Genomic DNA, 144,179 nt, shown 5'->3' with positions numbered 1-144,179 from the left:
TCATTAAAGGTTAATGGTGCATAGGTGATACGTTTTATCCACCTCCTCTCTTTTGGACTAATGGTGCTCTGCTTGCATGTTGACATATTTTAGATAGGATGGAGTTTAAGTCTTTGGGCAAGGTGCGAAGGGTTTTGCTGGTGGCCAATGCAGAAATACAGTTCTTTGCAGGGAAATGCCAAAAGTTCTCAGAAAACAGGATGTACAACTCAATACACCTGTACTCTCGTCTCACCAGACATGTCAGTAAATCTTCTTGTATTGCAAGGATAAATCTAAGACACTATGATGTGTTTATAACCCCGTGTCTCAGCTTGCTCTAGGCAGTAGCACTGGTTGTCATATACAGTCTCAATCCTGAGACTTAAGGAGCTTGCACACTGCTCCAACAAACGCCAACAAACGGCAACAGTTGGGTCAGAGTGGGCTGGCCGTCTGTGTTTGTTGGCGTTTGTTGGATGGAGTTGTTAGAGTTTGACATGTCCAATCTGGTCTGGTGGAGTTGTAATGATTTGCAATTATTACAAAGAAAAATGTTAAGAACTTAGATAGATTTGTAATGTATAACTCATGGAAGCAATATGTTTTCTGGAAGTAGTTGGGGCCACTGCACCATTTATTTAAAGCGTTTTAAAATGGAAAGTGGTGACAGATAGTGAGTGCTAGAGTGCTTATAGTATATTAGCTCCGGAGGGAAGTGACTGCAGTTAACATTCCTGGCCACCGGCCAGTGTGATCCAACTTATCTTTTATAAAGGGAGAGTTTGAAATTTCTATGCACTAATATTAACTCCAGCCATAGAAATGTTGAACAATGGATGCTCTGTAAAATGTGGCAGCCAATAAAACTATACTCAAACTGCAATAAACCTAACTAGTTTCTCCTACTTCCTGACCAATCACAAGCATTATTATCTTTAATTTCATTTCCGCATGGTTGACTACATGAATTGCACATAAATAATATTTTGAAATGTCTCTTGGTAGCTTTTAAATGTTTGTATAATGGTTGACATTTCATTTGAGGGTATCTTTTATTGCGTTTGTTATTTTGTTTTGCCCTAACCAATCAGTAGTAGAGTGAGATATCTGTATGTCGGTCGATATTTCATCAATATGTGTTCTAAGTCTGAGTTTAGATTTTTGTCATCTGGCTTTGACCTGTGCTTGAGGGTGTTGAGCATCTTATAAAAACACCTAGCCCCATTTGAGAGTGTCTCATCCAGTCCATGGATTAAAGGATAACCCTAACCCCGTGGGGTAACATGTTCCTCTTTGATCCCAAGATACAGAGGTCGCCTCCTGTCTCTGACCTCCAATTACAACCTAAACCACAACCACTGTCTATGCCAGGTTACTTTCACACAGCTTTTCCCCCTCCTACTACGTGGAATAACTAACTGTGTAATCATTTGTGCAGCTACCTTTGTGTTATCATGTAGTGATACTGTATGTGTGATATTATGTGCACTGTGCTTTAACGCTTCTCATACTTGGATATATTCTACATGTTTGTTTTTTTTTACACATCACTGGAGCCAGTTTTTTTTCTGTGTATTTGTTGCAAGCTGCACAAGGTTTTCTGTGCCAATAGTTAAAATGTTGTAAACGTTAAACTAGTGCTGTCAATTGATCAAAAATGTAATCAAGCTAATCACAGTTATGGGCTGTGATAAATCAATAAACAGTTAAAGAAATTGACCAACAGATCCCGTTGCTCTGGACGGAGACCAGTGAAGGATATTAGAAGCACTTTTCTAGTGATGGCTGAGCTGTGCAGCCTCCAACTGAAAGAGACGACGTAGATGTGACGTGAGCAACCTGTCTGAAAGTTGGAAGTCTTCTGGTAGCTGTGCCAAGAGAAATCTCAATCATTCCCAATCTAGCAGAGACGGAGAGCGTAGGTATATGTAAGGAGATAACATGGACACAGGCTAATTATTGCTAACCAAAATGCCAGTTAACATTAGTAATTAAACTTAAACAGCTAATGTAAGTCCAAACTGCCTGCGAGCTTCTCCTGTACTATACGGTAATTCCTCTACTATGCGATAGTAAGTTGCGTGGTTATGACGCAATCGTTAGCCTATTTTTACAAAAACATCTGCTACGGAGCCATAACGTGAGATACAAGGTAATGGAGCCTTTTATACATTGTCGTGTTTATTTAGAAATAAACAATGAACAAATAAAGTCTTTAAACGCTTCAGATGTAAAGTTATTCACTGTCAAAGTGGCGCCAAAATGAATGGCAGTCAATGCAATGCTAACGGCAGGTGAGTGCTTGTTAGCATCAAAATGACGCCATAGGAGCTACACTTGCCAGATGCTCGCTTACCCCTTTGGCAGTGGTGGAATGTAACAAAGTACAAATACTTCGTTACTGTACTTAAGTACATTTTTCACGTATCTGTACTTTACTTAAGTACAATCAATAGTGCATACTTTTGACTTTTACTTCGTTACATTTTGCAGCAATTATCTATACTTTATACTCCACTACATTTCTACAACGTTCAGTTACATTTTCGTTATATTTCAGATCAGTTTTTCCCTATGACAAAACGTCTTTCTGACCATCACACGTTTGCAGTCCGCAGGGAAGTCTTCAGCAGCGGCCGTCCAGCTCCCGGTGCCGCTCGCGATATTACGAATCCCACTATTGCCACACCAAGACCCGCCCTTCAATAGCATTTATTGGCCAGGCGCGTACCTCTCCCGGTACTACCTCTGCTCCTTTTACTGCTGCTGCTCCTGATACTCTGCTTGGTACGGTGGCCGACAGGGGCAAACGCCCTGCAACTTAAGAAAACACACGCAAATAGACAAAACACAAGCAAATTAAGAAAACAACTTCATTAATTTGACAACACATGCGCAGCATTCAGCAAATGCACTGCAAATACCACAACACAACCAAATACATAAACGCACTGCAAATAAAAAACGATGCAAAAAGAAAAGCACGCAAACCCCGAAAAAAGAAGCGATGCAAAAAGAAAAACAACTTCATTAATTTGACAACACATGCGCAGCATTCAGCAAACGCGCTGCAAATATCACAACACAACCAAATACATAAACGCACTGCAAATATGAAACGATGCAAAAAGAAAAGCACACAAACCCCGAAAACAAATGCAACAAAAAAACGCTGCAACCAGATTACACAACGGAAGTTCTCCAGGCCTCTAGAGGGAGAGGAACAGCTGGATTTTCGACCGTTATTAACCAATATTAAATTCATATTATTATTATTATTATTATTATTATTAATAACATAATATATTATTAATATACAGTCTATGCTCCCGTCTCATGCCCTCCCGGCTGGTGCTGTCCCTGAGCTTCGGCTTTTCAAAATAAAAGCTTGCGTCTGGTCCGCTATGTGTTTGTACTTTGGTGTGTTGGATGTTTGTGAAATAAACAGTACGACAATCATGCTGATGAATACAATAACTTTTTCAGCAGATGTCTTACTTACAACACGATGGAGTTAGCAAAGCAGTTTTGTGTTTATATGTGCGAGCGGGATTTATTCAGTTTGATAAATCCCACGGTAAATTGGCTGGTTTACTAACAGGGAGGGACTAGAAATCCTGTCTGTTTTTTGTATTTCAAGAGCGAATTGCTCCACAATATGAATACTGATTAATCACTTATTTTGTTGGTAACCGTTGTTGTATAATCACAATATTACACTTGAGGAGGCCTACACTTCAGTAATTTCGGACCTCGAAATGAAACCCTCTGATGTGACTTAAACAAACGTCAACGTTAAACGCTGATGCAGTTTTAAATGTTTTATCACCACGAGTTTACAGACGTCTCTGCTGATTGAGTATCAGCTGGGACCTGAGCCGAGACACACCCACCAAACCAGAGAAAACAGATCTCAAACATAGATTTAATATTTACAGTCTATGCAGTCTATGCAGTTTCTCTCTCTCTCTCTCTCTCTCTCTCTCTCTCTCTCTCTCTCTCTCTCTCTCTCCTTCCCTCTCTACCTGAGGTTCCACTAGCTGCTCCCTCTAGAGGTCTGGAGAACTTCCGTTGTGTAATCTGGATGCAGCGTTTTTTTGTTGCATTTGTTTTCTGGGTTGGTGTGCTTTTCTTTTTGCATCGTTTCATATTTGCAGTGCGTTTATCTATTTGGTTGTGTTGTGTGTATTTGCAGTGCGTTTATGTATTTGGTTGTGTTGTGTGCATTTGCAGCGCGTTTATGTATTTGGTTGTGTTGTGATATTTGCAGCGCGTTTGCTGAATGCTGCGCATGTGTTGTCAAATTAATGAAGTTGTTTTTCTTTTTGCATCGCTTCTTTTTTCGGGGTTTGCGTGCTTTTCTTTTTGCATCGTTTCATATTTGCAGTGCGTTTATGTATTTGGTTGTGTTGTGGTATTTGCAGCGCGTTTGCTGAATGCTGCACATGTGTGTTTCTTAATTTGCTTGTGTTTTGTCTATTTGCGTGTGTTTTCTTAAGTTGCAGGGCGTTTGCCCCTGTCGGCCACCGTAGCTTGGTCATATGTGAAGCATCCGTTCACATAAGGTTAATATACAACACGTATATCTATCTTAAAAACACTCCTGGTTCTCCTCAGCTGTGAAGCCATGTACTTGTTGTCCAAGCCTGTGTGTTCTCGCTAAATAAATGTGTGCAGCATTCACTTTCCCGTGGGAAATAATGCAAAGTCGAGCTTCATGCAGATCACCCTGATAGATAACCAGAATTGTAAGTCAGAATGTAAACTGGGCCACAGATGGTAAGCACAATTACATTAACCTAAAACTAACTTAATTAAAATGCCACAGCCCATACAGTTTTTTTTTATTATTAGAATATAGACATTAAGAGAATAAATCGTTTGCAAGTACTTTTTACTTTTACTTAAGTAGGGTTTTCATTGTTGTACTTTCACTTTTACTAAAGTACATATATCTCTGGTTATTTGTTCTTTTACTTAAGTACTGAGATTCAGTACTTCCTCCACCACTGCCCCTTGGATAAATCACGATTAATCGCAAATTTAAAATACTAGGATTTACTTGGAAACGTGCAGTGTTGAAATAAATAAATGCATGACAAACTGGTTTAAAGAAACACATTTTCCAGTTTTATTATCTCAACCATTAACATGTAATAAACAAGTGTTCAATAACAATATTATGCCATCCATATGAACTGCAGACATATTTAGCAGTAACCAACAACTGTTACAAAGTAATGTCTGTTACAAAGTCACAAAAAGCTTACCTGTAATTTTTTTGCATAGTAACATCAACTCAAATGAATGCAACAATAAGTAGGCATATTTTAGAAATAGAATGCCATAATAAAAGTGAAGAGACAGAGGGAACATTCTCTACATTCTTGGTTAAAGAGAATTACTTGAAAAAGTGTGCATCTGTGCAACATGCCTTCTGTCAACCAATCATACAGTCTTCTTTCAACCAGTTGCTCTGGCAGACTAGCTTTTTCAGATTTTCAGATGATAGAGCTCTCTCTTCTTCTTCTGCAGAATGTTGCCTGCAGAAGAGAACAGTCTCTCACATGGCACCGTTGAGGCAGGTGTAGCCAAGTACCTTTTTGCAATATGGGCCAGCTTACCATATGCACGTTTTTGTGACAACCACCACTGCAATGGACATGTTTCCATGCTGATACAGGGCTCTGCCTTGTACCTCTGAAGGGTTTATCTGTGGACAGTACCTCATCATCAGACTCTGACTCTGATCCCATCAGTAGGAGGGCCATCTTCTTCTTTGGTGGCGGTGGTGCAGTTTTCCTTCCTTCAGCATCTCACTCAGCTTTAGCCACACCTCTCCCCTCACTGCTCTGGGCAAGCACTTAAGGTCCTTAAAATAGAATCTAGAAAAGTTGCTACCTTCAACAACCACAGGTTTGAATTCTCCTTTTGCATGTTGAGGTCCTTTGTGAATGCAACCTTAAAGCACACTATGTAGGCAGGGTCAACATCAGAGACCTCTATAGACCTTTTTCACGGCAGACATGTTGACATGTCATAGTAGAAAAAGCACAGGTGTATTCAAAACCATTAATGATAGCTGCATTCCACTTAGGAGAGGCCCTGGTATTGTGCATGCTGACTCACTGAACTAGCTTACTGGGACACTTGATGGAATTGAGCCATCGTTAAGGTTATCAATTTCAGCTGTGCTTTTCCTACTATGACAAGTCAAAATGTCTGCTGTGAAAAAGGTCCATTGTACGCAGGAGATGACATAGTGCAGGTAGGACCACGGAGCAGGATACATACTTTTCATCACCTAGGAGCTCAGTGATGCCTACAGGGCAAACACAGCACCACACACTTGACTTAAGGACTACAGTTTTCATTCAGATGGCATCTATTTAGGGTATTGGCCTTACATTATGTCTAGATGACTTACAAATTACTAATGTTTTTCAGTAAAATTGGAGAAGACGGATAAATCACATTACCTGCAGGGCTCCAGCAACGTTTCCAACTTTGCCAGCCGGTCATATTCAGGTTAGGTTAGCATGGCTAACTTGTGCTTTTGCTGTGCCAGCATTGCTTTCAGTGGATCTTTGTTGTGTAAGAGTGTAATTCCAACGCGTTGGTAAATCCTGGATGAGGGACTCCTCTATTAGTCCATGAGAGGCTTGCAGAGCTTTAAGCTCTGCTGTGTTTGCGGGACTGTGTCTGAAGTGTCCGACTATTTTACAGCATTTGGCTAAAACGCTGTCAAATCCGCTGTCCCGTAAAGCCACGGTGATCACCCTTTGTATCATGTGCGCCACACACTCCAATGGTAGACTCCATGCGGCGGCAAACGTATTTTGAACGCTGTCTGTTCCTATAGTAGTGACCTTGCCCATTATGTTCCACTCATTTGCAACTTTAAGAAACTGGCTACTAGCACATGCTTCCGCAAAATGCCTTTCTTCTGTTTTTCACACGCCCGAAGTTAATGAGTGCAGCTGCCAGTTGTCCTCAATTAGGTTTGCTGTTACACCGAAGTAGTTATGGTTACTTACTGATATCCAGTGGTCTCCAGTAAGTGCAATAAAAGTACCTTCTGCCAACTGCCTCACTCTCGTAGCTCTTTGCAGCGTCGTACAGTTTGTGTATTCTTACATGTAGCAATAGTTCTCCCTCGAAGGTACTGTAGCTTGTATGATGGGTCGCCAGTGTCGTGTCGCGATAATGGGAGACAACACACACACGCACGTGAGGTCATCAATTGGTCATTCCCCGCTGGCCTACTAGATGTGCGTGTTGCAGCAGTTAACATATTTGCCGGCATTCTGGATCAAAATCAAGGGTGAATATCCTAAAATAGCCACAAACACACTCAAAATGTTGCTTCCATTTCCAACATCATAGCAGGGTTTTCTACAATGAATGCAACGAAAAAACTAAATTTTGGAACATGCTTGAGGTGCCGCTATCTATAACCCTGTTGCAACCGTCCCCGATACTTTTGTTGGTGATTTGATTATATAGTATCACGGCTGCTCACAACTACTACCACCAAAAAAAATTGTCAGCTTCTACTTGTTCATGTATGAGCAGTGGTATTTTGTGATCGTGAACGTTTTTGTTTGGTTGGAGCATTTCAGCATCAAACACTTGAGCCTTGAAATGGGACACTATTATTTTATTACTGTTATTATTAGAACTAATTGCGTGCAACAGGGCTAACGCTGAATGTTCGGACTGCGCTCTGGCTCAGTCGCAGTTTCAATGTCCACTGGAAATGTTTTTATAAGTGGAGCGTCTGTTCTTCAGCATTTCGTATTTTACAAACATAAATACACATTTGTAGGTCATTAACAGATTTGGTAACAGATGGTTTGTTGCTTCTAACCTTGTGTGTCATCATCTTTAATGTCAATATAGCCGATCACACAGCACAGCTGCTGTCATCAACCTGTATTTTTGTTTATTTTTGCTGATACTGTTGTGATCGTAACCAACTGGTTTAGTACAAGAATGAGAAATAATTAGTACAACATTGACCAGGCAGAAGTAGTGGCACAAGGTAAGAAAAAAACAAGGTAAAAAAGCATGCTGCCTCACTAGAAGAGAAAAACAATAAGAGCATGCTGGCATTGTTACTTTACCTTTGGAGGCCCATATGTCTTCTGAGTGACTTTGTTTCTCTGAAATTGCGTAACCTCAGAGACCAACGTGAAGACAAGTTGTTTGGCAGCTAATTGATGAGCTCCGAGCTTGTGCTTGTGCTTGTATGTAGTGTTGAGAAGCTCATACTGGTTTTAATTAATACTAGTGAAACTCTAAAAGCCTCTGAGTGAGAAGTCATGGAAGACAGGCGCTCACTCAACATAGAGTTACAGAGATCTGCACACATCTCTGCATTGATGTTTTGGTAGACTACACAGTACTGTATTCATATTGTTGGTGGAGTTTTTTCTAGCATTGTTACCTCTGTCAAACACTTGTGTGCTATCTTTTGATAAAATGTATAATGGAACATTCTTATTTCAATAATTACTGCTTAGCCCAAACCATTTGGCAGTTTGAGCTCTGCCTTTGGTCCTTGTTGGATCCATGTGGTTTAATTGACAAAAGTGCTGTTTCCAGCATGTTCCTTTAGCCTACTGTTATTGAGATTAATGGTGTTGTGATCGTTATTACCTGTGCCATTGTCACAGGCTAAGAGCACTAAGAGTGGACCAGGATGGAGGGGCCAATCCAGGAAAGCAATGCTAAATGTAATGCTAAATTAAGTCTGTGGGAGGTGTTGCCAGACTGTGCCCTTGTTAACCCTGATTGCTGACCCTGACACCCACCCTTTGTCTTCCAACATGCAAGCCAGGTTTCTACATTCTACATCACTGAAAAACACAGCAGATGGAATAATTAGTTAGATTTCTCCTTTGTGTACAGCTGTGCAATATTGTGTTGGGTGACTTTGGCCTTTGCTACAGGAAAATGTTTGAGTCGGTTTAATGACTATCTGATCAGTCTTTCTTTTTCTCTCCTACAGTTGGACTACAGTTTTTCAGTGACTGCTTAGAAACAAGATAGTTTAAGTGCCCCTATGTCAGAGGCTGCCTTCTGCTTTTCTATATAGAAGAGTGATGTATTAGATTCTTGCAAGTTACTCTTTAAATTCTTGTTTTTCAAACTTTCTTGCTGAAGCTACACATACCGAACCGAGTAGAGATTGTAGATAAATAGGTATTCACAGCTTACAGAGAACAGTGAGGCCCGGGGGTGAGCATGTGCCTTAATAGATGGGTAGTGATATACATAATATTTCCGTTTTGACAGCAGATCTGTTCTTAAGTTGCCGTGACAGCCACTCAAATTCATGCCAGAAAGCTATCAAATGGAATGGATTATTCCCTGCGTTCCCTGTCTACGAACCGAACTGAGCAGGGCATGACACAGTTCCTCTGGCATTGGTTTGTGGGGTGGCATGCTGCCAAGGAACAAAGGCCCCAGCTTGACAGTGCCATGTGACTGAACTACAGGAACATCTTCATAGCCCCAGCTCAACTTTCTAAATCGTACAGGTAAAGAAAAACAGCTGTGCACAGTCGCAGCTGCCGAGGATTGCGGTCTCACTCCAATGTGAAAACACAGCTGCGTATTGTGCTTGACGCTGGAGTGAATCACACCAATTAATGTCTTCATGATCCTTCCTTCCTGGGAAATTTGGATAAATGCCCATAAATGTTTCTCTCAGAATCACCTATAGTATATATCCGAATATCAGTGTATCAACATCTGCAAAAAAAGGCCATGTGTGATCACTGAGAGGCTCTCAGCTTCATGCATTTAGATTTCTCCCATTCATGGAAATAAACATCCTATTCATGCTGTTTTTATGTGCTGTATTCATGATTTCACTGTCAGTGCCCGTATAAGACAATTTCATTAGCATATGACACGACTGTGGACATGACTTCTATTCAGTTTATCTCAATGTTAATTGCTTGCTAAAGAAATCTAGTTTGTAGATTTACAGCACATATGGGGGTAAAAACCACAACATAAATAATAAAAAACATGGACCAAATGCGAGTCAACAGCATTAAACAAAAATACTCATCATTACAAATTAATGTGAAATGCCACATACTGGGGGAAAAAGCAAGCGCAGGAAACCACATCCCTGCATGTTAAGATGAAGCAGTCTACAAGGTTCTTTTAGTCCCGTATTAATTGGCACCCAGGGGCTGCCGGGGCAGGAGAGAATAGCGTTTAGCTTTCCACACCACTACCGTGCTCCAAGACTTACTCACACCAGTAAACATAACTTGCTGTTTTCACCAAGATTCCCAATCTGTTTATTAGTGCCTTTAAGAGAAAACTGCCAAAACAGATAACACAAGTGGGTAGCAAATACAGATGCAACTTATTTATGACTGACCCTCTCCTGCAATGGTGTAGGAAGATAAGCCACAAATGTCATAAAATGTCTATCTAAATATTAAAATATGCAAGCATGGGGAAATAGCATAACCCAGGGGAGAGGCAGTAGATGAAACGAGCCACTGTGCGAGGACACCACTGACCCAGAAACAGTAAAATCTGTCAGTACAGAACCCCAAAATCCTAGCCATAATGACCATATCTAACTTGACATGTACCTGACTTATTATTTGAAATAACATGTGGCAAACATCTTATTTTTATATCCTGTAACTTGAAACACTTTTTATTTGGCCCCTCATTTTCTCAGCTCTGCATGAAGTCTGCCCTTTAATCTCCATCTCTCCAAGTTTAAAGCTCTTTTCCAAACTTGTGTGATATTTTCTCTCTGAATTCCATCTTTTCAATGTCCCTCCTCTAATTCCAGTGTCTGCCTGCAGTGAATTAGTTCGGTCCACAGCTGCTTGGGAGTGTATAATGGCTAATGTTTTCCAGACAGGATAATTTGTTCACATTTTATCTCTGACTTTATGCCTCCCTACCCTCCCTCTGTAACCTCCCAGCCACTTTCTTTCTACTTTTTGCACCTACTATGGATGCAGCGTTTGATCAGCATGACTCTGCAGCACTTTATCGGTTCAGTGGTCAAAAATGTCACTGAAGTTCACGTACATTGCAGGTCAGTGAAAGCAGCTTTTATTACTGCATATTTTAGCCCAGAGGTTGAGATTGAGAAACCACTCAGCTTATTGTCTCTGCAGTGCAATACTATTGTTGGAAACACTTTTTAAAGTATTTAATCAAATTAAGGTAACACTGGAATCTTAACTTTTTGATGTTTTACCATATAAGAAATGATGATACCAAAGAATAGTATAGAAATGCATAACTTTTGTGAGGGTAAAATAATCAGCCTAAAAAGCCATGAAATGAAGGTATGGCAACCTGTCTATATACGCAATTCACTGGCCGATCTGAACACTTTTCTTTCACGTCACTGGTTCTGTAGTTATTTCTGCCTTTTCGGGGCAGTATAGTAAAGCATGGTTTATGAAACCATTGGTAAAGCTGAAACATTATATTACGACATAGTATTTTTTTACATAATTAAATAAGACTTATTTAATTATGTCAAAAAATATTACTTTGTCTTAGTGGTTGCTACATTTAGTAGGCATTATGTACAGTAATACAAATAATATTGAGACTGTATTACTGCCCTGGCGTGATCAAAAACATCAATTAACAAGCGTCAAAATGGACAATGACTTAATGCAGCCATCTCAGTCTAAAAATTGATGTTCCCTCATCTAAAAATGTCTTCGGTCACATAGATTTTGAGTCACTTCGATATTCGCTATTATATGTAGATGTTCCAAATGGCTGAAGCTAACTACTGTATAGTACATGTAACAAAATTAAATTTGCATGATGAGGCAACACATTCTCACTCCCATCTCGTAAAATACAGACGCTTGGTCAGGTGCCTTTGTCGTTGTTATTGACGCTAAAAGTCTCCTTTAGCGTCATATAACGGACTTTAAACTTTAAACGCACTTGGTCGGGACTATTGGCGTCCCTTTTGACGCAGTTAGGTTAAGGAAAAGCTCGTGGGTTGGCTTACATTTCCGTGACTCGCGGGAAGAACGGGATGGTTGGGTTTAGGAAAACGTCGTGGGTGGGCTTACGCTTCCGTGACACGCAGGAACAGGACGGTTGGGTTTAGGAAAAGGTCGTGAAGGGCGCTTTTTTCGTCGCTTCAGACGCTGACAGCCACTGTCCAAATGTCCGTATTTTTTTAATTCGGAGTGAGTACGGGTTGGAAGAGGACATGTTCCAGCATCTATTGTGGGCAATTGTAGGCTTAGTAAAAAAGCCTACAATTGACAATAAAAAATCAATCAGACAGCTGCAGCTGATTCAGAACTCTGCTGCTCAAGTCCTCACTAACACCAAGAAAGTGGATCACATCACTCAAGTTCTGAAGTCTCTACACTGGCTTCCAGTGCCTCAAAGAATTGATTTCAAAATACTTTTGCTGGTTTATAAATCACTAAACAGTTTAGGGCCGAAATATCTTTCTGATCTGCTGCTACACTATGAACCACCCAGACCTCTCAGGTCGTCTGGTCTGCTTTATGACCCCAGAGTCAGAACTAAACAGGGGGAAGCAGCGTTCAGTTTTTATGCTCCACATATCTGGAACAAACTACCACAAAACTGCAGGTCAGTTCTTTTAAATCAAGGCTGAAGACCTTTCTTTTTGATGTTGCCTTTCTTTAAATAATTGTTCATTTCTTATACTAAAGTTGCATTGTTGAAACTGTATGACAATCTATATAAGCATATAAAGATAATTATAAAGTAAGACCGGTGGGACCGGCCCGTTCTGGGAACGGCAAGGATTGCGAGTGGATTACGTGTATAGAGCAACGGCTTATACATTGTCCCATACTAGCAGCCTAAAATCTCGTATTTTATCTGTTTTAATTTTTTTATCGTTTTTAACTGCTCTTTAATGTTTTATGTAAAGCACTTTGAATTGCCCTGTTGCTGAAATGTGCTATACACATAAAGCTGCATTGCTTTGCCTTGCCTTGCCTAGTATGAATAATTAATCACAATTAAGCTGTTTTTCCAATCAAGTGTTATTTTTCACTTTCACAGCCTGTTTTTCAAATTGATGAAGATGAGGTTGCTTGTCACACAGTTCCTTATGTTGCTTTGACTTGGTCATATTTTTAACAGAGGTCATAATGAGTATATATATATATGGCAATAATCACATGATCAGCTCTGGGGAATGTGGTGTCCCAGATATACCAGTTGTTTCTATTTTAAAAGGCTGGTAGGTCATATGCTTCTATCAAGGAATTCTCAAGTCATGTTACAACGAAAATTCAAGTTGGTGTTACAGCGGCTATTTAAGTCTCCACTGGTTGTCTTAAAACCTCATGGTGATGACAAGACTCCGGGAAGTCGCTCGGAATCAGAGAAAAATAGTTGAACACTGTTTAAAACCTCAAGTTGTTTTTACACTTTTTTGTACAAACAAATATGCAATAGTTCACTGAGAACTAACAAGTCCATGTCCAACAAGGTTTAACAGAAAGTGACACAATAACACAAAACACATATTCGTACATTGACTCACTGATTGAATTGGTCAGTGAATATGTTGTGTTTCCACATACAGTATGTGAAAACACAACGTGAGCATTCAGGCTATTGCAACACCAAACAGGGACTGGATTTTCTACGAAAGGCAAAACCCAGAGGAATTACAGAATGTGATGAAACAACTGTCTGTTGTCAGACTGTTTTGCAAGAGACTCCACGTCACTGCAGTATATACTACTTAATTCGGCTATATTAAGTACACATCCTGACACTTTTTGCTTCTATATGGTAAACTGCATACAACTAAGAAAGTACATGTAGAGTAGACATCCCAACTTAAGACACATTAGAGCTTAGATTGGCCCAAAAAATCAAGCCCGAACCTGCCCGAGCCCGAGCACGTTGCGTCCGAGCCCGGCCCGGCCCGAAACATTAACTGTAATTATGAGCCCGAGCCCGATTTAAACCCGACAATTTTTTAATACGTGGGCCGTTATAACTGACGTTCTCAACTACAATTCAGAGTTGTTTGAACTGCAGAAATCTGTTTAGAATAATACAACAAGGACGAAGCATGTAAACTGCGCTGTTTGTTTAGAATGGAACGGATCGCAAGTGGATCCGAATGAAGAAACATAAAAAAAAAAAAAGAAACAATGATGAACAACATATTGTTGTCACTGCCCACGACTTGTTTAAACTGCTTCCATACCTCCGACTTTCCTCCTCACTTGCTCAAAATTAATTCTCCTGTTTTTCTTTTTTTCTTTACATCTTCAAGCTCCCGGTGTGATGCGTGCGAGAGGAGGAGACTCCGCGCATGACACGTGCTGCATTTTGTAACTGCAGCCTAACTTTTGTACACATTTTTTACTTTTATATAGCCTATATATATATATTTATATATATGAGCACTGCTCTGCCTTTTTGTTGAAAACGCCCCAAAGAAGTTAAGGTTTTTTCAACTTGAGATGTTCAAGGAGCTCTAGCAAAAAACGTGAAGCGCTCAGCAACGCAAAAGCAGCGAGCAAAGCGCTTTACTCTCATTGAAAACACATACAAAAAGCCGCCCCAGGCTGCTAAAATGTGTCTGTCTGATCAAGACCTAAGGGTGGCGCCCTAAAACGTTTTTTTACTCTGTACAGTGGCCATTGTAGGACTAACCAGGATCAGCTTTGAGTTGTCAGACGTGCCGTAAATTTTTTCATTAGACTCTGGTGTTCTATGGCTCGGCTGAGCTCTGTGCGTAATGCTAACGATAGCATGCTAACATATTAACATTAGTACATGTTAGAACATTTTAACAGATGTGTATGTGACAGTGGGTGAAAGTGGGTGAGACACGCCATTTTTCCCTTATTTGTTTTTTTGTAATGATTATAGAGTATTCTTTGCAAAATGTACTAATGTACCATTAGTATAAAAATAATAAAATTCATATCAGTGTGTATAGAAAGTTGTACAATTTCACTACTATAATAAAACACTATACTCATGGAAATGCTCCGGAATATGGTGTCTGGGGCTGCTGGGTTGTTCTTGGAGGGTGTGGCTGTTTTGTGTTTTTTTGTGTTTTTTTTGTATGTCTATGTGCTATGTGTGTATCTGTACTGCTATAACTTGTGAATTACGAATTCTTTTCAACCCTGTATTGCATCAGTGTATTCAATCACTTTCATATTTATGTTTGAAAAGCGACACGAGGCCTACCACCTGTTATTTTTGCACCTTCAATGGATGATGCTAAAGGATTAAAAATCATTCACTTAAACATTAGGAGTCTTTTGCCAAAAATGTACTTACTTTGTGCATGGGTTGTTCTCCATAAACCTAACATTATTACATTGTCTGAATCATGGCTTAACAGTAACATCTCAGATAACGAAATAAACCACACAAATGATGTCTTATATAGATCTGACAGGTGCTCCAGGGGTGGAGGTGGGGCGATTTACGTTTCCTCTGATCTCGTATCTGAGTTCATTATACCCACAATTGAGCCTCTACATTTTGAATGTGTCTTTGTTAAGGTAATCTTTCACGCAAATACATGTCTATCTATTGGTAGAATCTATAGGCCACCCTCTTCACCTGTAGAGTCCTTTAATTGCCTGACCGCTACTATTAATTCCATTTCCTGTAGAAATGAATTTATAATACTGAGGGATTTTAATATAAATTGGTTAGATACGTCTTCTAACAAAGAAAAACATATAATTAATAGTTTCAATTTTACTCAATTAATTAATGAGCCTACTCGAATCACCCCTAGAACCCAATCTTTGCTTGACTGGATACTTGTTACACACCCGAACATAATCAAAACCATTATTAATACATCAGATAAACACTGTATTAATCAAATAAGAGTGACTGATACAATACTTCATGACTCTTTATCTATTGCCCAAGCATTCAATCAGCATTCCTCCTCTGTCTTTCTAACTTATTACCTAGCTCTCATTTGACTACAAGTTCCTTTGGTAATACATCACCCCGCTGCAGTTCTTTTTCTTTTAGGAAAATTTTACCAACTGAAGTTCAGAATGCCATTAATGATCTAAATGTAAACAGTGGTGCTGGACTTGATGGAATAGAAAACAGGTTTATTAAACTAGCTTCCCATATTCTTATTCTATATCCACTTGCTGATTTATTCAACATGTCTTTGTCTACATGTGAGTTACCAGCTATCTGGAAATGTGCACGCATCACTCCACTCCATAAAACTGGAGATGTACTTGATCCAAACAATTATAGACCTATATCCATTATATGTTCTATTGCTAAAGTCTTTGAAAAATGTATTTATAATCAACTTTCACACTATCTCACTACCAATAATATCCTATCACAATTTCAATCCAGCTTCAGGTCTAATCACTCCACAACTACTGCCCTACTTAAATTCACCAATGATGTGTTTTGTGCTGCAGATAATGGTGAACGCACAGGTGCCATCTTTATTGATTTAACTAAAGCTTTTGATTTTGTTAATTGTTATCTGCTTTTAGATAAGCTCCATGATATCGGCCTCTCTAAAAATGCAGTTTTGTGGTTTAATTCGTACTTGCATAACAGAAAACAATGTGTAGTCCTACAGGGAAGTAAATCAGATTTTTTGATTCAAGACAGAGGAGTGCCTCAGGGCTCAACATTGAGACCACTTCTTTTTTCTATTTATATAAATGATTTACCATCAATTTTTAATAACTGTTGTGTTCAACTTTATGACAATGACACTGTCATATATATATCTAAACATAATCTACCACAAATTCAAGCTTCTCTTCAGTCTGACTTCATTATCCTACAAGATTGGCTTTTACATAATAAATAACTGCTTAACAAAACAAAGTCCTATTATATTATCTTTGGTACCAGACAAAAACTCAAATCAAAACCTGGTTCCTGTGTAATAACCTGTAATGATGGCTCTTCTCTGCATAAAGTTGATAAGATTAAATATCTTGGTGTATGGCTTGATACTGAACTCTCATTCAAATTACACATCGAGCAAGTGTTACGTAAAGTGAACTTTGGAATCAACGTTTTATATTGAGCTCGGAATTGCTTTACGCGCAGTGTTCGTATAAAACTTGCCTCTCAACTTATACTTACAATTATTTACTATTGTGATGTTGTATATCAAAATGCATTTAACTCAGACCTTGTTTTTTTGTTTTTTATAATAATAATAATAAGAAGAAGAAGAATAATAAGAATAATAATAAACACATTTTGAACAATTAAATAGGAGATATATACAACTAGTAGAAGATAAACTATACAAGAGCAGTTGTAAAGTTATGAGGTAGTGACAAGCATAAAGTGACGTATTATCAATAGCAGGGAGTCAAGTCAACAGTGTACACCAGAATAATATATACTGTGATTAAGTAATGATACTTAGTGTTGTCTGTAGCCTACTAATATAACAAAACAGAAAAATAATATAGTGTATGATGCAGTATGGAGAACAACCGAGTCCCATATGACCCCAAGAGACTTTAAGTGCAGCTGTTGATGATGTTCACTACAAACAAAACTTGCAGATGGTTGTAGTCTGTAACCAGCCTACAGTAGGTAGATCTGGAGCAGATGGCTGTAGTCTGTAGCCAGCCTACAGTAGGTAGATCTGGAGCAGATGGTTGTAGTCTGTAGCCAGCCTACAGTAGGTAGGTGGAGCAGCAGGTTGACTTCTACCTTTCATGGGTTGGTGATATGACACGCTATGATACACTAGCTCAACAGTGGTCGAGCCCTTCAGCCCCAACTGGAAGAGAAGAAAGTAAAACAAAATACTTACAAACTTTCTGTTCAGTTTGCTTTGTATTAATTAAAAAAATAAGGAGCAAATAAGAAAGCATATCATTTCTAGATCAGTTTTTATTATAGTGGTGAAATTTTGCTTAACATTACAACATTTTATACAGACTGATATGAATCCATCATTTTGAGACTAGTGTTATATGAAGGAATGAAGACTAAATTCTGATGAACAACACAACACATTGATGCAAAAACTGACACAAACAATCCAGTTTCTTGTGTTCTTTTAAGTTGTATTACGGTTTAGGTTTTACTATTGGCCTAACATGAAATTAGCCAAATCCCCAGGAACATGTTTAACCAAACAAGAAAAAAAAACACAAAGTGGGGACATTAAATACACACATACTGTCCGTCATATGCAAGGGGGTAAGCTTCTCCTCGGACAGCGTAGCTCCTATAGCGCTACGCTATGCTAACAAGCCATCACCTCCCGTTAGCATTCCATTCATTTTGGCGCCACTTTGACAGCGAATAACTTTACATCTGAAGCGTTTAAAGACTTTATTTGTCCATTGTTTATTTCTAATGAAACACGACAATGTATAAAAGGCTCCATTACCTTGTACCTCACGTTATGGATCCGTAGCAGACGTTTTTGTAAAAATAGGCTAACAATTGTGTCATAACCACGGGACTTTGCATAGTAGAGGAATTACCGTATAGTACAGGAGAAGCTCACAGGCAGTTGGGACTCACTATTAGCTGTTTAAGTTTAATTAATAATGTTAACTAGCATTTTAGTTAGCAATAATTAGCCTGTGCCCATGTTATCTCCTTACATATACCTATGCTCTCCATCTCTGCAAGATTTGGAATGATTGCGATTTCTCAGCTACTAGAAGACTTCCAACTTTCAGACAGGTTGCTCACGTCACTACTTCTTCAAGCTCAGTTGGAGGCTGGGGTCATTAAATACACACATACTGTCCGTCATATGTCATTCAATCTAGCTAAACAATAAATAAACTCTTATTTGTTTACAGACATCAAGCTAGGCGATATGCTAGTGTGCTTAATTTATGTTACTCACCCACGTAGTTGTGGACGTAACTGGATATGTCCCACTTCAAAGTTTTCTCCCATTTCCTGATGGTGGTGCAGGTGAAAGAGCGTTGACCATTCTGTGCACATTGTTGATACTAATAATAAAGCAATGGATGGCGGGGGTAAATCAATAAACTTGGTTACAGAGCAGCCGTCCGCAACGGATGTTCTAAAGCGGGGCAGGGATCATTTCATTGGTCAACACTACACCTAGCATTCTATTGGTTGGAGAATTTTGATAGGATTGTAACACAAAAATCCAAGCGCACAGTAGAGATCTGAGAGGAGAAGATTTTTAAGCGCGCAGAATTCGTCTGAGTGCGAGGAGAAGGGCCAAAGCTGAGAGCAGGAAATCTATCCAAGCAACAACATATCTGAGTCCAAGCAGAAAGTTTGCACAAGCAGAGCAAATCTAAGCGCGAGCAGTGACTATTTGAGTGTGAGAGCAAGGTTTGGAGGGAAATTATTACAAAATCTGAATGTAATATCAGTGAGAAATGCTCTGAAATTGAAAGAATGTGCTCTTGAATAAAGATAGGAATATAACTCCATAAACTGGCCCCTCTCCAGCTACCAGTCCACACTCTGTACTTCGGTCCGTACGGGGACTTGAACCAGCAGCCCTCCGGTTTTTGCATTTACATAATGTCACAACAGACTAAATCAAAGCTGTTCCATACTTCCTTTACTGAATGGGCAGTGTAAGTCAATCATGTTCCTTTTTCTAACCCTATTTACCAGTTCTAATATACTGTGGATAACCATATTCTGACTACAAAAGATGTATTAAAAAAGCATGACAAAACTAATGGCACTAATGCATCTCTTATGCTGTTAAAGAAAAGGTCATTAGCCAAGTAGGTCATCATTGCATTATATTTGTATTCCATGTACAATTATCATATATATTGTATACATTATTTATTTAACCTTTATTTATACTTGAAGGGCATTGAGGTTTCCCTCATCTTCAATGACGACGTGTTTACATCAAGAGTCATACACAAAACTAGTGTGATTACATTTAACTCAAGTATTGCACCTCTCTACATTTAAAAATGAAAGGTATACATTTCGATTTTCTTCCTTTGCACCCTTGGCATTGCATGGGAAACAGTGGACATGCTGTATGTTGCAATGTTTCTTTCTATTTTAAAGAGTTTTTCTTTCTTTTTTCAACATTTTCCACTTGTTCCACCTTTGACAAGTTTAAGGTGAGGTGTTACCCACATCTCTTGGCTTTTCTTTGCAGCACAGACCCAAAGTGCACCAATAAAACATAAAGTGCTATTCTCGCCAGTGGATGTTGTTATACCTCCAACTTTCGAGAACTGGCAGAAACAACAATGAAAGCAGTACTGTATGCTGCCAAGCCCGGAGCTTAAAAAACTCAACAAAAATCTCAGTCAAAGCTGTGTATCTCACTGGGAAGCACTGTACAACTTAAGGTGTGTTTCATCTTTTTGATCACTTTCCACTTCTTCTAACTTCTTTCCTCATGCAGTGTCCTTTAAGAGAAACAAGTTAAATCCCAGGGGGTGAATGTAACTAAGTATATTTACTCAAGTACTGTAAATTTGAGGTACTTTGAGTCTTTTCGTTTCATGCCACTTTTTACTTCTACTCCACTACATTTCAGAGGGAAAAGAAATGTAGATGACTACGCCTTTTTTCTTATTTGTTTTTTTTGTAATGATAATAGAGTATTCTTTGCAAAATGGTGAAGCATTTGAAGGACCTGTTTGTATGGATAATGTTTGCTGATATAAGTATTTATATACAAATGTATCTGTTCTAGGGGTGAGGGACTGACACACACCTTAGAAAATATGGTAATGCCTAAACTGTGAAATTAAATCACCTTTTTTTACTCCACTACATTTCAGAGAGAAATATTGTACTTTTTAGTCCAATACATTAATCTGATAGCTTTAGTTACTAGTTACTTTAAAAATTAAGATTTTTGCACACAAAACACATATAGTTTATTAAATACCATGTTTCATTATACATTAAACTACCCAACAATATACAGGCCTACAAGTCCAGCTGAAACGATCAGCCGATTAATCACTTAGTTGATTGACAGAACTGTTTGGATCGTTTCCAGTTTCTAAAATGTGAGGATTTTTTTGCATTGAGTACTTTTACTTTTAATACTTTAAGTACATTTTCCTGTTGTTACTTACATACTTTTACTTAAGTAACATTTTCAATGCAGGACTTTTACTTTTATCAGAGTCTTTTTACAGTGTGCTATTAGTATTTTTACTTGAGTAAAGGATCTGAATACCACTTCCACTGCTGTTCAATCCTAAGCATGAAAAGCAAGAGAACTAATAATGATAAGACGTTTTTGTTCCATGTGCTCTCTTTGCTCAGTGGGGTCAGAGGAGCCAGTCAGCTACAGAGCTGCATGGGATTCAGTGTTGTGTTGAAGAGCAGCAAGTTTAAAGCTTCCCAGCCTCATAACCTCTTTTAAAGAGTTTTTTTTTTTTATCTGATTTGCATATGTTTATGCCAAAATATGGCTTCTTAAATAATTCCTCAATTTAGTGCAATGGGGTAGCCTGACAAGCCAGACCCACATCAAGATGTTGGGTCTGGGAACTCACCATTGGCAGAGCTCAATCTGAGGGGCGGGATAAACAGTTGTCTTTCAAATTCCCTCTGCACTCATAACCAACCAGAGCAACGCTAGTTGATAGATTCAACTTTTACCCTGAACACATCTTCCTTTTATAAGAATGACTTCAGTGCCGTTCTTTGTTCTTTTCTCAAAGAAAATCTTAACTCCAAGTCTCCCAGAGTCACGGCTAAAGCCGATTTGAAAGACTGCTGTTCGCCAGCAGCAGCAGCCATCTTCTTTGTTTTTAGGTAGCAGGGAATTCACGTGGAACCGTCACAACTCTTCCGTCCTTATGTTAAGGCCGCCCACCGACTCTATACACGACGTGATTGGTCTGACCAGAATTTGTTTTATCCAGCTCGCAAGCCAACAGAGAGTTGCTAGACTGACCCTGGCTGCAAATTACATTTGCTGCTGCTAGGGTGCGTCTAGATTTCTTGGCTAGCAATGGGGCCTATCAACCCAACATTTTGTACAAGCGTGAGATACACAGTTTTGGCAATGCACAGAGGCACCCAAGTGATGCAATTTGCATCATAAATCTCAGTCAAACCAGAACAAGCAGTGTTATCCTTTGAGAAATGTCAGTTATCCTTAATGAGAAATCATTTAAAAACATGCTCCATGTTTCTTCCATATTTGCATCATGTTCGTTAAGTGTAGGCTTTTACAGTACTATCAATGAGGATGTATGACGATGAGGATGTATTCCACGTATTTATTACTGTATGCACCACATTGACTGCTGCTGTATAAGAGTGTGCAGATCACCGTAGGGATGAGGTTGGGGTGGATGCATGGGTCTTAAAACACAGGGCTTTCATTGCGGGGGAGCTGAGTTGAGAAGACAAAGGAAGAAGTTAAGGGGAAAACAAAAGACTTTCACCCATGAAACGGGTGCTCATGTCCCTGGAGTACTATTTAAGGGGGCCAGTGTTCAAACCCTTTTTTAATCTTAACTACCGTAATTCCTCAAATAAACACTGGGGCCTTTATTTACCTGAACTGCAGAAGGTAACAGGCTTTTATTTGAAGCAGACTTTTGTTAGAGGCAGGCCTTTATTTCTAATTCCATCTGTTTGATAATTGTAATTGTTTTAAATAAACCGTTTTAAATTAAAAGCCATAGCATTCCAGTGGACAGAGATCATTAATTTTTTAAGAAACATTTGCAAAATATCACCATACAACCACAGCCAGAAGGGCGACAACGCAATTTGGGTCAGAATACTCCTCAAGTTCGTTTTCAGTAAGTTGTTTAAAAGTCCGTCACTAGCACTAAATGAGACCCGTGTTACATTCAATGTAGCTACTGCCATCTATTGGCAGCTGTACGTTACTACAAACTACACTTGGCTGAGTAACACATGCAGCCGCACTGACTAAAATACCGGTAGGACAATAATAAAATTGAATTAAATCGGTTGAAATGTACATTACGATAAACTTGAATGCACATTATATGAAAGGCACTTAGGAGATTATCCACACTAATGTTTGCCTTTATTTGTCTGTTTTGACCACGCCCCCGGTCACTATCAGAGGTCCGGCATTTAATTGACTACCAGTTTTGATTTGAGGAATTACGGTAGTTGTTTTGGTGTCTAAACTTAACTGTCGTCACTGCAGTTACAGTTACAGTTACAGTTACCTTTTGTCAGCTGAATTCAACTGCAACGGTCGCTGAAACGACCATAACCTCGCGGTGCCGTGTGCCCGGCTCACAGTAACCTTTTCCCAGCTAAATTTAACTGTAAATGCTGCTAAACTGTCTAAACTAAACTGTCACCTGACCAGCCGTCTGGCTGGACAGGGCTGGCTGGCGGTCCATATAATTTCTTATGATATCATACAAATTGTTGTGCATACGTTTTCATACGATATACCAACCTGTTCATGAGAATGCGCTGGTCAGTACTAAACCAGCTTATATAGGTGAGAGGTGGGACACACTTAGGAAGTAACCCCAGGGGTGCGTGAATCTGAACTTACGTTGTTAAGATGTAAGTGTGGGTTTTGGGACAGACCCTCTATCTCACATTACACATATCTGCATATCTGTGGAAACGTAATTCAATGCTTTGAGAAGTATTGCAAAGCATTGAATTACGTTTCCACAAAACAGGTGTTAGAGTGTAATACAAAGTATTACGTCTTTTACACTCTACCTGCTGTAGGCAGAAATGTTAGAAAATGTTTCTGTATCTGATTGCAGGCCTCACACCTATTAACTAAAAGTGGGAATGATGTGACAGTGGAAAGTGCTGTATGACGCAGTTTAATCATTTTTTGTGGGGTTTTAGTCAGCAATATCAGACCTGTAGCAAACCCTGTTAATACTGAGTAAGTGTCAGTGCATCACTCAAATTAAAGCTATAGTGCGTATTCTGTTTCCCCCTTGAGGAATTCTAAGTAATGACAACAAAACTGTCGGTGCATCCACATGATACAAGCCTTCCGTGATTGTGCACCGCCCCCACCCCTCCTCCTCCACGCATTTGCTAGTAACCAAGGAGGACAAGGAGGATTAGAAAAACATGATGGACTCTTCAGAAAAGGTAATTATCTTCACTCGAGTTTCTGCTAGCTAAAGTCACCGGACGACACAATCTTCTGAACGTAGCCATCCTGAGAAATACAGAGAGAGTTGTGTGGAGCTGATAGTCTTAATTAGCTTTGTAGCAACTCATTTGGCAATGGCTTGAATGTAACGGACGTTCATTAATATAAAAAGTTACGCACTAAAGCTTTAATTTTAACTAATGAATGAGTCACTTTGAGTTGGTTAATCCATTTATCAATTTTCTGCTGCTTATCCAGGTCCATGTTGCATCATTTCATGAATTATATCATTAGAAATCATTGTTATATACTGCTGGGAAGCACTTAAAAAACTGTAGGCCCTATTGTCACTACGTGAAACTGGTATTAAATTGCATTCTATGTGCTATTAACAAGGTCTTAAATTCAACTTGGCGAACGATGTCACACTTCCTGTTCACATCTCCCAAAGCATGATGGGAAAATTAAAAACATATTCATCCCAAATTGAAATGATCAGTAAAGCAGTAAGAGTGAAAGAAATACTAAGGGAATTGGCTTTTCGTTTTGTTTTACATTACCAAACATGTTTAACAGTGCTTAGTCATGCAATGTCCTATCAACACAGTTCTCCCTGAAACACTGATATTTTCCTCTATTTATTCACTTATCAGCTGGATTTGAAACCCTGTGCAAATGCAGGGAAGAAAAAGATTAATTTCACATTGTGTAAATATATATATATATATATATATATATATATATATATATATATATATATATATATATATATATATATATATATATATATATATATATATATATATCCCAGGTCGGACTCGAATCCCAGACCTTCTGCGTCGAGGCATGAACCTCTGTATATGTGCGCCCGCTCTACCGACTAAGCTATCCTGGCCACAATATATTTTTTAAAAACCATCCCAGAACATTAATTGTACCACTGACATGCCAGATTGTGGCATTTCTAAATAGCCTAATTTATTCTGAAAATAGCATTGTGTGACATGCCTACAACACACACAGTAATGACTATGCCATAAGCATGTAAAGGGAGTGAGGACCAGGCAAAAACAACCAAGGGTTCAAGGGGTTAATAACAACCCACACTCTTTTCTGCCTTAATCAAAAGGTAAAGTCTGACCCTTAAAATAGATTTAGAGTCAAAACATTGGCATACTCTGTAAAATGTGGTAAGATTATGTGACTAAAAATTCAATGTTGGGGCCTATTATGATTCAAAGCGTGTTCAGAAACTTTAGATGTAACTGAATATTGCTTTGAAATGTACAGTGCGACAGCAATATTCAATTGTAAGAAAACAGTAGGTCAAATTCAGCTATAAAGAAGCTCTGGTTGACCTACACTACAATGTCTTTCTCCACGACACTTTAGCAATACTGCTGCTCTCTGAAACAGATGCTTGTACGTGCAGAATGATCTCATTACTCATTTCACCACCTTACTTACCCGTGGGTGAAGGTGGATTATCTGCAGTGGCAGTGTATGTGGCAGCCTCATATCTCCGCTCACCTTGAACTGTCATTTTTTCAAACAAAAACCCCCACATTACACACCTCTCCACAACCAATAAGGTACCAAATTACCTTAAATAATGACATTCCACCTAGTCTGTATTTTCCATCAGTCTGTCTGAAAACCCCCAGCGTTCTCCTGTGCCAAGAAACATAAAATATTCATATCTCCATCATTTCAATATTTAAGTCAATCAAATGGATTGCGCCAGATAAAACTAACAGCAATTAAAGGGAGATTTATTTAGAGTGATGAGTGACAGTTGGTGAAACATGAGGCCGAATGATGGCCACTCTCCCTCTGGTTTTCCTATTTTACTTTCTTTTCTTTTTTTCACAACCGTGCGTCCTTTAAGGCTTCTCCCTTTATTTGAAAGAAAACTGCTGGCAAAGCTTATGAAGGGTTTTGAAAAAGAGATATCCACTTTTAAGAAAAAATGACACTGACCCTTTCACTGTGGCTGACAACATAAGAATTACAAACTGCCATTCAGTAGATTGTTGTGGATAAAATGGCTGAAAGAGCTAAAGTGGCAGATCTCTTTTTATTGATATGTAATGACAAGTAGCTTTACGCGTTTGATTCCACTATTGTTTGGGCTACTTACATACAGACTGCACTATATCAGCCTGGATAAAGGCTGTGATCATGTTGCATTGCCACTGAATTTCTTCACATATCAGAAATCAAAGCCAGGCATTTCAACTGTGTGTGCTTCTTCAGTGAGAGGATGTAAGATATCTCCATTGGGAGGAAATCTTGGTCAGTTTTGTCAGTTGACCCCAAAAAGAATGGACTCAATCAATTATTCAGTATAATGATGAATGATGATATGGGTTATCGGTATCAGATGTATTTCACTATCTGTATTGAGGGTGAAAAGTCTGATTCACTTCCTCATGGTTATAAATCAAGGATATAAACAACATGGTGGGTTAAATAAGAAACCTACTGTACGTGATAATTCTTCTGGCCTTACTGTTCATAGAGATTATTGGCAATTACTTTCACTATTACGTGCATTTCTAGATACACTTTCTACATATGTAGCAATATTTTTGGCCACTTGGGGCAGCACAACAAGCTGTAATCACAAAATTGATATGTTACAGGTTTTCAGGTCTTATATCCTGGGCATAGGACGATGGTGGAAAGCCATCCTACTCTGCCACCTACACTGAGAAATGGTTACTGTATTACTGCATTTCATAATAAAAGACAAAGATATAAGACTGCACTCGAATCACATTTTATTTGCAAAATAAAGTTCTAGCCTATTGTATTGCAACAGCAATTTCACTGAGGATTCATACAGTTTATCTTATCTCGTATCTTAGCTTAGCAAAATAAACCTTTGGAGCTTAAAGGCACAATCCATTACAAAAATGGTTGGTAGCTACGTTACATACCAATATTAAACTATTCTGAAACCAAGCAAGCCAGTTGTGTTTTTTTTATATTGTCAACAGCTGCTTTCTCTCTGTTTTCCTTCTCATACCTGTCTTTCTTTTCTACTTTTACACCTTGATTTGACTTGTTTTTGCCATGATTGATTCAACGTTCACCTGAAGTCCTCAGCTTTAGCCCAGGCCCAATGACATTTGGACGTAAAAAGTTTGGAGGCAAAAGTGTTTTTGTCCACCCTACAGCAGGAGTGGACTAAACCATGTGCGTCTTTCAAAGGGGGACAGGCACAATTTTTGTTTCAGATCCAATAAATAGTCAGTCAAACCATTTATGCCACAACAATAGTTTATGCTGATAACGGAACATTTCAGACTTGCAGTTAAAAACTAACTTTTGTCTCCCCTTACAACTTCTTGCTGAGTGAACCAAAGAGTAAAAACCAAAGCAATGAGCTGAAAGATGATAAAACTCTCATTAGAGAATACAATTCTCAATAGGTTCCTCACTACAAGCAACTTCTTTTACCTATTTTGTCCACTGTTAATATGAAAATATTGATAAGTGCAGCTTTAAACAAAGAACACCTAATAGTTTTACGGTCACAGGATTTTGTAAAAACAAGAAATTGTAGCGCAGATGTTTATAGTAGGAATCCCATAGTATTAGCCCATGGCTGCATGGGACTGAATGCCATTGCAGGAGACTTTAAAAGGATCTGAGGGGGAAAAAAGTACCAAAAACACTTTCATTTAGGTGACACCTATTACACACCACTATTTGAAAAGTGTCCTGTGTGGTCTCACACCTTTCTGTACTGTACGTTTAAGTGCAGCAGTGCTTCACGATGTCTCACACTATATAAAGGCTCTGGCTGAAGAATACAGCATGTGGGCTTTTTTCAAATATAATAAAGATGACTTTTGATGCTTTTATTCATTTTATTTGATGTATAAAAACCTCTTGTGGGTCAGTTTCACTAATGCACATCACTTATTTTGTATCCTTCCCCCTTCTTCCATTGATCCGTAGAAGACAATTCACTACATAGCATATTGCAAAATCCTTGCATCATTTCGTCATCATCAAAATACTACAGAACGTTTATTACAGTGAGAGGATGCATTAGGCAGTTACAGTAGTTAGGTTATTATAAATCGTGTCTTCTCTTTTTTTTAACCATATGATTCCAAAAAATATTCCTGCGAATTCCCACTTGATCTCTGCTCTTTAAAACAACATATATACCGAGATTATGTGCACACACTTAAGCAAAGGAATGGCAGGTGCCCATAGGCTGGTGGCGCATTACTGTGCTGCGATGGGTGTTTTCACGCGTCACCAGTGGGCGCTTCTTCCTGCGTACAAAGAGAGCAGAGCCCGGGGATGCGCACAATGTGAGTCTCCGCTCAGAGGCACCGCTGTCCTCTCTCTGCTTCTTGGCAACATCTTGTGGAGTGTAATACGAGGAGGTCGAGGAGCATCCCGGCGCAGTATCATCCTCAGCCAGACAAAAACTCACTGATTGTGGAATTTACCGCGGTAGAAGCAACTGTTCAGTCCCGTCCTCAAGCACCGAGAGACGCACTTATAGACGGAGCAGAATTAAGAGCAGAGCGCAAACACTGCTGGAGCAGAGAGCAGCAATCTCTTCTTTGGCTTCTGAGAGAGACAAGAGTTTCTATGACAAATGTAAGCCGCTCATCAGAGCCACAGATAAGACATCTAACGGACGCTGGAATTACAATCAAAGCAGTTTAATGAAGAGGAAAACAATGCATCCTAGATCAAGTAAGTAGCCTATCCGGCCAGAAATAATCAGTGGCATGTTTGCATTTGTTTTCCCTGCCTTTGCATTTAAATATGTAAAGAACGGTGTGCTGCTAAGTTTGCTACCTTTGCTCTGCAGAAGAAAAAAAAAACAGTAGCAAATCCAAGTTAATTTGAATTAGAGCAAAATAAAATAACCTCAAAAAAGCCATATCCCTGTGGCGAGATGTCTTCATCTAATATCGGAGATAAGGGCAGTGAGACAGAGTGTGCATGCCGATCGTGGTCACGCATGATGCTGATGATTGCGTTTCTAGACGAGTCTCAAACGGTTTGCATGGTCCTACTGGGATTTCTACTGTAAAAAGGCTCATTTCCCTCATCTAGGACCAAGTCCATATGGTGCTGCTCTGCTCAGTCACACAGAGAAACAGCATCAGGACCGCCCCCCTGGTGAAAAGCTCTCTCTCCAACTTGTTTAAGGCAATTATTTTAGTCTCTGCAGAGAAAAAGAGTTTGAGCTCGTGGATTTTTTTTTTTTTATTGTGATTTTATGTCATTTAACACCATAACATTCTAATATTTGTAAAGAATATTTCTAAAAAATCTCACAGGATTATGATAGTTGCAGTTTAGGAATGTAAGGCCTATTAAATTAATTATTGCACCAGCTCAGCTTCAATATCATTTTTGTGGGAAAGCAAATATTTGGCCACCAGTGGTCTGCACTCAAGTGTCCTTTTTTTTCACCAAACTGCAAAAAGGACAGGCCCAAGGGACATTTTGCACGTTGTAGAACAATAAAGTTTATCTCATCTTATCTTATCTTAACAGTGAGAGAAAAATGCTCAGCCTTCTCCATCTTCAAAGTCTGCTACTATCCTGCAGGGATTGTAATCGTTCTCCCCTCTACTCATGTTTATTTATAGATCCTTTGCACATATTTTGAGCAGTGGCCAAATGAGAGGTGAAACATGTCTTTGAAGCCATGCAGTGAATTATTCTATGCATGAGTTTGTAGCACCATTTGCTTTGCAGAAACCCTCTTTTGATTGAACCACAGTGGCAATGATATTGTACAGCCAGTTTCTTTTCCGGAAAGGCTGAGGAATTGATTGAATAGCAAAAAAAAAAGGCTGCCTGAGTGTCTCCTGCTTCTCATCCTTGACCTCCAGTCATGTGTTTGTGGCTGTATCTAGGATGAGGATCTGGGGATGTGCCTGGCTGATGATGGGGTTGAGAAATGGATCGCTGCTCCCCTCTCTTTTAAGTGCACTTACTCTCCTGCCCCTGCGTTAGGCAGCAGCTGAGGGATGCAGCCGTGTTTAACGTAGGAGAGAGTCACTGGGGGCGTCCTGCTGTCTTCCAGGGATTCAGTGATTTTTCGCATGAAAACACACAGCTGTATAACATCTGCAGAGTGTCCTGCCCAGATGTTTCTAAAGGGTAAACAGATATTTAATATGTTATACGTGAATGTAAAATTACAGTTTTATGTATTTTGTGTGAAAACTCTCATATTGATCATAACGTGCTATAATGTCCCTGCTCTACTTTTGAGTAACATTTCACAAGCAGACATATTTATTCACATGACATGGAGCTCCCTCATCTATTTATTGCTACATGTATATGCTTTTCCCCAGCATTCATAAGTGACATAGTCACAGTTCTTACACAGAACAGTCTTATTCATGTATGCGTCAGTTAAATGTGTGAAGTGGCTACTCTTTTTTTTTTCTTTTTTAGCCTGCAAGGCTGTTTGAAATGAAATGTAAGGAAACATCCCAGGAGATAATATGCATTCAAGCAATACTTTCATGCATGTTAATATAACAGCTGTTGAGATTGGGTTGTTGGGTGTGATTACATGAGATGCCTTTCTATTTGAATCCTTAATACATAATTTGCCATGGGAAGCATCACTCACTCCTCTAAGATAATGCAGAGTTATGATGTAATCAATACCGAACAATTACTCCTACTTTGCTTCTTCTTCTCGTTTTACAAGCCATGAAATACAGACATTAAGCTCTGCCTTTATTTGTTAATCACTTCACTTATTTTATTTTGTATCCTCCTTGGCTCATGTGAAATAGACTTTTGCAGGTCGTCAGTTAGTCAGAGTAAATTAGGAGGCATCAGTGCTTAGTTGATTGTGAATTCATTGGCGAAAACACAGAGCAGCTGTGCATTCAGATTGAGTCCGTCCCTGGTGGCGGATCCTTGTCTCCCAGGTTCTCTTGCTGAGTGATTTAATGCAGATGGTAGCAGATAGTCATAAAGACAATAAGTGGAATGAGTGCATCATACACTGTGGAGAATGCATACCCATTGTGCCACTGGTGTTCAATTTGGACACAGTGAGTTTTTGTTTTTGCATGTATATCTCCATCTCCCAGCTCTGTGTACCCCTTGTGATGTGACTACAGACCTTGAGCGTTCACACCCCTATGATAGAAACTCTCCTTTCCTCCCTCCCTTATTGGATTCTTGTGCAATTATGCAGTCTTCGGGGATGGGGGTGGATGCCTTTAACCACCTTTCCTATCAATTAATGTGCCAAACAACAGCCCCACTAACCAAGAAGTCATCTAATTTACTCTGGAATGCATTTAGCCAATGACTTCTATTAGGTTTAACTTCTGTGGAGGTGAAAGTGTGATGCCTCATTACATTTGGAAGAGCAATCTTGTGCTCATCATTTCAATTGCGAAAGACGAAGAAAGAAAATGCCATCTCACCTTCATCTCCACAAAAGGAGAGAAAGACTTGTTTTCCGTTCAGTTATTTTTTTCTTTTGGATTTTCTAAAGCTTCAGCATATGCAGCTGCTTAATGTTTTACACTGGTGCAGCTCTTTGAAGGTCAGAAGTGATACAATTCTTTCTTCAATTTTTAGCTGCTCTGAAATGGCTTTTGGAGCATCGTGAGAAACTTAAGCTCTCCATAGAGAGCCACTGAAAAGCCGCCTGCTGGAAATGAAATTCTTCAAGGCAGGGTGACACACCCTTCATACACAATGGCTCAAAAACTGGCATGTATTGGGCCTTTTAATAAACCCATAATTCAGACACAAATCAACTAAGAAGAAAAACGTTCAAAAATGAAAATGTCACTGCAGGTTTTACAGACTGCAATATGAAGCTGTGCTCTGGGGCAAACATCCATCATATCAGCAGAGACACTGTGCCATGAACTGTGTAACACAGAACTTGCAAAGAACGACTTTTCGAAGAGATTTTCCTCTCAGGATCTTGAGGCTCTTAGGACTAATGGGTTGGGATGACGAGTTTGAATCCTCCAGAAAGCGGATGGCGGTTAATACTGGACTCAAACTGAAAAATGCAGCACACAGTTTTTTTTCTCTACAGTAGAATCTCAAACCGTGTAATCCAATGCGATGGGTTTTTAGAGTGGCCAAACGCCTCCTAAATTTTGAAAGACATCAGGAAATCCACTCTGAATCTCACTGTGCCTGCAATTACTCTGGATGAGGACTGCCACTGGAATTACTGGCACCAGGACAATCAAGTTAAGCCAACATTAGCCAGTAAATTGTGATCAGGCAAATGGGATGATTTGCCCCCCCCCTTCTATTTTGTCTGCTCAGCACCACGGTATTTGCATGCTTCATACTCCTCCACAGGATTACGTAGTCATGGTTTTCATGTCAAACTCCAGCCACAATCCTACAGTTACAAGTTGGTGAAACAAGTGAGTGGTTAGTATGTTTTAAGAATTCCAAAGATAGCCCTGGGTTAATCCACATAACAGGGTCGTGTTGTAAGGATGAGGGGTTGGCTTGAATTCTTAATCCTGAGAGGCGTATCAGTTTCCACTTACTGTGATGTAGGTCAGGGCTTGAGCAAAGCCCCTCCAGTCCCACTGATACCACAATTACAGTCTTAGGGCTCTTCGCTCCACCTCCTCATAAGAAAAATTTGTGGTCATTGGTCACTGGTTAGATGGGATATCTGATGCAGCAGTTTATGGATGATCAGCCTTTGAGTGAATCTTCTATCACACTATAATTGTATATGTATAATGTATTTACTAATTTATTTGCAGCATTGCCAGCAATGGCCTAATACAACCAGAGATATTAAAGGGGTGCTCCAGCTATTAAGTATCATGTTTCCACAATGTTTGGGAACCCAGAACAGTCAGATTAAAAAGGAATGGTCAAAATCAGTGCGTCAGAGACTGAGATATCCTCACTTTCATCATACTCGTATGGGTCAAGCTCTAAAACCACTGGATCCTACATTTTCCATAATGAAACCATAAGCATATTTTCTACTCCACACGAGCAGCATGCAACACAGGCTTTTTGTTTTAAGCAGTGTTGGGGAAGTTACTGTCCTAATTATTTACTTATTACTCATTGAAAAAGTAATTACATCACCTTACCAATTATTCAACAGCAAAAGTATTTAGTTACTTTAATTGTTACATTACTTTTATTCACTCAGCACAGCTCCTTTAAAGTGCTCATATTATGCCTTTGGCTTTTCCCCTTTCCTTTATTGTGTTATATATCTTTTTGTGTACGTTGTAGGTTTGTAAAGTGAAAAAGCCCAAAGTCCACCCCAAAGGGACTTACCATCTCCAACAGAAAACACTGTTCACAAACTGCTCCAAACAGCTCTATTGTAGTCCAGATGCAGCAATGTGCAGTACAATAAAAATATGGTGTTTTTTTTTTTGTTTTTTTATTAAACCACATAAACCTATTCTGGTACAACCTCTAAATACAATTATGAACCTCAAAATGAGCGTACTTTAACAACTCCAAAGCCAGCACATGCACAGATAAATGAAGCAGTTTAGTCCTATTGGGACAAAAGCAATGACAAATTAATTAGATCTAGCACATATTTGTTTTAATTTATTTGAAGACAATCAAAGTAGCTTAATATCACCTGTTTTGGAATTGATGTTCCATTTATTTGCCGTGCCTCTGCTGCCTTACCTGGGTGACAAAGTCGATGTAAGGAGATTGCACTTTACAGAATCAACAATTTTATCCATGATTTTTCCATCTGTGGTGTTAAATTCAAAATTCTCCTGGTTAAACAGCAAACAAGCCCACCCCCACACTGTTAAAGGAACAGCTCTACTGAGATTAGTAAGCAATTAATTAGCGAATTTTAAAATGTAGCCCCTTACACTACTTTTTACATTATAAAAGTAATCACACTGTTGTAATGCATTACTCAGGTAAGCAGTACTGCCCAACACTGGATTCTCCTGATGCAAACATTGCTTATGAGTCATTGTCTCAGACAGAAGACATGCAACTGTTTTCACAGGCTTAGAAGTAAACTAAGCTTGATATGTTAAATTGTTGTGCCCTTTTAAAGGGATAAATACCTTGGTAGAAAAAAAGGCATAGGTTGACAATTACAGTCATATCTTAACGACAGTCAAAGCTAAAAGCTGACAATGAAATGTACCATTTGTGATGTTTTAGTAAGTAGCCTTCGTGTATTTTCTGTTGAACTAAGGGAATGATGTGTGTGTATAAAAATGAAAACAGTCAGCTTGCTTATATTCAGTCAGCTACCAAACCCTTTGTTAAAGTATGAAGTAGCATTTTGTGGATTGCTGGTACACAGTCTGCCAGCTCCTATTGATAGTCAAATTGGAAGAGAGAAGTATCTTTTGAGGTCAATCATTTCCTTCCTCACTTATGATGAAAACATACCCATTTAGCAGTTTCTTCTGTGCCACCTGGAAATTTTGTATTCTCAGGTTTCTCTGCTGCATTCCCCCCCAACAATCCCTTATTTTACTTCCTCAAGATTCACTTTCTCTTCACTTACTGTACATAATCTCCCAAATAATAAGAACCAATTATGTAGCTTAGCAGGGCTATAATCATGTTTTTTGCTGATGAATGCTTGTCGTATTTGGATCAAAATGTCATATTTTAATCACATCCATAATTACTTCTCCCTTCAGATTAAAATTATTGTATTCAAGGGAGAGCATTCCATTCACACGAAATTGGATGAGAGTCTTAATAGCCCTCAGCAACTAAAGATGATGTTACCATGGAAACAAATTGTTCTGCTATCAATCACTGGATGCCTTGCAGGTAAGATATTTTAAATTTGAGTCTCACTGCACTTGTTTATGCCATGACAAATTCTCTCATACATTTGTGTTTATTAATGCATATTCATTACATGATAATGTTACTGTTGTGCTTTTTTGTGTGTTACTCTACAATCTCACACATGAATCTGTAAAGTTAGAGGTTATTAATAGCATTTCACTCTTAGAAAGCAGCGTTTGTATGAAATATGGAGTTTCATCCATTAGTGAGAAAGAGACAGAATCGGAACAGTTGTAAATAACCTCAGAAAAAAATCTCTTCTTCTCCACCCAAAAGGTTACACTGATTAAGTTGCAGTCATTACATACAGCGTTCCAGCATGATGTCCTTCACTGCTCCCTAGAGCGGTGTCCTGCTGCACATTTACATTACACTGTCAGGCACGACTGGGAGTCCGATCCCATTCCTGTTTATGGCCTGTCCAGATCATTATCAGGATCCATGCAATGAATCCAGCCCCGCATTTTAGCACAATCTACTTGTCGCCATGCCTTATTCTGCCCTTGTGTGGCCATCTGGGATTTGAGCAGGAGAAGCACAGACACTCTACCAGAATGTCAACCCTTGTTCAAATGACATTGTAAATCCCAATGAATGTTATTCAAATTGGCTCATTGGTAATTCATGCCCAGTACTCTAGGGACCCAGATCCAAGCAGTCTCACCTTCCTAGCGGCCAAGTGTTTTTAACAAGGCCTTGGTTGCTGCCTATAGGTGCTAGTTCTTATTCAGTGTTGTGATGGAAACCCTTCAAAATCACTACAGATGATAATAATCATTGTGACAGCTGAAGGGATATCTTGCCTGGCTTTACATTCAGGAAACTCACAAAATACTCTGACACCTTAGATGTTAGCCTGCGCGGCATCATATTCAAATTCACTTAAGGGAGAGCTTGTTAAACCAAACTGTAAGGTGAGTGAATTTGATGTTATGCTAGTTGTTTGATCATTTATGAATAGATTGTTCTACAACAAAGGTTTTTAAATTTGACAGTTTCAGATGTATCCAAGATGTAACTTTTTTTTAGCTCTACCTTGGTTCAAAGCTAATTCCAACTTGTCCATATTTCTGAACAACCATCACTGATTCGTTGGCATGTCTTGTTTCTCAAGTGTAATATGTATTCATTCCTTGACACATTATTACAGGTTAAAACCACGTGTAGAACTGCTAGCCACACGCTGCAATATGTTAGTAGTAGGATATTAATTAGGCCTACTCTGGCCCGTCTGTTGACTCTGCTTTCATTTAGTACCAGATTGTGTTCCACATCCTTTCCTTTTAAGCTGCTGGCAGATGAGTGCATCCGTATGGCCTCAATTAACCGATGCATGCGAAGTATATGACATACAGTAGATGTTCTGAAAATAACTCAATCTGCTTTATTTATCAACCCTGTCACTTACAGGGAATCATTCATTATTGAGGAAATATATGAAAACTGTATTTCTAGATCAGTAGTCATCTATTGTAGACTATAGCCTCAACTTCAGTCCTCAACTATTACAGTATTATCCATCATTTTCATATTTTCATATTTTTTATGGCAAGTAATTGACACTGAAAACCTCAGTTTAGTTGTGTTACTAGGAGCTCTGCACCTGCATTTAACTCTCTCAAACTCCTTAGCCAGCTAAATATTTACGCAGTAATTAACACATTATACATGACATATTTGCAGTATTTTTATTTACTTGCATTTTAACATGGGAGTTTTGAAGCAGAGAGATTAATTATATTGGAGAGTACTGTAGCAACAATATGATGATTTATCATGATGCTACATCAACGCAGTAAGGCCTGGCACTACAGTCCTCGCCTGCAAATTTGAGTAAATACACATGAGTGCCATGGTCAGTGTTTTCTCTTCACTATTCCAGTGTCAGGTTTATCTGAAACAAAAACAGATACCTAATAAGTCAGCATTAGCAGTTAATGCCTAATAAGGATAAGTGGGATTTGCTCTTCTTGATGCAATACAAGCAAATGGTGTACACATCTTGGTGAATGTCCAAATGCATTTCTTTGCTTTTTTCTTTGGAAAGACAGTATATTGAAAAAAGTAATATACACTGAGGGTCAGAAAGTTGCTGTATTTCAGCAAGATTAACTCTTTGTCCACACAGTCTCTTTATTTTTGCTGTATTTTTCCAGTGTTTTTTTTCTTGAGGTCAAAGAGACACCTTTTCTGGCTTGTACTACTATGGACTTTCTCCCCTTTCCCCAGCCTGTACAGAGGATGTCATATTTCAAGGGCCAAGATGGAGGATGGAGCCAAGTGACCTCATTTTACCGATCAACTCCCCAGACCAGCAGGCTACCATCACGTGCGAGGCAGAAGGGAGCCCTCCTCCGCAGTACAGGTAAATTACCACATCAAAGCTACATACACCACAAGCCTCGGCTCAACCGTCTACCTGCTTTGGCCCCACATCCACATCACTTGGTGAAAATCCATTGCTGCTTAATTGCTTGTGAATCCTTATTGCATCCACGGAAATCAAAGAGGGTACAGATAGCGCTGATTGCTATTGATTTGTTAAAGAACGTTTTCAGGCACATAAATGCTGGAGAGAGATTACGCACCATCCAAAAAAAAAAAGAAAAAGAGAGGCTTCAAAGAGCAACTGCTTAATTGAGCATCCATTTCTAATTGAAAAAAGCGTATCTGTCTCAGCTTAGGCTATGATATAGAGTTAGAGTCAGAGTCAGGGAGCCGCCACTATGGTTGATGAATATGCCAACACCTCAGATATTAGTGGGGTTAACTTTATTAATGATAAGATTTAAGCCACAGTACGGCTAAAGCTGATGATTTATTATATGGCGCATGGCTTAAGAAATCATTAGGAGAGACAAGGAGATTCCAGCGACTCATTTGCACCACAGATCCTTCGATATCTCCGTTGCTATTCCCTGGCGGTGTAGGGAGCCTGCCTGAAAATGGCAGCTGGCGGTGTTTTTTTGTGGTAGATTGTGTTTCGGAGCTTGGTCAGCACCATGTAGATGCACAGCAAGCAGGGCAGAGAGGCAATAACCTTGTGAGTGACATTCTGTTAAATGCTTACATTTCCTATAATGTGTCTGCGCTGAAAACATGGTCCATGCAAAGCAGCAGGGGATATCATTGTACCTATTGTGCAATCTGAGCTATCTCAGGATAGTCAGTTGAAATAGAAGTCGAAACCATCACTTGCATTATTTCACCCGCAACTTAAAGCAAGCTGATGTTTACTTGCGTTGTGGAAGAGGTTTTTCTCTTTATGGTTCTTTGTGCAGCAGAAGGCAGCTGTTTTTAGCAAATAAGCTCAGATAAACGGACTTTAGGCTACTTGCCCAGAACCAAACAGCAAATAAACAACTTATTAGCGACTAGTGAGTGAACATAGTGATCCCTCTTTCATCCCTACTCTGTTACTTTTACTATTTTTTCCCCATTTTATTCCCTGTTAAACGTTTTTGTGGGGGGAGTTTTTCCTTATCTAAATCGAGGGTCTAAGGATAGAGGGTGTCGTATGCTGTACAGATTGTGAAGTCCCTTGAGACAAAATTAGTGATATTGAATAAAATTGACTTGACTTGAATTTACTAGTATAGCATTTGGCAGCTAAAGTGCCAGATGTATTTGTCAGGAGTAGGTGGAGACCAAAACAAAGCTAAAAGGAGGTTTAAAATCTGACTAACATTGGTCAGGTAACATTAACACATCTCCAAATGAGATATATATATGTTCATGGCATGTGTAAATAAGCAGTAGTTTGCTAATACATTACATTACAAGCGAATCATTTGTTAAACGTGTGGTGGAGTTGATCTCAAGAGGCCAAACACATCAAACAGAAAACAATCTGATGCAGCTTTAGGTTCTTTGATATGGAATTGCATGTAATGTGGCTGTTCATGGGTGATTTTAGACCCTTTTTCAAGGGCTCAAGCCCCCCTAAATTTCATCTCAGCCCCCCTAAAAATAACAATAATAAAAAAAAAACTAAAGGTCTGATCCTAGAATTGCCCATGTGGCTGTTTATTACAACCGTAATATTTGTTTTGTAGGATATTATTTAAAACACACTACAACATATACACCATCCACTCTTAAGATGATCTGTTGATAAAATCATTTTTATTATCCTTTTTATTGCTCTGATTTTATATTGTGTCTCCAGTGAACCTAGTGTGGCTCATCTCTTGTTTTTGTCCATTTTTAGTGTATCCTCAGAGCTGTAGTACCTGAAGTTCACTAACTTCCGACCATTGCAGAACTCAGCTGATGAGTACAAAACAACATACTCAATCTGGTGATATTCTTCAAGGTCATTAGATCCATTGTTGAGTCAGTGCCCTCAGTTAAATAAAATAAAAAAAATCCGAAACCAGGTTTAAAAGGAAGAATTGATGTTTGAGTGAGCAAGCTCTCACCAATGTTGATTGACATTTCTAGTAATGCTTTTAAAGACAATAGATTTCTACCCTTAATCTTACGTTGTCATTCTTTTCAGCTTTATTTGGGTTGCATCAGTTTTTCTGACACTGATTGTACTTGACTTGTTTCCCTTCGGGCAAGGAGAGGACTTTTTTGTCCTGATAATAAAATAGAAAGCATAAATTCTTGCCAATTTATTTCTCCAACACTGAAATTAGAACATCAAAATGTCCTGAGCAGACTCCTTTTGGAGGTGGTCACGCTATGACTTTCACTCGAGTCTGCAAACTATGGGCCTAGACCCTGCAAATGAACAGTATTTGTATAATTAGATATGCCAACCGAGAGGGTATTACATTCATAGCTCCACACTTAATTTCCTCAGTTACTGCCGCTATTAAGAAAAATACATCCATTTGGTTTAATATCCATAGAAAAAAATTAGGTCACACAATATTGAATTTGCCAGAGAAGATGAGGTTAACCCTTACCAGGGAGCCACTGTAGCATTGAGGATATCAGTTATCTTGCAGTAGGGTGTTTCAGCTTCCCTGCATATCCTACAGTGATAAAATGTTGCTGAAATATTGAAACTATTAGTCAGATATTACCTGAATCCAGAGGACAGTGGCCAAATATACCCGATGTATTGGATTTCCAGCAAAACTGCAATGAACTATAGAATAGTACAGTATGAAGTAATACCAGGCACAATATAGTGTATGTATATATATTTGATATAATTCTTTTTTGTCAAAAGCAAGATATATATATGTTTTCATTTTAAACAGAATATAGATTTATCCTCAGCAGCATGGGTATATACAAGTCAAAAATCCCAAATTAAGATCTTTACAGTAATAATAATAATAATAATAATAATAATAATGTATACTTTATTAATCCCACAAGGGGAAATTACAATGTTTTCACTCTGTTGTTATTACACACATTACACACAGGCCTGAATTACACACACATGCTCAGTACCTATACATGCACTAATGGAGAGATGTCAGAGTGAGGGAGCTGCCCATGGAAAGGCAGCCCGAGCAGTTGGCGGTTCGGTGCCTTGGTGCTGTGCCCAGGAGCTGAACTGGCACCTCTCCAGCTACCAGTCCACCACCATACTTTGGTCCGTACGGGGACTTGAACCAGCAACCCTCCGGTTCCCAACCCAAATCCCTACTAACTGAGATACTGCCACCCCCCAGTAGTAAAGTATGGTACACGGTATAGTGTATCTTTATAGTAGTATATTGTATTAATATTGAAAAGGAAAAAATAAGGCTTAAAGGATAAGGCTGGTGTTATTCTATATTTTTCTCACTATCAGCAAATCCCATGAAAAGAACCAACAATATTAGCTTAACAGAACCTCCAAGCTTATTGGTTCTTACTGAAGATGTGAATATATAAAAGTGGCTAACACATATATATTTTAATTTATTCTTTTAAAAAAACAACTGGACAGATGTAGTTTTTTAGCAAACATCTCACAAACAGGAGTGAATGGTGCATTTGTTGCCGACTATTTTCAGCAGCGGATTATTACCGAGTTGATGCTCTAGCCACCGTCCTGCTGCTGTAAATACTCACTAGAGTCTAGTCAGTATTTACAGCAGCAGAACGGTGTATGTGGTATTGAGTCAAAATAAGCTGTAGTGCTCATGTTCAAAGTAATGAAGCAAGATGTCACCCAGTGTAATAGTGTGACTCATTGATGTGTTTTTAACAATATAGCTCAAGCATAGATACATCAGGATTTGGCTACACGTTAGTGACACCAATTCATTGTTGGTTTTAGTCTTTTAATTTGATTGATTGACAGTAAAAAGCCTTATCCTTTAGATCATTACCAGTAACTGTGGCAAAGACCGTCAAGTGCTGAGGCTCAGCAATCACACAAGGAAAATATGCAGACCAGAGAAGCAGGGCAGAATGTGATGCAGACTGACATTATGGAAAATGCAGGGAACCACTAACTGAAAAAAGCAGGACGAGGTAGAGTGAAGACACCTAAAATGTAACCGAGAAACACACTCACGTAATTGCTCCTGTAGTACTGAAAATATATACTGATATTTAACAGTGATATGGAGGTAGAAACGTCCTTTAATAGGGTTTAATAGGGGCAAGTTTGAAAATACTGCCTAGTTGGTTTACATATTAGAGAAGAGAGAGCAGATATGATCAAATGAAAATACCAGGTTGTCGTTTGTGTCTACGCTCATAACCCTTGCTAGTTAGCTTCATTTTCATCTGATTTCGTCTCCAACACTTCACTGCTCCCCTCCACTTTGGCCACTCGGTGACATCGTGAATATATGAACAGGAACCCTGACAGTTCTTCAGTTGACAAATAGTCCACTGTAGTGCCAGAGCACACTCCAGGGCTCAGAGCTGTGCTTTATGAATACACCTGTCACTGTGTTTACCATGAATCCGCTGTAATACAGGATCAAGGGCACAGCAGTGATTGGAAAGGGGGAATAAAAAAGTACTCTGGCTGGTGTCTGCTATCATGTAATGTGACTTCAGGCAGATGTATGACTCTACCTTTGTTTACGGGTTGGTTCAGGGTAACAGTGGCATAAATATAACTGGGAGGGTGTGATTAGAAGATGTTGTGAATTCAGTTGCAGCACAGAGTCAGGACTGAATCTAGAAATAGTTTCAAATCGAATTGATTTTTATCTTTTGGAGGGTTACTGTTCTTTTACACGGTGAGAAAGTTCTATGACCCCTGGACTTATGAGATCATTTCAAAACCAATGGGATAAACTGAAAGAATAAAAGCAGATACTGTATATATACTTATATAGATTTTTTTTACTCTGCTGGAGCTTGATGAATATGCTTTTATTTCAGCCCATCCGCATCCAGAAAACGGCCTTAAAGGTCGATAATGTAAGCAGCTCATAACAACCCATAATTATGCTTCTTGTTAGGCGGTGACCTCTCGTGGCTGTAGTAATTATCGCGAGAGCAAACGAGGAAGAGAGGTGACAAAGTATAAGCAGGTTGGGTGGATGGGTCAAACAAACAGGACTTTCACTGAAGTGACGAGTTTGTGTCCCATGTAAAAACCAAAAGTCAACTGTCACTTTGAAATGAACCGAGTTTTACGGATCTTATTTCTTGTAGCAATGACGTCCGTGACGTCACATGACGTCCTCATTTTAGTAGTTTTACATGACTGATTTTAAGCCAATCCCCGATGTTTTACTAACCCTAAGTATTTTTGTTGCCTAAACTGAACTAGTTCCGTTTCACAACATTTACTGCGTGTTTAAAACTGTGTATGCTACGTTAAATAGAACATTCACATTATTACGTTTGCATGATTAAACCGCCACCGTGCGTTAGTAAATAGAACGTTGTATGTGTTGTATTGGGATTCTTTGAAAATCGACCTATAATGTAGATTAGGTATGAGGATGTTTAGTTTTGTTTATGTATTTATTTGACTGTTTTGAAAAAGGAGCTGATGGGATTACATTTCAGTGGAATTGTACCTTGTACGATTTCATGTGACAAATAAAATTGATTGATTGATTGATTTATCCATTCATTCATTCATTGGATTATATATCCTATAATTTGTAATTGTAAATGGTATAATATGTGTTGGTAAAGGGTTTATGACTGTGTGTAGTGTGCAGATGTGCTATATTACTGTTGATATTTCAGTAATTCCATAGGAATCCATTTAAGCTGATAGACACACACAGATACACAAAACCACAAACACATACAGACACAAAAACACTCTAATACAGGGTGGTTTAAGGAATATTTATCATGTTACATTTGACTTGGAAGCCAAATGAACATCAATGTATTATGAAGCAGCAGCAATGATAACAAACATAATTGTGGAGAGTACCCTGGTCAGCAATTGAATTTCCATTATCGGCTCTAAGCTCTGCGCATGTGTGTGTGTGTGTGTATGTGTGTGTGTGTGTGTGTGTGTGTGTGTGTGTGTGTGTATGTACATGTGCGAACAGTGTGTGGTCTGTGTGGTCACCACTGTGTGCTGCAGTACAATCCCCCAGTCTATTTGACGAGGAGACCTCATGCAAAATTGATGTGAACCTCAAGGTTACGGGGAGTTCATTCAGAGCATGCTCAGATCAGCCCGCGCCTGCAGCATACCGCAGCGAATAGGACTGTTCTCCTGGACTCTGCTGGACTTACTGTAAGCTCCTCTCCACCTGATGTGCTGTTAGATTTATAATTCAAATTCAAACAGTCTGTTAGAACAGCAGAACTGAAAGAGCACTCCATTAAGAGAAGGTTGCATTTGTTTTCTGTTTTGTCTCTTTTAGTATAAAGAGATAACAGCCCAGCTAGGTGTGAAGTCTCTCATTTTTTTCACTTAACTCTCACTGTCGCTATGTGGGACATTGCTAGTGTTGTGCTGGTTTTTTTTCACAACTGGCTAGTAATGACGAAGAGTGGCATAGCTGCCATTAAAATGTCAAAATGATCCTTTCATTAGGTCAGATTGTATTTATGTCAACCATTTACTCCTGTTGACCTTCCCTCACACCTTTAAATCACATTAATCCTTTTTGGGTTTACATCAAAAAGACAAACAAGGTTCACCATGTCTTCTAATAACAGAGCCTGTCTCAGGTGTTTCTGCAGCAAGCGTAGGTAGGTGGCTCACTGATTGTGTCTATTCTGCAGAGACACCATCACACTCAACCAGCTGTCTGCTCTCGAGGTGTGTGATCTGTCCAGGCTGTCCACCTTCCTTTCCCATTAAGTTCAATCATGCTGGGTGGCTGCAAGTCTAACTAGCTTCCCATCCTTTTCCATTTAACCTCCTCCTCTCCTGCACATACAATATCCCTTTGGCACAAACACGGGAGGAAAAAGACAATGGAGAATTCAAATGAAGATATACAAGGACTTTAACACAAAGCACTTTGTACACTTGTAATCGTAAAGTTGGTGTTTAATTCGAAATGCTCATATTGCATATCTGAGTTTGTGTTTTCATATGTATTCTTAGAAGCTTTGTCATGAAAAGCATTGTACATAAGTAATATCATTGTTGGAACAGTCAGATTAAATGACTGGAACAGACTGTTAGATGAATAATGCAAGCTACAAGATGAAAGACAGCTTCGTCTTTTGTAGTCTGTCAGGCAGGAGATTGGGGAGAGCTGCCTTTAGACTGCATGAAGCACCATTCTAACAGCTTGTTAGTTTGCCTGGGAGGGGGAAAGAATGATATTGATTTTTTTCTCTTTTTATCATAGGAATTGTCATTTCACAGTCCTGTCACAAAGGCAGACTTATAATAATTCTTTGTTTTTTCAAATTATATTAGGAACGGGAAACATAATTTTTCATTTGTGTTGATGTTCTGAGATAAAGTCCTGTTACTCTCCATGCTTGTATAGGTATCACTCAGTTTGCATCTCTTTCAAATGCTTTGCTGTCACGCCGACAGACTGAAATGTAATAACGTATAAAGTGTTATCGTTGTTCAAGAAGAACATTATTTAGCTTTTTGCCTCTGTTGGTAGTTGTGATTAATAGCTGTCACTATCTGAACTGAACACGCATGACAAAGTATCTTGTGACCTTTCTTTGAAGGAAATGGTGTGTAGGCAATACAAAATGAAGGTGTCAGAACACAATAAGTCAGAAACACACAAACACAAACATGAACTAATTAGAAAGCACTCAGAAAGCACATAAATCTGCCAAGGCTGCACCGTCCTTTAGATTTGTAATTTTAATAACACAAAATGTTAAAGCATTTTTAATCTGGAGCCAAATTTGCATCAAAATGCGCATAGAGATATACAATCATGGGATGCTTTTGTCAAAAATGTTTATTTTCTTATTCAAGTGTGGTAATTCGTGAATAGCAAGACTAAGCAGCTCTGTATTTTGGCACAGTGGTGCTTTGAGCTAAATGCTAACATCAAAATGCAGATATCCTCACAATGACAATGCTAACATGCGGATGTTTAGCAGGTATAATGTCTGCCATGTTAACCATGTTAGTTTAGTGTGTTATCGGGAAGCATTGAAATATCTATATATGAATATAAACATTTTACTTCATTCATGTTGTTACTTGTCACTTTGCATATGAAGATGTTATAAACTTAGCCTATAATGAGCATATATAACACAATGCATACAGTAAATTAAACCACCAAACACTACAGTACATACGATGAGTAACATTAGCTACCGAAGCCAGCTAAACATTAAAATGCATGTTAAATGATACTGCATAAATAATAATATTCCAATAGTGTAATATATAATAACGTAACACAGACAGAGCCCATTTTGACTCCATAGCAAGTACTTTTACTTTCATGTAACAGAAGATATGGCTGAGGCTGATGGGAGTGTCATTAGTTTGGGATTTCATAAACCTAAGTGTTGGACAAAGTAAAATGTTGACCTGAAAAGTCAGGGGATCACCAAAGTCATAACAATTCTTCCTAAGGTGGACATGAATGTGTGTTTACCAACTTTCAAGTCAATCAAGGTGCCAGAGGAAAAGTCAGGGATCACCAAAGTTGTTACATCTAAGGAACCATTAATGTCTGTACAAACTGTTGTTGTGGTGATCAATTAAAAGTCAGACAATAAACCATTAGTATTTGTTACACAATTCATGGCAATCCATCCAACAGTTGTTGAGATATGTCACTCTAAATCACAAAAGTCAACCTCATTGGGGCACTAGAGGAAAAGTCATTGGATCACCAAAGTCAGTGGGATTCATACTCTGGCGAACATGAATGTCTGTACATGATTGTATGTTACTCTATGAAATAGTTGTTGGGATATTTCAGTCAAATTGGAGGACCGACCGACAGATCGATATTGCAATTCCCTCTAGCGTGGCTAAAAACAGCAAAAACTTTAAAATGCTTGCTCTCACTATGCTATGACACATCATTTTGTGTATTCCTACCCGCACAAGAACACTTACATTTTTACCAAATGTCAATGGAATCTGTAACATTGTCAGAGATGGCAAAAGTACTCACTTGCCGTACTCAAGTAGAAGTACAAATGTTATACAGTGTTAAGAAATACTCTGGTAAAAGTACTGATTTAACTTCTTTACTCAAGTAAAAGTAACAAAAAACAGGCTTGGAAATGTACTTAAAGTATAAAAGTAAAAGTAGCCTTGCGAATGACAACCATTTTTTATGCAAATCTACCTGGACCACACAAATGTTACTAGAGTGCAAGCTGAGAAACTTCAGTGGACATGGAAAAAAAGGCTCTTTATATGCCATTGCCTACATTTTAAATGGCTGTCTGCCAATAGGCCTAAAACATCACATATATGATTATTGTGACAGAGACTGGGACTCCAGGTTAATAAGATTCTGACTGAGTAGCAAGATATGAATTCAATTGTGATTCTGTGAGAATTCAAACATGAGTCCTCTAACTTATATATATATATATATATATATATATATATATATATATATATATATATATATAACATTATCGTTAACATTAGCCCAAAATAAAGTTGATTTCAGACAAGACCAAGTAACGTTAACTTAAGTGGTCTCGAAAACAAGAATGGCCTTGAGTAACATTAATGTTACTACAGCACTGTTACACTAAATCAAGTTACTGAATTAGTTTTTAATATAAAGCTATACATGCAGATATCGTATTGCTAGTATTAGATTATTTCCAAATAAGCTGAACATTCGCTAACCTTAACATTACTTGGGTTACTTAACTAAATGCTAGCGAACCAAGGCATCGTCATTGCTAGCGGGAGAACAAATGTAACTGACCATTAACGTAAACTTATAATAAAGTTACTGAAACAAACAAATAGCATTTGATAACAACAAAAAGATGCATTTACCTCTATGTGCTTTTTCAAATTTGATGGTAAATTCTTGAAAGCCAGCAGTTCGTGGTGTTTCGGTTGGCACAATTTGCAGCACATTATAACAACGTATATTCTCATCCAATTAGATTGAATTCGGTATTGATGATGTGAAAATTAATAACGGTAACTCCACTGAAATTATTTGAAACTAAAGTAACGAGCCAATTTTGTAAAATGTAAGGAGTAGAAAGTACTGATATTGGTGTTAAAAATGTAAGGAGTAGAAGTAAAAAAGTCGGCACAAAAATAAATAGTAAAAATATCTGAAAAATCTACTTGAGTACAGGAACAAAGTATTTGTACTTCGTTACATCCCATCTCTGAACGTTATTCACATATTCTGTTAGCAGATTTACAAACTGGACCAAACACATAACCTCCTTAGTGGAAGTAATTAAAACTGAGATGAAATAAAACCCACTTCACCATGCAAGTGGGAGAAAAATCAATACTCACCACAGCAAATTTGCTCAGTTTTGGAATTTTGCCTACATTAGTAGAAAACAAAATACTTGAATGAAGTCAAACTGTTGAAAACTGGTAGCTATAGCTGTTCTTAATTTCAAGAAAGGTTTACAACGTATTGCTGTAAGGGATATTTACAACATTTAGATTCATCTGTTTACTGTAAAGATTCCTACTCTTATTACTCACCTTTTATCTTCTCAGCACAATGTGGCCGATCAAATCGATCTCTGTGATAAACACTATGAGTGTGCATCTCCAGGGGGCTCAGCTACTGATTGTGTTTGCGTTTTTCCAGATGGTCACTAAATGGAACACTCATTGATCTGGGGAATGACTACCGGCGTCACATGTCTGGGGGCAGCCTGATCATTAGCAACCTGGACAAGGACCAAGACACCGGGGTGTACCAGTGCACAGCCTTCAACACGTGGGGGTCCATCCTCAGCCGCAGAGCCAGCCTACAATTTGCATGTAAGTGATCCTACAATTGCTAACACGTTTCTTGCACGACTCTGACAAAGTCATGACATTCTGTCATCTCTTAGTATCTGCTGTATATTAGTCTGACATGTGCATAATATAGTTGTGGCCCAGGCCTTTGTTTTTTCATTTAATATTCCAATTTCTCATTTAGATTGCCTGAGAACAGATTTTCAAGAGGGGAAATGGTAATCGAATGAAATGTCAGATGCAACAAACACAGTGGGTGAGGTAGCTTCTGACTGCCCTGAACGCCATTGATTCTCATTAGTGGTTCCAACTCTGACAGCATCTACTGTATGCTCAGTCCGAATTGACTCATATTTTGCCAAGTGATACGCCCCCCTGTGATCCAGACTCTAAAAGGAGACATACACAAATATTGCTTAAGAAGTGTTTACATCTTTGTAATCACCAGCCATGTCTTTATGCATAATATATAAAGATTGTGATTGGATCAGACAGTGACAGTCTTCTGCTCAGTCAGCCTACAGCTCAAAAGACAAAAGGCCGGGTTGGAATGTGATACTGTGGAGTGGGGTCCTACCTTTCAGATAGGCACTGTAGAGGCACCTCACATCTCTTGATCAAGCCTGCTTACTATTGATTATGTCCCAAGGATAGAGAACATTTCACTTCCTCTCAGGAGATGGACTGCCATTATCCCTATAGCCAGTAATGAATCTCACTTGTAGGGACCGGGTGAATTGCAGAGCTGCTTGACATTTATTGTCTTGCCTAATGCACAGTGAGGGAGGTCTAGGAGATCAGCATGGCTGATACTCTGCTTTTCTGTGTAATGAGGCCACTGCCCTAAGATAGAAATGCCATGCATTCTTTGCTTTTTGCTTGCTTTCAAAATTCAGCTGCAGCCACTATAAGTGTACTTGCCCTCCCACAGCTCATATTTGCAATAAAAAGTAAACTGAAACTAGAAGGGCACTCAGAGAGCGCAGAACTCTGCCAAGGCCAAACGCCCAATTTTGCAATGTTAACGAAAGGGAAACATAATTTGTGTATCCGCCTGTAGTGATTTGGATCCGTTCCAAAAATGTAATGGGTTCTTCCTTGACCGATGGTACACCCTTCCAACAAGTTTCATGAAAATTGGGCCAGTAGTTCTTTCATAATTCTCCTGACAAACAGACATACAGACAAACTGAACAAAAAGGTAATAATGCATATGAAACACCAAATTGTAATCAAAAGCATTAACAAATAACCCGTTTTACTGATGAGTGCATTTTCTTCATACTGCCTTAAAGAGAAATCTGGTTTCATACAATCTGGGTCTTTCATGGTTTCGGCAATCTCCATTGGTCATGAAAACAATGTTCTCATCAAGTTATTTGCTGAGATCTGGGAACATGACAACATTGGCCTACTGCAAATGCACATACATTTTTCTCTACTGGCCCTGTCCTCTAAGTCCCGCTCAGCTCAGACTTGACATTTGGATAACGCCACCCACATACAAATATCTATTCTAGGCTCCGGGAAAGTTTTGCAAATATAAAACTATTATCATCAACAAAATTGTAACACATAGAGGAAAACTTGACCTGGAAAAATGTAATACAGATAAGGAAGAAGATAGAGGTATATATAAGGAACTTTAAAGAAATCGCATATTAAATTACACAAAATTGGTTTAAAAAATATTTCCCATATCGTTAAGCCCCATTAGCACTGGGGAAAATTAGCAGCAATAATAAATTGCCACGCAGTACACAGCTCTCATCCATGCAGTTTACAGACTGACTTCCTGATTTAACTTTGATCTACCACGGCACATACAGTTTACTGGTGTAATAATAATAATAATACATTTTATTTAAAGGTACCTTTCCCTGCACTCAAGGACACGGTGTAGTGAGTAAGCAACATTTTGGATGCAATCATGTTTGATTTTACAGCCAAATAAATGGGTTGAAAGCTGCACTTCGTCATTTTTTTTAATATTAACAATAGGTCAAAAGACTGTGTTTAGTGGAAAATGTGTCCCTGACTCTGAGTAGTGACAAAGAGACAGAAAATGACACGTTATCTGACCGTACAGTTCACCTCAGCTCTATGGAGCCCTTTAGTGTCTTTCAGCTCAATGTTTGGTTTTATGGCCCTCAACTGTCCTGTTTTCTTCAGTCCAAGCTCTCTCATCATTGCCTTCTACAGCCATAGCATGCAGCTATGTTTGGTGATGATAAACCCACTGTACACTAGCTGCATCAGCACCAAACAACAAACAGACACAGTTTGACTGTCTGTCATTGGTAAACATAGTGGAAGATTTGAGGAGCCACAGAGCCAGAGATTTCCTTAGAGAGTTGATGGAGACCAAAATAAAGCTAAAAGAGAGGGAATATTTGACTCACATTTGTCGGGTGGCCAGAAACACGACTCTCTATAAATAATAGTGTTACTGCTGGATGTGTAAATAAGCAACTGTTTGCAAACACTATCTCACCATAACACCATAATAGACGCCATATCAGCTTTTTCAAGGTGATAATATATTGGTGTTGTAGCTTGTACTGCTGCTCATTAGTAAAAAAAATAAAAAAATAAATGAATACTGCTTTAAATAGTCTGTTGGTTTGTTTTCAACCTGTCTGGTCATCTGACACTTTTGTTGTAATGATGTCGTCCAGTTCCCAATTCTCAGTAATTGCTTTTTTGATTGCAGTGTTATCATAAGTATATTTATTATAATAGCCGAAGCTATAAAAAAAGGCCAGAGTTGTAATAAACCAGAATTCTTTGTTCAAAAATAGCAAACGTACATTGAGGCTGCTGTATTATTGGCCTCCGACGCAGATAAAAGTAGCATTGCTTATGAACACTGGTGAGCACAATATATTACGGGGAATGTCTATACGGCGGCGCCATTGCCCAGACCAATCATCTTTGAGCTGTAATGGTTGCTCTTTGTAATCTCTAGGCCAGCCATTCTTTTGTGGCAGAGACAGATTTAGTTTACAAATGAATTACTGCAGCTTCAGTGACTTTGGCCTCGACTAGCTCTTAGAGTTACAGTGTGTGGTCAGTTCACTCCAGTGAAGCCCTTTATTCTTCTGCTCCGAGGCCATAGAAGACAAAAGTGTATCCCCTCCAGCACTGAGCCCAGCTACATCTCTGCCCTCTTCTGCACCATTTTGCACAATCTTAGTGAACTAGTCTCCCGTTCCTTGTCTATTAAGTAATTATTAGTAGCTCTCTGATTCACCTCCTGCTGTTTCCAAAAGCATTGCTGTTATAATTATCAACTGCTGTTATGCCGCTGCTTTTTTCAATCACCCGGGTATACAAATCTTGCTCCAGCACCGCTCCTCAGAAACGTTAATGTCTTTAGGAGATAGACTCTGTATTTACTAAGGCAGCCTGGTGAGATCAGAAGGACGTTGCCTCTGTCTGTATTTCAAGTCAGCCATCTCCTCCTGTGGCCTCTTTGGTGTCTTGCCGTGACTTGACTTGGTTTGATTCCACTGCGGTCATCAGAGAGCTGCTCATTAATCTTACCAACACTCTGTCCCACTTCTCTCCATAATCTTCCTTCTCCTAATTTCCCTTATCGGTCACACTGACTTTCTTTTGTTTGTGTTTGGAAGGCTTACTCTAGGCTGTTAGCCAGAGGGTGCAGACAGAGTACAGAGCGGACTGCGGCAGCTTCCCTCCATCACTCATGAAGCCAGGGGTGGTTTATCATCCCAGGTTTAGGTTTTGTCTGCCAGCAACTGCTCAATCATTTGCACGGGATAAATTGTGCTGAGAGTATTGATGGGGAAGCTAATGCTTTTAAGTGCAAGATTACACCACATTTAATAATGATGTTACTTATTGCCGCTGGCACTGCAAACTGTCATTTGTCATGCACACTCCCCCATGTATGCTCAGTCCGTGAACGTTTCCTTCCCCCCTGCTCATTTTATCCCATTTCAGTCTAATCTCTTCCCTCTGCCTAAGTGTAGTGATGCAGGGTAAACATCACATAGTCAGGTCCATCTATTTCATCAGCACCCCAGATGCCTTTGAAAGTGTCGGAGGCCGTCAGGAGGTGTCCCAGTGTAATCAATGATTCCCTATTAAAGTCCCTGTGCTCAAAATGTAACTTCTATTTTTAGAACTATCCTTTTCAAAGAAACTTGAGAATGTAGACTACATGAACCTCCAAACTTATATTCTGTGTTGTTGATGATTTTACATTTTTTTCGGCTGCAGTCTAATTCAATTTCGATCTCATGTGATTCATCAGATCTTGATAACTTCAAAACTCAAACGGTGAGGAGCGCTGTCAACGTCCGTGAAGGCCAAGGTGTGGTTCTGTTATGTGGACCACCTGCACATTCTGGAGGTAAGTTTGCTCAATTTGGGTATGCCACTTTTTTGCCTCTTATTTAAAGGTGACTCATAACAAGTATAAGTCCCTCCATCCGTTTCACATGGCAACCGTTGATAAAGGATTACTCCCTTACTCCTAACTTCTGTTTTAACTATTTACGTATGTATCTTAATAATCATCCCCTTATGTATTTCATACTGAATACTACTTCTAAGAAAATCCCTACTAGGGTGTTTCTTTCCTTAAAGATGCAGTAGGTAAGACTTATAAAACTAACTTTCTGTCATATTTGCTGAAACTGACCCTATGTTCGAGTAGAACTACATGAAGCAGGTCATTTAAAAAAGTAAAAATAAAAAATCCAGCTCTACAGCCTGTAGTGCCATTTGCAGAAATCCACAGCTCCCTGTTCAGATGCACCAATCAGGGCCAGGGTGTGTGTCTAACTGCGTGTCAGTCACTGCTCATGCACACACATTCATTCTCCCTTGTGGGGGGAGGGGCTTAGGAGACCGTTTTGGGCTTTAGCAGAAAGGGGGGAGGGACTGAGAAGTTGTCAATGTTAAATTTTTTCGGCTAAGTCCTGGATCTTCGCAATCATACCTACAGCACCTTTAATCGGTCCTTATTTTTTTTTATTACAGCAGTCTGTTTCTCAAATTAGTTGAATGGTTTGACATTTTTTTGAATGTATGCTTATTCGGTTTGTGACTGAGAGTTAGATGTGACGATTGATATGTCTCATGTCTGTCCATTTAATATGAAGCTATAGCCAGCAGTCGGTTTTCCTAGCTTAGCACAAAGACTGTAAACAAGGGGAATCCACTAACCTGACAATATCTGCATACCACCACCTCTAAAGTGTTATATCTCACGTGTTATATCTCTTCTTTTTTTTTTTTTCAAGATAATTTTTTGGGGCTTTTCCACCTTTAATTGATAGGACAGCTAGGTGAGAAAGGGTAGAGAGAGGGGGAAGACACGCAGGAAATCGTCACAGGTCGGACTTGAACACTGGACTTCTGCGTTGAGGCATAAGCCTCTCAGTATATGTGCGCCTGCTCTATCCACTGAGCCAACCTGCCCCCCCCCCCCCCCCCCTCCTAAAAGTATAGCCTACTTCTAGTTCTTCTTACACTTTTTTTTTCATCTGGTTAAACAAAAAAGAAATAATGTTTCAATTAATGAGTTTTAGAGGTGCTAATAGGATGACTTTATAACCTTCAGACAAAGCCAGGCTAGCTGTTTCCCCCTGTTTCCAGTCTTTATGCAAAGCTATAACAGCTGCTGGCTGTATAGCCTTATGCACCTCCACACATTCAAAAAATCTACTTTAATTGCTCAACTGAGAAGCTAAAAATGTATTCTTTAAATAATAAAGCCACACAGGAGATAAAAACGCAGACTGTTCAGCCCCACCTCTCTGAGTATATGGACAATAGCTGTTGCCTAGCTTGTCTCCCTCTTGATACAGTAGCTTGCACATTGGAAGAACCAATTTCTTTCACAAGAGAACAGTTTGTAGCACAGTGCATTGTACAGCTGGTCTATGGGATAATAGGTCAGAGTACTCTGTGTGAAATACAGTTTGACAGCTTTCCTCTGACATAGGCTTATACGCGGTTGGCTGCTGTAAGCGTACCGCTTTGGGTTTTTTCACATTTTCAGAAGTGAATGAAAGTATAGCAGTGTGAGCCAGCTGTCCCTTTCTTCCTTTCCCGCCCTTTGCTCCGTCTCTGGCTGTCCCTCTTTCTCTCTCGTATTTCTCTCCATTCCTCCCCCTTTGTTTCTTTTTTTCTCTCTTGAATTTGCGAAGCATAAATTTGCTTCATAACCTTGAACGAACTGAACTTTAACGCCTACTGTATAAGGTATCCCCTCTGGTTCTCATTACACTTTGTTGACACCGAATTCTACAAAAGTTTTTTCCTCCACTACCACATTCATTATCACGTCACCCATATATGATACATTAAAAACAATCTTGTCACAAGCAGTTGTTATTATGTCACTTTTGTCCTCCTTTTGTTTACCCAAAGGGCTTTTTTAGTGCATTAGTCATTTTTTCTGTTGCATAAAAGCCTTTGTGTTGTATTTCCACTAGACATTTGACTTTCAATGGCTTACAATTCTATCACTGCTTATTACAGCCACATAGTTCAGATGGAGGTTGTGCTGACTCTGAACTTTGTGGCTCCTGCTTGTCTAATCAAAAGGAGCTTTGTATCTGCATCGCTGCTCCCAGCTCGGACGCTCGATCCCATCCAAAGCCATGAGGCTCTCTCCCTCGGGGGGCATTGGATATGATTGACAGTCATTGCATACACCTCTTGACTCTGAACCCCTCACCACCAAAGTGGTAGATTACGCAAAGTATCTCCTCGCTCTTGCAAATCTGTGCAGTGTGCACTTCTCAAAATGACACAGTAATTCATCATGGCAGGTTTCTCTTTTCTTATGGTAGACCTGCAGCTTGTAAAGGGGCATCACAACATGTTCCTACTTCCGTACGCCAATCCATCCATCACTGAATCCATCCGTCCATTCATACGTGCCTCCCATGAACCAACCAAGTCACTCAGGGACCCGGGGAATAGAGGCCATGTGTCAGGGGAGGGCCACTGACGCGCTGTAATCTATTTTGTTTCGCTCCCTTTCCTTGGGTCTCCCATTGCTTCTGCACTGATAGCTATATTACATTTGCCATGTCTGGGTATCTCTTTCCAAGGAAACTGAGATAAGGGATGGAAAATTACATGATATGCTAAACTTTTTTAGGCCACAGTAGGGTATCTTCTTTCAGTTCAGCTGTCCCAGCTATTGAGGTTGATATATCTAACACTGTATGTGTGGAATCAGTTGTGCTTTGAGCGAGTGATGACAGCGGACCATCGCTGCTCTAAGTTTAATTCTTTTTTTTCCATTCCAGAGCTGACATTTGCATGGATCTTCAATGAATACCCGCACTTTGTCCAACAAGACAGTCGTCGTTTTATCTCTCAGGAGACCGGGAGTCTGTACATCGCTAAAGTGGAGCCCTCAGATGTTGGCAATTACACCTGTGTGGTTAACAACACTGTCACGAAGGAGAAGGTGCTCAGCTCTCCCACACCACTGGTCCTCAGAAGTGACGGTAAATGCCTTCAACTATGGGGAACTTCATGTCAAATAAATGATTGAACCAGATTAGAGCTGTAACAATTCCAAATTTTGCTGTACAATTAATTGTCTCAGAAAAAATTGCAATTAACAATATAATTGTCTCTTTCAGTCAAATTTAAAAACATTTATGTATTTACTACTTTTTCAAACATCACTTCAAATATCACTGTTATGTGACCCAAATAATGTAATAACACAGGTACACAGCCTATGAAGTTTATTATCATAAAAACATTTTTTCTAAGTGTTAAACCTGGACAGACTGCTTCACAGCTTTGAATATTGTAGCCTACGTCTAAAGTTGAGCCGCAGCATTTCATTTCATTGAACACATTTCAACAAGATGGTAGGAGCTGCTTCACATACTGTACACTCATGTAAATGGTGTTGATAAAGGTTTTTGTTTTTGTTTTTTTTAATCATCAAATCATTGCTGTTGTGTTTTTCTGTGCCACACTGTGGTCAGCACTGTGATGTGTTTTTGGTAGTACTTTGACATCCTTCATAAAGGCTTTTTTAGTTGTCACTAATGGCTTAATACATGTAATTAACACTATTAACACTTAAAAAAACTTTATACATCAGTTATGAACCATTCATAAGAACATCTCCACCAGCACGCCACTTTCTAGACCACAATCTGTTTACTGATTAACATGTAGGCCTCTGGGCGCCCAGATAGCTCAGTTGGTAGAGCAGGCGCCCATATATAGAGGTTTACTCCTCGACGCAGCGGGCCCGGGTTCGACACCGACCTGTGGCCCTTTGCTGCATGTCATTCCCCCTCTCTCCCTTTCATGTCTTCATCTGTCTTGTTCAAAATTAAGGCCTAAAATGCCCCAAAAAATATCTATATATCTATAAAACAAACAAAAACATGTGTGCCTATAACTGCTGATTTGATGGTTTATTGGAAAACAAGAACCCTATAATCACTCACAGTTTCCGTGGATTGGCAACATCTTTAACTGCATTATTACAGAATACACTAACCGATTGGATTTTTCAGTCGGGCAACCCAGACATTGTTGTTATTTATGGATTATAACTAATCAATACAGCATTAATTCATTAATAATTTAACTATTAATGAAGCCATTGTTTAACAATGGGTGCCTTATTAGAATGTGGTACTGTTTTCTTCCTAGGCCTTTAGACGCGCACTTTTATATTCAGACCATTGGTTTAGAGCACAAATGCAAATCTGACAAAGCTGTCATAGTCATAATTTGAATTATTGACGTTTTTTCATACAGAGAAAAGCCACAGATCATTACTAATTAAACATTGAGATGATCAGGGTATGGATCGTGTGTTAAAAAGGATGCAATTTCATATTCTGCATGTTTTCTAAGCCGGGTGTAAGATGCTAACCCTTATCGCAGCTTTTCATAGTCTTTAGTGACATTTAATCTGAAAACATGCACAGGACCCTAAATCAGCTCTTGCTGCCAGACTGTGGGGTTGTACGTGATAATAGTAAAGGGTATACTACTATCTCTGCATAGGAGCCTTTGACTTGTTCCAGAGATGTGAATATAAATAAAGTGATATATGTAGTCACATTGCCACAGGTGATAAATCTCTACTTAGCAAGTCTTTTCCCTGATGTGTTCTTTGAATATTTTAAAAGCCACGTCTGATTTTTTTGCTCCTCTTTAACAGCCCTTCAGTGGTCACTTTTGCTCTTTATGCATTAATACTTTGGTGTTAGCTGTGCCACTGTTAGTGCTGTCTCTCCAACTGATCCAACATGTGTATAATGTATGCTGTTAATCATTGATGTAAAAAGCTTGTCATCTATTGTCTTCCTTTTGTAGGAGTAATGGGTGAATATGAACCCAAAATAGAAGTTCATTTCACCGATTCAGTGCCAGCTGCGAAAGAATCAGTGGTGAAACTGGAATGCTTCGCTCTGGGAAAGTAAGACAGCCTCCTTTTGTGTGTGTGTGTGTGTGTGTGTGTGTGTGACATAAGCTGTAGAATTATTCGTGCATGAATTAATGTTACTCAAGATGATTTAGGGATGCACAAGCGTAACATTACTCATTCTCAGATTCATCAATCCATAGGTGAGCAAGGGCCGCAGCATGACAAGACAAGGGAGCAGAAATCAAAGTTCTTTAAAGAGCTTCCGATATCAGAGCAATCACAGTGTGATTTGTAGAGAACAATAACTCACAAGGCTTTTGCTTCAACTACGTTCCTTCTGTGCTTAATTGCACTTTGATCACTGTGACTGACAGTTGCCATCATTGGAACTTTTTTGTTTATCTTTTGCAGCCCCGTTCCAGAAATAAGCTGGAGGAGAACCAGCGGCATCCCTTTCCCCAGCAAAGTGAAAATGAAGAATTCAAACGCTGTCCTTGAAATCCCTAATTTCCAGCAGGAAGACTCAGGGACGTACGAATGTATGGCAGAGAATCGGCGAGGCAAAAATGCTGCACGGGGTCGTATTTCATTCCATGGTTAGTGAACCATTTCAAATTGACAGACATGGGAATGAATGTGAATCTGTATTTGGACAGGAAACATGCATGTGACCAGCAGCTTTAATCTCATTTGTTTGACAGAAAAACTATTTGTCTACAACGTGTGGGGCATAATGTTACCATGAAATTACAGTACAAGCAATGGATCCAGGCTCGAAAAGTGAATATAATTTTAGAGGCCCAACATTTCCAGTCAGTATTCAAATGTTTACCAGCCTGTATTCCTCTTTATGCTGATAATCCACTTTAAACTTGTGATGATTTGTTGCAAGGCTGCTTTAATGGCTTCATGATTTATGATGCCATTCTTTACTAATCCACTGCCTCTATAATTAAAACACACGTTTGAAAAGGTAATCCTCTCATTTATTCCAAGCCAAACCTCACTGGCTCCAGACAATGACGGACACAGTTCTGTCCATCGAAGAAAACCTCTTGTGGGAGTGTAAGGCCAATGGAAAACCTAAACCATCCTACAGCTGGCTGAAGAATGGGGAGCAACTGATGGCTGAGGTATGGACATGTTAGACTCCTCACTGTAATGACAAATTAAAGGAAACAGTTTAAAAGATTAATTGTGAATGTACTCTGCCCTGGATGCATGCATCTTCTGGATCAGAACTGGCCTTTGATGGCTAGAATCAACCTTTGATCAATTTTTCACTTAGGTAGAACTACTGCTCATGAAATGCAAGGGTACTCCAGAGATTTAGTACTGTGCTTTCATAATGGTGCAGACAGATTTAGAAAAGAGCCAAATGCATCCTGACATTTAGTGCTCATTCACACCTGGTATCAACATGTTATCTGTATATATTACATGTATAATGACATCTGATTCACAGGGCCTTTGCATTTATACTTGATTATTTAGCATTCACGTTATCTCCATTCTTGTGATCTGATCTCTATATGCATTCATTTTTCAATCAACTTTGCACTCGAATACTTGCTAGCTACAGACTTTTCAACTTTATTTTGGGATTTATTTTCAAGCTGTACCTCCAGATGTGGTCTCGCTGATCTAATCACATTCTGATCACAATACATTTTGAGCACATTTACAGCATGCTACCGTGTCATCTTTACTTATAAGATATACAGATACAGATTGCAAGTTAAGGCCCTGTGTAACTGGGGTGTGTTCAGAGAGAAGGCAAGGTGAAATCATGCGAGATTGCATACAGTCAATGAAGAGACTCAAATAGATGCAAATTTGCCCGGGGCAGCACAGACTGACGCAAATTGACGCAAGGAAGTGTCTGGCTGAGTTGAATATGTCGCAACTTAAGCGAAATGTTTGCCCATATTCCGAGGCTTTATGAATCTCCGTCATAAACTTACAGAGACGAGAGGAAAAGGAAGAGAGATTGCAGGTAAATAACATAAAGAACAGGAATTCTGAGTTTAGTCAGAGGCTGACCTGAACACTCAGACACAATACCACACACACCGTCGGTGTGTACGTTGCTGGCTAGCTTACAGCTAACTACAGTAGCGTTGTTTGGGGCGAATAAACGCAAATGACCCATCGGTCAAATTTGCGCAAATCATGCAATGTGAAAATTTGCAATTTTGTCTGAATGTACCCGTCAAACACCACACTTCCAGTTTTTTTACCTGGATTTTTTCTAAAGAAATTGTAGTCTCCAAGGCCAAGATGATATCCTCAGGGTTTACTACAAGTCCCTTCGGACCCACAGAACACAATGTGTGACTGTTTTCACCCCTGATGACGGCCAAACTTACCAATATGTGTAAAAAAAAAAAGTGCCCCTTTAAAGCAAATGAAACAAGACAAGTGCAAAGATGTAATTATCTGGACAAACATGCTACAAAGTTAATTTGGTTCACTCTGAAGGTTAGCAGTGTTTATGTGGTAAGGTGACTTTGTACCTCAGGAATATGTTCTTTTTTACTAAGCTCCAGCTTTGGATATGTTTCTATATTTAAGATAGCACTGTAAGAAGCCACTCCCTCTGCAGCTTTGAGGATCTCTGACTACCTCATTGGGTTAAAAATCACTCTAAGTTATTATCCAAGCTGTCATCATAGTTTTTTCCAACTGAACAACCACAGAAAATAAATTACTTTTTAATATGCTGCTGGTGCTTATTTTCTGTGTCTAAGATTTAGGTATGCATTTTCACCACTGCCTCCTCATCTCTTCCCCCATTCGAAGTTGAACATACGTAGAATGCCACAAGGCTCTTTAAGCTTTTTTTCTCTTTCTCCTCTCCTGCTGTCCTCCTCCCTTCATGGTGCACCAGTAATTGCTGGTGCGCCTTTGGACATAATAGGCTGGCCTTGCAATGGATATGCAGAACTGTTTCTCTTTCCTCCTCAGGGCCGGGTACAAATCGAAAACGGGGCCCTCTCTATAGCTGTGTTAAACCTGTCAGATTCCGGGATGTATCAGTGTGTGGCTGAAAACAAACATGGAATTATTTATTCCGGTGGCCAACTAATGGTGTTAGGTAAGATTGCATCCCTCCCTCTGCTTTTATCCTGCTTATCTGTCTGTGCGTTTGATCATCTCCTAAGATAAAAACCAGCAGCCTGCTATAGCTCTCCTCAGCAATCAGTCAGAAAACTCATTTGATGTCACTATGGGCTCTGTCTGCAAAAATATGAATCTGATGGAGTGTCTCATTTTACTTTTGGTCGTTTCATCATATTAGATTTAGATACTACAAATGCATTGAGCATGCTTTTTCATGTAGATGGGGTATTGATTTATTTGCAAAGCTTTGAAGACTTCCATCTGACTGGATCGATAAAAAAATTCAATTTGGTCTTGATACATGTGATGACACTTGAGGGTCCAAATGATGGCTGACAAAATGTGATGACGAGTGAGGACAACAGCTCGAAACTGCAAGTTGGAAGCCTTGTGAAGGTGGATTATGTGTGTAGTTCTGAAGGGTGGGGTGGCAGGTGGGTCTTTAGCTTTGAGTCAAATAGGCATTTCTGCTGAGTTCATGCTGAGATTTTGAGCTGTTCTCACTGAAAGCTGAAGGAGAGTCGATCTTCATATGGCACGGCTGATCTGCAAAGGTACAGTATGCCTTTATGTTTTAATCTCATGCCTTTCTCTGCTCCCCAACACGCAGCTTCACCTCCCAGTTTCTCCAAACGTCCATTAAGGGCCTTGCTAAAAGCTCGCTCAGGCAGCGAAGTCACTCTTGAATGCAAGCCTCAGGCCTCGCCCCCAGCAATTAGCCTGTGGAAGAAAGGGAGTGAGATCCTGCAGAGAAGCGAAAGGTAGGATAAAAGTCCAAGTGCATATTCCTAGCAGTTTGTATTCACATTCACTGAAAGCAAACTTGTTGGAATTATGTATTTCAGATTTGTGCAGATGCATAGAAAGAAAGGCTAATGAGGAGAGTAAGAGCAGGGCACCCACTAGGAAAATTGCACATGGCAAATATACTGCGTGCACCCTCATCTGCTAATAGCTTGGTGTGAGGGATAAATATGCCAGTTGGTCACATCAACACTGCATGCATGAAATGTTTAAGACGATAAAAGATTAGCAAATGAAGATAAAGTATTTCTACTTCTCGATAGAAAAAGTAAAAGTGAAGCGGTTGCACCTGTAATTATTCGAGGTAAAAGTGCTCCACTAAATCATGACATCCAAATAGAGTTTGATTCATGCAATCACCGAAGCTGCAAAGACAAAAGCCTCGTTGCAGATCTCACTATGGTGCCGGCAATGAGTAAACCTTAGGCATTACTTTAAGCAGTATAAAATGCTACTTAATTTAGTGTGTTGTACTCATCTGTCTGATTTCTTATTGAATACACCAAAAGCTGAATCTGAGCTACTGAAACGATTTCACACAATACCAAAAGAACAATTAAAAGATGTAGAAAACCAAAAGCATTTCAGATTCAAGAAATCACACGTTGAGCAATCCATCTGCAGACTTTTCATCATCAGAGATAGAAGAAAAGCGGTGACTAAACCCTCCTGTAAGCCAGCGCGCGCGCACACACACACACACACACACACACACACACACACACACACAAACGAACAAAAATAAATTAAATGCTAAACTTTGTGCTGTTTGAATCACTTCCATGCTTCTTATTCAAAAGGAGGTCTGAAAGAAAACAATAATTGTCAAAACAGCACTGAGGCTCCTCAGTTGGCTCCAGATGGGAAGCTGCATCTATACAGTAGCTGCATAAAAAAAAAAAAAATTCCCACGCTGACTAACATGTAGCATACTGTATATGAAGCCTACACAGTCTTTTAAGGTGCACAACACTGGGTGTGTGCAGTGACTGGATGGGAAATGTTTTCTCATACTGTATATGAAGTCAGGCTGTAACTTGGAGCAGTGTTTATGAAACCGTGTAGACATTTTCTCACTAAATACCAGTTAAAGTTGATTTCACCCGCATTATAAAAAAAACAGTTCACAAAACATATTTTCTTTCTGGTGTCTAGCCATGCAGTTAGTTTTAGCTTAATTTAACAGTTTTTATCCATCTCTGAAATATCGGTCTCTGTTTCTCTGAACAATCTACTGAAGACACTGTCTACAGTTTTCATCGGGAATATGTCTTTGGTTGATGGTAGCTCAAATAACAACTGTTTACAGTGAGGTCTGTGATTCATCCAGACATTGTTTCTGGAAATTGATGTTGAATTTTTTTCTATGTATTTTTTCAATTCTTTGAACACCCCATACACAATTCTATTCACCTTCATTGCATTGGGAGGCAGAACTCTCAGAAGAAGATATATATATATATATATATATATATATATATATATATATGTTCAAAACCTAGGGAAATAAAATAAAATAAATTCTAGATACCACACGGAGGTAAGTGTGAAGAAAAGTTTTTTTCTTTGATATTTTAAAGCAAGACTTTTAAACTTTTAAAAGAAAAAATAACATTCTTCCGCTTAAAAAGTGGAAAGTTTGCTTCATTAACAATAAAACACACCCTTGCTAAACTCATTACATTATAATATGATGTATATGGTATAATAATACAGCGTTTTGCTGCTTGTGCCTTACTTGGTCTTGTAAGACCAGTAGCTCATGGTGGCTAATGTAAGCAAAGTTTAGGTATGTTGCTACAGTATATAACTGACATTACTTAGTCAGTTTGACTTTATGGCTCTTGTCCATTTGAGCTACTAATAGGCTACAGTAGGTTTTAGCATTTAGCATTATCACATAATTCACACACATGGCCGAAGTAGCCGCTACTTAGCAAAAGTTACATAGTCTCGCTTTAGGTGAAACAACCCTTCAATGTACAGCAGTGTGATGCTGTTTTCAGAAGGTGGCTATTTCCAGGCAAAACATTACATTGCTATACTATTTATTGATGTTATATATCATTAGTTAATACAATGCATGGTATTTGTTATAATTCAATTCAACTTAATTAAAGTGTTTTTTCTTTTATCATTTTATTGAATGGTCCTGAGCACTTTTTGTTGGTTATTATAAACATTGCAGTGTACTATTTTGTGGGATAATACCTATGCGTGTATAGCACTGTATTCTATTTTATCATATCACACCACGATATATTGGGTTCCCAGCATTTCTTCACTGACCGTAGCAACATGCAGCCTGTGAAGCATATTTTATTTACTCATTGAGTTATTCCGTGTTGCTGTTTGTAAAATATGTTTTTTATTTAGTTATGTGTCCCAGAGTTTAGCCCTGAGTCAGGGTGGTGGGTCATCCTGCTTGCTGCTAACCTGCCTTAATAATTTCATTTTTCTGAGCTTTAGTGGAGAGCTGTAAAGTCATGAGGGTTGAAGTGCTTCTGAAGCTGTTTCAGTTTGACAAGAATACAGTTTGGTAGAAACAGAAACTACAGTAGACTTACTTGACTAAAATGAAAGAACTGTCACATGGGAAGATGTTGAATATCAGCGCAAAATAATGAAGACAGATTTAATTATGCTCCCCCCTCAGGATTACTTTGCTTCCCAATGGGACTTTAAAGATCGCCAATGTAACCAGACGGGATGCAGCCAGCTACACATGCGTTGCTAAGAATCAGTTTGGGACAGCAAGCACAACTGGGAGGCTGCTTGTCACCGGTGAGTCCTGCTTTTCTCCATCTCAACTCAATTAATTCTTCGTTACATCCTGCCTTCCTTTTTTTTAATGTTATTATGCTATGCTTGCGTTATGCTTTCCATTCAAGTAAGTTTACACGTATAACAACGACAGATTTGCCTCTCAAGATTGGTTGGAACTTTTGAAACAATGGGTTCTTGATTTCAAACAGAAGAAAACAAAAGCAGGTACTCATTTCTATCTGGCAACCATTGATTTGGACAGCTGAAATGAGAACTCTTGTTAGTAGAATTTATTAGCTTTAGCAAGCCTGATAACTAACATTGAATCAGCAAATGGTCGTCTTCCTTTCAGTTCCTCCAAAATAAAGGTCAACTATTTCTCGTCAATGTATGACTTGGAGAGAATACCCTCATTTATATTCATTAATTAATTGAAGTTATATTGCTTGTGTAACGGCAACAACCAAGTTTATTATCAAATTAATATGGCTGGCATACATAATGCAAAACAGCAGTTAAATAAGCAACAAAACATCATCCTTGATTTAGTTAAAGGTCATTATTTATGAATGCGGTGACATAACACGTACATGTAGTCCTCCAGTTTAATCTGTTGTGTGTGTAGCCACCTGACCTATTTTTCTCATTAGCTTCTATTCTTCAAACACACTGACAGCTGAACCATTTAATGTCATAGAATTTAATTACTGTGACCTTTCCTCAACATACTCAGAGGCCTCCAATCCACCACAGCCAGCAGCGGGAATGTGCTCCCATCTCTGTAATCCTGCTTTAAACATTTTCTTCCAAATTGATCCCAGAACATAAAGTGTGAACCTGGGATATCATTAAATGTTGGGAATGGAATTTAAGTGCTTATTAATATCAGGGAGAAGCACACATCCATGGGTAATTTAAATATGGTGACTTGATGTGGCCAAGAATTGCAGCAAGATGGCAGTTGCAGGTGTCAGGGTGGTGTTAAAGGTTCCCGTGGCAGCAATATTAACATGCGTACGCTGTTGTCTGGCCAGAGCCCACCAGGATCACCATGAGGCCTACTAACATGGAGATTATTGTTGGCGAGAGCATCGTGTTACCCTGCCAGATTGCCTGTGATCCAGCTCTGGATGTTTCTTTCTCGTGGGCATTCAACGGCCAGCTCATCGACTTCCAGCGAGACAGCGACCATTTTGAAAGAGTGGGCGGGGTGAGTCATCACAATCATTAAACTCAGCAACATTCTTGCTATTTTCGGGTTAATTGGGACATACTGTGCTGAGGTCTTCACCAATAATACCCAAGCAGAGAAATGCATGCCAAGACTCGTCCATTTAAAAGTTTCAGCGGTGGATGGAATTTAAAAAAGATAGAAACATCTATTAAGAATCAGTTACATTCTGTCTTTCATATGCGGTTAAAGCCTCAATGAATGGCGCTGTTAGGTCAGTAATTGGGATCCTTGCCTTTTGGATTGGCTGTATGAGCTGCCATGTGTTACACTTCTAAAGATATATTGGTGAAATGCCATTTCAGTCATACAGATGGTCTTCATTAATAAAGTTTTTATACTTTTCTCCCTTCAACTTCTAGTTCTCTTACCTGAAGGGAGAACAATTTTCTATAATCTCCCTGTGCCATAATTGAATTTGCATACCTATTTATGAATCTTGAGCCCCGAAATAATTAAGTAATGAGCTGGCTGGCATTCACCAAGGGCCGGCATGGCACCAGTGAATGTCCATTTGAAATCCTTATGCCCTGATGTAATAATAAGTGACAACCCTTTGTCGAATATTTGTTCCTTTTGATGAAGGGCAAAGTCAATTGTTCAGAGCGCATCAGTATGACATTACTTTACACACTTTTTACTTTTTATAGTGCAATTTGTCATCCAAGGTCAGCGGTCTGATCACTGCCATTTACGTGTTAAAGGTTCATATCTGAATGCCTTCACAGTGTTGTAGACATGCCAAATTCATATCTTCATGAATGTAAATGATGCAAATGGCAATTAATAATGACATTGAACTGGGCATAGGAATATAATGAGATATAGCTTTCACAGAATCTGTTTTCCCTCTCCAGAGAGATTACCACCCCCCCTGCTCAACAGCTTCCGATGAATTCATCAACATAATTAAAGCAAATTTGCCTCATCACTTCCTTCCTGCCAAAGCAGGACACCTTGCTTGCGAGCACAAGCTCCCAGGTTGTCCAGGTGGCGGCTGACATTAGAGAGAGAATCAGACATGGCAGAGCAGCACGTAAAAACTGTCAGGCGAAAGGGGAGTAGATGAAAGGAAGGGGTAAAAGCGAAAGAGAGCAGGAGAGGTCTCTTTAGCCCGTGGCCGCATAGAAGTGCCATTCGGCTCAGCTCTGCTCTGTCAGGTGCTTTAAGAGAGGTGGAGATCCACGGGCGTTCCTGCCCAGTTGCTGCAGAGGGGAGCTATGATGAAATCTGCTATGACTGCAGCAAGTCTTACTTGGCGCGCCCCCAGGTGACTCGTTTCCAAAGCAACACACTACTTTTCACAAGCTGACATGCTTTGTGACAGACCACTTCAAGAGGTGACTTTCAGAAGGTTGATTCCCAGGCACAATCAAAATGAGAACAGAACAATAGTGCCTGGATAAAATTGTTATTACAACATTAGAAATGACTTTTTACCTTGGCATTTATAAGTTCCTTTTAAGTTTTAGGGATAAGTTTAGTGATATTCTGTATTTTGTTTTTGTCAATGAATACCACCAGAAGACCAAAAATGAATGGATCCTACCAAACGGCCCTTTACACTGTGCAATAACAGCATTCTTACAGGTTCAGTGCATGTCACAGTATGCAAGATGGGTCTTGTAATATCTATTGTTTAGACATGCCAATTGTGTGAGAAATGTCTGATGAATTGTAGTCTATATCCTTGACGTTCCACTTCTGCCAGATGCATGTATTTTCCGTTTCCCTCCACTTTCTTTGTGTTGGAATTTTAAATTTGCTGTATATATGAGGACTATTGTTAACTGCTCCTCAGATGTCTGCCTGGTAATTTAAGACAGCTAGCTAGACTATCTGTCCAATCTGAGTTTTCTCTTGCACGACTATTTTGCAGCGGCTCGGTGCGATTGTGATTGGTTTAAAGAAATGCTAATAAACCAGAGTATGTTTTTCTCCCATCCCAGAATGCTATGTGGAGTAGCCAGGCTTTCCTCCGCTTCGCAGCATGTGGATGGTCTGGCATAGCGAGACTATATTAATTGTAACGTTATAATGTCTCATGTTTTGAAAATGCTATGTGCATACTTTATTAAACTATAAACTTTGTTTAAAAATTGTGCTTACCGTATACTGTATATGCCAATGTAGTGTGTAAATGTGTCCATGGGCAATATCGTGTTGGCCAACATATTCTGTTTCATTTATTGCTGCATTCTGATTTGTAGAATTGGGTCGTTGTAACAATTACATGCTGAGTTTTTCGGTTTTAGATTTTCCGCAAGCTGTCTTTGGTAGCCAAAGCTCAAAACTAGCCATAAGTGGACATGTCTCACAGTGGGATTTACTGTAGGACCACCACTTTGGATTGCAAAGCAAATATTTTGCCACGTTTCTCTCACAATTGTCAACTTTTGTCTGGGACAACCCAAAATTGCACAGTGTAGAGGGGTCGTGACAAGTATTGTTTTTGAATCCAAAGCCTGATATTGCTTATTTGTCTGTGCTGTTGAGCTCCTTTGTTGTCCAAAAACACACTGGATGACATGTTCCTTCATTACCATAAACATAGGCCCTGTAGTGAGTCAATACCACACCATCCTGCTGCTGTAGATACTAGAGTAAACACGAGATCACTAAATGTGAATTAATCCACGTCTGAAAATAGTGGATTAATTCATTTACAAATATAAGAAATTAACCATTTATTCCTGAGTAACGTTTGCTAAACAGCTGTTATAGGAGATTATTCAGCCTTTTTATTTTTTTAAATAAACTTTATAGGCTACAGTGTTTTTTATTTGTTTTTAAAAATGTACATTTCTGTCTTCAGTTGGAACGAGATCAACCCGTTCTAACTCCCAACTCGTAAAATACCAACGCTTGGTCAGAAACTGACGCAAAAATCCCCCTTTAGCGACTGTTTGGGACGCACTGGGCAGACAAGAAAAACACCAGCCTTGTCCTTCAATTTCCTTCATGGAGGCACAAATCATACAACTGTTATAGGCTGCATATACAAATGAGAAGGATAACAATATTTGTTGTGATGTTATTTTGTGTTCCCTCCCCCAGATGCATCCAGCTTATGTAAAATAATATTTGCTCTTTACACTGGGAGTTATACTCATATCTTGCTTGAGCTTATGTAATTACAAAATAATTAGGATTGTCTTGCCAATTAACTAAACTATGTTTGTTCTGTGTGTCCTGTGTATAGCTGGTAGCTGTTTAGTAGGGGGTTGGGGGGCTGGTTGGTTGGGTAGCGGCTGAAGAACAGCCAAAACCATTATTTGTGCAGAGTACATCTGCCATATCTGTTGTTAGTGTTTAAAAAGATGCAAAATCTGTGGCCTGGAGACGATGTGATTGTGCAAAGCATTATAAATGTTTCAAACATCCTAGAGCCATAAGCTGAGTGAGGAAACAACACTGCATCTCTTTACTTAACGTATTTTTTTCAACAATCATATTCCCTTCTAGAGTATATCAGGGGATCTGATGATTCGTAACATCCAGCTGAACCATGGAGGGAAATATGTCTGCGTTATTGACACTGATGTGGAGAGCCTATCCACCTCTGCCATCTTGGTTGTCAAAGGTAAGAGAACCAATTGATTTCAAGAGCTTGTTTTCATATGCTAGTGTATGAATAGTCTAGTATATTTACTGGACAATAATGTGGCATTAAAGCATCTGTATTATTATTAAAGTATTCAAAGAGAAAGAAGTTTGAGGCTTCCTGTAAATATACAGTGCAGCAGATGGATGAATGCTACCTCAGTCAGAGTTATGCCAGCTTCTGTTTACATGTGTGTGTGTGTGTGTGTGTGTGTGTGTGTGTGTGTGTGTGTGTGTGTGTGTGTGTGTGATGCTGAAATTTTAGAAAAGGCAGGCACACTGACGTGTGACTAGCTTTGTTGATATGTGCTCGGGTGTATCTGGCTCACTGTGCGGGCTTATCTCTGGTGATTTACATTGGTATTCATGCCCTTAACAAACTGTAATAGCAGTCCCAGGTGCTTTGAGAAGGCAATGTTTATCACAGAAAATGACTATAATTGGCTCATTTACACATGGGCAAAATATCATGGAAAGCATTTAAATAATTGAGCAGTCGAGCAAACAGCTATATGGTAAAGCCAGAGCGTGTAATAGTCACAGACACTCGCTTCTCTCTTCCTCTCTGTGTAATAACTCTTTCTCCCATCTAGCCCCTCTTTCCTTTCTCATAAATGATCACATCCAGTGTCTCTTTCCACTGCTGTTGATCCCATGTTCAGTAATCACTTTGTAGCCATGCACATCCCTGCAAGTCCCTGCATGCACACACCAAGGATGTTGCCCTTAATTGGAGGGAGCACGATGGTTTTATAAGTAACAAGGTGCTGAAGTCTTAATGAGTTTGATGAGGGGAGCCTTCTTGGAATGGGTGATAACCTGAGGTTCACCCTCCTAAATCACCCTTGATTTAGGTCCGCCAGGTCCTCCGGATAAGGTAGCAGTGGAAGAAATCACAGACAGCACGGCCCAGGTTTCCTGGACTCCCGGAAGGGACAATGGCAGCCCCATCACTGGCTACATCATCCAGGCCCGCACGCCCTTTACTGTGGGCTGGCAGGCTGTTGACACAGGTACCATGAAGCACTCCTCCTATCCCCGTGTAGTATCTATCTGAGTTCTAATGTTGTTTTTTATTTATCATTCAATTTGAGTCCAGTAGTGTGACAGTCTGATTTTCAAAAGAACTAATTTCCACTTTGCAGTGCCAGAGGTTGTCAACGGTAACATGCTGACAGCTACAGTCGTTGCTCTGAACGCATGGGTGGAGTATGAGTTTAGGGTGGTGGCCCGCAATACCGTAGGCCTGGGAGAGCCCAGTCCAGCCTCGGCCAAGACCAGGACAGAGGATGCCAGTATGTGAAACTAAACACTTTACTGCTCACACACATACACATCGACAATAGTGTTGAATGATTTGCAGTGATTGGAATTTAAATTATTAATTACCGGGAACATCACACTTTTCCCGGGATTTCTTGCCATAAATACAATTATGTTACCAGTACTGTGGTAAATTACTTATGAAAAATAATAATCTGAGGTTTTATGATTTATAATCGTAAATTAGAGCAACAATTCCTTTATCTTTGACGTGGAATAAACACTTCAGAATCGTCCGCTTGTCTGCTGGAAATAAAAGTGTCCTGACAGCTGCGATGGATGTTACAAATGGTTTTACTAGATGAATTTGGAATCTAATTGTAATGGTTAGCTGCTATGGTGTTTAGAGAAACACTGTAGGTAAATTAACGTTAGATACTGACCGATGCTTGTATTGCATTGACAGGAGATATAAATGATTAATGAAGTTGGAGATGTTTTCAAAACCCTGCATTATGTTCAGTGTGAACAACATAATCGGTAAGACTGCATATTAATTAACATTTAAAGCTTGGGGTTTAGTGGTCTTGCCCAAGGACACTTTGACATGTGGACAGGAGGAGCCAGCAATCAAACCACCAACCCTGTGATTAGTGGATGAACTAAGCGACAGCCACAGCGCGCCTTAGCGTGAGAGCATAAGACAGAGTTTGAAAACATGAGCGTTGTCAGCCCTGGAAGGACTAAATAATATCCAGGTGTTTTTCCCAGAAAACGGGAGCAGAGTCTGGCTAGAAGTCCAATGAAGTATATACCTGGATCTCCGTTCCCAACATTCAACCCTAATAGACAACCATACATGGGCATCAAATATTATTGCTGCATCAACCATTTGCTGATATGACACCTTAAATGCAATGCTCCACTTACTATAGGATACTATAAGGATGTGCACGAGTGCTCCTCCACCTACACTATCAGCTTTGCCATCACACTGCAGTGCACAAACAGAGTGGGAATAGGAAGGAAGTGGGTTGAGTTGAGTGTCATTTGCAAAATACTACAGATCTTGGCTTTGGTGTTTATGCACGGTGACATTTGGGCAATGTCAGTAATTCATTACTCTCTGGAATGTTTGTGTTTTCACAGAGTGAGGGATTTGTGGACTGTAAAATAGAAGACAGTATCTGGAGCAGGCAGCCTCGTCATGAGGCTACAAGTATAGTTGAGGCTTGTCGTTGAGATTTGTAAACTGCGTTCTAATTGCTCCCCTCTGGGCTTTACCTCTCAGTTCCTGATACAGCTCCCACTGATGTCGGAGGTGGAGGCGGCACAAAGTCTGAATTGGTGATAACATGGGAGGTAAGTCATCTGTCACATTTTACTGTTCTCTCCATTGCCGAGTAATGGTTTTTCTTAATTGTGCAGAATTGAACGGAGCCATTTTATGGCCCACATTAGAGTGAGACACCTCTCCTACGGGCTCAGCCTCCGAGTGCCATTTCTCCCTCCAAATGCGGGGACAGAGAGCACTACCTCTGAAGAGCTTTGCACTTTAGCCACAATTACATAGCCATGCAGGAGGAAAAGATAAGGCTTAAGGTCACTGTTCTGGGTGGTAACGGCAAAGAAAGGGGCTGTGTCTAATCACAGACGTCCTTGTCGAGGTACAGCGCGAGACGGGCCTGTCTGTTTCTTTGTCTGTATGCGTTTTAATATCACTATAGTTTTGTGTTTTGCTCCCAGCCTGTTCCCGAGGAACTGCAGAACGGAGAGGGCTTTGGCTACATCATCGCCTTCAGGCCTGTGGGCACGGTCACGTGGACACGAGCGGTTATCTCCACACCGGGCGTGGCACGTTACGTCTTCCGCAATGACACCATCCCACCCTTCTCGCCTTTCGACGTAAAAGTGGGGGCATACAACAACCGAGGGGAGGGGCCCTTCAGCTCTATTGCCACCGTGTATTCAGCAGAGGAAGGTACGTTCAGATTGCACAGCCCTGCAGCAAAGAGTGATGCTTAAATAAGCTATAATCTCTCTCCTTACGACCTTGAATAGTAATGATGAAATGATAATTTTTTTCCAGTGCTATTATTTCCCTCCCCTCTCAAGCTAGGAATGTCAACTTGATATTAGTTATCGTGCTGGTAGATTACAGGAAATCCTAGCAGGCACTTACCACACCATGCTGTCAGGGAGGTATTCTGTTAATTGAATTTGCTGGGCAGATAGTCTTCGCTTATGTCAGTCACAGATCCCGTTAAAAGAGAGTGGGGAAATAGCTTTTTAGTGGAACTACAGGTATATTCTGTGTCTTTAATCTTATAGCTATTAGTGTGTGTGATGGTGTTGGATGAGTCTCTGGGATTCTCACCAGCGCTCTATTTTCTGCAGTCCCTGGTGTGGCTCCTAAGAGGGTTAGGACTAGAAGTATGTCTGCAGTGCAAATTGAAGTGATCTGGGAAGCTCTCCCTGCCATCCCTGAAAGAGTGCTTGGATATGAGGTATGTGAGGAATCAGTGCAAAATCATTCTTTTCTTTCTTTTTTTCTTAAATAACATGATATATGAGCTTTTCCCTATGGCTTGTTTATCTGATCATAACATTCCTTTCATTGTTCTTAATTTATTTTTATTTTTTTCATTTCTTTTTACTTGTAATATTCCACTATATATTCATATGCATTTCTGCAAGGATTTTTTTTTAAGTATAATAATATCATGAAATGACCCCCAACACTTTGGTGCACCAACAGCAAACCAACGAGATTAAAATAAAATCCCTTATCCTTTCAAGAATGCAAAGAGGGCTTTGCTGTTTTCTTTTCCTCCCCGATGCTCTTTCAATATCTGTCACCTCTGGCCCTCAGCACAAAGCTCTTCAGTTGCCATGGTGGTGGCCACATTGTCCTTTTGGAACAGAGCTCAATTCTCCAAACGCTGTCCTGAAGTGGATTTAAGCTGCTGAATCTCAATAGGCCACCGACAGTATGGATCCGGAGCGGTGGAGTGCACATATATGGGGTTCAGCCTTTAATAAGACGTTGTTATTATTGCAAATCCAATCCAGTTTCAGTTTAATGTAATCAATATTAATATTACTGCTTCAAAGATTGATGTACTTACTGTAAACTGAACCCTGCTGCTAATCATACACAACTTTAATTGATAAAAAAAAAAATTGAAATACAATAATATAACGCGATGGAATAGCAGGAGTATTCCTGTGGGCAGACATTTCAATTTAATTATTTATTGACTTAACTCTTATGTCACTTAATACCAGACACATGAATATTGCAGATGATCTAAAGCAAATGAGTCTGTTTGCTTTATCAAATATCACTTCAACTGCATACTTAATTAGAGGCTAATAGCCTGAAGAAAATCAAACTCAACAGAGCACAGGATCCTGTTTTGCTGTATAAAGTGGTGATTTACATATAAAGCATTTTTAAATATTTATCCAGATTTATCCAAAACCTCTTCACTTCTAATATCCAGTTTCCTCAGACAAAAGTAAGATGGACAGAACAGGCATTAATCATGAAATTTGTTTCCTGGGTCAGTTATCATATGACCTACTAACGCCCTGTTTATATGGCCTGGTTGGTTGAGAGTATGTGCATCAGTTATTGAGACTCCACTAGTGAAAAATGTATTACCTGTCATCGCTCCCTCCCTTCCCTTCTGTAATACACCCATCATTTCAGATTTCATGATGGCATATGAATTTCAATAATGCAGCGCAATGCACCACAAAAATCTGTCCGTTTGTGCCCATGATTGTGACTATGATTTATTTTATTTTTTTCCCTAACAGGTCATGTACTGGGAAGACGACACCAAGCCTGACACTGTTGGCAAAGTGCGCATATCTGGAAACTACACGATGGTTAACATCACAGGGCTGAAAGCGAACACAGTGTACTACCTCTGTGTGGCCGCATTCAATACGGCTGGCCCCGGGCCACAGTCGGCGCCCATCAACACCACCACAAAGAAACCACGTGAGTCCGTCCCAGAGAGGCATTGAAATTATTTACAAATGGTCTTTGTTCATGAACCATGTCAGCCCCTCTCAGATGACGTCGTACTGTCCTCAACATGACAGGCGTAGCACTTCTTCTGCTTTGTTGGTTGTGCTCATAAAATTCAATGTGACAAGGGAACTTTCCATATACATTGGGGGAAAAAAAGAAAGAAAAAAAATGCAATCAATTGTTTGAGTGGAACATAGCTACAGTGACAATTTAGGTATTCTAAATGGACAAGGGATGTTAAAGCTAATCTACTCCACTCCTGTGCAAACTAGATTTTTGAAATTTGGGGATTTAAGCCATTTAGACATTCTGCAAAATGTGTGAAAAAGTAACCATTTAATGCATTTGTTTCATGACACCAGTATAGTAAAGAAAATAGGATAGAAAAAAGTGAGAATTTTATGGTGGCCCATACCCATAATTCACCAAATTCTATGGTGAAAGTTCAATGTACTGCAACACAAGTAAACACAAGCAAATGAAGACACCATCTTCACCAATTTAACACAACACAACCAAATAATGAAACGCTGAAAACTTGCTGCATTTTTATGTATTTGGTTGTGTTTTCTCACTTTGCCATCCTTGTTCCTGGATGCTGCGCATGTTGTCAATTTACTTTTGTCTATTTGCATGTGTTTTCTAAGTTGCAGTGTGTTGAGCTTTTATTGCCACCGTAGAATTCAATGTCTTAATTACTAAGGGTGCTGTGCTGCAGCCTCAGTTTACAGTATTTTTCAGACCTATAAGTTGAGAGTTGTTTAAATTAAAAAAAAAACGTAAGTGCTTCTAATGTATAAAGCAGGAATCTGTAAATTGTTTTACACTATATGCATGGATCACAGGAAAAAGGTTATGCAGCATATTCTGTAGTATATCTTTTTCTCTGTTTCTTTTGCTAGCTCCAGATCGGGCTCCACTCAACATACAATGGACCATGATTGGCTCCACACTCACGATGCACTGGGATCCTGTAGTAGCTTTGGATACAGAGTCAAAGGTCACCGGATATTTGGTAGGTCCCAATTCACTGCAAAAATCTGATTTGTCTTCAGAATCTGGGATGACGGTTTTTACATCAGTTCATTTTTCTGTGTCACCCTCTCCTGCCTCAGGTGATGCTGAGGAGACATCGCTACAATGACATCAACACTATCTTTACCAACAAAACCACTGTGGAGCTCAGCCTCTCCGCCAATGACAACTATCTCATTCAGATCAAGGCCATGAGTGAAGGCGGCGAAGGTGTGGGCAGTGAACCCATCCACATCCATAAATTAAGTGAGTTTACTGTTGTCTTGTGTTCTTCACATTATTTCCTTTTTGACCACGGATAAAACTGAGGATTCAATAATTCAGAGAGAACATTTAATTTGACTTCATTGCATCCCATTCCAACCATGTGTAATAGACTTATTTTGAGTGCGAGAAAAGCGACCTTTTTAGAAATGCGTGCACAGAGTCATCCATCTCTGCCATTGGGTTATTATTCCTTGTTGACTGGCTGCACAGCGCTGCAGCATATAAAGCAGTTCTGTGCTCCCATCCTGCTGTTGTGCAAAATTGTGAGCCGGCTCAGTTTGCCGCTCTCTTCTTTGATGTGATGCAAACTTTATCTTCCCAGGATACTTAAATAGCCTCTCCTGTTGAAAGCCAGTAATAATGTAGATGTGGGAAAAAAAAATCACAGTTTGATTTATGATGACTTGTCAGAAATTTAGCGAATAGCACAGCAGAGTGCAGGTTTTGTTCTTGTGATCTTAGGGGTATTTCTGCTTCTTCACATGCTGCTCTGCTGGTTTTGGTTGCAGGTATGGGAGCACGGGGCTCAGGAGCAATCCGCCTCAGCCCATTGTACCTCTCTGCAGTCTTCATCAACGCCATGCTCTGCTCCTCTTGGTGATGTCTAATTGGAGCCTGCAAAGCACCCTCCCTCCCCCTCCATCCCTTCACTCAGCCTGTCCACTGGACTGGCACAAGGCCCGGCTTCAGTGGCAAGACTGGGAAAGACTGGAAAGGACTGGACTCCGCCAAACTCTTAAAGGGACCACGGCACTTTTTTTTAAGGGCCATCAAATAGAGACGTGATGATTTGCGTGCATGATATCTTTTAGAATTTCTTTCAGCGTCATAAGTGCCACCGTGCTCTAGGTTTTATTTGAGAAGTTATGATGTCTACATGACTTATCTTTTAGATATCTTAGTATCTCTGGAGATACTAATGCCTTAAAACCCATTTTACTCATACAGTCCATACCAAAGTAGGAGACAGGCTGCTTACAGGTTTCGTTAACCCTATATTTAACCCCCTTGTTTTGCAAAAACAAGTACTCACAAGAATTCTTCTTCTCAAGATCAATTTGATTGACCTATAGTCATTGGTTTCGTCCATATTTTACTATCTCAAAAATAAATCTTAAACTAAATCAGTTCCACTGACAGAACATCAACCCTTATCCTCATCACATTTCTTTGCAGCTTTGCCAAAAGTTTACCAGGCTTTCTCAGATATATGAAAGATGCACAGCAAATTGATCAACTGTGCCCCAAACCCACTTATCTCTGCATACTGAAATAATATTAGGTCTGTTCGAGAGCCACAGTCTCCTGAGCTTAAGGCCCTCTCTACAATACTCTAAGAGATCGGCATCTCTTGCTCCTCTAAATAATAAATGCGTATCACACGATGCATTCTCAGTCTAGGTAAAAAGCCGGGATTGTAGAAGAGAGACGCGTGGTGTCACTATGTCAAGCAGATCCCATGTCCCTGTCCCTCTTCTACATTTAGACGACCTGTGTTCAAGATTTGTATATCATATCGTGGAACATGTACCATCTACACCCCATATGACCAGCTGGCCCAGTGCACAATGGACTACAGGATACCCGTGCCTTCACTAGAGCTCACTCCAATTTCTTTCTTTTCAAATAGCTTTGGGGAAAGATTCATGTTGCAGAAGAGGCATTGTTTGCTTTTCCTTACGAAAAAATTAGTTACGAAGACAGGAAACTCAGAATGTAGAGGGAGCCCATTATTAGAAAGGGTATGTTAATTAAATTTTCATTGAGAAAAGTACACTAGGGTTACCTAAAAGAAAAAGCGTTGGAAGCTTTAGGAAAGCCGCAATGGATTGAGATATATAGCCAAAATTTTGGTCCCAGTATTTATGGTCACTGGTATAATAAATGTATGACTCCACCCGAAGCATAATTTATGAGCTATTAAGGCATCAGAATAATTGATGCCAATATCGCGGTGAAAGTGCTCTGACTGGAAATGGAGCGAAAGGCATGGCTGTCATTTTACCCCCATCCCATTACTGTCTATTGGACACAAACCGGACTGAACAGTAACAAAAGAACATTGCTACTCTGCTGAGGGAGCTACTTTTCACGCCCTTTTATCATGTGGATGAGTCTGTGAAAAGCCACCCAAAAAGGAGCCGAGGTGTGATTACTGGGGTCCTGACAATGGTCATGTGGATGTGGAAGGATACAGTCAACTGAACTGCTACACATTACTGTGCCTTTGCCGAACATGGGGGCTGTGTACGGTCATTAGCTAAGAGGTTGTCGTCGTCTGTATTTTGCACTCTCTTCCCCCTATCTTCCCCAAAGTCGAATGAAAGCACAAGGAATTGATGCAAGGTGAATGGATGTCCTCACTTAGGCGTCTGAACAGGTGTGCAGACCCCAGAGGCCTCGTAAAAAGTCCAAACGGCCGACATAATCAGGCTGTCCTATCTGCTCCTTGAATGGTTTCATAAAGCTCTGTGCTCTTTGAATAGACTGCTGCAGACCAGTCGATGCGATATTGATTTTGCTGCCCCATTATTACAGCTGTCACAATTCAGCTGCTTGATTGACTGATGGCCGTGTTCTTATTGCACTCGTTCTGTTGTGATACAGTCAGTGATGTCTGACTTTATTCCCTAGCAGACCACTTCATAGGTATTCTTTTTTCTGTTGTGTTTTGGTTTGCTTTTACTAGAAATCTTACTGTATTTGCTCAACTTTTCACAGATTTTACAAGTATTTTGTAGTGTAGTGGTAGATTGTGATTTTGAATTGGAGCAGTGACCTGAAATTGATTGGCTGGTTGATTATTTTGAGTCGAAGTACTACTGTATCTTTCTTTCCAGCAGCATAAAAGCCTAGTCACACCAGCATTTAAAACAGTTAAATTTCATAGCAAAATCAGTCCATTTCATTGGAATTGCTGCGATCTGCTTGTGATCACTTGTGAGGAGAAGTAAATCCGTGTAAATGTATACTTTGGTGAACTTTCTTGTGCCATTAACCATTAGCAAACCGTCTTGACAAACCGAATAATCCAAAATGGAGGAAGGTAACATAGCTTATTTGCTGTGTTGCACTAACCACTTTCGTTCATCCCTCCTCTGTCGGAGTATGACCTTCTCCACAAAAGAAGCAACGTTTAAGACAAGTTATGACAAAGGTTTTGGTAGTACAAATATGTCTATGGAATAAACTCTGTGTACTTATTGCCTGTTATTTACCAAGCTAATGGTCTTTCTAACTGACAGGACACTCCATTGTTCCAACCTCTCAATAACCCGAAAAATTCTCTTTGGTCCTAAAGCCCACTAGTCCGGCGTCCCGCTGGTGGTGAAATTACAAATCCCACTATGGCAACACCAAGACCCGCCCTACAAAGCAGCTCGATTGGTTGGGGTTAGGCATTAGACCTTGAGTGGTTAAGGTTAGGATAGCCGATTGGTCAGGGGATAAGACCTGTACAAATGGGGTTACGTTACCTTGCGTAAGCATGGACGCCTGGCCAATAAATGCTATTGAAGGGCGGATCTTGGCGTGGCCATAGTGGGATTCGTAATATCGCTGGTGGGCGTCGGACTAGTGGGCTGTAGGACCAAAGGGAATTTTTCGGGTTATTGAGAGGTCGGAACAACGGAGCGTCGGAGAAATGACATGGCACCCAGTGAGCAAGCTAGCTAGCTTGGAGAGCTTTCTTTTTAAATGATAAAGAACAAAAACACTGACTAGCATTAACATGTTCCCGGTAGTGATGGCCCAATGAAGCTTCGTGAACCATTTTCTCTTTTTTCTGAGCCCAATAGATGGGGCTCTCTCTTCAACAAAGGGTTGAAAATACACTGAATTGCCATTCCTTTAACCTTTTTCTTTGAACAGAGAGCGCCATCTAGTGGGCTCAGAAAATAAAGAAAATGGTTCACGAAGCTTCATTTGGCCATCACTAGTTCACGGCTGTCTAGCGCAATTAGCTGTTGGCTCGACAGCTACTGTAGTTCACAAACTAGCCCTGCAAATATCCACTACAGTATGTCCCCAATCCTCCTGCAATGTCTTTTTCACAGACACATGCAGATGAATATCACTGTGCCACTTTCTGGTGTGACCGGGCCTCAAAGCAGCTTGTGTGTGCAAATACTTGATCCAAGTGGTTGTAATATTTCTGTTAATATCCAAGTAAGGTAACCCCATCGCAAGATGGCAGACTTATAGGTTATTAATTTATAGTTTTTCAATGTGTGGCAGTTTCTCAGAGTTTTCTTAATTTTTACATAGTTGTAACTCTGCCTAATGTTCCTTACCTCTGCTCATGCTCACTTAAGAAAACAAAACTATTGTTTCTGGCCTTGTGCTTTAATAAATACTACAAAGTACAATCTAAAGGAAGTGAAGGAAGTGATCAGAGCCAATTGGAATTGTTGAATTGTATTGATCACAGAACCACAACATATCTATTTATATCCACATGGTCTGTTTGGTTAGATTGGTTTCTGTGGTTGTTGTTGCTAGAAGGAGTGTACCGCATGTAAATAGCTTGCATATATTTTTTAAACATGGCCATCAAAGACAACCTCACTGCTTTTATATAGTGTGTTCTCCGACCTTAATACTGGTGTATTAATCAATGATCTCTGTGAGATACTGACATGTAGAGTGGCATTTTCATATTGAAAAGTAACTGTTTTGTCTTGTATACTAAAATTGTGCATGTTAACCATTGTTTGTGAATTTGTGTTGTTTTTTTTTCTAAAACTATAACTTAATAAAAATGTTTATTCCAGCTAGTGGGCTGTTTGCCTGCGTCTGCCTAACTACACACACCAACCACTTTCTTCCAGATCCAAATCCCCAAGGGTCTCCCAAGCCCCAATTAAGTTCAGTTGATTTTTGGTTACTTAATTAATTGCACATTTGCACCTTACAGTACAATATCAACAAATGCAGGTCTGCATTATTAGAAAATCTTAAACTCTTGCCTTTTTCTTGGGCCTGGTGTCAAAATCTAGTTTTTTGTTGTTTATTTTTATTATTCTCACATGTGCATTTTCCTTAATTAAGTTATTATGTTTAAGCAAAATTACCACAAAATGACAGACCTCTAGAAAACCTGGGGCCAGGACGTATTTTTCCAGCTAGGCGGGATGGTTAGGATCTCTGGGCAAATGATAAAGCTGCACAGTTTGCTGTGTGCACTGTATTGAAATTTGTAGGCAACAGGTACATAGGCCTACTGTTTGAAAAGAGACATTTGCAAAACGATGAAATCATAAACCTTTGGCAAAATAATCATACCATTCCATTGCTACAACATCCAGCCATAATCTGAAGTCAAGTCCAAGTCAGCCCCAATATTGAGCCAGTGAAGCTGAAGACCAGACCATATCCTCAGGGTATCAAGGCTGAGACCAACTCAAGACTAAATTCACTTACATATTGTATTAAATGTAACAATGGTTTCTTAAGGATAAACAGAGACATAGATCTATTTGCAGGACACTGCGCCATTAAGCGTCCCATTATGCATAGAAATTGCCCAATTAATTCACACAAGCTTGAACAGAACAACATAGTTTTAGTACAAGTTTAAAATTTACTGTGTTTGTGGCTTTGGTAAGAAATTACACATAACATCAATAATATGACCCTTTTTAAGCACTACCTATTACATTTTAAAGTAGTATGTAGCGCATTAGAGGACCTAAAGATCTATAGACCCTGCTATTGAATAATTCAGAAGAGTTTATTTACTAATGACTTTGACATACCCCCATCACTGCATGCCGCCAGTCTCAAGCATTTCACCACTGTTGACTCCAGAGCTCTCAGTGATGGTAGAAATCGACAAGAGTCCTCTACCAGCCCTCTTGATCCATATCCTGAATTTTTTTTAAATCTATTTTTAATTTTAACAGACAACATCTTGTCAATATCTGTACTTTCCAGACTGGTATTTTCCCCATTGCATAAAGAACAACCTGGACCCAAATGCACTTAGCAACTAGGCCAATCTCCAACTTCACCTTCCTGAGTAAATTCATGGAGAAGGTTGTACATCTACAACTGAACTGCTATTTTACAGATTATAATATTCATTATAAATTCCAGTCTCATTTCTGCACCTCTCATAGCACATAAACTGCTCTTTTAAAAGTTGTTAATGACAAGAGGATCAACAGCGACACTTCAGTCCCAATAGTCCTCGAACTAAGCGCTGCATTTGACACAGCGGATCATGGGATCCTGCTGGAAAGGCTAAGAGACTGGATGGATCTGTCTGGCTTAGTTCTCCAGTGGTTTGAATCTTACCTGAAAATCTAAATGTCTTTGCCACACTTGGGGACTTCCACTCCAACAGTCACAAATGAGTGTGAGGGGTCCCGCAGGGCTCCATCTTCCTCTTTTGTAACTTAAATGTGGTTTGCCTTTGCTACATTATTAGCAAACATGACATGAGCTACCATAATTATGCAGATGACATGCAGCTTCTCATCTCACTATCCACTGACGACTTCCAACCCATAAACTCCCATGTCAGCTGCTTGGAAGAACGTCTGGATGGCAGAAACATTCCTTCAGCTGAACAGGGAGAAAACAGGGAGAAAACTGAGATTTTAGTGGTGGGTGCTAAAGCCAGAGACAGCTGGTCTGCGAGTACCTGGAGATTAAAAACATGTGACCAGATCAAATACTTAAAAGTTATCTTGGATGGGGATCACATTAGCAGCATCACCAAGGTTGCCTTTTTCCAACTCTCAGTATCAGAGACAAAAAGATCGGACAATATAATTCATGTACTCTGAAACTTTCGATGGTTACCTGTTGTTTTCATAATTCAATTTAAACTACTACTATTGGTTTACAAAGCACTTGCCTGCCTGGCTCCAGTACATCTCAGACATGCTGTTGGTTTATGAGCCCAGTAGATCTCTTTGTTCACAAAGTGGAAATCGCCTCCATGTGCACAGAGCACTTTAAAGTTCGGTGAGATGGCATTCAGTATTAATGCACTCCAAGAATGGAACAGTTTGTATCCTGATCTCAGACTAGCTCCAACACTGTGTTGTTTTAAAACCAAACTATAGATCTTCCTTTTAACGTGAACATTTTCTTAAATGAACACACTGTATTTGTAGTGTATTCTTGTTTGCAGGGTGCAATTTGTGAGAAAAAAAAAACAGAGGGGTGGATGTTTTTTGATTGCAAGAATTAAATCCCCCTTCCAATACCATGGATATAGTGCCACTCAGCATGACATGCCAAAACAATTATTTATGAACTTCAATATTCAGCAGAAAATATCAAAATGAAATAGCACAACATGGTGTCAACCGGGAAACGCTGTTCACTCCCCGGCTCTATAGCCGTCGTCTGGAGCTCTGTAGTGGCTAAATACAACCAGCAACTGTGGCTCGGATTTTATCGTTCTATCGCACTAGAGACTGTTTGCGTTACATCGCTTTACTTAGTTCAAAATACTTCTATTAATAATATAGTCCATTGGTGAAGTAGCATTGATCACTTTGAGGGGGGGGATACATTTTGTCCCCACCGGGGATAAAAAATAATTCAGTAGAGGCAGGGATATATAGAGCAGAAAGGAGGTAATCCTATGCATCCCCCCTGCAAAACGCACCCTGCTTGTTTGTATGTGTAAATGTAGTAGACTATGTATTTGTATGTGTATATGCATGGATGTCTATCTGTTTATTTGCACACTTTGCACATTCTTTGCTGTTTTTTTTTTAATTAACTGCTTTTGAATGATATGTTGCTTTACAAATACATTTTATTTTAATTTAATTAATAGCCATGGCTTTAGAGATATCAAGTGAAATCCAATGTGTAAGTGAGATGTATCAACTACATCATAGCAATGCTCGATTGAAGTTAAGGTGCCACCTCTCATAATCCCAGGCTGGCCAGGCAGGAATGGCAGAAAGCTTTTGCTTCTGGGATTCACACATCAATGGCAAGCAGGACTTTTTAGTCAGTGAGATCTAAACAGGATGACTTTATGCCACAGCAGTTTGTAGAGCAAGGGAGTGTTTCTGAATATAATCACCCGATTCATCAAAGGACAGCTTTGCCCGGCCTTCTCCGCTGTGCATTTTACCCATCATTAGCCCACACAGGCACAGTATCTGTGAAGAATAGATGTTTCTTTATTTCTGACCAGAGGTCGTCTCTAAATAATATATACGCTGTGTGATTCGAACTTAAAGGTTGCTTATTTGCTTTCACCCCTTGATGGCCTCCCTGTTCAGTTTGTAGAGTATCTTTGAAGAGATGCAATCTAGTATGCATGCAAATTATTACCATTGAATGTCCTGTGGTAATGATAAATATACAAAATCATTTCTTTTAAGCACGACTTCTGCCAAAGTGGCATTTCCTTCAGTGTGGGGAAATGTTTTTAAAACACAGATGGGCTGTTTCATAAGTCTCACAAAATACTCTTTTAAAAGGATTTCAAAATAAAAGTTCACTTAATGTTCTTCTTACAAAACAAAGCAGCAGTAATTGCTCTGCTGCATCAGGGTAAGCATGATCTGGGTATTGTAGGTTGTTGGCAGAGTACTTATTTCAGTTGAGTTACATTTGTTATTAACTTAAGGCCTCACTTTCTTATTTTATTCCTAATGCTATATCAGGGTTTTTAAATTGTGAATTTCCCCTCGCGGAATAAATAAAGGCATTCTTCTTCTTCTTCTAGTCAAAATATTTTGGTCTTTTCACACGGACCCTCTGATGTGCTGTGCAAAGTGATTACAGATTCCACATCAATGTGCATTTAAGTGAGAAAAAGGGTATTGTCAGCATGCTATATCAGTTTATTTTTCCCAGGAATTTTTCATTTTCATAAAAATCGAAAGAGTTTGTCCTTCGAGACATTCAATCACTACAAGTGCTTTAGAAAGGATTAGAAAGATTGATGGAAATGAAAAATACCAAAGCAATCATGCTTTGAAAAAGCTGTAAAGTCCATCGCCTTTCCTCTAAGTTGCTAGAAAAACCAAACTTTAAAAAAGTGTATTCATAATTTGCAAAATACATTTATTCACCCTCTTATATAGATCATCGATTGTGAAATGAAAGGGTACAGCCAGGAGGTGGTTATCTTAGCTCAGCTTAGCAAAAGAAACCCAAAAACACCTTGGATTTTGTATGGATTAAAAAAAAAAAGATATAAGATGATATAAGAGATTTTGTTACATTTTGTAACAACATCTTTATATTTAATGAACAATGAGTTCATGGATGGTTTCAATCTTCTCTAATTCTTAGCAAGAAAGGGTTTTTCCATATTAATATCTCAAAATCTTGAACTATTCCTTTAACACTAATACCTTTTTTTATGGGTTATTTAAACTAAAATGTACAGTAGAGTAGCCTAAGATATAGCAGGTCTATTTTATCTTTGAATGTAATGGATTTAAAGTCATAATTAGCTTAAATCTTTATAATATTACTATTTTAAATAAAAGGCAAGTAAGGGGCATTTGTAGCTTTACTGTATATAGCTATTGTATGCTGAGTGAATGAGAATACCATTACATGCGAACAATGATTCAAATCTAGCTGTGTGTTGGTGATATTTCCCTCCAAGTTTTTCAACCTCAGTTTTGGGATCTGTGAATCCATGTCTCAGGCTATCCTTACACCACATCTCGCATAATAAGGAGGTGAATGATGACTTTTTCCACTAATGTCAACTGTATCACACATTGTTATATATATGTTCAGTGAGCGAAAGCGAAAGATAGGCTAGTATAGTTTTATGCATCATGTCATCAGATGCTGTAAGATACTTAAGGTGTAAAAAAGTAAAAAGGCCATTAAAATGTAAATCATAAAGAATAAATTATACAGTATGTTTACCTTCACGTGACATCCTCTAGGCTTGAGGTACAGATCAAGGGTTCTGCCACAGTGAGTTGGCTATTCATAGATTTCTTTTCAACAGCAGCACAGCTCCTTAGCTCTGTCCCTGGGCATTATAGATGCTCCATCAGTGTTCCCTAATTAGGAGGGCATCTTTTTTTTCTTTTTCTTTTTTTTTACAGACGACAAGGGAGGGGACACAAGAGGGAGGTTTGGAAATTAATCACTGAGGTTAATTAATGAGGGGGTATCTGCTCTGTGTGGCCGGAGAACAATATGAGAAGAAGCGGTTCAACGCAAGCTCCATTCATCACTCTGGAAACTGTGGGGAGACACAAGCTGAGCAAAGCTTTTAAAGGAAATGTTCAATGTAGGCACACATGTAAGGAAAAGAAAATCATCATCTCAAATAGCATATGATTATTTAGACCATTGTATGGACCTCAAATACTAATATTTGCTATTGTCTAAAGGCAAATCTTCTGCATACATTCAGTTTGAATGGACCTGGATTCATTTATCTTCAAAGAGCTCCTGAATGTCATCCTGTGAGCCTCCTGGAAGCATTCCCACCCCCGCTGAGCATTCAGTCTTGAGTTTTCAGATTATTACCCAGATAATTACATTTTAGATTATTTCTGGTTGACTCCAGCTTCTCCTGTCTGTTTCATCAATCATTAAGTTGAATTACATATCATGTAGTGTGCAGACTTCATCAGCAGGGTCTGAACTTTCATGATCAACTATGAGGGATCCGCGCTCAGTGTGTGAGCTAATATTTAGCACATCTGACGATGGTAAAAATGTAACTCACCTATTTCTGTGATATTGTACCAGTGTTAATTTTGACAGCAAATTCTGATTTAGTCTTAGTCTTAGTCTTTTGAATAACACACCATTTAGTTTTAGTCTTATTTTAGTCATCTGAAATCTTTTAGTCTTAGTCTAGTTTTAGTCGACTAAATATCATAAGAGTTTTAGTCTTAGTCTAGTCTTAAGTCTTTTAGTCTTTGTCTAGTTTTAGTAGACCAAATATTAGCAGATTTTAGTCAACTAAATCTACAGTGGACTTAGTTGACTAAATGTTTCTCCAGAATTTCCGGTCATAGGAAGTATCCATCAGTCTGTTATGGAATGGTATTAAGGTTTGAATATGCAATACAGACACAGATTTAACGGTTCGTCCTAGACCTAGCTCTGACATTTCTGTTGTTCATAAGACGTGTCATTGCCCTCGGACTGGGTGCACTGCAAAACGTTAGCGTGTTGCTAACGAGCGAAGTCAACTGAAATCAGCCAAAGCTGTGTAACTAAGACTGTGAAACTAAACACTAAGTATAATGTAAACAACCTTACTGTTGTGAAAACGTCCTCGAAACTGTGCAAAGTTCTGCAAACTCGTCCTCCTGTGTAACTGCTGCTGCGTTTGTTTAGCTGTTGCGCCTGCATTTGCTTTTTAAAATGGCTCTGCTGCTTCCGCATAAATCAACCTACCCTCAAAGATTCGCTCTGATTGGATTTCTTCCCAACTTGTCCCACAAAAAAGAGTTGTTCTGATTGGATCTCTTCTCCATTCGTCCCTCCCTAACATTTTCGTCTCATTTTTATTTGTTGAAGTGTCTGTTATATTTCGTCACAGTCTTCGTCATCATATCTGACTTTTTATTTAGTTTTTATTTAGTTTTCGTCCGTGAAAAAGGTTCGTTGACGAATATTTTTCGTCATAGTCTTCGTCAATGAAATTAACACTGTATTGTACAGCTCAAGTTTCAATAAAGAAAGTGTCTCAACTGTTGTAACTACGTCAATAGCGTACAGCCATGCTTCATTGCAGAGCTATTTGTATGTAGGCTGCTAGCTTCTGAAAAAAATGAAAGCATAAAGCAAAGTGAAAATATGGACATGCTTTTGTGCTATATGAAGAGAATAGAAAATGAGATCAATCTTGATAACGTTAGTTATGGTGAAAAATTGCGCAAAGTAAGCAAGGAGATATGTCAAGTGTGGTTATCACCTGTTTGCTTGAGGGAATAGAGTTTTGCCATGTGAAAATTGTAAAAGAAATATTACTTTACTGCACCAGACATGAGAGTAGTCTAGGGATATCTTTAATAAACATGATCAGAGCTGTCACATTTTGGATTTTATTTACATTTGAGAAGTGGCTCATATCTTAAATTTGAACGTAACCATGAGTGGAAAAAGTCCAGATGATGACATGAGAGGGACAGACTGGGACAATGTCTTCCCTTCCGACTCCAGTGAGGTCAAGGGAATCTCACATGGGAGCTTTGACTCACAGAGGGCTTCAGCCAAACCACCTCACCCACCAGCTCCCAGATTTCACTGAGCCTTGGAGGATAAATTCAAGGCTTCTTCCAGGAGGCAGCTGGTCAGGCGTGGAGGGCCAGGAGACAGTGGCTGTGCACTGGCGGTTTCTGCGGGTGACTTCATAACCACTGGAAAGTCCTGCAGAGGCACACAGGGTCACCTCAGGACATTGTTTATTGTCTTAAAAAACATTGCTTTTAGATGACTCTTGGAAGTTGTACAGTATAAATGTGGGAAGGAGTTGACGGTAAAAGTGTAGTCTATATCAGCCTGGTCTCACAGAATTCCGTGAAATGATAACTGTTAACACTGCATTACGTGGTGGTGGCACGGAATGTGTGAATATTCTGTGTGGCCACCATGGAAAACAATGCCAATGTAAAGTCAATGAGAAGATGACGTAGCATTAAGAGCGGCTACGGTAGCGAGTAGTATGAAAGCCCGAAAATCTGCATAGGGAGGCTGGTTGGGGTGGTGGATGGGTCATTTTCGGCTGGATGTCCCTCCCCTTCCGCTTTCTTTGTGTTGGCATTTTAAACCCGGTCGATTTGGGAAACATCTTCCAAGCATACCGACAATCAAATTATATTTATCTTTTTTTTGTGTAAAATTCTCACCACACACACTCGTCAGCCATTTGAATTCCAGAGGTTGCCTCCCTACGTGCACATGTTCCACCAAAACAAGCAAATCTGCCGTTTAACGCTGCCCAAGACGATTGTGATTGGTTTAAAGAAATGCCAATAAACCAGAGCACATTTTCTCCTATCCAGGAATGTTGTGTGGACTAGTCAATGTCTGGCAATGCGAGACTAGTAAAAGTGTAACACACCTTTTAATATTTCCTTTGTTTTAGAGATCAAGATAGATTAAAGTGAACCAAAAAAAAGACTGATACCTAATAGTCTTTCACTGTTTTTTCTATCAGTGAGGGCTAGACAGGCAGAATTCTAACTGGGCAGGTTGCTACTTCAAATCCCAGTACCAGTGGGGGAAATCTAAGCAGGAGAAATAAATGAGGAATGTTTTTTTTTCCTCCCTCAACGACTACCATTGAAACTGCCCTTGTTATAGGCACTTAACCCCCATTTGCCCTTGTGGCGCTGCTCTGTGGCCAACAGCAGAGGACTGTGCTGGGCAGCTCCTTGCTATAAATGTAACTGAGTGAGCAGGAAGCATGGCATTTACCATATTTACACCGATAAGAGAGAACAAATTAGAAAAACAAGGTCAGCATGTGCTTCTGAATGCTAAAACAGCATTTTTATTTACAAAGGGTGACCTAGATCACATAATTGGTTTTTTTCAATCTCAGAATGTGACCACACAAACACTTTGATTCTAAATGGAATATAACTCTCTGTAACCTTTTTCAAAGCATTTCTAAAGGTACAGAAATTTCAAGAAAACTCATTATCAGAAGCAGATGCTAACATTTGACCATAATTTGACCTTTTGAGGATAATTCCACTTAATTACAAGTTGGATCTACGAATTCAAAGTTTATTCTTCACCAGGAAACAACATTTGAAATATTTCAAATGACTCTTCACATGTCTTGCACAGTGAATATCAGCTTCTGCCTTCAAACACACGCTTTAGAGTTCATTCTTTTAATCGCATCAGACTTAAAAACTCTTTCATACATCAATCTATCCTATTGTTAAACCCGCTACATTAAATCCAGTGCAATACATATTTCAGGGATATACGTCTCCAAGACATTGTCTGTGTGTACGTTCATGTCATTTTCTGTTGTTATACATGTTTTCTTTGTTTTTGCTACTTGGAAGTTTTTGTCACTTGTGGTAATGTTTCATGTATGTCTGTTGGTGTTATTAATCTCATGTATGTTTGTATGTATGTGTATGTCCTCTTTTTTATACGAGCTACCCAGGGATGCATAAAGAATTCCAGCCTTGGCTGACAATAAAGTTGTATCGTATCGTATCGTATCGTATCGTATCGTATCGTATCGTATCGTATCGTATTTTACAAAACAACCTCACCACCAGTTTGTGACAAAGTCCAGCCAAAACCAGTTGCAACATTTGCGTTAAGGTTGAGAGAAAGCAGTGTTTGCTGTTAGAATAACTACACACAAAAAAAAAACATAAAACGATTTTTGAATAATAAACTTCTATTTATTACATGTCTCACCTGTCATTTTTTTTCAACATTTAAACACATGTGAAGTATTTACTTAAAAAATGTCTCTATGTACCACCTCAAGGATAAAATGAGCAGAAGCCATTCATTTTGAAATCCTTGTGTAGCAGAACAATTGTCCTAAGACACATCATCAGAGAAAAAAACAAAGATATGCTCAGTATAAAACCATATTGGGGAAGTCGTGGACAATCCCTTTGCAAGATCACGAATAGCTCTCAATTTCAAATGTCACGATGAGAGGGATCAGATTGTAAACAGGAGAGTAAATCTGTGAGTTTAGCCAGTGATGTTTTCCCTTCATCATTTACCTATATTGCGTGTTTTTTGTGCTGTTACTATGTCAGAATTGCAGCTCTAAACTGTGGAAGCTCCGGTTCAAAGCTAATTTAGCCCGGCTCAGCAGTAGCTGCTAATATTAACAGGCTTTCACGGATGCCAGCGGAGTGATCGCACTTAACTAGAATTGTATTTCTCTTCTGTGGCGGTAAACACAACACACAGAGCCTGCAGAAAACTGTGTCACTAAGTTTCAATGGATATTCAGAGCTGACAAACAGTGTTGTGTTACACAGCAGGGCTATGACTATATACTGGCACTCCCCCACACACAAACAGGAGAACCTCTTGTCCAGACAGCGACATTCTCAAAGGGATATAAACGTGCTCCGCTGGACATTTCAAGCAGAGATATGAAGAGCTCTACAGTAGCTGCTCATCATGGCTGATTAGCTCATGACTGCCAGCACCGCAGCCATGCTGGCAGCTATTCATACACTGAGGAATAGCCACAAAGTGTGATGGTTACCCCTCACGTTTAATTTCCGTGGTTGTTCAGGTGCCGCCAGAAATCCCACCGGATGTCCCTCATTTCAGCCCGGTCTCACGGCAGTTCGTGTAAATGTCACGTCATTTTTAATCTATTGATACATGTTCACGGGGACGTTTTTCTTGTTTTTTACGTGGTGGCCAGCACGAAAATGTGAAGTAATGTATTTCAATGGGAAGCATATTTCGTGGTCACAGCACGAAAATGGTAGGGAGTAGTATAAAAAGCCGAAAATCCGCATAGGGAGTCTGGTCGGGGTGGTGGATAGGTCAAACAAGACAGGGCTTTCATCCAGGCGAGCGGGGATCGCGTCCCGTGTATGGCGTTTTGTTTGCCGTAGTGTTCCTAATCACAACCGTCCCGTTATTGTCGTGCGTCCCCAGCGGCCGTCCCCAGCAGCCGTCTCCCGGCGGGTGAGGCGCCCTTTCCCTGTAGTGTTTTTCCTAAACCCAACCTCCGCCATTCCGTTATTGTGGTGCGTCCCTAGCGGCCGTCTCCCGGTGTGTGAGGCGCCCCGTCCCATTATCGTTGCGCGTCCCCAGCGGGCGTCCCCCGCGGCCGTCTCCCGGCGTGTGAGGCGCCCTTTCCCTGTAGGGTATTTCGTGCTGGCCACCACGTAAAAAACGAGAAAAACGTCCCCGTGAACACGTATCACTAGATTAAAAATAACGTGACATTTACACGAACTGCCGTGAGACTGGGTTGCTCATTTCGGCCGTATATCCGTCACCTGTGTTGGCATTTTAAACTACAGTCTATTTATGAGGACTATAGTTAACTGCTCCTCAGATCTCTGCAGGGTAAATCCAGACAGCTAGCTAGACTATCTATCCAATCTGAGTCTTCTGTTGTACGACTAAAACAAACTTTGAACGTACACATGTTCCACCAAAACAAGTTCCTTCCCGAGGCTATTTTGCAGAGGCACCGTTGCTCCGTCCGGCGCATGGCGCTGCCCAAGACGATTGTGATTGGTCTAAAGAAATGGCAATAAACCAGAGCACGTTTTTTTCCCCATCCCAGAACGCTGTGTGGACTCGCCAGACCCTCCTCCACAGTGCTGTGGAGGAAGGACTGGCAATGCAAGACTACCCCTCACTCCTCTGTTGTTGTTGTTTTTATTTATAATAAAGTAGAAGGGAGTATTCTAGCAGAATTTGAGGGTGGACTTATTCTTTAATAGGAGACAGGATGCAAACAGTGGGCCTGAATGTCAATCCCCCAACCACCTCCACTATAAAAAGGTCACACTACCCGCACGGCCACGAGAGATCCTTGTCAGGAACACTTAAAGATTCCTCTCTTTGTTCAAAACTGCTCTCACATCATGTGTTTTCTAAAATGACGTGCTTCCCTCTCTCGTTACATCTATTGTCACTTTCCTCTCTGTTTGAATGGCATCCTTGTCTTTTCTGCCTTTGTGAGACTGATGTTGCTCTTGAGTGTTGCCTCCTGTGTTTAAGTGTCATCTGTCGTCTTTCCAGGTCTTCATGGTAGAGACGACTTGTGTGATCCATATTCCTAATGTTTAGAATTTACCTGATATTGTCATTTTATTTTCTCCTAAGTATATTGTTACTTCTGTCTGTTTGTCCTACTAATGTTTGTATTTACAGACATCTATTCTATGACTGTCTTCTTAAGGTCTCTCCAGTTTATACTGTTAGAGGGCATTTTTGTGGAGTTTTTCCTTATCTGAATCAAGAGTCTATAGAGGGTATCATATGTTGTACAGACTGTAAAGCCTTTAAAGACACATTTGTGATTTTGAGATGTATAAATTAAATTGATTAGCTAGACTTGGTGTTTGTTTGATGTTTTGGTTAGAACAGTCTCAATGCTAGTATTACCAGTAGATAAATTAATTAAGACCCAGGTTGTTATAAACCAGAAGTAACCTTTAAGTCTATTGTATGTCAATTTCACATCAATATGTAGGCATATGTTTTGTGGGAAAACAAATATCATTGAGTTTGATCAATCAGGAAGAGTATTTTTCATCAGGATAGAGCTGTACATCTTCCCAGTTTAACACTGGATGTTGTTTTTCCATTGGAGACATTTTCACCACCTAAAAGTAATGTCAAAGTGAAAAAATTAGATATGCCTTTTTGAGCAAAAGGTAGGTAGAAAGGTAGAAAAAGCGGATGATATTTATAACATATGTACCCATGGTCTTTTTTATTTCTGAACTTGTTTAATTGCATTTTGGCGAATCTATCTTTTATTAAACATTGCCAGTTTTATTGCAGATCAGTACATGCGCCTTGATGAATGAAGACAGTGATAGATGATTTTCTTCATGCTTTATCATTTTCCCTATACCGTTATGAATTTTCTGCTAAAGCAACTTCAAATGATTATTCTAAAGCTCAAATAATAAACCTTAATGATAAATCTTCCCCAGGATCCAAGCAATAAGGTGCTGAAACTAAATGATAGATACACTTGATCCACACTAGACACTTCATACTTTTTTCAGCATACATAGTGATACGAGTGGAGTTTTAAGTTTGCAACCTGAAAGCCTTAAAACAAGGAACCATGTTCATTCAGTTCATTCTGTTTTCTTTATATGATTAGAAAACAAGTGTGTGGTTTGAGTTAAAACACCTGTCCCAACAAGTAGTGCTTCCGGAACACAAACACCTGTTTTCTGGGTGAAAGTCTTAGGTTTTCCCCTTCACTTCTTCTGGGACACAAACTCCACTCCACTGCTTATAAGCCTTGAGTTTTGGGATCCATCCACCACACAGACCTCATCCCTAAGCAAATTGTTCGGTATTATACTAGTATTATATCTTATACTATATACTCAATGTGGGGCTTGCAGAAATAAATATGTGGAATACATATGAATTACAGTGCATTACATGTCATGGCTATATGTACGAATAGTTGACTGACTTTAAAGGGGCTGTACTCAATATTCAGAACATTAATATAGCAGTTAACAAATATTTGTAAAGATATGGAGTGCAGTAACGGCATCCTGAGCAGAGAATGAATTCCCGCTCCCTCTGTGTGTGTTGTAATCTCTCTTATTTCTGCCCACCTGGTGTATGTAAATCCAATATTCACTTTCTGTTCAGCTTTGCTTTGGTCTCCACCAACTCCTAAAAAAATATCTGACTATTTAGTTACTTATGCAATGGATGGTACAATATATATTCATGTAGTTATATACAGCACATACAGTACAGCCCTATGAGTTGCATGCATAATAGCAAGCCATTTACACAGTCTGGTAGAAGTGTGACAGTTTTAAGAGACGTGCACGGAGAATTTAAACAGGCATTTAACTGAGCAGCTAGCATAAAACCAGAGCCTGGCAGATGACATATGTTAATATGTCAGTTCTTTTTCCACACTGTAATTTGTTCTCTTGCACACAAGCCTGGACCAAATTAAATATGTATTTGAATTATACATTTGTATCAGCAGCAAGCTAAAGCAATGGATGGTTTGGTAATTAACATTCCCAAACTGCTGTTATGTTAAATCAACTCGTCCACGCAAGTTCAATTTCATTTATATATTCTTTAACAATCATATGTGTCAAATGATGAATATCTTCCAGGGAAATGAACATGTCTCAGCAAATAATTCTTGTTTTTAGCTACTGGATCCCTTTCCGTAATTTCCCAGTTTGTACATTTGTGGTCTTCAGTCTTGCTTAAACATAATTTCTTCAGTCTGCTCCTGGTGTTCACATTGCCCCGAGGTTTCCTGAAGACTGAGGTGCCAATCACGAAGCCTAGTGGTATTAATGAGGTCTGACAATGGGCACCAGAAATCCCTGGGCTGGCTGTAGCACACCCATGTCTTAATTACAGTCTAATTAAGCCACTCAAACACAGATGTGGATTCTGTATGCCGATGGTGTTGAAATTCTAGTTAAATATACTCATAGGATTGTTTTGCTGTAAGAGGGACATGGAGGCTTTGCAGCAGCTTTTGTATGCATCTGCCAAGATGTGTATATTAGCACAAATATCATGCTGCATGCTGCTGCTGCTGCTGCTGCTGCTGCTGCTGCTAATTGTTGTGATATCCAGCTACACTGGTTTGGATGAACTCGCACGCCTCTCTAGGCTGTGGCAAAAGTACACTGCAGTGTGATTTTGTGTATCATTACATAAATTTATTCCCCAACAACACCCCAGTTTCATTTATATATATATATATATATATATATATATATATATATATATATATATATCTGAAATACAATTTGCACAAGAGAAATGCAGAGAAGTTATTTGTGTCACACACACATCTTCTACATTCTGAATCAGCCATGAATTGAAAATACTGTATATGTCTTAATTTTTTTTTTTTACATTGTGAAAGTTCAAGGACAGCCACATTCTGAACTGCTGTGAAAAGCGACATACACATTTTTGGTGCCAATATCTTGTCATGGGGAGGCAGGGCAAGTCGATCATTACTAATCTAGTTCATAGCACAGTGGCTCTCATGTGTTTTCGACACAGGGCTTCCTTGATCAGACTCCAGGGTTTCATGGCAGGACCTGGATTTAGTGAGGCCTGTCGGAGCAGAAGAATGTGAATTACGGCTCAATGTTCCTCGACAGTGCTGAGCCGGTGGCTTCATCTGTCCTGACAGGCTCTTGACTGTGTGTGATGATGAGAGACAGCTCCGGGTTGGCGCTCGGCACCGGCTCTTCAGCTGACAATGTGAATTATGGAGACCCGAACGAGCAAGAGCATGCATCAGCAGACCCCCACTCCTATTAATCCTTCCCTTAAAAGTTTCTCGCAGAGACCCCAGACGTAGCTTGGTGCAGCTTGCACGCACTTCAAACTAGCTGAAACATAATGGAGTCAATGGACCTAAGTGCTCCGTTGACTTCTGTTACAGCATCTTACATTTATCTTGCATTTAAACATAATTCATCAACAGATTGTCTTTTCTTTGGGATTGAAATATGTATGGTTATAGGTGCGAAAATAATAAATGATTGGAATACAATAGCACATGCAGCTTTGTTAAGCAAATTAAAAGGCGATGTTTCTGTGTCTGTGTACACAATACTGTTAATAATGCTAATTTACAGCAGCAGCCTCACAGTATGATTCAGAAGTACTTTGACATTGTTGCTGTTCGAGCTAACAGGAGCTAACTTGCTTAATTTGTTAGAATTGGTTGAGCTTGCTAGCTTAAGAGAGGCTGGGGGGGGTATGTAATATATGTGGGGTTGTGACTGCCAACGACTTATTCTATTACAAAATATATGATATGAAATAAAAGGTGGCATTAGGAAGAATGCCATTTTGAAATAAACATGTCTACATCTTTATTAGATTATATATATTTTTATTTATTATACATATTTATTACTGTGATTATTTTATTTATTTTATAATGAACACTTTGGGGTTCCATGCCTTTTAAATTGAATCAGTTGAAAGCACCATTTTACCACCTAATCACTGAATCACTAATCGCTCAGTATCTCCATACATGCAAGCTCACAATTCCAAATTAATAATTCACAAGGTCAACTACGGAGTGAATGTTTTGTCAGCAAACATCAGAAATCAATGCTATACATTGTAGTTGAGTTATTCAATCATTTCCGTCATTTCATTTTAATTACATTTCTAAAAGAATCTAAATATATAGCAATCTGTGATTCCGAACATTTGTTGAACCCTAACTTGAGCCTCTGTTGACGGAGATGTGAAAAATGAGCCATTCTTGAGAATAAACAAATCCTGTTACATGTTCCTCGCTAATCCTCCCTTTGGATGGTAAATGCATTGCAGATCTTAGAAACACACCACCCAGGCTGAACCGTGGTGTACAATCTCCAGGAGACAATAGAATCGTTGAGTGTATTTTCTCATCTTATGTCTCTGCCAAGTCCACACTCACACACACACACACACGCACGCACACACACGCACACACACGCACGCACGCACACACACACACACACACACACACACACACACACCCCCCTCCGGTGCACACCCCTCCTGCCTCACAACTCATTCTCCACTGCAAACCACCATAATATGACAGATTTATGCCGGAAGGCATTGGTAAGAATATATAGAAACCAAGCTAACTTTATATGAAGTATCTTGCACTTAGAGACCATTTTTTACCACAAAATGTAGTGATAAGTAGTCGTCAATTCTAAGATCCAATAAGATGTCATGTAAAATGAATCCATTGTATCTATTGAAATTCAAAGATATAAAGCTAATGGATACTACATTACAATACTGGGAAGCACATGGCATCTTGCAACAGTAATTCTAACCAGGGCGTGGAGTTGGTGAAGATGATAGAGACTATCCCGTTGAACATATGCTTTCAGGTAATCTCATTACTTAGGAAGAGCAGTCTCCACAGTTGGCATGTTGTCTAAGGTCAACACACCCACTTATGCAAATGCACACGCACACACACGCACGCACACACGCACACGCACACACACACGCACACACACACACACACACACACACACACACACACAGAATGTGTTGTTGAATATATCCATTTCACTTTTCAGTACATTTGGATGTGTCGATAGAGATCTTTGCTTGCCTCTAATGAAGGTTGCGATTGATTTTACATTCCGGGCATGCTGTATTTTCCTAGACGTCAGATCGGGATGTTCCACCAGCAACATGTATTTTGTTGCACTAATGCATGCATTTGTGTTAAGTATTCTATGCTGACTGGAATTCAGATGAAGTGTATCAAATCATAAAGCAAATACCATTAAAATGTTATTTTTTTGTACAGGCTTCACATGGGTTCAAGAAGAAGCTAATACCTTTGTTTTTCTTCTTACAATTCAAATCTGCTATACACACACACATTCGAATGAACTATACATATCTCTACTCAGTCGACAAAGCAGTAGGCATTTAGTAATTTCACTGTTTTATTGTATGTCAGTTAGAGGCCGTCTTTCCTGACTGTCAGAAGCAATATGACTTTTGCGAGAGAATTGTCCAGTCATGTAATCGGGTTTTAACCTCTGCTGAATTGAATATGATTCTGCACCAGAAAGGACACATTATTGAATTGACAGCTCCATGCTAGTGCGAGCCAAACCTCCCCTCTTTATACAGCACTATATGCATTTGATTCCACAAAATTAGATTATTTTGATAGCAGACACATTTCTTCCACTCATTGTTTTCACACGACATTGGCATCATCTTTCATTATACGCTACTACTTTGGAGGTCCTCCGCTGCACTCATAAATTCTGAGTGATTATTCAATTGCTGTCAATCTGTCAGCTGCCTCATAAAATGTATTCGCCATCACAGAGGGCCATGGGATTCAAGGGGAGAGCTCCAGAATCTCAGGTTGATTTCTGTGAAGGAGATGAGAGTTGTGGTATGTTGTATGTGAAGCCCTCTCCAGCTGCAGCTCCTGATGCATTGACACAGGATTCTCTTGCCCAGGGCTGTACCTGATACGTGCAGTAGTGGTCACATAGATGCCACCGGCCTTAAGTATGTAGCTCTGATGAATTATTAACACTGTAGAAGAGGTGGGGGGAGATACAAAGGACATGCAGTCACAACACATCTGCCTAGTGAGATACTCTGGTTTGACAGTGGAATAGGGTAGCCTGGCTCCTACGTACTTCCGCTCAATTTTCATTTTCCTTCAGTACTCCGTCTGGGTATATTTGTGGGTTTTCTCCGGTCAAATTTTTACCGGTCCAATCAGCGAACAGAGGGTCTGAGAACGATGATGTTGAGGTTGTGCGCTTGTTTTGAGTTGTAGCTCCGTAATGGTGGCGTAGAAAGATAGGAGCGAAGCCATTCGTTCCGTTGTGGCAAGGCTGCCAAATATCCAGAAGCAAGAACAATCTTTGCTGAGTTTTGTTGGTGGCCATGATGTTGAGGTTCTCCTCCCCACGGGGTTTGGGAAAGGTTTGATTTTCCAGCTCGCTCCGTTAGTGGTGAAGGAGTTGGCTAAGGCTAACGCTAGCGATGCTAATGCTAAATATAAGCCGATAGTTGTTGTCGGTCTCCCCTCTTGTTGCATATGCACATGACATACGTCATGACCAAACGTTAGCGATTGGTTATGGCAGATCCAGAGTGGCTCTGGGCAGATCCAATAGTTTTAAACTTCAACAGAGTACCCGCCTTCAAGGAAGTTAACACTTGTCAATGGAGAGCTGGCCAGACTCTGTACAAATGAAATGTACCAGAGTCTGGTAGGACCAGGCTAGGAATAGGGTAACACTTCACTAAAACCTCCCCTATTTAGCATTTACATGTAGTATATAAACATGTAATAAATTATTCATAACACAGTGTTGTAAGCACATGTAAGGACATTTTAAAGTGGCCATATTATGCTAATTTTCAGGTTCATAATTGTATTTTGAGGTTGTACAAGAAATGGTTTAATTTTCAAAAAACACCATATTTTTGTTGTACTGCACATTGCTGCAGCTCCTCTTTTCACCCTGTGTGTTCAGGTCTGTGTTTTAGCTACAGAGTGAGGCATCGCATTTCTGTCCCATCTTCGTTGGGAGGCGCACATGCGCAGTAGCTAGGTAAAGATCACATCAGCTAGCTGTTTGTTTCTACAACTTCAGTAGTACAAGGCAGGATTAGCCGGGAGACTTCTTCTAAACGAGGGCACACTTCCAACTTTGTGTGGAATACCTGCAGAACAGGGACATGTAAGTAGTTCTTTTGTGGATTATGGTGAACTAGTGTGTGTTGTAGCAGTGTTTTGCCATTCAGAATGCGCGAGCATGCTAGCGCTAGCATGCTACGGTTAGCCCCCTCGTTTCGACTAGTGACGTAGAAAGCTGTGCAGATTTTGAACAGCTCACCCGGAGACTGAAAACAGGACACATTCAGAAACCCATACAGCATGGATGTTTTTTTTTCCAAGTTTGTATGCGTGTGGAAGCACCAGAGACACAAAATAACACCCCAAAAAAAGAGTGATTTTTTCATAATATGGGCACTTTAAAGGTACAATGTGTAATGCCTGGCCCACTTGCTTCAAACAAATAGGGGGTAACATTTCACCTTCTCCTCTGTACTAAATAAAATGTTTGCAGGTGTACGCAGATTGTGGTGTACACAGGTATTTGCCTGATGCTGCTTCTTGTTTGTCCTGCATGCTGCATATACTTTATGCCTTGGACTAGTGACTTTTCTGAAGTTTTTTAAAGTAGATTTTATCAATGTTTTACTTTGATCTTAACGTGTTTTCCTCAATCCCTCTTGTTTTGTTTATTTGCTTTTTAGGAAGCCTATTGTAACATCTGCAAGGACTGCAGATAAAAACTAGCCTTTGGCTAAATCTGGCATATTTACAGAAATATGTCCGTGCCAAATAATAATAAAGATAAAGATTGATACCAATATCTGAGAATGGCTTATTCTATTGGCACACATAAAACACACAGGCTGACATAATCTTGTTGTAAAGTTGTGTTTCATAATAATGTTTAATTATGATTGAAGGGCACTTAAAAAAATGAGCTCTCAGCTAACTTGCAAAATATATGACTTCTCACAATTTACCAAATTATAATTTAAGTATTGTATATACAAAAGAAGAAAGAAAAAGGGTTTGGTCTCCTAACATCAGCTCAAGTTTTTTTTAAAAAAAGAAATCGCCAGGAGCAAGTTGTGGTTTAAAAACTATTTGGGAATATGAATGTGGCAGGTTTTGACAGAAAGAAGACGATGGTTGTTGACCCCATGAGAACAAACCTTTTACTCACATCAGTTTCTGCCCTTCTGAGTAATTTATAGTTTTGTGCACTTTCACCTAGAAGGCAAATATGATCAGACAGCATTAATTATATAAACAGGGATGATGCAAAGCTTGCAGTGAATACCTATGCACCTAAAAACTATCCAAGATATTTCAAAAACCTCAGTGTCTTGTGCAATATTTTTACCTACAAGTGTGGCAATCATACAGTCAAACAGATTTTAGCTGCATGCTGGGGTTGAGATGTAAACGTTGGTTTTGCAAAAACTTAAAACTGCAAAATTCTGGCTAATTTCTCATTGTCTACACGGGTGGTTCTCCTCTAGACATTATGATGAACAATGTTAAGTGCTGGCAAAGTCAGCAGTGCTAAAACTGCCTTTCTATTTCAGGTATATAACAGGTAATCTGAATATATTGTAGTATATAATATTCTTGCTGGATGAGGAACTACCTGCTGATTAATAAACCCATAATACATAATAAAGTAGGAAACTTACTCCTTGCACGTTTTCTCTTTTTTTAACTATTCAAAATTGAAATATATGTAGGAATGTTTGGGTTGAAAGCAGTTCAGTGGGTTAATACTGTATGGGGAGCTGAACTGTGGCTCAGATTGGGTTTTTATGTCCACTGGTAAATTGGCTCTTTCACAAAATAGTTTCCAAGGTCAAATAAAAATGGCAGCTGCAGACACACAATATTGCTCTGTACAGTATTGTATTACTGTTTGCGTGTGATTTCAAAAGACTTGGCTGCACTCAGATTTATTCAATATATCATGCTCAAATACGTGGCAAAAGTCAAACTTGGAGTTGGCAGACATTTGAGATTATAAACTAAGTCAGATGAAATATATGTACTATACAGCTATACAATAAAGCTTTTTCCAAAAAATGTCTAAAGCATTTTCTTTGCCGATCATTTCACCTTTCACCTCTTTTAGAAAGAGCCAAGGACTTTGGCATAAAGAACCTTCTCTGAGACTCATCTACCGGACTAAAGCAGCATGTTTGTTTTGCTGTGCCCCCCCTCCCTTGGCAAACACTGCTGCTGTCACACAGGGCTCCTGAACCTCACTGAGCTCCGAATATAGACGTGGCCTGTCAATCAGAATGGCTCAGTCAGCACAATTCCTGCAGTGTAAAGAGACTTCGTCCCGAGGCGCCACCCCCCACCCTTACTCACCCCAAGTATTCTCTAATAGCGCTCCACTTGATGTGTGAGAAGCACAGCTTGTGGTAGACCACAAAGCATTGAATCATTGTTTGCTGATAAAACACTCAACACAGTGAATGTGAACAGGGAGTCCATCTCCAGAGTGCCAGCAATGACTGCAGATGAGACGGTGTAGCATATGCTGGTCGATTTCATTACAGGCTGATATAATGTCATTGCGCTTATTGGAGAGAAGGTCAATTTCAGTGGCTACTATTTCCCAGGTTTCATTACATATTTCTTAAGCCAGGAAAGGCAGGGGTTAACAACAAATAGGATTGGGGAGGATTTTTGGTTCATGACTATAAAGACATAATCGCATGACTTCTGCAACAGCTTTCTGTGAAGGGCTCACATTTAGTAATTGGACTGGCTTTCCCAGATGAAATGCAGAAATACAGTATGAGGGGTGAACGCTTAATGCAATGCCCTGTTTCTATGTGTTTCAAATTTCACCACATCATTATTGGACCAAAGAATCCCCTCCTCAGTGGAAAGAAATAGGTTAGAATGCCAATATGAGGCTCCCAGATTCTGAAGGTGATGAGATCATTCTCATGGGTTTTAACAATTACCTATCAACAAGAGATGTGCACTCAGATAAAAATAGCATGCAATACATGCAGAGCTTGTTCTGCTGACTGAGAACTACAGGCAAAACAGGCTGAAGTGAAGACTGTCAAATTAGGCACCAAATTATGCATTAGATAGTAAAGGCATGGCTGGTGACTGGTGTGCTGTAGCAGCACCAGTGCTACGGGAGCTGAGGTTGAAAGGTTGTCTCCTGCTGTAATGGAGCCTGACAACACTGTCAAAGAGCAGAGGGAAAGGAAAAGCAATCATTTTTACCTCTAAATACCACATGCTACTAAATCAATTAAGTTTCTTGATCCTTCAAATTTTAGAGCTGAGCTCACAGTCCTGTGTATTAGGGCTGAACGATTTTTGAAAATAATCTAATTGCGATTTTTTTCCCAAATATTGCGATTGCGATTCGATAGTCGATTATTTCTTTAAGCTCTTTGTCTTCTGTATTATTCAACAAAGAATAATAATATAATAATTTATAGTATGAACACACAATTACACACTAGACAGTTAAATAAGTAAAAATATAGTATATAGTATATATCTATATACACGCACACACACACAACAGTGTATTTTTTTACAGCGCACAGAGAGGAGCTGCCTCCAGCCCCTCCCCCTCGTGAAGTTGCCTGCTGCCGTGTGCACTTGTTCAGAGAGGCTATCGTTGCGTTAGCTAGTTGCTGGTGTTATTGCCGTGGGATTAACTGTACTAATAAAACTGTTGAAACACCGCGGCCACGCTGCTGTAAAAGCTCCCCGAACATCATTTATCAGTCTGATTGTTACCCCTCTCAGCGGCAGCTCCTCCACTCATATCTTTATAACGGAGCTAACCGCTAATCAGAGCTAATCGTTGCCAACCGAGCCTTGAGTTCTGTGTGCCTGTATCCATTAACTGCATGTATAGACTCAAGCCCGAATAAAACCCTTAAAAGTTTTAAACTACAACTCAGAGTTGTTTGAATGACAGAAATCAGCTTAAGGTACGACGTAGCGTTAGCGTGCTAGTTGATGCTTTCTCTGCGGAGTGCAGACTGATTTGCTCTCGCGAGTCATGTGACCAAATCGCAGCCTTTGCGATTAGGAAATCGCGTTTTAACATATCGCGATATTATCGCAAATGCAATTAATCGTTCAGCCCTACTGTGTATGGATTTATTTACTTCTGAAATGACAGCAATTCTATCTAGGCACAACAACCACTTAACTCAAGCTACATCTACACCCACATTGGCAAGATGTTAGTAAAGCCTGGTTCACACGGCAGGATAATTAGGCCGATTTTAGCCCTGATTCACCCCTTCCGACAATCTTAAGGATGCTCCGATTATCGTAAAATAATCTGATCAGATATTCCTGCCATGTGTGGTGTGTTAAGACTGCTCTCGTCTGCTCGGAAGGACGTCGGGACCGCTCCGATCTCAAATCAGGGATATCCAACATGTTGGATTCTTTTGGCCTGATTTCTCCTCGTGTGTGGTGTCCCCCGGGGACAAACGAGCACGCAGCCTGTGGACTGTGGCGTGTAGCCAATCAGAAAGCGACATGATGAGGAGGCGAGGAAAGCACCGGGAAACAAAATCAAAACAGCCGGCAGCCAACATGGCGCACCAGAAAGTCCGGTGGACGTCGGAGATGGAGGACCAACTCGTCGACCTGTGATAACGTTTTTTTTTCGGTTAAAAACAAACTATAAATTATCGCCACTGCATCCTCTTCGTCCGCCATGATTGTTTACTCTGAAGTCACGTTTGATCTCGAGGGATTTTGCGAGATTTCCCGTCTGACCTGGGAATGCTCGGGAGTAAAATCGGTTCGATGTTGATTTTGCTGTGTGCTGCGCACCACACACTGTACGACCAAAACTGTTAGACCCGTGATTTTTTGTCGCCGTGTGTGGAGTCTCTCAGGATTGGAAAATCGGCCGACAATTTTAAAATCGTCCCGTGTGAACCAGGCTTTAGTAAGTGAAAGATGAAATATCCTAATGAATGTCTCAAAAGGTTGAATTAGAAGAGTTTGGGAAAGGTCAAAGGTGAAAGGTTATTTTTACAAACACTCTGTTGTGTATAATGTTTAATTGCTTGTTAAATTTCCTACAAATCATACTTTAACAAGACTAAAAGTAGGGCTGGTCAGAAATTGAACATTATTGTTATTGACTTTTGATGGAATCTTATTGTGAGGATATGATTAGATCATCATTTTACTGAAATCTGTCCAAATTAATTATTATAAGCAAAATGAGTTGTTGCTTTTTGTTCTACACGAGTGGATATGTCAAGCTGATGCAATGCAGAACAGTAAAACACAGTTTACAGTTCATTATGTAAAATATATATATAAAAAAAGGTGATATTAATTCTATTGTTGCCCCACTTTAGTCTATAGCCACATTATTGCTCTCTTAGCCTATGAAGCGCATAACCTCCAGAAGAAACTGAATTGTTGAATGGTTTACAAAACAAACAAACAGAACGTAATGTAAATAAAACTTGAATGGATAAACTCGTCCGTGAACAGATACATTTTAATCGGGAATGGTGTTTGGCAACAAAAAAACTACAACTCCCATAATCCCATGCAACTTCAAGATGGCATCAACAATCCGTGTATACATCCATTGTTTTGATTGAGAGACCCCTATAGCGGCAGAAAATTACATATTGTACGTTTAACTAGAGCTCCAGTACTGTCGACCCGTTGTTATGCTGCTTTCCAGACACAATTTTTTGCCCGTAAGTTACGACTTCAAGTCACGACTCACGACTTGTTGGCGTTCCAGCATGTCATCATCCAGATAAACTGTGATTGAGTGAAAGTCGGTTTAGTTACGTTTATGTACAGCCGATTTGCGCGTCTGATGAAAAAAATAATGACATTTGGCACACCGTCAAAGCTGGCTAGGCAAGGCAAGGCAAGGCAGCTTTATGTGTATAGCACATTTCAGCAACAGGGCAAGTCAAAGTGCTTTACATAAAACATTAAAGAGCAGTTAGAAAACGATTAAAAAAAACTAAACAAATTAAAACATGAAAGTGCAGGTAAAAATGATAAAAAAAAAAAAAAACATTTCTCCGACCACAGGTCCTTTTGGCTCTGGTTATTTTTGTTACCCATTACAAGATTGCTACTTTTCACTACGATGTAGCCGTCGCTACAAAGCTTAGTTTAATCTCGGTAAACCTTGCTAAATCCGGGACAGTCTGTCTCTTCAAGAAATATCTGACAAGTTCACAGACGTTGTCTTTCTTATTGACCTAGTTCACAGACTAAATCTGACCAGTTCACAGATGTGGTCCTTGTATGGATAATCTATTGTCATACCCGTGTTGGAGAGGTAATCATTTCTCTGACCACAGGTCCTTTTGGCTCAGGTGACTTGGTGTTTTCGTTACCCATTACAAGATTGCAGTAGTTCTACTTTTCACTACGAGGTAGCCATCGCTACAAAGCTTAGTTTAATCTTGGTAAATCTTGCTAAATCCGGGACAGTTCACAGTCTGTCTCTTGATAACTTCACAGAAATATCTTACAAGTTCACAGACGTTGTCTTTCTTATTGATCTAGTTCACAGACTAAATCTGACCAGTTCACAGACGTGGTACTTGTATGGATAATCTATTGTCACACCCGTGTTTTTTGAGTTCTAATCTATGTCACACCCGTGTTGGAGAAATTCTCAGAAATATGTCCGTTATCTGTTAAAAATACCACTAGATAAAAGACAAGAATAAAATTGACAGTGCAGTATAAGAAATTAAACATTAAAGAGCAGGTATAGAATGTCATACAGTGTCATCAATGCAACTTCAGTATAACAAATGTGCAGTTATTTAAAGAAAGGCAACATCAAAAAGATAGGTCTTTAGCTTTGATTTAAAAGAACTGAGAGTTGCTGCGGACCTGCAGTTTTCTGGGAGTTTGTTCCAGATATGTGGAGCGTAAAAACTGAAAGCTGCTTCCCTCTGTTTAATTCTGACTCTGGGGACAACAAGCAGACCTGTCCCAGACGACCTGAGAGGTCTGGGTGGTTCATAGTGTAGCAGCAGATCAGAAATATATTTTGGCCCTAAACCGTTTAGTGATTTATAAACCAGCAAAAGTATTTTGAAATCAATTCTTTGAGGCACTGGAAGCCAGTGTAGAGACTTCAGTACTGGAGTGATGTGATCCACTTTCTTGGTCTTAGCTAAACATTGACAAACACATACCTAACATTAACATTAGCTAGCGGCTACCTAACGTTGACGTTAGCTAGCGCTAGCTGATACTAGCGATTTCTAGTCGGCGACATATTTTGGACTTCATTTAATAAACATAACCTGTAGTAGTACATAATCGTATGTGTATTGTTTTGATTACAATGTGCAGAATTACTTTACATTGCCTATTTATGTCTATTTATTTCTATTTCTCCCCCCGTTAATCACCAGCGTCTGTACAGCATCAACAGGGGTCGCCATTGTTGTTTATGTGTGTGTGACATCAAAAACTGTAACTGGGAGTACAACGATCTGGTACAAGTTCACGGGTAGTAAGTTACGGTTTGAATGCCGTTCCAGGGCACTTTCACGGGTAGAAGGTTGTGAAAACACGGGTTACGGGTTGCCTGGAACCCGCCATTACACCCGCCAATAGTTAGCACAGCAGATAAATAGAGCACAGCAGAGCAACATAATATGCGAAAATTCTGGATTTAGATGTTGGTCTGGCCTCAAGCTAAAATTGTAGGATTCCAAGTAGAAAAAAAACAATCACAAAAGATCACAAAAATACAGATGCAAAGCATTCCCCTGAAAATTTGCATAAAGCCAGAACCACAACGTAACAAATGGTTCACAAATAGGGCTAGTTAGCATGTAATATTAGCATTACACACACAGTACAGCGGAGGCTTCATAAAATCCGGTCATTGGTGAGTTATTCTGCCATGTAAGTGAGTCTTGGATAAGAAGGAATTGGAACCTCTTGCTGGTGCTAGTTGAAGAGCAGTAGTTCAGATTCATCCTCTGAGGACCATGTGCTGTTGTCAAGATTATTTCAGTCTGGAATCAAGTGTTGACCGACAGATCGACCGACCTAGCAACCAATGCTGCCATCCCCAGAGCACTGCTGCTAGCGGGGCTAAAAATACTGTATGAAAGCACTGATTATATTTTCACCTCTCTTATCTTCTTCTTGTCTTCTGTGTAACTTTTAGGTTTTATTGTCTATGTGTTATCACTGATGTGAATGCGTATATCATCTGTCTGTGTTACAAAGGCAGTCTTGTTTTAAAATATTGGAAAATGAAATGTATAGTGCCTCCAAAACTACTATTTATCCTTCCTATCCATCCCTAACCAGCGGCACAGCCTTCGTATACATACATATACTTAAGCAGTGCTATCATTATTCTATATCTCTGCTTTAGAAATCCTGAACCTAATTTCCTGCTTGACTATTGCCATTCCTGCCCATGTTCTTAAAAAAGTCCCAAACTAATTAGTCACTCTTTTGAACTGTAAGTCTCTGAAGAAATTTCAATCTGCCTTCGTGCACCTCATAGCAGCAAGACAGCTCTTCTCAAGGTGATAAATGACTTACTTTTAGTAACTAAGGTGGAAAATCCTGTTTTAGTTCTCCTAGATCTTAGAGCAGGGTTTTGATTCCTCCTACTCTCTGGGTTGGCATCTCTGCCACTGCTTTAGGCTGCTTTCTCTCGCTATCTGCTGCACTGAACTTTATCTGATGCCATTGGAGACTTCAGGTCATCGCTGTGGTATCCTCCATGGCTCCACATGGTTTCAGTTCTTTTCCAAATATATACTATCCTTACATTAGATAACATGCAGTGTGTTTTCACATGCCTTGCTCTCCTGTAAAACTCTTTCAAGTAATTTGAATCTTGGTGTTAAAGCATGAACATATGAGACAGACGCTTTCTACAAACTTTGCGTGTGTTAATAATGTAATCCATCTATGTGTATTGTCACACCTTGACTACAACAATTAAAAAAAAACACCAGCAATGTCAATAGAAAATTAAGCACACAATGAAATTATATATATACAAACTATATCTTAAATTGCCATATTATAGATCCCCGTGTGGACTGCAATAACAACCTAAAAAAGTCATCAAAATGTTTTGTAATTACAAAGTAAATTTGATACATAACGTACTATTATTTTAATTTCCACTTTCCACACACAACTATATGAAACTGAGCTCACGCATGGGGTGCACGCATTCTCACAACATTCCTTTTTTTATAAATACCGGTTTGTGTGTAGAAAATTGTGTATGCATGGTTATAGTACGCATGCATTGTGTGGTATGTCCATCGACTTAAACACTTTTATGAAACTGTGTTTTTAGGCTTTACTTTATTTTTGGTCCATATTTTATTTTGATTACCTTCATTGAGTACATTATTTTATCATTGTGTGTGTTTGTTTGCTGCTTGCTTGTTATTTAACTCAGCTCCATAACTGACTTACAAATTGTACAGACGCTGTCCAAGGTCTCTCATTAACATTTTTACACCGAAAGTCACAACAGCTCCTTTGACATCACAAACAATATTCTGAGCTCCTCATGCCATCATCAGTCAGCTAAATGGTCTCCAATGATGATCTCTTTCTGTGTATAGGAATTGACATTGCAATGCACCGAGAGAGCCGTAGTATATTTATTGAATCACACCGCCTCCATATTCAAATCAATACTTGGATTTATGAGCAAGTCTGCAACATATTTTTACCTTCACCTCCAGATTGGAGGGCACCTTAATTGGTGAAATATATTTATTTGATTAGACATAATTCACTTTGGGCATTGTTTAATTCACTTAGCCTATAATTAAAGAGCAGAGTAAAGAGACGGGGCTGTTTAGTTAATTAACACTCGGATCCCTCATATAATAGATACAATCAATGGCACATTCCTTCATTTATAATTCAGAGACAAAAGTGAAGAATCTGCTGCTTGTCCCTAAAGTGATAACATTTACCCAGGCAAGACACAGTGTCTTAGACTGCAGCACCGGGCTGAAGAGCATGTGAGAAGTGAGATGATTGGATATGAGTCACACGAAGAAGCAGTCTACACATATTAATTAAAGTTAAATACATTTGCATAATATAACTAACTAGACATGTACCCTCATTGTTTGACCGAGCTATTTACATCAGTTACTAACACGTGATTAAATCAGAATCACAGCTCAAATTCACGCTTCTCACTGCAGCACATTACCTTTTTACAGTATATTTCAACAATGTTTAATTTCCGGGACTGTTCCTAATTTTGGGCCCAATGTCCGTCACCTTCCGCTTTCTTTGTGTTGGTGTTCTAACCTCCGGTGGATTTGTGAGGACTATGGTTAACTGCTCCTCAGATCTCTGCAGGGTAAATCCAGACAGCTAGCTAGACTATCTGTCCAATCTGAGTTTTCTGTTGCACGACTAAAACAACTTTTGAACGTACACGTTCCACCAAAACAAGTTTCTTCCCGAGGCTATTTTGCAGTGGCACTGCCCAAGACAATTGTGATTGCTTTAAAGAAATGCCAATAAACCACAGCACGTTTTTCTCCCATCCCAGAACGCTGTGTGGACTGGCAATGCGAGACTACAGTATAAGTAATGTTAACATAGTTAGCAAAGCCACACCACCTCATCTTGCATGTTGTAGCTAAACTGGTAACACTTTACAATAAGGGTACATTAATTAGCATTACTTAATGCATTAATAAGCATTAATTAACCAGCCCGATCTGCTGACGATTTGATTTCGCCCTGCAGCTCAGGCTGGAAACCTGTACGTTTATCTATCCTGCTTCCGTTACAATTTTGCGGGGACCAATCACAAACTTATCCACCTGGCGCGCTATTGGCGGGTTTAACACAATGACGATAGAGAAGCGATGGCAAGCAGCTTCTTGTTTACATTCAACATGGCGGCCACCGAAGCGCAGCAACCCGTTGATGCCGCTGTCGATGCTACGTCACCCGGATCGTTGGTCTGATTGGTTGAAGGACTATCCAATTGCGAGTCATTTGAACTATGCCCGTTGATCACGCCTCTTGTGCAGTAGAAAATACAGAGCAGACTCCCCAGACTAACATTCAATCTTAAAAGATTGAGCTTGGTCTGGTGATAGCCAGACTACCCAGGAATAGGACTGGCCGCTGGACTGTAATGGGATGTTGGTGTCATGTATGAAGGTAAATATGGTGCAAAAAGGGAGAGCTTGTAGAATACAATGTGAGAACTTGCAGAACAAAAAATCTGAACTTGTATGTTAAAATTTGCACTTGTAAAAAATATTCACACACATGTGATCTGAATTTGAAGTCATACAAAGAAAAAAAACATGAGAGCTTGTAAAAAAAATCTGAACTTGTAAGTTGAAATTTGCACTTGTAGAAAATGTTCACACACCTGTATTCTGAATGTGAAGTTACAGAAAAAATATTCACAAATGTGTATATTGATATTTACATGAACACAATGACAGCTGCAAACTTATAATGCAACATTTACTCGTATACTTTTTTTTTTACTCTGGTTCATTTACCATCACAACCACAACTCAGTGATTACAACCTCTCGAATCTGTCACTGCAACTTCACATATGTGCTCTCTCGCATCACAAAGTGGCCAATCTGCGCACCTCGACTTTCACAACACTCTTGACGATACATTTGGTGCAAAACTAATTTGTACCTGTGGACTTAGGCTGTGGAGCTCTGAGCTAACAGAACGGGAAAAGCCTTCTTATATACAGTCTATGGGAAAATCAGGGTTTCTATCGCCAGATGAGGGACAACTCTGTCCGGCTTATTTATGTAGCATGGAAACTTGGTGGAATAGAATGCTAGCGTTAGCTTGCTAACTAGCAGCCAGCCCGCTTCTAAATAAATACCTTTTAATTATCTAAACACTTTTTAACAGTCAAACTAAAACACTGGCGGTGAGCTCCACGGCCTGCAGCCGCAGACGGACCGTCATCAGTGGGGATCGACCAGCGTAGCAACATTGCTTTTGCCAGAAAGCTTCGCTGCCGACCTCGACCTGCAGTCGGAGCTCCAGCGGGACACGGAGAGCCCCACATCCGGTAGCAGCGGCCCATCCCCCGGCCATGACCAGAGCTTGCTTTGCTGATGTTGTGCATCCCTGCTAAGAATTGCACCCGCTTGGGCAGAAACAATAATTTCTGCAGAATTCATTGCTGCCGAAAATTGCATCTAAGTAGCAAGGAAATGCTACTACAGAGTCTGATAAAACATTGATGTCTCTCTAAACCTTCTAAAATCCTAATCATTATTGATGAACATGACAAAGAGATTTACTATATTGCCTAGTTTTTAAACAGTACATTGCCTTATAAAATCATTATTTTCCCTAGTGGATGCAATTCTCGGCAGGGATGCGAAACTTGGCACCTGTTACCCACTGATGACGGTCCGTCTGCGGCTGCAGGCCGTGGAGCTCACCGCCAGTGTTTTAGTTTGACTGTTAAAAATGTTTAGACAAAAGGTATTCAGAAGCGGGCTGGCTGCTAGTTAGCTAACGCTAGCATGCTATTCCACCAAGTTTCCATGCTACATAAATAAGCCGCACAGAGTTGTCCCTCATCTGGCGATAGAAACCCTGCTTTTCCCATAGACTGTATATAAGAAGGCTTTTCCCGTTCTGTTAGCTCAGAGCTCCACAGCCTAAGTCCACAGGTACAAATTAGTTTTGCACCAAATGTATCGTCAAGAGTGTTGTGAAAGTCGAGGTGCGCAGATTGGCCACTTTGTGATGCGAGAGAGCACATATGTGAAGTTGCAGTGACAGATTCGAGAGGTTGTAATCACTGAGTTGTGGTTGTGATGGTAAATGAACCAGAGTAAAAAAAAAAGTATACGAGTAAATGTTGCATTATAAGTTTGCAGCTGTCATTGTGTTCATGTAAATATCAATCTACACATTTGTGAATATTTTTTCTGTAACTTCACATTCAGAATACAGGTGTGTGAACATTTTCTACAAGTGCAAATTTCAACTTACAAGTTCAGATTTTTTTTACAAGCTCTCATGTTTTTTTTCTTTGTATGACTTCAAATTCAGATCACATGTGTGTGAATATTTTTTACAAGTGCAAATTTTATTTTTACAAGTGCAAATAAAATTTTTACAAGTGCAAATTTTAACATACAAGTTCAGATTTTTTGTTCTGCAAGTTCTCACATTGTATTCTACAAGCTCTCCCTTTTTGCACCATATTTACCTTCATAGTCATGGCCTCTGTCGGTATTACAGGATGTGACACACACTGGCCTAAAACAACTTTCTCCAAAACACAATCAATTTAAAACGAACGGCTGTTGAATGACAAATACATTTTTATGAGTGACGCAAACTTAAAATGCCGTATAAATACGTTTTTTGTGGGCAGAGAAGAGTTGCTAACTATCTGAGCGCTGAGTTACTTTGTCCCACATACATAATAAATGTCAATGAGGGGATGGCAAATTATTGTGTAATCCTCAAATTAGATTATTAGTGTTTAAATAAAAATAAACAATATATTGTTTTTAGTACAAGATAAAATGTACAATCAAATATTTTTCATATTTTATATTTTCTGCTAATAATATTAAGACATTTCTGGTACTCTCATGATATGACATGTGACTTGGTAGATTTTGAATTATTTACTGTAACAAAAATATACATACGTAGCATCAACACAATTATCACAGATAGTAATGTAAACCTTTCTTGATTTCATATGTTGTCAGTTATGTGTAGCCTACATCTTATTTGGGAAGGATAATGAAACATAAATTGCTTTACTTCTATTCTATACCCGTACATCCTCTTAGCGTGCCCTGAAAGAGTTGCCAATACCCGAAAAAGGGAACCAGGACTTGAAAAAACACGGTGGATACTGGCTGTATGAGCCCAAAAACGCGGAAGCATGAGGAAGCAACCCAATGAGCATCTATGTAAATGTGATGCCGTCCTGGAACACAGTATGCCATTCTTATCACGTTCATTGTCATCATATCAGTCCCTCAAGAGTATCCTGCATCCCCTCCTTCGATGCATGTTTGTTAACAGGTCTGCCAGCTCAGCCTACCTAATTTGACATCTGATCACAATGCAGGCACAATCATGATGATGAGAATAATTACTGATGATCGGTGTAAATGCAAAGGCCACATAATTAGATGGTATTATCCAGATAGTGTGTCCATACAGATCGCATGTTAATACCAGGTAAAAAATTGGGTCTATTTGCAATCTGCCTCAGTGAACACAATCGTGAGAAAAACATGCAGGCTTAACTGAGAAAAAATGATTCGGTCATCAGCATCTGTTAGTTAGAGCAATCTCTGCTGATTTATATTTATGTGTTTTTAAAAATGTTCCGACAGTGCTCTGAGCACATTAAATAGGATTGTCCTTCGAAGGAGGGAATCAGAACAAAATCATCATTTTCCCTGATTTATATTTATGTGATTATGAAAAGGTTCTGACAGTGTGCTGAAAACACAAGTTGAAACTGTACTTCAGAGGCCAGGAGAAGAGATTTGCCATTACCTTCAAAAATTGATTTATTTTTGCCTGTAAATAATTTAATATGAGATAAGCTTCTGGGTTTGAGTTTGCCTCTGTCAGGTCTCCATATCCCCTTTTCCTGTTGAAAGGCTCAGTTTGCCCCAGTGCAGTAACAACACTTTTTCAGGCAACAATGACGGCCACATTAAAATGCTCAGTGAGGTTTTAAAGTCGGCAAGTCTGGAGGAAAAAAAAATCCAAAATCAATCTTTAGATGATTAACTTTCATTTTCAACTGCAGTGAATTGAGTAATGTGCACCAGGGAACGTAACGTAGAATCCTCATTCTCCATCTAAAGGAAACTATTATATAAAATTATCAAGATAGCTAAGTGAATATAGGCAGCTGTATAGACAGATATATAGGCAGAGTCCCTCCCCTTCCGATGGACCGCCATGGGACCTTAATCTGGAAAAAATATGGACGGTAGTGAATGGGGAAAGACAAATAATGTTTTGATCCCGTTTGAATTGAGTTATGAATTACACATATGATGTTCGTCAGTTTGAAAGATAATTTTGCAAGTCAAGAAAGTCTCTGAAGTATAAGACTGTGAAAATACGTAATTAGAAAGACTACACACTTCAAAGTCACGTGGATAACGTCTCGCTGAAGCCAGGATGTCTGTGTGTTTGGTACCGGGACGTAACGTTACTCACACAAGCGGAGGATTTTGCTCGTTCTATCGGTATCAGGTAAGAGAATGTTACATGTGTTGTGGAACAGCGCTAAGCTAGCTAGCTAGCAAGTCAGCTGAGCATCAAGCAAGGTGACGTAAAGGCTCTGAAGCACCAACCCGACGACCGACCGTCGGCAGAAAAGGCAGTCGGACTGATCAGTCGGCTCCCGTCGGTCCAAAAAGTGCCTCGGAACACACCGAAGCGATGCTGACTTGAGCGTACGTTCTGCGTGTGCGTGAGACGTAATACATCTCCATTAACAGCAGGCGGCCCTAATCTGTATTGTCGCCCAAAAAATGAAAACCGGTAATGACGAACGCGTCATGTGGGTCTGGCTGCTCCCGAATTTCAAAGCCGACCATAATGCCGTTTTGTTCGGAATACAATCTCGTATTTTACAATAGTAAATAGTTTACCGAAACATTTTTGTTTCTGAAAACATTATTTATGCAGTTGCTGAATCTGTAGACAAACATGAACACTAAATCAACCATACAAAACTAAAACCAAGACAACATGAACGCACACCCAAAACAGTAACAGAACATTATCAAAACACACTTTATCTAGGACAGAAACCGTTAAGAAATATTTTTTTTCCCATGAGCCTTTGCACCACTTCAGCGCAGAACAGTTCAAATGACCCCGGCCCTCCCATACAGAAACTTAACATACTTAGTTATCTCTGCTTTATATGATCTGTGCACTGCATCCTTAAGATGATTATTACAAGCAACTAATGTGATTTAGAAATGAATATGGTTTTTAACAAAACATCTAAAAATAACTAGTGACCACTAAAATGTTCAATTATAACTAAATCTGGGTTTACAGTGTATCTTTTTAAATTGACTCTGCTCATATTGGTAATCCATGACTCAATTTAACCGGGATCAAAAAATAATTTCCCTCTTTCCTAATTTCCCGTTCACTACCATGCATATTTTTTTTCCAATTAAGGTCCCATGAGGTCCACCGGAAGTGGAGGGACTTAGCCTCTCTATGCCTAAAAGGGGTCCAAGCCCGAGGGGGCTGGGAACCGCGTTTGCAAGGCAACAAGGTTCACAGATCCAGATCAGTATTTGAAATACTGTAGCAAATAATGTTCCCTAAGTAATGAAGGAATGGAAGGAAGAAGCTGTTGGCTCATAACAACGTTCAGGGATGAAGGGGTTAAAATGATGAACGACTCAAAGCTATTAGGTGGCCATGGCCTATTAATGATGTAAGTCAACAGTAATGACTATCCATGTTAAAGCAATACTTTTCATTACATCATCATTGCCGCTTGAACTGATTACTGTCAAACATGGTCAAGCCTTCTTTTTTTCACACTGTGTCTCCATTAGGACTGTGTAATGCTCCAGGGACTGCCTTTTCTAATCACATGTATCACTGACAACAGCATATATTTGTCATGCAGTGTGCACCATAAGCCCAATGTTCAGGCATTATGCTGCTTGCTCTATAGTGCATTAGGATAACTGGTATTCCGTAAATATTAGTCTTGCAACACATTTTCAGCTTGAGCGACTCTGTTCTTACTAAGAGGTGACAACAGATGGGATGTGTGCGCTACAAAAAGAGGCAGGCTTAGGGCTGTCAAATAAATTCTGGGAGAAGTTGTAATGCTGCCTATGCTAAGGGATCCCTTAATTATATACAAAGAGCAATGCAGCTCCATCTTTTCTGCTTTGAGTATCTGAGGGAAATAATCCACACTATTTAAAAAGCTCCTTATAATCACCAATAAGCAAGCTGGGTTGGATAATTTAAATCGAATTTCACTCAACCAACAATTCAAAATTGCTGTAGCAGGTGTACTGGGATAGACATTGCTTCAGATTGTTGCATTCTAGAATTTTATAACTTCGACAAGGCAAATTGCAGTATGTTTTTTTTAGAGAAAGGGAAATCAAGTGAAATTACAAACATAAGAACATCTGTAGCCCCCAAAAATGTAAACCAACTTTAGACACAAAGAAAGAAATCTATCAAAAGATATCTGTATAAACGATATAAAAGCAAAACCAACAGATGGATGTGTTAACATGACAAAAAACTATTGTGCAACAGAACAGCCCTTAGTCAGAAAGGTGAATCTATAAAAATGTTAAACAGCAAAACAGAGACAGTGCCAGGCCAGCAGACTGAATACTAAATGTATGCTCAAACGCCACTACTGTAAAACCTCCATCTCCCCGTGATTTTAACCTGGAATCTGCAACACCTAAAAGACGTAAACCACTGTGTCTGAAAGGCCTTTTGGATTAGTAAAGTTGTAAAACTTCACCAAAATTAGAGATGCACCGATACCAATCAAGTACAAGTACTAGTACTTGTAAGTACTTACATTTGGGTAATTAGTTGATAACGAGTACCGATACAAGTACTTAATAATCCCTCTGGGGTCTGAGGGTGTTTTCAGACACACAGATAATTTTGGCCTTCTCTGATATTAAAACAAAGCAGTAGCCTATTTTCAAAGTACCATGCCTTTTTTTCTATTCAAAGCTCAGTGCCTGGGCCAGTGTCAATAAAATACATCATATAATTCCTAATATCAAAATACTGAGTGAAGTTTAGAAAGAATGAAGAATGCAAAGTCCAATGACATCATTCACATTCACGTGCATATTAAGTACCCATGTGGATTTACCGATCCAGCGGAGAGGATGGTTTGTTTATGTCAGCAGATTTTGTCCAAATTTAAAGACTTGTGGTAAACTATAACAGTCAAAACAGTTAGACTACACACTGAGAGCTTTCGTTTTAGCCTGAAAAAGAAGTCGCTATTTACAGAGTAGCACTGCGGTTGTTAAAACAGCGCTGTGTAGAAACCGCATGCGGACAGAGCAGATTGAAATATCGCTTTTTTCATGTTTATGCTGGTTAAGCTGATGAGAGACATTGGGCTATCACCGCTACTCCAAATATCAGTGGTGAAGTTTACGGGCAACAGGCTGCTGATGTGCTTTTCCACAAAGCAGCTTTGGAAACACGGTTTCTGTGATGTGGTGACGGCTGGGAATCTCTCGGCTCCAGTACACTGAGAAGACGTGGAAACCCAGTATTACTAATGACTGACAATGGCTGGTCGTCAAGTGCAATCATGCATTGGGCAAGAGCCTAGTTGCTTTTTTACAGCCAGAAATCTCCAAACGGCTGGCATTGCTCCTCTTCCATCGCCTATACCTGCTTGACGGAGTAGTTATTGTCACATTGCTATGAGGTGGTATCGGGTGTGGTAGTATCGGAGTCATTTTATGAGGAGTACATGCATTGGACCGATACCCGATACTGGCATCGGTATTGGTGCATCCCTAACCAAAATAATCCATTGAATGAACATGCAAAGTCTGGTCCGTAATTTTAAAGTGGATTCAGAAAGGAACTGGCAAGTTTGGCAAATAAGTTGAAATGGTGTGGGAAAATATGGAGTCAGTATCCTGGCTGCAGAATTCTGCCCAAATTAGAAGCTGAGCTACAGCTCCAGTATTAAAGTGGCCATTTTATGCTCATTTTCAGGTTCATAATTGTATTTTGAGGTTGTACCAGAATAGGTTTACATGGTTTAATTATCAAAAAACACTATATTTTTGTTGTACTGCACATTGCTGCAGCTCCTCTTTTCACCCTGTGTGTTCAGGTCTCTAATTTAGCTACAGAGTGAGACATCTCACTTCTGTACCATCTTTGTTGGGATTCGCACATGCGCAGTAGCTAGGTAAGGCTCACAATTGCTAGCTAGCTGTTTCTCTAACTGCAGTCAGTACAACGCAGGATTAACCGGGAGACTTCTTCTAAATGAGGGCACATTTCCAACTTTGCGTGGAATACCTGCAGAACAGGGACATGTAAGTAGTTCTTTTGTAGATTATGGTGAACTTGTGTGTGTTGTAGCAGTGTTTTGCCATTGCAAACGAGGGGGCTAACCGCTAGCATGGTTTAGCCCCCTCGTTTCAGCTAGTGACGTAGAAAACCCTGCAGATTTTGAACAGCTCACCCGGAGACTGAAGAGACTGAAGGCAGGACACATTCAGAAACCTGTATCTCACTCAAAACAGCATGGATGGGGTTTTTTTTTTTCAAAGTTTGTATGCGTGTGGAAGCACCAGAGACACAAAATAACACCCCAAATCCCAGAAAAAGTGATATTTTCATAACATGGGCACTTTAAAGCAGATAAGCAAGGAGTTTCAAGGTTCAGCCACAATAATATAAATTCATGAATTATTTCATTAGTACTGCTGGAGGACAAACGCTGATGTTGAAATATTTCTAAATATAGTTTAAACATGACTGAACAAATTAACAAAAAACACAAATGTTAGAAATTGGTAAGGGGACCAAGCAGTGGCTTCGTTCGTGTAGAAAAGTGGTCAGTGTCTATGAGTGGGTTCCAGCAGCCTAACATAATTGTGATTGGCTCCAGTGCAAATATTTTTTTTCTTGGCCCTCATCCCAACCACAAGTGCACGCTCATGCGCACACATGGAGACACACAACCAATCCCGACAATTGCAAAGCGGATAACTGCTATATCACCATGGAGAGGCTCACCATGCAACTCCCATCCTGCAAACCAGCCTTTGATCAGCACCACGGACAGCAGCCAAAGCGCCAAATTTAAAAGACACCATTTTAAACACTAATCTAACAGCCTGCCCTCGACTCAAACCACAGCAGCCTGCTTTCTCCAGCAATCAAACATCCGAAATAGATTTAGCAAGCCTACCTTTACAAATCAATACAAAGGTAGCTTACGCTGTATGTCGATAAGCATGGAACAAATAACCATCAAGAAAAGCAAAGCAAATCATTATAGGCCTAAACAGTATGAATGAATGGATGATGGCACCTTCACTAATTCATCATTAGTCATCTATGGCAGCGCTGCCAAATGTTATCACAGACATAGATTACAGTAGCTGTGCCTGTTCCAACATATGAGAGGTAACAATTACCTTGCTGTAGCAGCTGCACCGGTTGCACCGTCAATATTTACGTGTTGGCTCCTCTATGTTATTAGGGCAAGTAGATGGTGGAATATAAAACCTCTGTTCTGATTTCTGTGGACCAGAATTTAAATAAATAAAATAAAAAATAAAAAACTCTATATAGTGTAACCTACTTACAAAATATAAGTGATGTCTGTTTATGCTTCATTTCAGATTCAAAAACCAAATAAAATATTTAGCATGTGGGTGTTCTAGTTAATGCTTCTAAATCCAAATTATAAGTGTTCTAAAGCTAGTGGCAAGTTGGCTTTGGAAAAATGAAATAATATACCACTACTTGAGAATCAGAGTTATAAAAATGTTTCATGTTCAAAAGGTAGCAACTTTGAGTGGTTGTTGATTAAATTGGATGGTCACATAATATATAAAACCAACTTCTCATATTTTCTCATTATTTCCCTTTGATAATGCTTGTCCTGTTCCTGTTTTATTCATGTGTAAAACATTTGTGTAAACTCATTTAGCATGAATTCTTATGAAGAATTCAAACCAGAGTCTACTGCCATGTTCACTTCTCCGTGAGCCTATACTTAATCAACTGTGCTTTGAGCTAAATGCTTCAACATGCTACCATGTTCACAATGACAATATTTAATTCATTTGCCATTTAGCACTAAACACAAAGTACAGCTGAGGCGGATCACAATGCCATTAGTTTTCCAAGTAATTTGTCATCAACCAAAATATTTCAACAAATTGACATTTTGACCTGATGGCGTCACTAGATGCAAAGTCATGGGTTCCCCAAAAGTTATTCTATGGGAACAATGAATATCTGTGGAAAATGTTGTGCCAATTCATTCAATGTTAGTCAAGATATCTCACACAAAACCAAAAATGTCAACGTCAACGTGTTATATCAAAGCATATCCATTTACCATTTTCTTTTGAACTAGTCAAATGATCATGGCAAACAGTCCAATGTCCGTACTCTAATTCTATTTCTATGGGTCCACATAAGTGATAAAATCCAATTTTCAACCCTTTCTCGTCATTTTCTTGTTTCCACCCTACAGCCAAACGACCACCTTTGTCGTATTTAACTGAAATTCACCAGCAGATGTTCAACTGATAAGACTAATAGATACATATATAACTGGAGATGTGAAAGCCTAACTTTGGTCTGTCACCACAGATGTATCATCATTCAATTCACATGGACCTGTTTTGGCAGAGGTAGTATTGTGCTTGTAGGGCTTTGGAAGTGGGAGTTCTGAAGTCTCTGATGAGAGACGGCAGAGAGAAACAGAGAGGAGGAGGGCTCTTATCACTGTGCTGGCAATTAATCCTTGTGTGCCGCACTCCCACATATATATTACACTGCTCCTGTGTTGCACCCTCTAATTTACAGGCTGAGAGACAGCAGGTGTTCAGGACAGAGTAAACAGAGGGGAAGTTAGAGGAAGGGATCGTTCGACCTGCTCCGGTCTGCTATTATGTGGCTCCCCGCTGGACTGAAAACAAGAAGGCACCTCTCTTGGTATGCAAAACCTGTTTAGCTTTCCCTGTCTAAGTACTAGGCCAGGGCCCAAGGTCACACTTCCAGGGAAGGCTTTGCAAATGTTGTTCTACCCCCGAGGCGTCAGCCAGCGAGAAAATTAACAGACACTTTGTGTTTTTCAGTGTGTTCCTGTGGGAGAGATGGCTGACTGCCACACTGATCCTGTCTTGATCTCTTCAGATGAACATTCCATTATCCAAAACAACAGTTTACTCTCTACCCAAAGTTATGTTGCAGTATAAATAACTTGTTTCTCAATTAAAGCTGTACGTGACAACTTGGCCCAATTATAGCACCTTGGACAACAAGTCCAAATTTGTGCAGCCTTCTGCATTTGTTGGAAAATAAACAAGTGTGAGCTGCCTGGTGATTGCAGATCATTTTGGATCAAGACACATGTTTTTTTTTTCTCATCATGAACAAAGAGGATCAAAAACTTCTACTTTGGGCAATACAATCCAGTCTACAGCATGGATCAGAGTAAGCAATTCTGCACTTCCATGAAGTTATTGGACTCATAATAGACTGATTTAACAAGACTAAGGAAAGGAATGGGATATTTACTAAGGTTTGCTAAACAGTCAAATTGTATTGTTGTATTGTCAGAAAGGCGTCAAAATATTCGGTTTATACAAATAGCATGATGCGTGTGATTTATTGTTGCCTGCGGCAGAGGAAATTGCGAATGAATTCAAAATTGTGGTTCACTACTTTTAGCCATTTACACAGGATGATAATGTAAATGGTAATTTTTGCAGATATTTTAAATAGATTCATACCTCATGATGGCCATAGATGATTAGTCAGGCGAGTCCGAATTAGTGAAATTTATCCTGTGGAGACAACATATCTGAGCCAAAAAAAAAAAAGTCAACTTGCTGGTGGCACTAGATGAAAAGTCAGGGGATAACCAGAGTCATAAGGATTCATGTCCTGGAACCATCTATGTAAGATATTGAGAATCTGTTTTTCACTGAATAATGTACAAGTTTATGCTTAGGGACCGTTCAGTATTTATGGAATGGACCACTGGAGGAAAATAGGGGAGGGTCATGTCTTTTTATTCTTTGTTGAGGGGAGGGTCATCCAATTTATTTTAGTCTAGGGGGGAGGGTCACCCAACTTTTGTATTCATGAGAACAGTAACATTTCAAAGTGGCTTGTTTGGTGCATGTTTATCCATGTAGGTCCATGTAGCTCTCTCAGTCTCGGCCTCTATCACTAGCAGATGGGTCCCTCCCTGTTCAGTCAGCCAGACAATTTGAGCTGTAGCTTTAGAGACCGTGGGATTTCCCAAACTGAATGAATCCCGCTCGCACATATAAACACAAAACTGCTTTGCTAGCTCCATCGTGTTGTAACTAAGACATCTGCTGAAAAAATAATTTTATTCATTAGCATGATTGCCGTACTGTTTAGTTCAAAAACATCCAAAACACCGTACGAAAACATAACGGATCAGACGCAAGCTTTTATTTTGAAAAGTCGAACCTCGCGGACAGCACCAGCCGGGAGGACATGAGACGGGAGGTCTCCAGGCTGCAGCCATACCCGACTCAAATATCCTTTCGGTCCGGTGATATTATGTACAGTATATATAAACGACAGCCTTTTCAAGGCATTTGAGAAGGGAGGAGTGGTAGCATGCAAGCTCCCAAATTGACGCTTGTCTGAGAAATGGAGTTTTGGATAATGTTCAGCTTTGGCAGCTTTACCTATGCTAAAATATACAATGACTGAGGAAGCCTAGCGACAAGTCCATAGCAACCAGTGTTGAATTTGTTATTACCCAGTGTGCTTTGTTGTTGTTGTTTGGTCTGAATGTTTTATTGTTTTATTTCATGTGAATACTAGTTTACTAGATGAGTAACTTAGTATTTGAAGTAATGCAGTAATGCAGGAAGTGTGCATTTAGTTTCCATGCTTATTGTGTTTCCACAACAATGACAGTTAGAAAATTTACTGAAATGGCCACCATAACAGAGGAGTGTGATGCGTAAGATGAGAATGCAGAGGTTTAATCACATATGTGATGGCTGTAAAAGAATAATGACTATCTGTATGTCTTTGCCAAGTGCAAACCAGTATAGAAGACATCAATAAATTGTTGGGGAGGGTCATCCCTTTTTTTGTTATTATTTTGGAGGGTCATCCAAAATGTATTGCTGGTGAAGGGAGGGTCAGGTCTATTTTGACTAAAGATCCCAAAACTCTTCCGGTGGCCCCTGAAATAAATAACGAACAGTCCCTTATAAAGGTATTACATAAAAAGGTCAGGGGATCAACAATGATTAAGGATCAATCCTTTAGGGATGACCATGCTACTTTGCCACAGTGTGGCTAAAAACAAATGGTCAGAATTGATGCAGCGGAGGTTGATATATCCTGACTTTTCATCCCACAAGCTCCAAAAATAAACAAAAAACAACTCAATAGCATGTTCTGTTAGACCTTTCCTGCCTGGTAAACAGCCATGACAACAATTGGTAACATTTGCAACACAGACTTTCCATTAAAAAAAAATGTAGTCTCAAGCACAAGCCACGATAACCCCAATGAGATCATGAAGGGTTTTTTTCTCAGTCTTGACACAGCTCCGCTGAAGACATTTTACAATTTAGGCTAGATTCACAGTAGTCCACTTGATGTTTAAATTGATCTTGATGTGTAAACTCAATGGAGTGCCTTTAAAACTGGCTACTGCAAAACTGATACAATAAAAATAATCATATTTTACTGTAAGAAACGTCTTCACATGGAGCTTTAAAGTACATTTGTGAAACCCCCTGACTGTAGTGGCTCTGTTGTAAGCAGTACAAGAGTACTGCGGTGGTGTTACAGCCTCAGCTGCAGCAGCAGTATAATTTGCATACTGTCAGATGTCATCCAGTTGGTCTCGTTGCAATGACCTTTAGCACTGTTTGAACTTTCTGTCACTTGTTAAATATACATATTCTATGTTGCGCATGCCCCTATTTCTTTAGACACACGTTGGATGACATTTCCATTCAGATGTCCATTTTACTTTTTTTTTTTTGCTTCTTTATGTTTTTTCTTGGAAATGTACCAGTCCTTGTTGGCATTTCCTTTCCAAGCTACAGTGGTAGTGTATCCCTGCACAGACAGCGTTATGTGTATCACAGTGATCTACTTTCTGACTCGTGCTTCAATTTGATTTACATTTACTTTGAATATTACATGTAGTAAGCACACATACGTCGCGGCGACGTATTGGCGATGTAATCAAAATGCATCGGGGATACGTAGTATTTTGGTAGTTTGCTCACTGGCACGACGTCCCCGCGCTACGTTTCAGCGACATATAGCCGCTCTCTCCGCGACGTATACATATATACATCGTTCTAACGTATGCCATACGTCGTAGAGATGCAGGCAATATACATCGTTCTAACGTATGCCATACATCGTAGAGATGTAGGCTTATATACGTCGTTCTAACGTATGCAATACATTGTAGAGATGCAGGCTTATATACATCGTTCTAACATCTGCTATACATCTTACAGATGTGGTCATCTTCCTGTTATACATAGTACAGATGTCAGGCTCTACATCCACCAGATATCATTTATACCGTCTGCAGATGTCAGGCGCTATATACCGTATATGTTATCCTAACATACCTTTACTCTTTAAATGTTGATAAACTAAATTACAAATTACTTACCTTAGTACACAGAGAAGATTTTAGGGGGCCTAATTAACATTTTACTGCTATAACTACTACTACTTTATAATAAACTATAGCTACAGTCCAATAATACCAGTCTAATCTGTAGAAATCATAGTCTAGAAGATGACAAACAATTATTAACGTAATTACTTGAAAACATCTTAAATCACTGTAGGATCGCTGGTATAAACAAGACCAGTAAACTTTTCACTTTTTGCTGAACAAACATTTATTTTGAACTATATAATTAATCAATAAACATAAAAAACATGAACAAATATTAAAACATTAAACATTAAAATACAGAATTATCTTGGCCGGCGGTGGTGGCGATTAGGTGCCAGCCGGAGAAACTCTTTGATGGCCTTCTCGGCCTCTGCTTCCGTCGGCGCCTGGAGGACCGGGTTCCTCATTACTGCTGTTGTAATAAAATCGTTGGATTCGAATTATATATATATATATATATATATATATATATATATATTCATTCTGCAACACAGCACAAACAACAAACAGGAAACATGTCACAACATTATCATATATATATATATATATATATATATATATATATATATATATATATATATATATATATATATATATATATATATATATATATATATATATATATATTTATTTATTTATATACACACCCACAAAAACGTCTCCGGTAAGTAAAAACCTTAACCATCATTTAATGGCCTATCAAAAGACTACACCATTTTTTGTGAAATCAGAGATCTTTCTTACTGTGCATGCATTTTTTTTTTCTTCTCCATATTTAGCTTTGCGTTCCCCCATGTCCACACCAAGGCCCAGTATTGACAGCTAGAAACTTTGTATTATGAAATAAGACATCCAAGGGATGCATATAATTCTCCCAGTCTCTGCGTGAAGTAATGTAAACAAAAAATAAGTATACACAAATTACACACCTCTCCAAGTATGATGAGAATGTCATTTTTCTCCCTGAACAGGATCGGCAACAGCAGGATTGCAGCTCTGAAATCAATCCCTGAAAAATAAGTAAAAAAATAAAAGAAAGTGTATTAGGTGAATGTACAGTGTATTTTGGTTGGTTAGGCCTTATCTTGTCTGAAGACAAATAGAAAAGAAATTAAGCTTAAATGGCTCCACAACACTAGGGGTGACCACAGCTGATCAGTGAGTCACTTACCAGGGACATCTTCGGTGAGGGCAGCCTCTCTTTCCTCCAAAGCCAGATCTGCAAGGGGAGATTTCCTTCGAGTCAGTCTAAGCACTGTGGGTACTAGGATCTTAAAGCCATCTTCAAATCTTCGGCAGATATTCATTCTGCAACACAGCACAAACAACAAACAGGAAACATGTCACAACATTATCATAGGATTTTAAAATTAAATTTCAAAGAGAGCCTTTAGTAATTTAATATGAACTCCAACACAAATATAGGGAAATAAAACATGTAGACAAACCCTGCATGGACTCTTACAATAAAGCAATAGTCTTAAAATGTATGGCAAATTAACCATACTGTAACAATACTGTTACAGTAAAAGTCCTGCAGTGTAAATGTTACTTAAGCAAAAGTCTGTAAGTATTATCAGGATAATGTAGTTAAACATTAAAACATGTTAGAAAGTGTAAAAGATCCAACCAGTTGTGTGTTTAATGGACTAATCATCTCAGTTTACTTCAGAATCAAACATCAGATTTTATAAACTACATGTGTTCTGTGAGCAGTAATCTTAATGTGTAAAGTAACTAAAGTAACTAGTAACTAGAGCTGTAACAGATGAATGTAGCGGAGTAACTAAAGTAACTAGTAACTAAAGCTGTAATAGATAAATGTAGTGGAGTAACTAAAGTAACTAGTAACTAAAGCTGTAACAGATGAATGTAGTGGAGTAACTAAAGTAACTAGTAACTAAAGCTGTAACAGATAAATGTAGTGGAGTAAAAAGTAGAAAGTGGAATGAAAAGAAAAGACTCAAGTAAAGTACAAGTACCTCAACATTTAGACTGAAGTACAGTACTGGAGTAAATGTACTTAGTTACATTCTACCCCTGCGTTCGGACTACAAAGACTGTGCAAGATTATGCATTACAGTGTGTACACCCTAATGCATAATGTTACACTACATAAACTACCGGAGCCAGGTGAATTCAGATCCAGATAAAAACTTCTTCAGTAGTAACCTTTACATTTTATTTTATATTATTTATATGTCTATGAGATTATAGAGTTATTTTCCATGGTTCTACTTGGGCCTAATGTTATAACAATCACATAACATTACTGTTAAGGGTACCTTGATTCTACTGTAGCCTTCTCTGAATGTACCGGGACAGGCTCAACGGTTAGTGTCACGGTTTCTTTCCACTGCTGTACAAATCGGTTGAATTTGGCTTGCTTCTTAAACGATCCCTCAAAGAGGTATGAAACCATCCTCTCAGTCAATCCATAGTCCACTGCTTCTCCGTCAACTTCATTATCTAACGTACAATACAGAAAAGAAAAACAGCAATGTTAACCACCACTGTGGTAACAGCATAATGTAACGTTACCCCTTGTGTTGACTTCGGGTCACATTGACCCGTTTTCAATTTTTGTTTTATATCAGAAAATATGGGACGTAGAAATAAGCGCTGAAAATGTGTAGAAGAAAAATTTAACAATTTAAAACGCTGGAAAAAGCAAAAACAAACTGTGAAAAAAAGGCATCAAAAACGTCAAAAAAAGGTTTCAAGGTTGACGGGAAGACAACACAAGGGTTACACATTTAAAAGGCACATTATGCAATCACGCTTCTCTATCATCGTCCGTTTGGTCCGGACCTAATATCCATATAAAAACACAAAGTAGGTAGCTCAGTTGGTAGAGCGGGCGCCCAAATATAGAGGTTTACTCCTCGACGCAGCGGCCGTGGGTTCGACTCCGACGTGCGGCCCTTTGCTGCATGTCTTCAGCTGTCCTGTCTATTAATGGCCAAAAAATAATCTTTAAAAAAAAAACACACACACAAGTATTTAGGCGTACCTCATTAGAGACGTTGGAAAAGTGCCTCTCTCTCTCACACACTCACACTCACACACAATATTAATATAACGTTAGGCCTATCTTACTTTTTTTTTTTATTAATGATAATAATCGGGTTATTTTGAAAACAGCAGCTAGCTAGCTAACGTTAAATGTTAAGCTTAGCTAGCTACTCGAAAGGGAGATTAACCGTTGGTCGGTTCTGTCAGTTAACGTTAACGTCACTGGTGTTGTAACTTGACGTTAGTCTTTGTAGGTTAATTAACGTTAACATTACATGGTTTTACGAAAATGTTCTAAGACAGTTTGACGACAAAATAAAGAATAAATTATCATTTCAAACCCTCATTGGCTACCGATAGTCACATTCCGCCCAAATGGCTTTGCTTTACCATTAACATATATTTCAGAACAAAAGACTTTTAGGCGGCAAAGACGCTTTTTATCGTTCTCCTCTGACGCAGTCCAGCTAACCTTTTATAGCTAACGTTAACGTAAGTCAGAACAAAAGACTTTTCGGCGGCAAAAACGCTTTTTCTCCTTTGACGCAGTAGTTTTATAGCTAACGTTAATGTTAGCTAGCTAGCTCGATGGTCAACTGTAGCTAAGTACCTTTAGCTAGCTAAGTACCATGTTGTAACATGCAGAATGGCAATATGGGACATAATACTGCTAATGTTTTAACTAACTAACCTGTTAACGTTAATAATGGCATTCATCAATGTCGAGTGTAGCTAGCTAATGTTGACAGAGTATGAACTTGGCTAGTGCTAATGGTAAAGTTAACTTCCAACTTTGAATATTAACACCACAAACACAGATTAAAAATGCACATAATTTACCTTTGAATTTACTTCGCTCCTCTTCAGTGACCTCTATTCCAAAACGAAGTAAGCCCGTGATTAAATCCTCCGTTGCTAAATGTCCAAGCTCCATCCTCCCGACTTTGATCGACACTGACGGAGACTGACAGTTGGATCACTGTCGATTCACTCATGTATCCTTCCGCGCTGCAGTATTTATGCTTCCGCCGAGTCGAGCTCTCGTTAGCATGTAGCTAGGTCCTTTCAATAGAACACAACTTAAAGCGTTAACAATTATTTGTCTGTTTCAGATATATACAGTATGTTGCCCAGAGCATGTGTCTAATTTACTTTGATGATCCTCTGAGGAAGTTTTCATTTATCCAGTGAAATGTCTCAACATCTACAGTAGGCTACGAGTTAGAGTGAACGCGATGCGACTATCCAGTAGAAGTAGACAAAAATCTTTTAAACTGACCTTTGTCGATCTGAAATAAAGACAGATTCAGCAACTGTATGGCCTATTTCATGTTTCGGTGAACTATTTTTGTAAAATACTAGATCATATTCTCAATGAGCCGCCATGACACTGTTGAAATTCTCGAGAAGCCAAACCCACGTCAGGCGTTCGTCCAATCAGCTGCCAGTCAAGAGCGTGGCGCATCAACCATGGATGTATGACGGTACAGATCCATATGTCCGACACGACTGAAGCGTGGTGTCGCGACGTCATAGATCAATGGTTGATGCTCCACGCCCCTGACCAGCAGCTGATTGGACGAACGCGTGTCGTGGGTTTGGCTTCTCGAGAATTTCAACAGAGTGTCATGGCGGCTCGTTGAGAAAACGATCTCGTATTTTACGAAAATAGTTCACCGAAACGTGTTTCTGAAAACATTTTAAGTGAGAAATAGGCCATGCAGTTGCTGAATCTGTCTTTATTTCAGATCGAAAAAGGTCAGTTTAAAAGATTTTTGTCTACTTCTACTGGATAGTCGCATCGCGTTCACCGGATTCATTTGCATAAAGATGGGCATCGGCGAGCTTCTTGACGCGCAATATTTTCTCAAATGCAGCGCCGCCTTCCCGGAATGCTTTGCGTGCACGTTGAAGTCGCTTAACGTCACCCATAGGAATAGAGTGGAGCGCGGCGCGACAGAAGCGTCGCACGGCCAGGTGGATCTGCACCGTGAGACCGCATCATCCACAACAATGTTGCTAGACGCTTGTCTCACATAGCCAGACATTACTTCACAGGACAGCGGAGTAGCTAACGTTAGATGCTGCTATATTGACAGTCATAAAAGCCCGTGCTTACGTGGAGCTCTGTACCCAACTGACAGACACACTTTTTCGGCTTAGAGTTACGGTAGAAACCGCTAAAAACACAACAACCTCGCCGTCCTCTCTATCCAACGGACAGACAAATTTCCTCAGCTTAGAATTACAGCAACAATCGCTAAACACACTGCAAACTCATTGTCCTCTCTTCCCGTTTTACAGCCTCCCGCTATGGCCCCTGAACAGGCTACACGTTGTAAACAGCCGTGGCCCGCTTGCCTGGTCCTTTGTAACGTTAGCAGTTAGCAGGGTTAGCAGGGTTAGCATGGCAGCGTTAGCCAGGACCAGTTGGGATCACTTTACTGGCTGTGTCTCAATTGTTTTTGCAAGTAACCAACTCGGGTACTCTAGCTATATAATTCAATGTGAGTACACGAATGTTGAAATGACATAAAATGCCCGTCCCTAGTAGCCGTGATAAATTAGCCAGAAGCTAATGCTTATCGGTTCAGGAGGAAATTAGCCAACTCAGCGTCCTTTTGGGCTCCAAGCTGTCTCCATCTTTCAAATACATCTCCAATATTTACCCGGTGTTGTTACGTCTCTGGTCACACAACTGTTTTTAGGTTGGGTAGAATCTATCTCCGTTGATCCTGTTTGTTTGTTTGTTTGCTGCTTAGCATGTTTCCTTAATATCTGATGATGCATTGGGGTCATTTATTACATTGGGGGGTTTATTACAGTACATATATTACATATTGCACCTTTAACCTTTTCTCAGATCTCTGCGAGGTAAATCCAGACAGCTAGCTAGACTGTCCAATCTGAATTTTCTGTTGCACGACTAAAACAACTTTTGAACATACATGTTCCACCAAAACAAGTTCCTTCCCGAGGATATTTTGCTATTTAGCACCCATGACGATTGTGATTGGTTTAAAGAAATGCCAATAAACCAGAGCATGTTTTTCTTCCATACCGGAATGCTGTGCGGACTAGCCAGACCCTCCTCCGCTGCGCCGCGGTGGAGGAAGGTCTGTCAAAGTGAGACTACGTTCAGGATAATTTGTAATAATTAATTTTCCATGTAGTGTAAGAATCTCAGAATCCGGTCAAAATATGTGCCATACTTTGGACCAAATACCTTGCAAAGTAGTGTTTACATTTTTTTATCATGTTAACAAAAACTTAACTAAAGTGGTGAACAAGGTAAACATGATATCTGCAGCAGCATTAGCATTAAGCTCAAAGCACCACTAAGTGCATCCTCTGAGAGCTACTGCATGGCTGTAGACTCTAAATCTTATACTGAGGTTATAATGCACTCTGATTGTACAATATTAGCCAAAGAGCGACACCTTATTTTTTTTAGTGTTTGACCTGAAGTGTCAAATCCTATCACATTGAAATCCAAGAATGCTTTCCAGACCAGCAGCTCTTCTTTTCCAGTCAACGGTGGCCTCATTGTCATTTTCAGCCATTGATGTCAAGGCAGCTGACTGTCCAAAGGCATCTTCTGTAAGCCATGGACATAACAATGGCTTGAGCATGGGGTTGAACATGTCCTATGGGGGCTGTGGGTCAGAGCAGTGTAGTAAATACAAGGCTAGCAGAGTGCAATGTAAGCTGTAGTATGAATAGGTTTATAAATGCTTGAGCAGGCTGTGATGTAAGCTGGCATTTAACCATTTGTGATATATGGAGGAAAGAAAGATGATGTGATAACCAAGGACAGTGCTATATGTTCTGTGGCACTGAGCAGGAACAAATCTAATCTAAAAGTGTGGATTTGTTGGGAATACTGGCTTTCACAGTGCACTTAGATAACGCAATCTCATTTTGTAAATGTCATATGTTGTGATCAGTGGAGACTTCTGTACAATATTTCCACACAGAGATGCCTTTGAGATATGAAACCCTGCCAGCTCTCAAGGATCTGTGTGCCTCCACTTAAGCAAACATTTGCATTCGCCACACATCTGTTAGTGTATCAAATCGTCCTCATGCAAAGTGCACTTCTCTAAAAAAAAAGGTTCATTTTCAAGGTTGCAAAATGTTGCTGTGACCTCAGTCCACTTAAAATAAAGTTCTATCCTTTATGAAACGAGCTGAGCACTCTTCTCTGCTTCCGGTGCCTGGGATTTTATCAATTATCATCTCATAAGTGCTCATGCAAACATGTCCCCCCCATATAAATTGGAGCATTGTTTAATGATCTTCATTCTTCATAGGTATTGAGTGTGCTATGCAGATTAAGGAAACAATACTTTTCAAGTTCATTTAAATGCAAAATTCAGTTAATGCATGTTGTATAACAGAAGAATATTAAACATACATTTGCTCTCACAGGAGGGGGTTTTAAAAACTGGAGCATGAAATGTTGTTAAACTGACAGGGTTGCTGTGTAACAGAATGACCTTAAAACCCACTGAAAAAAAATGCTATATTTTTTGGTGTCCAAAACCTCAGCTCCTTTTTCCTTTGTCTGTGAGTTAATTGGATGTCAAGGCCTTTGGACAACAGATTTATGTTCCTTCGGGCTAATGCTTCATCTGTAGCATGACTTTGGTTTTGTTTATGTGTGGCCTGAACGTTGGCATGGCCTTGTCTCATGTGTCACCACCTCCAGTCTCACCATGCATGGCAACATGGCCTCCCCAAGCACCATGAGCTCAAACATGCACTCAATCCATCCCACAGAGCAGCTGCACATTTTACCCGGCCGTCACTCTCTCAAATAGCCCGACAGAGACCTACAGTAGTTTTTGAGCTCTTATTCCCACTAAGATGCATTTAAATCAGGTATGTGACAGTTGTGCATATAAGTATGCTATGAATATATACACAGTGAGTGAGGCTGCTGAGGAGTGGATGAAAAACAGAGCCATAGACGATGTAATGTAGAGGGCAGGCTTTGGAAATGCTGCTGCAGCTATAACATCTGAAAAATGTCTGCTCGTAGCTCAACAGAAACAGATAAATATAAATTGATTGGAAGTGAGCTCTCACAGTGCAATGTGCCATGGTGTTTATAGACAGGAGGAGAAGCAGAGGGAAGTGATGTGTGCCTTAGAGAGAAGACACAGTAACATACAATTTCAAGATAAGCAACATTCAGCATGTTTTGGATTGCTTCCCTTAAATTACATATGTGAAATACATGATGATCTATTGGTCCTGACTTGCATGTGTTTAAAATAATGCAAAGCTTACAGTGATAGAAAGTGCCACCTTTTTGACAATGCACTGTAAAATGTTTCTTCTTCTTCTTGTTCTGTAAATCATGGAACTGGAAATCATCATGGCCTCTAATAAATGTTATCATCCATGTCATACAGTATTTTACTCTTAGCTGCATCACTATATCACGCAAACGGCTATATTTTTTGTGACAAACACTTCTGCAATTAACATAGGTCAACATTCAATCCAACTTTATTAATAAAGCAAATTTAAAAAATATGTTGAGCCAAAGTGATTAACATGATTAAAATCCATGGTGGCTTGTACAAAAAAAGTAATCAGCTAATGGCCTTACTGATCTCACAGAACTCATCTACATTTTAGCATTCAAAACATAATGTCACCAGTGAGTCACATTATTAGTCACATTAAAGTGATTTTACAAATATTGTTTCCTCTGGTGCATCAAGTGGATTATTTACAAAGTTGTCAGTTTTGCTGTTTAAATGCCATACTATTTACAATAATGTAATTACTGCAAACAGCATGTATAATAATGAAAACACAGTTTATTGTACTGCAGCTACGAAAATAACAGTGCACAGGATATGTCTATTTTTTACCCATTGACAGGAATTACAGTGTTTGTCATGTCTGCCACTGGCAGTGTATTTGGGTATAGGCCTGTGTTTTTGGGACTTCACAATTCTTTACTAACATTTCCCCCTGAAATGTATAAAAAAAATGTTTTAATTCACCAAAATTATCAATGAATAAATAAATAAAATAGAATAAATAATAGAAGAATTAGTTCTTTACTAAATTAGGCAAAGTGTCATATTAAACGGACAGACAGGTATTGATCTTCTAGTCTAACTCCTAGCAAGAAAGCAAATAAGCATATTTATCAAAAAGCCAAACTATTCTTGAAACAATTTTATTTATAGTTTCAAATCATAACAGACATTATCTCAGAGCACTTTACAGATAGAGTAGGTCTAGACCACACTCTATAATTTACAGAGACCCAACAATTCCCCCCAAGAGCACGCATTTGGTGCGACAGTGGCGAGGTAAAACTTTCTCTCAGCAGGCAGAAACCTAAGGCAGACCCTGGCTCTTGGTGGACGGCCATCTGCCTCGACCGGTTGGGGGGGAGACAGATATACAAAAATATGGCTCATAATGATTAAAGCAGTGGGAATAATGGAATAACATGACAGTGGCAATTGTAGTAACAGTAAAAATAATAGAACTATGACTTATGAGTAATAATAGTAGTAGTAGTGCAGGGCGTAGCAGGGCATAAAGCAGGACCACGGCAACAGCTGCAAACTTGATCCAGGTGCCACCAGGATCCAAGGAAATCTGTGAGGTGAGAAAGCACAACGGGGGAAACTAAGTAGGTAACATGCATTAATGGGACATGAATGCACACATATGGAGAGAGAAAGGAGGAGAGAGGAGCTCAGCGTGTCATAGGAAGTCCCAAGGCAGTCTAAACCTATAGCAGCATAACTAAGGGATGGTCCAAGGCAAACCTGAGCCAGCCCTAACTAACTAATGCTTTCAGTTTGGCATACTCCCAAGACTCTTGTGGCTGTTAACTGTGTATGAGATCCCTATCACCAAGGTTGAAAAGTTGGAACGGCTGATAAGCACACAGCTGAAGCAGTAGCTTGGAGTTCCACATTGTTTAAGCTCCGTCGGACTTTATGGACATGGCAAGTTGGAATTACCAATCACAGGGCTCGTGGAAGAGTTCAAATGCACCAAAGCAAGGCTCGTCATGACCCTAACTGAATCTGAGGATGCAGTCATTCGTACAGCGGCCCCCTGGGTGGTAGCAGGAAGGAAGTGGACTCCATCAGAAGCTGTTCAGAGTGCAAAGTCTGTGCTTCACTTCAGAAGCAAATGACATAAAATGTCCGTCCCTAGTAGCCGTGATAAATTAGCCAGAAGCTAATGCTTACCGGTTCAGGAGGAAATTAGCCAACTCAGCGTCCTTTTGGGCTCCAAGCTGTCTCCATCTTTCAAATACATCTCCAATATTTACCCGGTGTTGTTACGTCTCTGGTCACACAACTGTTTTTAGGTTGGGTAGAATCTATCTCCGTTGATCCTGTTTGTTTGTTTGTTTGCTGCTTTCATGGCTGTACTAACATTACAGCTATAGCGCGCTGGGTTTACGTTTTTACAGGTAATGTTATATCTGGCAACCCGGCCTGGCTGTCAAACTGGGCAGTTGATAACAACACACAGGCCAAAACACAAACAGAAATTCGGTCAGAACTGAAATTTCAAAAGGAGAAAATACTGGCATTAGCATTGTTGTCAGGAAAGATAATATTTCAGCTTAGCATATTTCCTTAATATCTGATGACGCATTGGGGTCATTAGCAGGAAGGAAGTGGACTCCATCAGAAGCTGTTTAGAGTGCAAAGTCTGTGCTTCACTTCAGAGATGTGATTGGACAAGTACAGCATGGGAAGGCAGGGTTCGACTCATCCCAAAAACTCTTCTGTGGCACAAAGCAACATCAGTACAGAAGAGACGGCTAGTGGTAGAAGAAGTCAGGAGACAGGAGGAGGGAGAGCGACATGCCATAGCCATCTCAATGGCCAAGCAGGGGAGATGGACCAACTGGGAGGGCCTGGAAAAGAAAAAGCTCAGCTGGCGTGACATCTGGCAGATGGAGGGAGCGCGGCTGAGTTTTGTCATCAGAGCCTGCTACCCTCCCCCCAAAATCTGAAAGTGTGGTATGGAGAAGATCCCGCCTGTCCCCTGTGTCAAGTACCTGCACCCCTAAGGCACATTTTATCAGGGTGCACTATAAGTCTCACCCAAGGGCGCTATACTTGGCGGCATAACCAAGTACTCAGAGAGTTGGCATCAATATTGGAACAGAAGCGAACCACCACAAACAACCTCCCACAAACATCAGCAGGACAGGTCAACTTCACAAATTTCGTTCCAGCTGACCAACATCAAGAGCATCACACAACACCTAAGGATGCAAGCATCCTGCAGTCAGCAAAGGGATTGGAAACTGGAAGTGGACCTTGATAAGAAGCTTGTGTTTCCCCCAGAAATAGTAGCAAGGGCAGCAAGGTAGAGACAGATGGTATGCGGTCAGGCTTAGGCCCGACTCAGGGAGAAGGACACCCCTGCCATGCAGGGTCCATCAGGGATATGGAGGGTATGGCATGGAGGGGGGTGTACCTGGGACGCTAGGTACACTGTTGAGCCCTCTGGAGACGTTGTGGGCTTCAATCAACGAAACGTCAATGAAGCAGGGTGCCCACCTGATGAACCCCAATGACATACCTCACCCTCCTTTTCACCACTCCACACCGACTGCTACTGTCAAGAGTTTCCTACTAAAGGGATTGAAACATCTAGTTCTATTAGCTTTACTATAAGCTTAATCAAAGACAAGAGTTTTAAGTTTACTCTTAAATGTGTCTGCCTCCCGAACCAAAACTGGGAGCTGGTTCCACAGGAGAGGAGCTTGGTAGTTGAAAGCTCTCGCTCCCATTCTACTTTTGGAGACTCAAGTACCATAATTATATCCGCATTCTGGGAGCGCAGTGTTCTAGTGGAGCAATACGGTACTATGAGCTCTTTAAGATATGATGGTGCCTGAAAATTAAGAGCTTTGTAGGTCAGGAGTAGGATTTTAAATTCAATTCTAGATTTCTAGAATTGTGTTGCAACATTCAGACAATCATGAGACAGAGGCTGTTTTAAAAATGGGACAAAATAAAGAAAATAGAAAATAAAATGATAAGCACTTGCATACAGTTAAAAGAAAAATCAGGTAATCAATTCATGTTAATCACAGGGTACATAGTAGTAGTATTTGAATGGCTGTCAGAGGTCACTGCTGATTGGTTTGCATAACCATAACTTATTCTCAAAAATGGTAGAAATTGTGCTCCCTAACCCTAATTAACTCCTGGTGTAAATTATCATGACAGGCCTACATGAGACTGAAGTAAAATCTTCTAACTGGGGATATTGTACACATGGTCACCAATTCCAGTTTCAACAGCAGGTTTTCAGTGATGACTGAGATCTGGAACATGGAATGCTGGGACTGTTTTAATATAGTTTTGTGATGCTTGATTGTGTGGCAAGAGTAGTGTCCCCCTTTATTCACTTGGAAAGTATTTCCAATTAGATTTCAAATGCCATTGCAACTCTTGTCTCCCCAGGCATTATGTGAATAGAAGTCTCCCAGGGCTACACATATTATATCTCATTACTGACAGCGCTGGTCACCTGGGACACCAATCAAAAAAATCTGAACACTTACGCAATTGGTTTCTCTCTAACTGCCTTGCTGAGATTGATTGGGTTTGGGCTCCCCAAGCACCACTTTAATGTCAAACACATAATGCATCAGGCAGACTTTAGGTAGAAAACATTCAATCTTTTTATATTATTCAGCTAATGATGTTTTTAAAGGTATGATGCAAATTCAATTTTCTTTCTTTTTTCAACATTTGTATTTTCAATAGTATAAAAATAACTATCAACAGCACAGCACTGAGCACCAGATGGTTTCCTAATTTGGATAATCTCATCATATGTGGATAGGATAGATCTCCAGTACCAGCAGTGTGACCAGAGCCATCAATAAAGAATGGAGGAACATGGGTTGAGAAGTTAATTATCTGGAATGGGCAACCTTAAAAACCCAACTGGAGCTTAATACAACAGATTAGTTATCTGATTTGAATTTTGAAAGACATTCAATTCAAATTCTTTAACGGGATGCATTTTTAAAGAGTGTCCAAAACATTGCCTTCCCAGTTGGTACCATAAATGGTGATAGTTAAAAAGAGAGAAAAAAGGCTGGCAGAGGGGTGACTGATTGGCTGTGTTTGCCCAAGCCGGCTGTGAAAACTGAAGCTGGCTTACCTCCATTACACACAGTTCTATCTTTGTCTCCGTCTCTCTTGTTTCTTTATGAAAAAAGATCACACCAAACTGCATGCTAGAATGCTTATTTGCGTGCCACAAGTCATGAATCCAAGATCAGATCTAGGCTGAATTTGAAGAATTTGGTCTTGACTTGAGCATACATTTTACCTTGCAAGGCAGCTAGATTGTCACGATATCATGAGATCACACAAGAATTGTGGGATCACATATCACACAAAAATCCAATCCAAAATCCAAATGGACAAATGAATTTTGTCTTTAAATTTGGAGGGGCTTGTTGCTATTCCTTCTGTAGTATTACTGTACAAGATGCCATCCTGTTTGTCATTATTGATTACATCTAAGGTCCAGTTGCAGTCTATAATAATGCTCATAATCAGTTATTTTTGTGGAATAAATAATGATAAATAAACAATACACACAATAAACACCTGAGAAGGATTAAAGTGTAGCATGACTTTCTGCCAAAGTTGGTTTTCCCGCTTTGTTGTGCCAATGTTGCAGGATAACAGTCATCAGGCTGTCATGAATTCATTACCTGTCAGTTCATACAGTATGGCTTCTTGGTTGGTATAACTAACCCATTTTGAACACAAAGGGGACCAGAACGAAAAGGCAACAATGGATCACTTTTCTTAATGCAACCTTGTCCTCCTTTTGTCAAAATTAGTTTGTAGGAATTCAACCCATTGTTAGATTAGTCTGACTCATCTGGTAATGTTGCCCATTGCTGACATACAGTACTGTTGCTATGGTTACTTGCATACAAGTTGCCCACAGATTTGGAACAATGATGTAACTGTTGACCAAAAGGTGTCATTTCACACAACCGCCACCCAATCAGTGTTTGGTGTTTTAAGCCCCCAACGTTGTCTTCCAGGCAGCGCTGACTGGAAGGCACTAGGATAAGGCAATGGTTAGGGTTAGAGTTAAGGTTAGGGTTAGGTGCCTTGAAGTCGATGGTTGCAGCGTTGCCTTGAAGTCGGCGCTGGGGGCTTAACACACCATCGAGCCACCCAATCCACTAATTTAACTAATTTCCAAGGACATGGTATAGATCAAGTTCTAAAGGTTGAAATATCTTTTTAATGAGTGCACCAACGATAACAAATGTAATCCTTCAAAGATCTCACAAGGTCTCAACTAGCTACAGTGGAGAAATTACTGCTTGGCTCTCCTTGAATTTCAGGTAAATTTCTTTTTCTACTTTCTTTCACTCTTTCCACTGCTTGTTAAAACAAATCTTTTTAGCAGGGAAGTGGGGAGGAAAATAGTTAAAGTGTAATGGCAGAGCCCATAGTGTAGCTGTGGCTGGAGTATTTTCTGACATCTAGCACTGACTAGCATGCAGCCTAGCTCAGTGGTGGATTGCTTAAAATAGAAGGTTCTTCTTATAAATATAGCTACGGGGGCCTTAAAGGAACTGTAGTTGCTATATTGCTGTGCACACTTACTCCCGAGGCAGGTCTGCCTTAGGAGGACAAAATGCTTTTGGGTTCCATGCAAGCAACTGCCAAACATGTTGCATTATTTCTTATCGGTTAGCTGAGCCGCTAAACTTTTATACATTTATGAAGATTTAACCAAGCATATCTCTGATGTGTGTTTTATACCGAGAGAGACATTCATTTTGCCACGTTTAAATAACATCTTTCAGAATTTTCTTTTTTTTTATTTCCACTTTTTTCCATTTTCTTTTTTGCAAAATGGGTGTACTGTATATGAATCCTCTGTTTATGCAGTAGTCATGGTGTGAAGTTCGGCATCAAAGAGGCCTTTATTTTCTCCCCAAATTCCAAGGTTACTGCCCCGGTATGTGACCCACATGCTAAATACTTCAAACAATGATGGCTTATGTCAAAGCTTGGATACATACTCAGAGTTCTGCACTGGGGAATACACATAAACACGGCTTTTAATGGAGCATCACCACCACTAAGTATTATTAGTAAAAACAGGGACCAAATGCTAGCTTTCTAATGCTGGAGAGATTTACTCACCCTCTTATTGTCTCTCTGTTTCTCTCCTGCTATGTTTCTGCCAATAATTAGTGCAGCACGGACATTATGCAGACGCCCATACAGGAGGTGAAGATGAGACCACTCCAGTCTCATTAAATATGTATATTCGCCTTTAATTAGGAGATATTTGTTTGCAAGTGTAACACCCCCCCTTGTTCTACTTTTACAGTGCACCTGCTTTGAGGGGTTGTATGGAGAGCTGTTGACTGGGTTGAAGCAAATAGACTGTCAACACCCCTCACTGGGACCTTCCATTAGGCTGTCTCTTTCAGCAGCGCGCACCCCCGAGGCTATGAAGCATTTTGCTCTCTTACTGCCGGACACTTCCTCCCCTTCTCTGACCATCTAAAGAAACGGCCCCTTCACCTTCTGCAGCTCTGTCTCTGTCTTTTTATTGCTCCAGCTTTCCTTTTTTTCCAGCAACAATATTTCTAGCCTATTTTTTTATGACAACAATAAACTAAAATTGTGTTCGAATAGCAGAAGAGCTGGTACTGTCAACCAAATATGATTATTATTGTATCATAAACCAAGTACGATTATGGTTGTTGTTATTATTATTGTTCAGTGCATGCTAGGAAAGGGAAAAAAATAAAATGAAAGAATTCAGGCTGCCTCATGACTTAGAGCAGTGGTTCTGAACCTGGAGGCCAGGACCCCCACAAGGGGTCACAAGAAAAGATTAATTCTGCCACAAAATTATATTTACTTATATAGATTGTACTCTTTTCTTTGCTTTTTACTTTTGACTTACTGGATATTTTCTCAACTTCAGGCGCCCTGAAATTATTCAGATAAATCAAGGAAAAGGGTACTAAATGGTTTTGCAACATGGACTATGTTCACCAGCAATGTTTTTTCCCAGTCTAGAACATGTTCCTATACTGCATGGTGGGCATACTGTACAAGGCACAAGACTTTGACATGGTCATTATTATTTACATACAGATACATTATTATTCACGTGGCATCACAGGCATGCTGTACATGCCCAACTGTTACAAGCTAAGCTAACCTGAGCTCGTATAACCAAGAAACACAGCTGCTAAAGGCTAACATTTATGGTATTGTCTCCTCTCCCTGTGTGTTGCGTTTAACGTGAAAATGAGACTAAACTTGCCTGGATGAGTGTATGTCTTTCCTACTTCTAGAGGGGTTTGTGCTGTGTTAAACTGACTCACCCAGCTGTTGTATCGTTTTGGGTTCTGAAGACGGGCCTGCTAGCTTTTGCTGTCTCCCTTGTCGAGATGACCTCCGCTCTGGGTTGGCTTTCCAGCGTCCCTCGTTGATTTCTCCGTGAGCCTGCTCTCCGTGTTGTAGTTCAGGTTTTAAAAGGTGTATTTACAAAAAGTTGTGCCGTGGGAAACAAGATGTGTCTCTTAAATCAAACAGTCTTTTCAATGAGAATCAGTCTTCTAAAATGTTTGTCTCCAACGTGTGTGATCTATAGCGTGCTTGCTTCCATCCTCTTCCTTTTGGAAACAATCTACTGAATGAATCTCATCTCTCCCACCTGCCAGTGGGCTGGAATAAATCAGCGTCACACATGCTGCTTTTCATTTGAAAAATGTTGCGTCATAATTTGAATTACACCATGGAGTAACATGGAGTATTGTAAGGTGTACCATAGAGAATGCCTCTCCAGCTGGGTGGTTAACTGCCTAAACTATGTTTGTGCCCGCCCACACAGCCTACCAATCAAATTACAGTAGGGTAACACCATTGTCAGTCAGAACCAAAAATGCATGGCGAACATTAATATAGGAGGTGCTCTCACTGCAGAGAAATACAAAAAATGTCTTACTTCAGTTCAACTTTAAGGAATTACAAGGTTGGGAACCACTGACTTATCTGACATAAATGATGCCACAGAACTGGGATAGACAATAAGCTGAACCGAAAAAATTATTGTTTAAGCGTAGGAGTAGGTAATTCATTTGCATAATCTGGAACCTGTTTCAGACCTTTACGTTGCTGTGTCTGGATGTTACTGCATGTAATTCCTTCTGATGTAATGAGAAAATTGTTGTGTTGGAAGTAAGGAAGATCTAAATGTTTTCAAGATTCAAATCTTCAAGGTAATTAGAAAGCTTTTGGGCTCCTGCCTGGTTATGAATCACATTTAAGGTTTAAAGCACCTTCATCTTGGCTGCTGATCAATATCTATATTCCCAGTGCCCAGTGACACACTGCACTGCAATTGTTTCTGACTTGTATCAGCTATATCAAATGGGCAGTCAGCAAAGCTCACACAGGCTTTCAACAACAACAAAAGCACAACTAACAAATGCACCACTTGAAGCCTGCACAACTCAAAGCTTAGAATAGAAGATTTTCTGCTGGGCTACATTACATTTGTCTGCCTTTAACTTGCAAGCACTTTCCTACTTATAGAGCCGAAGGCAACAGCCATCTTAATCCTCTCCACTTCTAGATAGAAGAAATAAAATCAGATAATGAATAAATCACACAATACAAAACATACGAGCTATAATATACTACAAAATGGGCTTTTTCTTTGGAGTAGTCTCTAGGTAGGAATGTCAATGCAAACAAATGGCCCCTAGCAAATTACTCTCTATATTGTCTATTTTTAATAATGTAGTATATAGTATAAAACGTAAGTATTTTGTTTTGATACTCAAGTGTAATTTGTTCTGAATCTTTCATGGCTAATAAGAAAACAAGGTGAAGGATTTGTATTTCTATGCCTTAAAGCTGTGTACCAGGAGCCTTTGTGCGGTCGGTTCAGGAATTTCAAGGATTCTTTTTGATTACCCAACTGCAGGTCTGAGAGGAAGTGATCAGAGCTCACAGTCCCAGCAGCACCAAGGAGCTGCTTGAAAAGTCAGAAGCTGCTATTCTTACTCAGGTGTGCCGACAAAGAAGCAAAAGCCGACAGAAAGGTAAGAACAACACAGAATTCAATTACGGCCCCTATTATTGAAGCTCATTTAGGCTTCTTTAACTCAGTAAATTATTGAAGTAACACCAGTTAAGTCTAATGTAAAAAATGAGTCCAAAAAAATTATATTTCTTTAAGAACATTAAACCAGAAAGAAAATAAAAAAAGTCGACATGGTAGAACAGAAATCCTCAGAGTTTTCTTTCAGCTATATCCAACCACAGCCCCGTTTGATGTGTGAAATATGATGAAAAGGGTGTTATCTTTCAAATCAATGCATTCATTAATATGGAGCTTCAGAAATAGAAAGTGATGGCAACCTAAGTGGGTTTTTTTTCAAAGTAAGCAATGTTGTTTGAACTTGAGTTAGTTGATGTGGCTAGGTTTAATTTTCACCCAGTGTAAAATGCTACGAGACTGATCCAGATTTATGTAAACAATCAGGGTAAGAGCTTCATTTTATGGCTAGAATGCCCAGACTTTATATAACCGAGTAAATCAACAGAATCGACTGACAGAGAACCCATCCAGCCGTACCATGAATTCCTTCTTTATTCCTCATTTTCCCAGTTTGCTTTCCTGTCTTGTGTCATGTCATATCTCTCTCTTCTCTTCATAGACAGAATACTGATTTGCGAGGCAGCACATGTCCAACGAGAGGTGTGTCAAACTGAAATGATTCCTGAAACATCCATCACCGCACATCTTTGGTAGTGCTGATTCCCTCTTTTGGGCTAATGAAGTTACATAACCCTGCACAACTACCAAGATGCCTGCTAATGTCTTTTAATTTGCAAAGATAATTACAACACGGTTCCACTTGAAAATCCATACGTGCCAGCAAATGGAGCCAAAATCAACCAATCCACAGGGGAAATTATTTCTCCCTTAGATTCTCTAATGTATAGATACATCTCAAGGGGCTAATGACACTGATCAAATGTGTTATGTAATAATAAGGCAGTCAGGGTTGACATGACATGTGTACTAGATATAAAATAAGCATTTGCGTGCAGCTCCTCATGAATACCAATGCACTTAGCATCGCT

General features: G+C 39.6%; 1 protein-coding gene across 2 annotated transcripts; it reads left to right on the top strand.

Annotated features, from left to right (window-relative positions):
- Positions 1-28,391: 28,391 nt before the first annotated feature.
- Positions 28,392-78,774, top strand: cntn3b (contactin 3b). Of its 2 annotated transcripts, XM_031280512.2 has the most exons (23): positions 28,392-28,807; positions 34,753-34,888; positions 37,139-37,274; positions 48,013-48,188; positions 52,447-52,545; positions 55,463-55,666; positions 57,516-57,618; positions 57,979-58,163; positions 58,564-58,700; positions 60,535-60,664; positions 61,301-61,451; positions 64,151-64,278; positions 65,295-65,470; positions 68,957-69,074; positions 69,949-70,107; positions 70,240-70,389; positions 71,649-71,719; positions 72,104-72,338; positions 72,755-72,864; positions 74,183-74,369; positions 75,305-75,417; positions 75,518-75,683; positions 76,214-76,305. In XM_031280512.2, exons 2-23 carry the CDS (start codon positions 34,834-34,836, stop codon positions 76,303-76,305), a joined length of 3,081 nt encoding a protein of 1,026 aa, XP_031136372.1. In that variant the 5' UTR covers positions 28,392-28,807; positions 34,753-34,833. The 2 variants fall into 2 exon arrangements, with proteins under 2 accessions (XP_031136372.1, XP_031136371.1); XM_031280511.2 differs by lacking the exon at positions 28,392-28,807 and having other exon boundaries at positions 34,834-34,888; positions 76,214-78,774.
- The last annotated feature ends 65,405 nt before the right edge of the window (positions 78,775-144,179 follow it).

The sequence above is a fragment of the Sander lucioperca genome, chromosome 6 (assembly GCF_008315115.2).
Source record: "Sander lucioperca isolate FBNREF2018 chromosome 6, SLUC_FBN_1.2, whole genome shotgun sequence".
NCBI lineage: Eukaryota > Metazoa > Chordata > Actinopteri > Perciformes > Percidae > Sander > Sander lucioperca.
This window is presented reverse-complemented; position numbering and strand designations above follow the sequence as displayed.

Coding starts and splice junctions, on each gene's coding strand:
- cntn3b (XM_031280511.2), top strand. CDS start 34,834: ATGATGTTACCATGGAAACAAATTGTTCTGCTATCAATCACTGGATGC. Junction 70,390..71,648: donor GACCAGGACAGAGGATGCCA/GTATGTGAAACT, acceptor TTTACCTCTCAG/TTCCTGATACAGCTCCCACT. Junction 74,370..75,304: donor CACCACCACAAAGAAACCAC/GTGAGTCCGTCC, acceptor TTCTTTTGCTAG/CTCCAGATCGGGCTCCACTC.